We start from the raw sequence: 142,163 nt of genomic DNA on the forward strand, positions 1-142,163 counted from the left end.
GAAACGATCAGAAAAAAAGAACAACATCAAGATTTATAAACTCTGGATCAACACCTGGTTAAAACTCTATTGTTGTCTAATTCGATGATAAACGTAAGTATTTAGAGCGGAAGGTCTCTGACTCGCTGCGTGATTAATTTTTGATAAAAGAAGAAAAAAAGGATTGTCACTTTTAAAAAGACTTTGCCGAAACTTTTAAAGACTCAACAGAGTCATTCACACAAGCCTAATTTATAATTCCTTAAATAAAAGAAATGACAAATTGGCTGGGAAATCACTATGGAAATGATAGCTACGGAATTGGTAGGACAACCCGTTTCTTCTCCACATTAGCAACATGTATATTATCAGCCGGTTGCTTGAAATATAGAGTTGCTGAAGTGTCTTTTGAGTAATTAGAAGTACAAAAATAGTTTTATTATTCTAGTCTATGTCATGACCTGGTTAATTAGACCTCAATGGACAACATTTAGTAAGTGATTCAACTTGAGCTCAACTTTCCGAGAAAGAAACCCCGCTGGTTCCTGATTAAGTAATTTCCAACTTTATTGCGGTTGGGTGCTAGTTTGCTTGCTCTCATAATTTTGTTCAAGTAGGAGTTAGCATATACTTTGACATAGTGAAAATTTCCAGGCCAAACAAAGTCGGCATACATCAAAATTGCACAAAAATCGTACACTGACTGGACGGTCAACGAAACAAATTTTTTTTATAGTAAAATCGTCCTGAAATTATAATTGTCGTCGTGGCCGTGATAAATACATGCGTTTAATGTAAGCAAACAAAGTCTTCCTGTAACTCATTTTTTACTTTGAATTCATCTGACTTTTGTCTCATTTTGCGTTGACATACTTTGGACCTGCACCTTATTACATAAGTGTTGGTGCTTAGCACTTCAATAAAAGAATAGGTACACCTGTATTAAAAACAGAAGACTAAAATCCTAATATTCTAGGCTCAGAAGAAAAAAAAATGCGCAATTTGATCCCTTAGACCATATTTGCATATTATATACTCAAAAAAATTAAAAACCAGCAGTTTTTAAAATTTTGCTGACGTCAGTAATTTAACACATGACCAAAACTGAAAATTTTTCCGCCATTATCATTATTTTATGGTAGTTAACATTTGTGCTAAACTATTTTTTAAATAAGCAAGTACATCAGAAAATATAGGGGTAGGGCATTTTTGCTCCCCTCTCCAACCTTTGACCGGGTCACTCAGACCCCAACCTGAATAGGGTTAATAAATTGAAAGAAATGAACTTTTCAGACATTCTGAACAGTAATTACTCAATATAGACACAAATAATCAAATACGTTTTCACCAACTGAAATGATTTTAATTTAATTCCATTTAATTTCGAAAAATCTATTTTTAATATTCCAGTGATTAAAACAAAATCCTGTTGAGATATGATTTTTATTTTGCTAAGTCATGAAAATATATTGTCCATACGTAAAAGAAGAGAAATAAATTCGATTGTCTGGAAAAGTTTTGTAATTTGCAGTTTTAATTTTAGTCATAAAATGTTAATGGCTTTAAAATCTGGCATAAGCTGGATGAAACAACAAGTATTTATTCTATTGTTTATGATTGGAATTTTTTTGTATAAATTTATTATGCGTAATTTTGTTTAAAAAATCTTTACACGTGGGCATTTTATGTTGAAAACACCTAAATTTTTATTTATTTTTAACATGCACTACCTCTTTGACAACAAACTGTTTTTTGTGTGAGTTTAATTTGGGTATTTGGAAACGCATTACTGCATTTTTACATGGTTGCGGTTACTTTCATCTAGCTCTGCTTTTATTTACTGAAGAATACGATGAGGTATACGTAAACTAAATGATTAAATTATAAAACTTTTATCTCCATACAATGTTTCACCTTTGGTTGTCAGTGAAAGGATTTTCAGTGGAAAAAAACGAATGCATGTGATCGCTTTGGACCACTTGACTGGGGTGGGGCGATTACCTGAAATTTTCAGCCTGCAAAACGGAGATCTCGTTTCAATGAAGGGAGATCTCGGAAACAATGTTGGCTCATTTCTTATGTAGTCCCATTTTTATGGAAAATATGTAATAGAAGCAGGATCACGACAAAGCAAACTAGTGTACTGAACTGGTGTGGCTCGCCTCATATCATCCGCACCCTTTTAGTTTTTAAACGGTCACGAAATTCAGCTTGCTATAAACGTTTCTGAAACATTGCAGGATTCTTTTTTTAGATGTCGAGACACAATTAGTTGTGTTAGGCATATTGTAGGCCTACTTTGCAGTTTTGCAGTATTTACTTATTTATTTATTAACGAATTTTTATACAGGATAAGAACATCAGTATTTACAAGTATTTACAAGATAAAAACTGTTTTTCATGAACGTCATGTGTTAAAAAAAACGAAGAATAAAATAAAGTAAAAAGTGGGACGATAAAATCCTAAGGGTAAATATAAAACAAACAAGAAAATATACAATTTAAGAAGGATATCTGTAAACCCGTGGAAAAAGCCAAGGAAATTTGGTCGACAAATAAACCCCTACCAATTCACCCATCGCTACTTACAGCTATTATATCTTGCTCACAGAAAGACATCAGTAATTAACCCGTAGACAATCCATGCAACCCGCGCGACCAGAAAAAGTCTATTTCTTATCCTTAGCCTAAAGATTTCGCGTAAGGTTTAGCATGACATGTGAGCCCACCCATTTTTTTTGGCTGAAAGACAAAAATTAATATTACAGACGTCTAGAATTACCGATAAGAAAAGATAAGGATCTGCTTGTGCACTTACATATTTTCATTTCAAGAGATTTTGAGAATACTAATAGCTTAAAAATGCAAGAGAAATATGAAAGTGTCGGTATATAGCAAATAAAATATGGATTGTGTAAGAAAGGTAATGATTGGAATGATTTTAAATAAAAAATCCAAAGTAGTGCCACGTCGCTTAAGCAAGCCTTTACCAACGGTTCCCATTCATTTTTCATTGCCATCATCTCAATTACATCTTCCTGGTACTGAAGTTTTTGTGGAGTTCGATTGTTTCTTGACTTTTTCGCTTTATCTGTATAACCAAAAATATGCTTTTAGACCAGTTTTACAATCTTCAGCAGGGAAAGTTTTTCTGGAGCGACAAAAAAGATGGATAAAAAAATTAATAACATCTACTGTTGAACTAGGAATATTATGCAGGACTGAATATCTAAATCAAGAAACTTAAAAAGGAAGATAAATCCCCGACTTCCCGAATCACAAAAGAAGTAGAAAGAGATTTCTGAATTCGTGTAAACAAGAAACTTACGGTCGAAGACTTCCAAAACATTGCTGTCATAAGCCTTTGCGTGAAATCACAAAAACAGTAATAATTTTTAAATGTGTTTCACGTTCGAAGAAGATTAAAAAAGTACTATGACAAACTTTCTGAACTTATACTTGCAAAAATATATTCCGACTAATTAAGATGAAGTTTATGTGCAGTGTGCGATTTTTAGTTCATGTCAAATAAACTAAAACAATACAGACGTACGTTTAAGATGATGTCCACTATATAGAGTTTTCGCTGCCTAATAATTATAAGAACCGGCTTTGCCATGATATACCGTACTGCTTTTTTACAAGTAGAGCGTTCAATTGAATAAAATTGCAAGATGGATTATAAAAGGATAAGCTTAGGCAGGAGGTCAATGTGGTATACAGCCAGTTACAAATCAGATAGTTGAAGGTTGGAGTTAAACTTTAAGTGCGTGGGTTACAATCCCACTCTGTCAAAAAATAAATTAGTGAGCATTTCAGAAGTAGGACACCTCCGTAGACAACAGAAGCATTGAAAAAAATTCCATTATTATTATAAACAAATCTAAACAATTGCTATCCATTTTTTTGACTTCTTCCCATTACTATAATTTCGTACAATTGTCGCAACGATTATGTAGGCCACTAATTAAGTATTAATTAATTTAGTATACATTAATTAAGATGTGGAAGACACGTCGGAAAATGCACCTCCCACTTTTTATCCATACAATTTTATTACACCAGACATAAATAAATGCATGGAGCACAAGCTGACCAAGACATCAAGAAACCACCAGAATGTTGATTGGGGGAAGTAGACTAATTCCTTTGTCTCGCCACTGTTGGGTAGACACTAGTAGCCAGTCGTGCTCCCGTCATATCGTATATGTCGTAACAACGGAAATGACCTGATTAAATGTGTAAATTTCTATTGTCTGTTGTTTTTGCTATTAGACATTTTTTTAGTCCGGAAAAAGTGTGCTTAGAATTTTGTCCATGATTCTAGTTGGAATAGGTAAAATTACCTTATTTTGGTGCTAGCTTAAGCTTGTACATTTTCCCCGTATATTTGATTTTTGAACACCTAGGTTTAGCGCACATTTAATTTTCGCGTACTGCTTATGGGTAATATGTAAAAAACAAAATTTCATAAAGACAAGTATAAAACCTCTTAAAAAATTAAGAGTTTATAATTTAAAAGTTTTATAATATGACGAATATTTTTTGGTGTTTAAAAGTGTCGTCTAGCTACATCTAACTCACAAGAATTTAGCTACACCTAACCCATTAGAGTTTAGCTACATTCAACCCGTAAGAGTTTAGCTACATTGAACCCGTAAGAGTTTAGCTAGACTCAACCCATAAGAGTCTTGCTACATTTAACCTTTTTACCAATTAATGCGATAAGTTTTATATTCACTGATTACAACATTCGTATGTAATTTCAATAATTCTTATATAATGCCACAGAATGAATTGTAATGACACAACAACTTGAATTGTCATTCAATCTTTTTCCATATCATTAGACACCAAATTATCTCTTTAAATGAATCTAATATTTGCTTTGTCTCAAAAGACGCGACAGATGAAATGTCTGTTTGTCCACACAATGTTTTTTTATTATAATGTGGTTTGTGTGAGCACTTTTGTTTTTTCTATTGTGTCAATCAAATCCTCTGCTCCTCCTAGATTTGCTATAAATTGCAAAGTTTCATCCCTCAGTCTAAAGTAACTGTTACCATCAAGCCTGCATCACAGTTCATGTATGATGGCGAAGGTTTTAGCAGAGGTAAAGTTTGTTGCTGTTGTTTTATTGTTGTCGTTTTTGTATTACAATTAAGTCTAGTCTGTGTGGCGTTGTACACTTTACAATACAATTTTTAATAGTTTTCTAACAAGAGTTTTTCAGTTGAAAATATGGGGAAAAGGCAATTTACCTCAACTTCTTCAAAGATATCTTTTGAAGATAACGCAATTTCATTCTTTAGAATTTCAAATTAGGATTTTGACCAAAAGTTCAGTGAAACTACAATTTTTATTTTATTTTTTAATTTTTACTTCACTTTGTTCCTTGGAAGAAAGGTTGACTTCATATAGCTAAGTAAAGAATATTATGAGTTTGATGTCAAAAACAGCTCTTTTAGGATAGTCGTCCTATCATTTAAACCTCTTATCCAGTAAAATGATTGTTAGCAAAACTCTGCATAGTTATAGTAGTGGAGAATCTGAATAGATGAACTCGCACAACGTAATCGATATTCTAATTGAATATGACCACATAAAACACAATACATGCATTAAGTCAAATTTAGATCAAATTTCCCTTGTAAATTATTTATTTAGTTAGTTATATTAAAAATGTCACCTGATATGATTCATGCTTTCCTAGTAACGCCTTGATTCCCAAATAAAATCATACTTTATCAGAAAATATCGGGCTCAAAGTCATGATAAAGAAATGACATCAATCGAGATCTTTGTGCAAAGAGTGTAATTAAATTAACCATCGTTGTGTCGACCATTGGGAGGGGTGTAAAGGAAATCCCAGATATCTTTTAAAAAGATTTCATGAATGGATTGAATAGATTTTGACGCCTAAAGATTCACAACTTAAATCTGATTTAAGTGAAGTCTCCTTTGACATGCTAATTGGACATGGGAGGAGACAAGCCAACGGGTAGAATTAAACGACTTCTTTTTATAACAGCGATGATGTCATCTATTAAAAGAAGTGTTTGTTGTGATTTTTCTTTGTGTTTTTTCAATAACATTTAATTTTAATCCAGATTAATTAACTAGTTTTACCCATTCCTAAACAATTAAGTTATCATTTAGGTAAAGATGAAGGCGAGAGATAAGACATGCGTAACATTTGTTTCTGTTATCTTGATTTTATCAAACGATATTTCTTTTTCAGGTGACAATGAATAAGATAATGGGCTGGAAGATGAAGACACTGTTCCTTGTGATGTTCTCTGTCTTGTATACTTCGTTGGGTGCAAAACGTTACAATAGTCTTGATGAGATAAAAATAGCCATTTTGGAGAATTACGGTATGTTCATAACAAATGATAGCACACCTACTGAAACTTGTCAAACGAGGCTCTTCAATCTTACCATATCTCATAAAAACTGCACTCCAAAAATAGTGGAAACTTATTACTGCACTGGAAAATGCCACACAATGTTTATACCTGGTCATCCATCTCTAGAAATCTGTAAAAAGTGTCGCCCTGTGAAGTTCAACTACAAACCTATCCAACTTGATTGCCCAATTGCTTCACGAAAAAAGAAAAGACATTTCAAATATCGAAACATACAAAGTTGTAAATGTGGAAAGTGTTAGTTTTCTGAGAGTGTATTTTTGATTTTTGATTCTCTTTGTAGTGTAAGAAAGTAATAACTTATATAAAATACATTTTTATTTGGTAATGTTGACTTTTAGATGTATAATTTGTAGTTAGTACAGTTCTTGGTTGTGCAAGCAAAATAAAGGCGAGTTTTTGTCAAACCTTAAGGAGCCACCGCTTGTCTCTCATACTTCCGTAAGAACACAAAAATGGTAAATTAAGATGGGATAAAAAGACAAGATACGTTAGTTAGAAAAATATTGAATTATGTGTATTTTAAATTTCTTGGATTGGCTGTACTGATAAGTCATCGGCCTAATGGTAATATTTTTGAGAATGCAACTCCCAATCAGTAAATATTCAACGCCTACATGTATTCATAAAGACAAATATTTTGATCAATTTCATAAAGACTTTCCAACCCCTCATACGTTATACTTTAGAATTTATTTTTAAAAAAAATGGGAGGAGTGGGAGATATTTTGCTCCAAAATAATTACGAAGAGAAAAGACTTTTAAAAAAATCTAAGAGACATGATTATCAACTTTTTATCTTCTGTAACATACAAAAAAATGATTATGACCAACGTTTTTTCAGGGTACACCAAGTACAGCTCTCCAAATCTTTGTATAAATGCTATCTGATCACATATCGTTGTCGTTGGCGTCTAAAACCCCGGACATAATATATTTATTTATTTAATTATTTATTTATTTATTTATTTATTTATTTATTTATTTATTTATTTATTTATTTATTTATTCATTATTTATTAATTTATTTATTTATGAGCTAGTATCTACACAGGATGGCCTAACCAGTTACAAAATAGTACTCTTATCTAATAGGGTCCTGTAAATAAAATATAAACTACAACTGAAAAATTAAGTAGAAGAGTAATACGAAACAAAAGACTAGTTGAACATCAAATAGTAAGTAATTGGACCATAGAATGGTGGGCAAAATTATAAATAAACAGGATAAACAGGAATAGTGACATTTCTAAAAATCATAGTTTATTTCAAACAATATAATACCTATAAAACTTTTGTCAAAAATTAAAAAACTCTCCTGCCTAATTGTGTATCTTCGTTTTATCTTTACGCTTAGTTGTTTTTATAGTGTAGTTTTAGATATTTTAGTTCGCTTTGTTAATAATATCGAGAGTTTTCTTATTTAATGTTGTTAAGTTCCTGCAAAAGCCATTGTAGTTTTTATTTTCCCCTGTCACACGGCTAACTCTGTATATGTTTACATATAGCTTCATTTAACAATTAAGTTACTTCATAATTAACATTCTATGTTAAAATTTACAGCTCTATTGTTAAACTCTTAATATTTTTGTTCAAAGCTAGCTACAATGAGATTAAAGATCTTCCACATACTATGCAAGCCAAAAATGTAACATATATATTTTAGCAATATATTTCGAAGTATTACTTCATCATCAGTAAAATAAGTAAAAGTATATAGACAGTAAAACTGCTAAATAAAAAGTAGTCACATCACTAGCAAACCTGTGCAGTCGTGATGTGTTGCTCCTAACACATGACGGTTACTACAGACAAAAGGGCGGATTAGCGTTGGGAAGTCTGCCAGCTCCAAATATACCTAATGGCTGGCTCAGCAAGTTTGACACACGTATAAAAAACGACGCAAAGCTATACTCCCGGTACATGGATGATATCCTGAGAGATATCAATAGAGAACAAATTAATGACAAACTTTTGGAAATAAACAACTTCCATCCCAACCTAAGTTTACCGTGGAAAGAGAAAAAAGGTAGTATTTAATTTCTGGACATGTGAATCATACATAGAGGCGAGAATTTAACATCAACGTGGTATAGGAAAGCTAGTGACACAGGATTAACAATATTTATTATTTATTTATTTTATTTAAAAATATTTATACAGGATGAGGACTTCAGTAATTTGCAAATATATACATAAATACAAAAAAACTGCTATCAATGTCCGTCCTGTCTGAGAATAAAAATGGAAAAAAGCAGTAAAAACAGTAAAAACGATAAAAATAAACAAAAAATTGATCAACTAGAAATGCAACAGTATGCAGACAAGGTGTAAAGTGACTTCATGTGAGAGCTAAATAAGACATAGGCATAGTTCAAAACATTAATCCCACTTAGCTAAACTTGAAGCAGATTGGACAGTGACTAAGATAGCCGCTAACAGTGCACATCGCCCAATAGCTGGTATCGTCTATTAAGAGCAGTACCCTCTAAGCGCCTTTATAAAAAGAGACATATTATCGATTTTTCGTATTTCAAGTGGCAGTGAATTATACAGTTTACCCCCTGCAAAATAGAAACTCTGCCGGGCGATTTCTAGTTTGACCCGAAGTAACCTGACAATGCAGCCGTTATTTCGTGTGTTATTGTCATGTTGTTGGCTGATAAAATAATTGTCACAGATGTTAGTTCATTTAGTAGACACTTTTTAACGAGTACACAAATATTACCGTTCACGAGTCCTGTGATGGATGGAATATTATCACTCCGGACAATCGATCTAGCACGGTTCTCAAGCGACTTTAATTTGTTGAGATGTGTATTCGTGAAAGGTATTCTCAATGCATTACTATAAGTGATTAAAGAAAGGTACAATCATCATCGAGAGAACATTGTGTGCAGCTTCAGCGGTAAGGTACGGTCGTAATCTTTGTAGTAGGCGTAAACGGCTGCTGGCGCTTTTATATGATCGGTCGAAGTTGTCATTAAGCATTACCTGCTGTCGATTACTGTTCCCAGATACTTAAACTGAGAAACGAAATTTATTGGATTTTCTTGATATACAACTTGTAGAGCCTTGTCATATACTTTCAAGCGTTTAGCCGTACCGAACAACATGACTTTTGTTTTCCTTTTTTTTAGATTTATAATTAACTCATTTTCACGGAAATATACCGATAGTCTCTCAAGGTCTTGATTGAGAGAAGTTGTTCAATTCTAGTAACATCCTTATAAGCAACGTATATGACGGTGTCATCTGCGTACATTATAACTTTAGAATTTCAGATATGGTCTACAAAATCATCATAAAAAATTATATAAAGCAGTGATCCCAAAATGGAACCTTGTGGAACACCGCAGTAAATTGGCTCGTAGCTAGATCGAATATTGTTAATGTCTACTAACTGACTTCGATTAAATAAGTAGTCGGTAAACCATGCTAGCTCCTTGCCTTTAATTCCGTACGTGCATAGCTTTTTTTATAATAATGAGTGTCCGATCGTATCAAAAGCTTTCGATAAATCTATATAAACTGCTCCAACTAACTTACCACCATCTATTTCGCGACGAATACTGTCGCAAAATAAAGTAGAAGCAAGTTTCGTAGAGCGTTTACTTCGAAAACCATATTGACAGTCGTTCAGTAATTTCTCATTTTCGAGATAGTTCATGAGTTTGTTATGAATAGCCTTCTCAAGAATTTTAGATAGCACCGGTAAATTTGAAATCGGGCGATAGTTTTCGGGAAGAGAAGAATCCCCAGATTTAAATATAGGTGCAACCTTCCCAACTTTCCAGGCTGATGGTACAGTTGAGGTGTTTATCGAAAGGTTTATTATGTGACTCAGAGGTTTTAAAATTACAATAGCACAGTCTTTTAACATTCCGGGTGGTAACTCGTCTATGCCGGTTGCTTTATTTCGTTTGAGTGATCGGAGTTCTTTCTCAACAAAAATCTTCGAAATATAACCTATCATGAAAAGTTCGTAAAGAAAAAGGTGATACGTATCTCCATGTAAAATTTATAAGTTGAATTGACTTGGATTTAAGGGAGTGAACAGCTGTACTAAAAAACTTGCTGAAGTTGCTTACTTTACTTCTGCTTTCACTATCTTTTCACATTTGACACACTTTTTTCGGTTTGCTTGGGAATACTGATTTTATTGCATTCCAAAACTTTCTTGGATTTGACAGATTTTCGTTAATAACATCACGCTGGTGGTTAGCCTTTGCTTTCACTATATTATTGTTGCAACTATTTCTAATCTTTTTATATTTCTCTGTATCTTCTGTTTTACCTGATTTGCGAGCTTTGCGATAAAGTTTGTCACGGTTGTTCATTTGAGATTTTATTTTTGAAGTTAGCCATTTACAAGGTCGTGATTTAACTCTTTTTTCGATTAACGGGGCGTATTTATCAAAAGAATCTCTTAGCTTCGAGTTAACATACGTAACTGCAGAACTTACATCACTGGCGTCGTATACAGGGCGCCAGTCAATTTCGGAGACGTCATTAAAAAGATTTTTAGGAACGTAGTTAGTGTAATTACGGCACTTCAGAGTTCGCATAGGATGCTTGATGTTGTCTATCCTATGTTGTGTATTCCATTCGTTAGCTCCCATAAAGTATAAACGTTCCGTAGTAACTGGTCTGGTGTATAGGATTCATTACGCATGTAGTACCTGGGAGAATTTTTATCAAAGTCTCTTAAACGCAAAAACTCTCCTTTAGAATAACCAGTAACCTACATCGTTTTACGAAGACATTATCGAGAAGACCCTGTTTTAGCTAATTTTAAGACTTTTTAACTAGTTTTTTATTTTTATTGCTTATATAATATATATTTTTACCTTACTATACTTTTTATTTTTATTTTTAAAGACAGGACGTTTGTTAATAGCAATATTGTATATATTGAAAATCTATATCCTGTATAAAAATTGTTGATAATAATAATAATAATAATAATGATAATAATAACCCTGGAAAAGATATACCGACCCGTATCAAAGAGCATAAATATGCTGCTTGGGGACGTCATTTCAAGACTTGTAATGTGGAGCTATCAATCAATCAGGCAGATATAATGGCAAAATTGATTAAGTCGGAATATCATTTAATGACACTGGAGGCACTTTTTTTTTCGGGAAATAAAGCCTACAATAAACACAAAGGACGAGTTTAAAAGCCGTGAATTAGTAATAAAAGTTTAATTATGACTTATCCCTCATGGGAGTTTTAATCATTTAATACCTTTTAACTTGTGTACAGTGTATGTAGGTAAATGTTGATATGTGATGTGAATACTTTTTATTTAGCAGTTTTACTGTTTATATACTTTTACGTATAGCCTGATGATGAAGTAATACTTTGAAATATATTGCTAAAATATATATGTTACATTTTTGCCTTGCATAATATGTTGACAAAAATTGCACAATGTTTTTACCAAATAAAAGTTAAAGATTATCCAAAATTTTTTTCTTTGGATAACCTTTTAGCTGAACCCTTGTGGGAAGCAGCTAATACGGGCATCATTCGAGGGACTATCAAGCCTGAACCTATCAATTTTGTATCTGTATCAGTGTTCATTTGTTCCTTTTTGTGTAGCTAGCGTCGAAAATCAGTTACTGCTTGAGCAACTGCCTTGGAAATTTCATGTCTATTTTATGTGAGGTAATTATTTTTTGATTTTACACATTTTCCCTCGGTTAGTTAATAATATTGTTATGTAAACAATGATCACATATTTTAATTTTCGTTTAGGACTCGACTAACTATTGTAGGTTATTGTTTCCGAGTTTAAATTTAAGTACAAAATTTCTTTGAGGCTAAAAGAAGTAATTAGTTTGCTGCGTGAGGCTGGCTATTTATTTTACAAGTCGAAAGTAAGTTGGTTACTTACTTTCAGGGCACATTTAAAATAGCATATCCTTTTATATGGGTTTTATCTTGGATTTTATTTTCCTGGCTATAAGCTCTGTTAATCAGCAGATTCGACTCAGCTGAGATATGAACACAGGTACAGTCAAATGTACTTATAGTTTGCTTCTTAGACATTGGTTCCGCTTGTTGCATTGACTGAGCATCAGTGATCCGAATTTATATTTTCAAGGTAAATATGTTCTCCTGAGGATACAAAAAATAAAATTGAGAACTAGCAATTAATTCCTCCTTGCTTTCGGTTAAACAATACTTGGTTCGTTATAAATTCTTTTTTTTTTGTTTTGTTTATGTGTACTCCTAATTCTCGAAAAATGTTATTCTAGTTAGCAGCATTTTATAAGGCTAATTGAAGTTTTTTGGATGTTCCAATGCGCTCATCCGCTCATCAGCTCTAACTGCGGTGACTTCAAATTTAAATTATCACAATGTTCTTCTACAGGTACCAGTACTGCTCATACAGCATGATTTTTCAACTTGGTGTGGGCAGCAAATACTCCAAACAAGTCATTTTGTCTGAATTTGCAATTACGTTGTTCAGTATTATCATATTCTTCGAACTTTACAACTCCCTAATATCTTTGTGATACTTATAGCATTCCAACTTTTCAGCTGACTCTAGTAAATTCGTTTGTAGCATTTTTTCTGTTCATAGTTTTGTATTGACATGAAAAGGCATCACAGCGTTCGTAAATGTTATCCAAATAAAAATCGGCGTCCATTATTCGCAGTGCCTTTTTTGTCATTTAAGTGTAAATTCATATTAAATTATCACACGGAGGGATACAGAAACGTTTAACCAACTTACATACGTGTATAGCTGCGCTTTAAGGACGAATTTTACTCCTTTACGAAAGATTTACCTTAATAAAGGAATTTTTTATAAAAATACATCCTCAACACCGCATATTCCGCTGAGACAGCTAACTACACTGAAATTTTTTTTTCGCCGTGTTAGTTTCCATAACTACACTAGACGTAAGACTGTGAGCATTTCCACAGGAACCAGCCCGTCCCCATTCGTAGCTGCCATATATGAATTGATGACAGACAACGAGTATTCTAATATAAGCTAGTCGGTAGTTCGTGGATAAATCCACGGGTTTGTCCGTTTTATAACACATTTCGGCTTTACGTAGCACGGCGGGTTTTTTTTGGAAAGACAGAAGACAAAGTAAGGGTATTAATAACGCTGAACGCCAAGCTGAGCGCTTAAGTTTAGGGAAACCATGACGCACATTCAATTTGAACACTGTAGTAGAGGCTTGCAGTACGTCGGAAATACCTGTGAAGCACTACAGCGATGCAACGTCTCGGGTGTAACATAGTTTTTGAAAAATAACTTTTCAGCAACTAACCACAATTGAAAGTTTAAAAATTATCTATCAGGCGATATCGGGTTAAGGGTTCTGTTCAGGGAAGCCTTGCAACAAATACATTTTGGGCGCTTACAGCAGAGCGCCCTTTTGAATTTCTCACAATCTTTGATTAAAGAAAACACAGGAAAGAGTCTCCTGTTAGGCCATCGGAGTTAAACAGTCACTAAACAACTTTATTGGAACTTTATTATACAAAAGTTAATTGTATATATGAAAACCTTCGGTGACAGCCCATTTCGTTAACCTGTTTAGATAAAATAGTGACACGAAAATTTATTTTAATCTTAAATGCAGCCTAACAAAGTTACGTTACAAAATTGTAGTAGTTATCAATCTGCATTCCACATTAGAAATACCTCAAAAGTGTTTAGCTACTCATAAATGAACATCTTATACTTTTTAGCTAACCACAACATAAGTTCAGATCAAATTTGTGAACACAAAACAAAATGAAACAATAACGTTGGCTGGAATAAAAAGCACCAAAAATAGTGAAAACCTATACAGCATAAGTACAGTTGGCTATCTAGCTGATCTTGCTCTGCTCTCTCACATTATACCTTTGTAGGCAAAAAGTGACCTTCGAACCTCAACTTAATACCACAGCAGGGCGTTTAAATCGAACTAGCTTTTGTTAGAGTAGTCTTAACCGTTGCATGTTCCTTCCTTGATATATCGAAGTCGCAAAAGTCAGGCATCGCATCTACTTAATACGCGCGAGCGAAATCTGGTCCTGCAGGAATCCCGAAATATAAACGGGGCAGCGGTTTCAAACAGGCAGACAGAATACGGATATTTGAATAATAGATATAAACTAGCAATGTAACCCTGCGTTAAACGTCAAGTTCACGTCAAGTGCAGGTCAACCACGTTGCCACCCCAGGTGAAGCGCTTAATGGAGATATATGCTTTACGCTTCACAACAGCTGTTCCGTCAAAAAAAGAAGGTACGGGTTGTTGCTACCCCGTCTTAACAAAAATAGTTTCAGTTTTACTTGTAAGCGACAGTGGGATAAGCACATAGTACAGAAAAGTCATGCTGTACACCCGGGTGAAAGTTTACAGTTGGTGAGCTAATCTGCGTAATCTGTGCAATTTCCCTTAACTACATACCTAACTGCATACGGATAAAAATCACTTATGCCAAACTGACTAAAAACCTTATAAGAAAAATAGCAATATAAAAAACTAGCTATAGCTAGCTAGCTAGCCAGCTGGCTTCATGCTCACTCTTCATAACCTACGTTTCTATTTCAGGTAGGCTACCTAGCTGAAATAGAAATGTAAACCAACTGAAAATCTTTATTTCTTTTCAAAGCACCAATGAGTATCAAAAGCAAAGAGAACCAAATAGTTGCAATCAAAACTTTCCTTCTAAACAATTATCTACCAAAACTGCCGTCTTTTTGTTTGCTGGTGTGTACAAGTTTTTTTTTCGAAGCTCCCGGTCTGATCATAATCGCGAACAAATCTTCTTAAAAATAGGATTAAGAAATTAAACCTTACCGATTGGTTCATTTACTCGTGAAATTGGAGCTGCTCATGCACGCTAAGAGCAGGAAAAGAAGGTGGAATGTTAGCGTATGGCCTAAAACAGTGTTTTTCTTTTTGTCAAGCGTGTTTAGCAAGAAGTTATTTCAGCACAGAGATAAACAGACACCGGATATTAAAATATTAAAAATATAGAGACTATTAAAGAATAGAAGCAGGCTAAATTAATTCGTTGTTATTAGTATGATACGTCATTATTAAAGAAACTAGTCGTTTGTCGTGGAACGTCCAAAGAATGCACCAGTCGTACATATTTTTGTAGCTTGTCCGCCTATTAGCATGATATAACTTATGCTCTGAGAGTAGAACAGAAAAGAGAATCGGGTAACCATATTAAACAAACAGAATACGGCTACTATTATAGAGTCTAGTCTTTAGCCCTGTCGTTAACGCTAAATTGAGTGCTCGATTGCCGCTAAATTGTTCTCCACGTCTGTGGACCGCTTAGTAAAGATATACTTTGGGCCGTACGTGTTAATTTATTATTAAAAAAAAAACTTTCCAGCCCAAGCAGTTCATGACTGCACATGGTATAGCCTATTGTAACCTTGTTATTTGACATTTTTTATTTGTAAGATAATTTTTCATGGAAATTTAAAGTATATTGCAAATCCGTGTAGAGCGCTAACAGTAAAATCCTTTTTCATACGTAATGTAATTTTCAATAAAATTGCAACTCGCTGTAAGTGAAAACATAGGCAACAGCTTGTATCTTTTCTGCCATCGGGACGTATCGCCGTACCGGTGTCAAAAAAGATACAAGATGCACTGGGGACGAGGTTAAATACAGTACACTCGCGTTAACTGAGACATTTAGGGAACCGTGAAAATTCGTTCCACTTAGGGAACGCCTTACTTAAACGAATCTCTCTCTAATTAAGACTTTTTTTCAAAATTGCACAAAATGTCCCACCTATCAGGACTTTTTTACTTCTTTTGTTATCTTGTATTTATTGGTAATTGATTTTGAAATTGTTTTTCGTTTTTTGTCAACTTCTTACACCCCTTTACAGATTGTGGCTTTCAGACAGCAACAAAAGCTTCTTTTCAACTCGGCAGTAGCGTATTTCATTCGTTTATTACTTTTTCTGGGAAACCATTGCATTGACGTCACACGTAAGCAAAGCTTACCACCTTAATAAATTGCAAGAAAGATTACAAAAAAAGGATCGGGGACATAAAAAACATAATGGGAACAAAAAGAAACTACATTTTGTGTTTAAACAAACATGAAACAATCATACAACTATAACAGCAGTAGTTCGTTGAAGTCAAACAACGAATGGTCTCTCAGTTCTTTTCATTTTGAGAAGCAAGGAATAGGTTGTCAATTCTATGAAAAACTTTATTAGCTTCTTTCACGGCTTCAGTGATACCTGCTGCTTTGAAACCATTAAAAACCAAATCACCACGCCCTTGCAAGTTCTGGTGAATCTTAAAGATCCACGTGTCATGTAATAGTTTGACTTGTGACAAATTTAGGGAAACTTCTACGTTTGCTGGAGCTTTGCCTTCGTTAAGCTGGTTTGTAACCTTTTTAGCATACCACATGTTATAATTGTCTATATTATAATACCCGTATACGTCTGTCCGTCTGTCACGCAAAATGGTAGCTTAGCTGCGCAAGTAGCGACACGCACGCAGTACGGTATAAAAAGGATGGACGAACCCGTGGATTTTTCCACGGGCTAACAACTAGTCTTTGATAAAACACTTAACTGGCTTGTTGACTGTAATATCAAGTGGTTGGAATTTGTTTTGAGGGACAATTATAAGGGCACAATAATAATTTTCCCTGTCGTACCGTGTTCCTATCATAATTGTCTTAATCTTAAAGTTTGGTCGTCCTTTCTTTTTGAAAATTTTTTTGCTCTTCTTATCCTTCTTCATTTTGATTTTACAGTTGTTGATGGATGTTCTAACAAAGGTGTACTTTGGACACATTTTATTAGCTAACCACTCGAAATTGATCTTTATGCATGTGCTATCAAAATTAAAAAGGAATTTTTGACAATCTTGTAACAGTTGCACATATTCTCCGTACAATATCACGTCATATTTATTACTTTGTTTAGAGTAAAGGCGGAACAGTTAATGGTCATGTAAAGACTTTAACCCTATTCGGTCCGGGGGTTTTCGCACATATTATGAGGGCGAGGGGGGCGGGGGGGGCGGATTCCGATAGCTTTTCGTAGGCTTGCCCAAATTGAATCAAACTTAGCACACTTATAGTACGTCACAAAAGCTTGAAATTTGTTTAAAATGCCACTATCTGCTTAAAATTTAATTACTTTAGTTCTGGAACGAATTTTTACATTCTTTTTGAAGTTTCTAAAAGCTAAATAATTGCTTTTTAACATTATTTCCGTTTTTTACATAGATCGCATGGAAAATTGCCCAAATTTGCCCAAAAATCGGTTTTTCCAGATTTTTAGTAAAATCTAAAAAACTCGAAAAATCTGATTAATCATGTGTCCAAAACAAGCAAATAATTCTGCTTGATAAAAAAAAGTTGTGTTGTAAGTTTCAAGTTCTAGGACTAATCCTAACAAGAGTTATAATGTTTTCCCCATTAAGGGTTTCATAGAGATTTCTATTAGTGGTAGTTTCGAGTAATAACCAATATCAAAGCCTCTGAAAGGCATGGGACCTACAAATTTGGCATGCTGGTGTCTAATAGATAATTATTGAAACTCAGTAAGTATCGTAGCCATGCAACATAGAATTAAGGAGTTATTAAAAAAAACTGTAAGCGGGGGCGGAATCTGTCCGGGAAAAATGACTTATTTTTCAAAAGTGACCTAATTTTTCCCCGACGAAATTTTCCCCCGACTTTTTTTTTGCCCGATAAGGTATCTATTGCACTTTGTAATCCCCCTCTGTGATCCCCGATATTTGTGCGATATAATATTCCAGTTGTATATTGTTGCGATTTTTTCTGAAATGCTTTTTGTATTAAATAAGGGACAAAGCTTACTTTGCACGTAGAAATAAATTCTAATAAATTCTAAAGTCAACCTCGTTTCCAGTGCCTGTTCTCTTTTTTCATCTCGGACGGCAAGACGCCGTCCGATGTTAGAAAAGATAAAAGATGCCCTGGAGACGAGGTTGCTAACAGGTGACATTTCTTTGCTTATTAGAATTTTACGTTACTGAATTTAAGTAAAGTTAAAGCAACCAAAAGTTAACGTCATTGGGGTAAATACATTCCAATGTCCAACTCTTTATTTTCTCTAGCTATAAAAACTACATTAAATTATTGATAACCCAACGCGTACGTCCTTTCGTCTGCAATACTTCCGTAAATTTAACACAAGTGGAAGAAGAATCTTATATAAATCTTTCATGCATATAAAATACGATTTTGTTCTAAAATATTTATTTTTTTTAATTAATAAAAGTTAATTTAGATTCATAACACCATAATACATGCAACAGAATAAAAATTTTATAAGTTTTATTAGCTTAGAGATATTTGAAAGAAAGAATATTTAAATTCATGTGAAAGAAGCTAAAAGTGTATCTATCGGTCAAAAAAAATCTTGTACTCATCATTTTACGGAATTACAAAGTGCGATATGAAAGGATTTCAAATGACGATAGCTTTGGAACTACAAAATGCGACAAAAAAATGGTTTACGCAGTGCGATTGGATTACTAAGTGCGACCGGACTGAAAAATGATACACTACACCACTCCACGAAATTGCCATTTATCCGGGGTCAAACATAAGCAAAATGCTTTTGCTTGGATTTAGTAAAAAAGTTCTATGAATTGAGAAATTTGGTCGCAATAAGTGAAAGTGACACATATCCGGTGTCCCGCTTAACGCGAGTGAACTGTATGCAAACTATAAATTCCCATTATAATAATAAGCGGTCTCTGATTCCAAGGGAACCGATTCCATGTTTCCATTTAGTGGACACCCCTTTTTGGGGTAGAATGCAGTTAGTCGACGTTTCTTTAGGGAAAACAACGAACTCGCTCAAACTTGTTCGCGTTTGCGTAGCAGGACATCATAGGCAAGTGGTCATTGACTTTATAATTACTGTGAGAGGTAGTTGTAAGTGGACGAGCGGTTGAACCAATGCGATGATCCTAGATGAAGTTAGATAAGATTTTTGATGATAAGACGTTAATAGTTTGATAACATCAACCCATAATGATGATGATTGATGGAATCATCAAGGTTGACGTCAATGCTGGCTTGCACATTTTAGCATTTAAATTCTATCATACAGGTAAAACAGTCCATTGAACCTACAAGTCTAACTCGCGCGATGTTTTTCTGATAACTCCTCTTTGCTAACTTTCATAGCTATGATATTTAATCACTTTGCGTTTTATCTATCAGACACCATCTAGCCAAATTGTCAGTTCTCAGCTCTAAGTTGGTTAATATTCACACAAGTTGCAAAATAGATCCTAAATTCCGTATAGCAATAAGTGTAACTAATCCAATTTTTCGAGAACAGAAGATCTAATTATTAGGCTAATGGAACTATCTTTTACATTCGACATATGTATGAACAAGAATATGCGCTATACAAACGATTATTTACATACGAATAACTTTAAACGGACCACCAAAGCCTATTACAAGTCACAGGAGGAGGAGGAGGTGGGGTGGGGGGAGGGGGAGGGATGGTAAAGAATAAACACTGCGCGGTTTTACAGGATTAAAGCATTTTAAGGATTTGGAAGAATTATATTTGGCACTTTGTTTCAATAAACCATTTTGTCGATAGCGGCACCTATTTGAATTTTCTGCTTGGCAATGCACTTCGGGATAGCTGCTGTATCTGAGAAATCAAAACATTACAGTGTTACAGAAATTTTTGAACTTTGAAGTTTGTTTACACTTGATTTTTGTGAAATGGTAATTAATGATCACATTTGCATACGATGAGAGCCTTACCCTAAAATATTTGAAGTGTCTAGATCCAAAGCTTGATTTTAAATGGAGATTTACATCTAATAGGGAATATATTTTTATGCATCACAATTATATTTATTGTAAACCATGTTATACCACAACGTCAAATAGTATGCCTGTATTTATGACTGGTCTATGTCACCACATTTGGATAATAGCTGGTGCTGTAATAAATATGCAACCACCTGTGGTAAAATGATATTTTGTACTTCTTTTGCGAAGAAAAACGTCCATGCATATGTTTTGTTGTCGGATCTACATCTTTCTAGTATAAACATGTTCAATATCCATTGAAAGTGTTTCAGACTTTGCATCTGGTGTATAGCCTAATACCTAAGCAACCAAATTATTTACTGCAGAATTCTTAGGATTGAAGTGGCTATGTTTTGCACGAACATCATATACTACTGAAGTTGTGATAACACAGTAGCGGTAATCAACTCATGCTTTGCTGAAAAAATTTGCCCTCTAGTTGATACCTTAATTTCTAATATTTGTGCTTCAGCAACGCTTATCTTTAATGGTTTGTAAAAATCATTAGATGTCAATTGACTCACCACCAGTTCCTTAATGGTTTGTTTGCAAATGTCTTTGAAACACAGAACAGAAGCATTGCTTTGTGATTTTGATACAAGTCTATTCCAGTTAACAATTAAACGTTGCTCTTGAGATGGAGGAGGATCAAACGTATTACTCGGACGTTCTATTGGCAAAACGATGTTTTTTGGATAATGGCGCTTACGAAGGGTACAGCCTGATTTAATCACACCTAAACAATATAGGGTGTTTCAGAAACTCTTGGTGGTTGGTGGCATATGTGCTGCCTAAAATGTATTATTACATTTAACATTTATAACAGGTTCAGGCAACATTAGATTATGGCCTTCTTTGTCACATTTTTTATGAAATACACTTTTATGCACAGTCCCTCAGCTTGCGATAATGTCTAAAAAGTATGCGATGGAATTCAAAAAACTTAATTTTATCTCTTAAGGACAAGGAATTTCAATATAACCAACCAATATTGCAGCCCTGCGATACTGTATCTACTTGCTTTTCTCCTCTAAGACGGTGACAGTAATTTTAAGCAACTGAGCGACTAGATTAACTTTCTTACTCACTCCTCAAGATTATTTCTCGGCGGGAAAAAATAATTTCTACCGTCACATTCCAATTATATTAATCCTCCTTTAGCAAAAATCGTGATTAGAACAAATACGCAAATCGAACGCAACTTCATAAATTCTTCTATTAACACTAATTTTAAATACACCCTAGGTGCACTGCGAAAGGGGAAGGTTCAAAATGGTACTTCTATTGATGAAATGTATCTTTCTGCGATTCTCAAGCTGTTAATCGCGTAATTAACTTGCTCAACGTTATGAGGTTGCTTTTCAAATAGTAGCATTATTTATTTTCTACATAGTAAATACTGAGTGCGACGAGGATTAGGAATTGTTAATGCATCGCAAAATATTAGGATACTTCCCCTTTTTTTAGTTAGTTTTTTAAGGAAAAATATAATTGAGAGGAGGAAGGTGGGGAGAAATCACCTCTAATAACTCATAAACGGCTTAACCTCTATCAAAACTCGGTAGGAGTATAAAGGTACAAAAAAATGATTAGCGGTGACAAACAGTTGTATTTCTACTTTTAAACATTGTTTTGTCGGTGAACATACTTCGCTAAATGATTCCTTCCTGACATTATATTACCATTTAATAAAATATAGAAAACGACTAAAAAAATCCTAAAATATTGCCGATTTATTTTGTCAAACATCATTTCGTAATGCAGTTGCCATCGAAATTCCCAAAATGGGATTTCAATTTTTGTTAATAGAAATTTCCTAGATAGAAAAATATTAAAAGTCACCTAGTATCACCCAATTGGAGCAATATTTTAGAATTTATAATAAAGAGAGTGTGTTAATTGTAGTGTCCACCCCCAACACTCCCTCCCTAGTAAAGATGTCGTGGAATTATTATTGTATCTTGTCGAACATTTGTTTGATTAAATGGATAAAGTGCACCCACAGGATGCATTTACTTGTTAATATATTTAATACTTAATACTTTACAATATGATGTATTTCATACAATTTTATCACCTTTGAGACACTTATCACAAAACGTTTGACAACACTTCAACTAGGCTATTCTTGCTGACATTAGTTAAAACAACTATAAGCGATGGAAGAGATAAATATGGCATCGACGTCAGCAGACAATCCGTCAGATTTTAAGAAATGATAAATCGAAATTAAAATTTCATCAACAAAGAATTTTATAATATAAAAAATTTGTAAAAGTAAATTCGAGGATTATATTTTAAATCGCAGTATTAAGTGACATGAAAAAATAAACGAGTATTCAATCAGGCAAAAACATATATAAAAAAGTATATCGCTCGTGCAACGCTACTTCGTGCATCTGTAGCATGAAGTAGTAGTTTAGTAGTCATTTTGAACGGTATACTGGTTACAAAAATGAGAATCAAAAGCTTTGAAAGTGTTCATATATTTTAAAGAAATATGAAAGATGGTTTATTTTTCACAAGCAGTGGATTAAAAAAGGGGTTATTTTTCACTATTTTTTGTGATCTGAACAAGGTACAACAATAATTCCTCGCGCATGCGCACTTTAGTAAACAAAATCCTTAACGTAGAAAAGAAAGAGAATTAGAACTTCGTGACATATGTTCCGGAAGATGGTAAAGAATCAATGAGCTGGGAAAGAGTGAGAAAAGAAAGTATATATATGTTCACAAAAAAAAGATAGGGAATGTATATATATATATATAGGACAGAAGAAAAACATATTTGCACATATCCTAGTCAAATGCGAATTTTTCTAATCCCTTGCATTAAACCTTTTACCCCTCTCTAAGGATATCATCCTTAATCTTTGTGTCATATATTAATTGCAAACATAACCTTGCCGTCAGAAGTTAAGCTTGTTTTGTCTTCAAAACGCTCTAGTGTACAAAATTTATAATCCTTTTATATGTAATTATATCCTATGGTTTTAATTAGTTAATCTTGTTGCGATCAAATCTTTAGCTTGTTAGCGATGTCCAACCTCCTTTCTGAAATACGTTTTTTGAAGATCGCGTAAAATCTTACAGTCGCCATAACGGAACAACTATTTACAATTGTTGCTAACGATTTATCCGGAGTTGCTAATGTAACTTATTTGTACGAAAGTTATTTATGGTAAAATATTTGAAATCTATACACATGCTGTATAGCTAATTTCCTAAATTATAGTAAATGTGAGACCATGCAAAAGTTTGTTTAAAAAAAAAATTCTTATTATTTTAGATTGACAACACGATGTTTCACGATGAACAATTTTCAGTTCAGTTTGGACTTAATCCGTCTGTACCTCTTAAGTGTCAGAGGTACAAGTTCTCCCCTATATTACGAGTTTAAGGATGCCTAACTTTAAAACTTAGTGAGTGCTAATGTGAGATTATTTGTAAAAGTGTGCTTAAAGGACTAGAATAAAAATAAAGTCACGTTAACTAATCCCTTTATACAAGTGAAATTTTGAAAGTTCATACTATCAAAACATAATTGTACTACTGGTTAGAAATTAAATGATGAGGATGAAAAATTGTCAAATTTACTTGTTGCTTTACAGAAATAAGTTTCCTAAAGTGCTGCGAAATGGCCTAAGTGTGTCAATTTACGTTGATGTCATCACTTTTTGGTTTAATTTTGTAAAAAATGAATGCAAACGATAAAAAGAGGATAGAAAAAGAGTTACAAATACAGAATCTTAAAAATGTTAGTTTAGGTCACAATTTGTACCCTTAATTTGAAAGTTAGTCCGCTATTCATTGTTGATTGAGACCTGAAAGATGTTTGTTTGACCTGTTTTGGGTGAACTTAGTACCCAGTCGATGCGCTAGCATTACTTCAACGTTAATGTTTGATTGTAATGAAATTTCAACGTTGAAGAACACATAAAAGGTCTGAAGTTTTACCATCCACACAGAAGAGGGAGGTTTTAGCCAATCCAAAAATTCAACAATTATCTAAGGCACAACCTTAGACTTGTTAAATTTCTTAATATTTTAAAAATTGTTTAAAGCCGCCACATCCCTGCTTGCTCCCTGTTAGTCTGGTCCCTACGTTGTCAAAATCAATTCATATGAACAACTTGCATGCACAGCTTAATAGATAGCTAAGCTATTATTCTCTGATTTTATAAATTTTTAACACTAAGCAACGCACAATAATTAATGATATAATTTTGATCTTCTTTACGGCACGTGCAAAACGTGCAAGGTTAATTGCCGAAATAAATCTATATCAATGTACTTTTTTTAAGAAGATAAACTTATTTTCTGATCAGCCTTGTTGCTGGTCTAATTTTTAGCCATCATAAGCTGATTGTCGCTTACGCCTACACTGCTCAACACGTTAGCAGTTTCCCTGATATTCTTTCTTGTAGCTATTAAGAGGTGATGCGTATGACAAGAAATTATTGTTTGCGTGTCAATTCTGGTGCTTATTGCCTCTATTTCTTGGGTGGTGGTGTATTTTTAGTTTTGATTTTAGGGTGGGGGGGGAAAGGGGGGGCAATATTGGGACAATTACCCTTATAGAAGAAAAAACTTTTTATGGTTTAGCAGAGTAACTAGCCATAACATCAATAGACGTTAAAAATAAATGCTGATGTCATTAATTTTGTTGTTTTTCGAAAGCATTTACTTCAATTTTTGTTCACTTAATTTGCAATATTTGCTTTATACATAATAGACACAGTTACAATTAGATTTCTAACCAGATCCGACGAAATCTCTAAAATTTTGATATGAGGAATTTAAAGTCAGAAAACTTCTAGTCTATACCTCATCTGAAATAAATTTTATCGAAAAGGTTGGGGTGGTTAAAAATTACCTACCCACCCACCTGTCCCTGATAAGGTTTAATATGATAGTGAGTCCCATCTTTGTTATTTCACTTGCGTGCATCTTATATTCTCAAACATTTTTGAGAAACCGAACAGGAATAACCGGATTTTAATAATTAACTAAGCTATTTATTCATGCAATTACAGATGAAGTAAAAAAGCCCGTGCGAAGGAGATCTATTTAAAATATAAGTAAATGCTCTTCACCCCAGATATACATAAAGAGGTTTATAAAGTAGCAGTTAATATAATTACAAGTAATATTTTTAAGCATTTACGGTACTCGGTAAAGAGGCGACCAAGCTGTTGAATCCTCAAAAGTGCAACGAATAAATATCTACAGGAGTCAAAGCCGTAGTATGGATCTTAAAACAAAAGAAAAATGTTGCATTCCAACAAAGGAATTGTGAGTGGCTATCTTTCTTTATCTATGTTTATCAATTTTACTTTTTTTACTGATAAATGTTTTAAATTACGTACAATATTTTGCTTGGTTAAGCTATGATAGTCGCATACTATCGCATGGCGACAAGTAATTGAGAAAATTTAGGTATAATCGTTTTGACGAAAGATAAATGAATTTTAACGTACGATTACATGATGAAATAAAAAGTAATGAAGAATCGATGTGGGTAAGATTTGAAAAATAAAAACAAAAGATAAGGCCGTAAAAAGTTTGAATCGCGCAAAATGGAACTTTTGTATTATTTTATATGATTTTTGCCTTAAATGGGAAGAAATTATGAAAATTCTGGGATGGAGATATGTGAACGCATCTTTAAATTCCTTTATTTTGTAGTCGACAAACTTTTTGCTATTTCTATACTTCTCTATAAATACATGAATGGAAAGACTATACCGAAACAACAGTAGTTAAAGCAAAGAAAAAAAAATAATTAGTTAATAATTCTATCCCCAATACAATTACCTGGAGGGAAATAATATTGGATGTTTTTTTGTGTTCCAACATTTGCGAAATCATGCAAATAACAAACCAATTAATTTTGTTAACAAGTTTTGATTAGCGGATTTTGAGTGTAAGTTATAGAAATTGGTTTATGAATCATTGCCGCATATAAAGCTGTACGCGTTGACGAAAATTAAATTGAACGAAAATAATAAATGCAATGCAATAAAATATTGTATGCAGTTTGAGCAATAATATTTTGAATAATATATTTTATTCTGGGTGGTTTTTTAGCTTATTTCTTTTCCGTTATATTACATAGCATAAAAACAAAATATATATTGTGTTGGAATAAAATGATTGTTAACTTAAGTGCTGAGTTTTAAGATTAAGTGTTTTAAAATAAAGAAATAAAGTAATTAAAAATACTTGTACAGTTGTTAACAGTAAATCATTTGAGTTTTTGGGCCAATTGATTATGCTTTAGCACAGTGACGAAATATATATATGCCTAATTAATTTTAAAGATTCGTCTCTTTAAATTCGAGTCGTTTGTGACTATCTATAAAAAAAGGGCAAATACTCAATCATATTTTGTTTTGTTTTTCTAAGTATGATAAATTTTTATTTAACAATCTAGCACCTTTAAATTATTAAGTGTTATATAAAGACCCAACAATGCCAAATTGGTTATCAGGATGACATGACATGTTGCGAAAGAGAAATGCACAGACAGTAGCCACCATTTGATGTTCATTATGGAATTTTTATGACTGGCTTATTTCTAATGATACTTTGGCAACCCAATTAAAAGAGAATTAAAAGCATGACATTGCCCACATTAGTCCTTCTATATAGGTAGCAAACATCCTAATGAAACATACTGCATACCTTGAAAGTCGGTCTATTCTGGAATTTTGAACGCTGCTTCTCTTATTATCTTAAAGTAAGAAAAAAAGCTGTCTTTATCCAATTCCAATCTTTTAATTAGCCTGACACATTTACTGTCCCCAAATTGGTTTCTCGTTTACATCGTCAATCAGGAATATTGGACACAGTTTTATAACCAAATAAGGTGAAATGAAAATGATAAGAACTCATTATAACATATCAGCTGCATTACTTGTTATATAATGTGACCACATTAGATTATAACAAAATTTACCCACGGAAATTAGAACCATGCTTTCTTTGATATAAATTGCCTTTAAGTGCAATGACATTTACGGACATTGTCTACGGGCCAAGGTACTAATTTCCTAATGTATAAAGTAAATTAGGGTAAATCCCTGTTACCAAGGCAACAATGATGTGACAATGTTATACTGTACTCACAGTTTATTTACAATAATGACTCAGACGAGCATATTTATAATAAAAAGGGAATAGGGAGTCATGTCCAAACAAACAAATTAAGTAATCAAGTTAACCTTCTTAAATACAAAATAGCGAAGTATAATTTCATCTAATCAACAGATATTACAAATATAGACTGTTTGGTGTCGTGTTAATCTGACTCAACAAAAACAGGATAAATATTTTCAACAAAGAGACAAAGTTAACTTCATAAGTTTGTTAATGCGTTCAGACAGCATTCTCTATTGATCAATCACTAATCAACTAATTTCCATATTTAGGGGAATTAGGATTTTGCTTACAAATTGAAAACCATGTTTATCCAGATTATTAGCTTATTTAGCTACTTTCAACATCTGATATGAGTTAGTGGTAAAAAACACGACAAATAAATAGATTAGTTTGAAAAGAACTTTCTCCCTCGTAAGAACTTTTATTTTACAATGTTTGGAAAAATGTACTGTTGCCAGTAATGATGAAAATCGCCGGATGTGATAAATTGGTAAAACGGAAAATTAACATAAAAAATCTCATATTTGTCTTGTGTTCTTTATCCCCTATGCTAAGTGTCTAAAACGGAAGCAAAGTTCCTATGTTAAATAGAAGTACAATTGCATTTTACGTAAATCTTCAGCAGAAAATTAAATCTCCAAAAATAGATTATGGAGGGAAAATGTATTCCGTGACTTTTTTATCTGCGAATTAATATGCATTAAAATATTTCGGCTATTTATATCTATTTAATTCATTATTATTCATTATTATACCCTTATTCTATTCGTTACATTGTCATTATACTTTTAACAAAACTTTTTTACAAATCACATAATTTATGTTTAAAAAGACTGTTAATAATAAAAGTCTCTTTACTTCCTGCAAATTTCCTAGTTTACAAGATATGACATAAATTTATATTATGACGTAGTGAATGCATATTTCCGTGGTAGAAACACTGTGTTGCAAAGAATCCGAACCAAAGAGACTTAGTTTGTAATTGATCGATGCATAACCTGCCAGTGATATCGATGTAAAAACATGTTGCTGCAAATCCTGTAGCATGGTTACGTGCAACGAAGATGCTAATTATCTGATTAATTACCGGCCGAATCATTTTATATCCTTTTTTAATCCGTTTTTAAATCCGTTTTTAAATCCGTTTTTAAATCCGTGTCTGAAATTTTATTCCGTCCTGTCCCTGTAAAGGCAAAACTCTTTACCGTCATTGGTTAAGCTGCTATATCTATAGTTACCGATATGTTTGTTCGTATAATTTTAGTTTTTCTTATTCAAAAAATGTCTCACACAAGGAAGATGCTTAAAATAGATATAATAATTTAAATTATGTTTGATTTCTGTAACAAGCTATGAGTTGCCATGTATTTAGAATTCTCAATACATTAATGAATATGTTTTTCATTCATTTAAACTCTAATTGTTTTGAATATAATACATATAATAGTGATGTACAATATAGTATACAAATGAAAGCAATCCTATGCTTTATTTATCACCCTTGAAATTCAATTCAACTATTAAAATATCCTAAAAAGACCTTTGAAAATTACGTATAGCACTTCAAACAGTGCTCCATAGATTGCATAGTCATATGCACCCAACTGATATCTACTTTGAATATCATACTGAAAACATTTTGTCAATACCAACAAATGTGAATAAAGGAGTTTTTTGAGAAAGATCTGAAGTCTGTATGTTAGAAACAAGTTGATGAGTGGTGATCATGTTTCCATTTCTTTGGTAATTGTTGAATGAGACAGAAGTGGTAAAACATGTGGCAGTAAGTATATATTTTGCCATGTCTCTCATCCTACATATGTGTTTGTTTTGGTTTTTCTTCATTTTCTGTTGCTTATCTGTATTTCTGTGAGCTAAAAAAAGTAGCTGCCACTAACGACGGATTCATTTCACTAGTCTTATATATTTTTGTTACATTTGCATGGGTATGAATCATGAAATTAAATTTTTACATTATCCTGATATATATGTTGTAATTATAATTGTAACCAATATTACTAGTTTGGAAATTTATAAGTGTGGTAGCGTGTTCTCGTTGCGGTAACTACATTCGAAACCAACCTTGTTGCTAGGTTACTTAACAATAAGATTTGTCTTGCCATCCTAAAATGTCAAAAAAATAAGCCTTAAAGGCGCGTTTGTTTGTAAAAAGAATTGACAAAAAGTGGCATGGATTATAATTGGATATGTTTCAGCCTTAGTAAAACAGAAAGAGAAGCTATAAAATTTGTATTTAGCTCTGCATTTACTCCGTGATTTAAACGCCGTAACCGCTGAAGTATATATAGAGCGTTTATGGTGTGTAAAATACTTGTCCAATTATCCAGCTGCATAATTATTTTACCATAAGAATTTATTTGCATCATCGTGGTTTTGAAAAAAATTATTTCAATTTTTGATTGAAGTTGTTTGGAAATATTCATAGAAATATTCATGGAAATATTCAGGGAAATAAACATATTTAAATCCGATATTTTTGCATCATGAAATAATTTTTAACTCTTTGATTAGCTCGGTCATTATATCAACTTTGGAGATACGCAAGTTCGAAAACTCAAGGTATTTACTGCAGCGATAGAAGGTATTAAAGAAAGAAAATTCAATTTATAGTTACAAAAAAATGAAAACAGAATAAAATGATTTTTCTATAGGGATTTGACCGAAAAAATTTGACTTGCATGCCTAAAAGTTATTTACCTCAATTTGTTAAAAAACCATCTTGATGAACACATTCAATTTGATTGCACGCTCCAGGAAACAACAAATAGAGCTTTTAATGATGACACAATCAAACGGAAGGATTTTTACGGATTTATATCCTGAGTATTAATTTGGACTTTTATTTCCTCGTGTATAATAAACAGCACGATATAACAATAATATTTAACTGAACTTTCGTGATGTTTAAGAACACGAAAGGAAGATTGTAAAAATACCGACGCATTTATTTATTGGTTTTTAAACTATCTAAATTTGCTAAAGAGAAAAAAGGAACTCCAGAAAGGAAGTTAATTCTTCTGTACACTGCCATAAAAAGAAAGAATGATGTGAGAAATAAGGCAAACTTGAGCTCGTAAGGAACGGTACAATTTGTTCCTTATAGGAGACGTTCAAAAAAGAAGGTAATGGAAATAGTAAGTTCACTGCATGCACAACCAAATTATCTTGTGTCTTACAAGTATACTTTCTTTTATTACAAAAGCTTTTACCGACTTTGCAAAAGCATATAAATGCTCAGTATTAGTGTGTAGTTTTCTTACAAAATTATAAATAAGTTTTTTTTGACAAACTTGATATTGCATTGTTTCCGAATAAGCGCCCTTTAAAGAAATAAATGAGCGCCTTGAGTAAATATGATATCTGTGGTTTATGCTGCTTTGTCGAGAACTGTTTTAAAGTGCTTTACACGTGGTTCCTGCACGCAGTGTTTGTTTTACACTTGTATTTACCTGCACTCATGCATACCTCTTAGTCTTGGTGTGAACATAACTGCTAGTTAGCTTACACAGAAGTTGAACATTCTTCATCAGATGTATTATGGCTCACGCAATACATTTCAGAAGTTAAACAATTTTTAAAAAAATAAGAAATGCATCATTACAAGTTTATTGATGTGTATTTTGCGAGCAAAATTTACTTGTTTAAAAAAGGTATAAATCCTGCTTCTGATTATGGCATACACACATTCAAAGAGTAATCACAGAGTTCAATTTACCGTTTTTTACATTTCAAAAGTGACATTCTCCATGCAGTGAATGTAGAAACCGCGATAGTTATAAAAACACTTGATTTATCCCGAAGTTGTCTACTTGATAGTATTTTGTTTTTGTTTTTGCACGTAGCTTTTAGAATAGTAGTTTGAAAATAATACAATTTCTTGGAAGAAATATTACAAGCCGTTGTAATGATATGTTTAAATTTTGTGAAAAACGATGCTTATAGCTATCACAAAAGTAATGTTACATTGCTTTTTTTATGTTATTGTTATTGTTGTTGTTATTTTTGTTGTTGTTGTTGTTGTCGTTGTTGTTATTTTTTTTAAATTAGGTTAAGCACAAGGACATAGACGGACTTGTGATCATTGTTCTCTTGTAAATGTTTTGATGGCTTAGATTTGCCCTTTCAAAACTAAAAAATGGCGTCTTCGCTGAATAAATTATCAACATTGCACAATTTAAATGAATACTCGTCGCGCATGTTGTTTAATTATCCAACTTTACAAAGGGAACGAACTTCATGTCTTCTTGGTATTACGTCCAAGGTATTACAATGGGCGAACACCTAAGAGTCATTTAAACAAGCATAATATTCATTATAAATACTTAGCACAATAGTACAAAAAAAATTATAATTATGCTTGTTGTGATGTCAAGAATTTATACAAACATTTCACGTCTAGTTCTCAATTTGAGAAAGTACTTTTCACAAATTTTTGCACTATTTATCCGAAGATAGCTGAACTCTGTTCAAAATGGCTTCTAAATCACTTCTTTATACTAAAGATGCATAAAAAACGATGCCCGACGGGAAAAAAATTCTCGGGGTAACAACCAGAATTATTTGTGATAGTTTTGCTATATGCAAATTTTCTTGAGCTGATTTGGTTTTTAGAATCTTAATCCTCATTACAGAGTTGTCAATAAAAAACTAATTAACTAATCTAATGGTTCATTAGCGGTTACCTAAAAACCACAATTGTTATCATTTTAATGGCTATGTTTATAATAATAAATCAAAAAAAAAATGCTGACGGGCTTCACTTTACCATATTTACTGGAAAAACATTATAAAAAATAATATGTCATCAATGAAAATTCAATGATGAGCAGATTTTCACAAAATAATCAATTTTTTGCTGACTTCAACTTGTAGAAACGTGATACGTCTTTGTCTGATAGGGTTAAAAAATAGGGTTTCATTCTTCAGAAGGATGTAAAAGTAGATGGTCCCTAACAAACTAATTCTTCATTTTTACCTTTGTAATATACACTGTAGCTAACATTAAAAAATCATCCATTTTAAAATTTGAGAAATTCGCCTTCTGCTTAAGTTTGTAATACTAATAACCCTGGGTGTATTTCTATTATAGATATTTTTGAACGCTTTTTCGAGGCATTAGATTGATGGGGCGCAGGGCTAGTCATTTTCTTTTCATCTGCTGATATTTGTGAATCTTGACAGCATAATGTTACAATTACAGATATGTGTTGCATTCAATCACCTTTAAATGGGATATTTACAAACTTCCAATTTCCGTTGGATCATTAGACGAAATAATTTGTTTTTAAACATATATATTTCCTGAGTTAAGACATAGAAACATTTACTAATTATATCTTACAGCTACTCGCGTGCAAGAATATGACGTCATAAGCATGTATTAGCTATTGTTTTTAATAATAAAAATAACAAATGGAGAAAAGAGAAAATAATAAAATAAGAGGAAGAATAAGAGGATTGTAAAATGAATTATTTTATGTTTTTGCGTAATACTTTATTCCTTTTTTAATTTAATGTATCAATCTTATTAAGCATTTACTTGGAAATGCAAATGATCATTTTCAGATAACAAAACAAGGAACTAAGGCAAAAGTTTTGTTTACAGAACTGACTTTATTTATGATGTTTGTTTACGTAATCTGAATGTTTGGTCAATAGTTCCCGCCTCCAAGCTTAGACTTAACAAAGTCAAGTATGACGATCAGTTCTATTAAACTCCTTTTGCCCAAATTAGTCCCGAATCGTTTTATGTATTTGCGTCGTAGGGTCTTTCGCAAATTCTGCAAATTCAAGAATTTAGATTATATAAAAACTTTGAATTTTTTGATCTGGTTGCTACGGTCCTATATAACTACTTCTTGCTTTATAGCGACTTTTTAGCTGTTCCAGAGGGTCAGTGTTGTGTTTTCTACAAAAAATAAATCGCATTTTAACCAATAGGTATCAGTTCATATGTTTTCTCACAAACCTCGCCACCTTAAAACACTGTTGCTGTCTTTAATTTTTTTCTTTTTTTTATGTCAAAAAACAAATAACAGGAGATTTTAAACAGTTGATATAGCGGCATAGCTACCAAACTATATTTCAGTTAAAAGAAACAAACAAACATGTAAGTCCGGCGAAAGCCTAAGGTGTAAAAACTCTTTCAGACGTAAGGAGAAACTTTTTGTTTTTTCTAATTATAAAAAAATAAACCATTTGTGTAAATAAAAATACATTATTAAACAGAACGAAAAAAATAAATAAAAAGATGATAATGGGTTTTGAAGATTGAATTTAAATAATATATACAAGTTATATAAATAATATTAGTAAAATTATTATGAATAATATCGAAATGTGGAACAGGATTGCAATGCGACTCTAGGTTATAATCCTATCAATGGAAACTTGAGACGAATTATTTTCTTTATTAAGAAAACTTATAAGTTGAAGGACTCTAGCCATTGGTCGTCAGTTCAAGTTATGTAGAGGAGTCGAGATGAACGGGTAAGCAAGACAAGTGTAGCCTCGATTAATTTTTAAGACGTTTGTTTGAGACTTGCTTGTGCTGCAGATAAACTTATTTTTTCTCGTTTGTCCTATTGTCCAAGTTTTGTTCTGCATTTGCATCGTATCGTTGTTTTAACCTTACATTTTTCTGTTTCATTTCTCTAAAGCTTCCTGTTTTTAATGTCATCCCATGTATATATATATAATTATCTATGTTTGCTCTTACAAAATTAGTGTGTAAAATTGAATTTAAATTTATTACGTAAATAAAAGGGGGAGAATTAAAAAAAGAAACTTTATTGCATATATGAAATATTTTGCTCATTAAAACCTATTACAGCTTCTGATACAAATGCTTCTTCTTCACATAAAGATATTATCAGTCATACAGTTAATTATCACCATAATTAAGTGAGATAATTCTGCAATTTTGAACTTTCCTGTGATTGATCATATATCTAATTTCAAATGTCGGATGAGTGCTAGTTTATCTTTAAATGATACTTATTTTTACAAAATAGCCGCTAATAACCCGCGCTAAAAACCCACGTGAAATTCAGGGGAATGTCACGTGGGGATTTTAATGGACGAGGAGGTGGGGGAGGGGGAGGCTAAAAATTGCACATGCTTTCGTCTTTTTTCGTGTCATATTTTACACGTATCTTATCAAAGTGTTTTCTTGAAGTAAGTAAGTATTTGCCAATTTTTCTATTACTATTTTGAAGGATATGGTTATTGATTAGCTTGTTCTTAATTCCAAGAAAGTATAAATAAGAAAAAGCCGCTTTTGTTGTTAGACATGACTGCATTTTTTTAGAAAAGAACAGGCTTGTAAAGAGCACACTAGAGTGATTTTCATTCTGTTTGACTTCACATATTTTATTTTATAGAAATAAGTTCTCTCAATGAACCTATACATCATTCTCGACCCCAGGGCTTTTTTTGAGATAAACAGCTCTGGGGACGAGAATGTCTATACATATGTTTTGCTAAAATCAAAATTTTCATATGCTTCTAATGCTTTTACGAATGAAAAGAAAAACGAGGAAAGGCAGCGTTTTTTTATGATATAAAATTTGACCATATGGGATCGTTATTCGCCCTTTTTCATTCTCAGATGTTTTTTCTTTTTGTTTTTATGAAAATAAGGGAATAACAGTCAAATTTATGGATGATGATGAGGATCAGAATAATATTAGTTATTTTAGACTCACATTATTTTGTTTTTAACCTATCAATAAATTCAGGCTGAGCACGTTTCTCTTTTTAATTTGAACAAAATCTTAACTTCAACATTCTTAACTTTATTAACCAGGTTTTTATTAAAAAAAATGGTTAATGAAAGCAGAACTTCTTTGCGCTTGTGCTAAATCGCTATGGAATTCATCATCGATCGCTAACGAGGTGTTTGATAAATATTATTAGGCGACGCAGAGAAATCATTACTGCGCCTCAGGCATGTTAAATGAGCACATTAACCTCCACATCCAATCCATCCTACATCGTCATGAGAAACTAAAATAGTCCTGGTGTCAACTCAATCTCTCTTTAATTAAACCATTTTACATCATTACGAAATGACAACGACGCATCAATCAAAATTGCTCATTACGTTAATTGTTGGAAAGTGTTTTTGTTAGAAAATCTACAAATTGCAAAATTAATGTTTATTGTTACACAAACGAGCCGCGATATGCACGTGTAATAAGGTTTCTTTGATAGGTGACAAAAACGACAAGTTTAAAGTCTTAAATATTTTGAAGGACATTTATTTGTTGATTTTTTTTACTGTCTAAATGGAGAAAGGGTAATAATTCTAAGTATATTCAGAAACCTATAACAAAAAATTTAGACATTTGCAAACTAATACTAACGACGTTTTTGTTGTCATATTTGTTTCTTTGTCTTATTTTTAATACATTTTAAAGGTATTTGTTACTTCATTTATTTATATCTTATTTTTATTACTAGGAAACAGTTTGTGAGCGTATCAAATGAAACGCCATCTCAAAGAAAGCGAAGATGGCTGTCGATCAAGATCTTATGTCTGACTATGTTTTTCGACAGCTTATGTAAGTTTGTTTATCTTTCCAACTTAAGAGATGACCGAAGTTATTAAATTCGTATTCGTCAGCATTGACAAGTCCATGTTGACTCGTGTACGCTATAAAGAGTGGAATAAACAGTGAAGTGATAAAAAGGTTTAATTGATTTTCTCAACTTTTTAAAGAAAATCAAATATAAGATTATAAGTTTTAATGAGATTTTCTAGTTCTGTTTGTTTTCTACAAAGTAGTCGCATACTTTTTATTTTTACAAAAAAATGTAGCCGTACCAGAACATCAAACTTTCATAGCTTATATATTTATAACAAACGTAGAATATTTTTGTTTTCACATCTAAACACTGAGAAATCAAAGATCTCATATTTTATGAATTCTTCAAAAGAAACGAAATAAACATAAGAATAGTCCAGTGTTGTTTTATGAAAAATAATAACCGTTATAAAGAACTAAAATTGGACATTAAAAAAATTTCTTTTACCTAAGCCAAAGTGTTTACATAACCCACAGGAGATCTGCAAAATTAAAAAGCTTACAGTATATTTACTAACTTTCTCACCGAGGAATGTTATTCTAAATTTTAATACGTCTTTTTTACACGTCATTGCACCTCAATATTTCCTTTTTATGATTCAAAAACTGTGAGCACTTAAAAAGTTCCTTTTACCGCCAAAATATTAAACTTATGGCGCCATATTTTATGTCAATTTCTTTAATGTGTTTGTACCTTTTCCTTTAGCCTTCTCTATCGTGCTCTCCTCCATATGGCCTTATTTACAAAAAGTAAGTATACCACCCTCTAAAACAACTAAAAGCAACAGGAATGGCGTTAAATATTATTTTTAACAATGTTGCTGAAATGTATCTTATTTTCCGATTCTTCTTCTCGCCGTCTCGATAGTTCACTAGGTTAATCCTAAAACTAAATCTCTTTCTTTCTTTCAATCTCGCGTATTTTATTTAGGTAGGAGGTGATCCTAATTTGACGCCAATTTATGCTGGATGGGCGAATGTCGGGTTTCAACTGGCAGGAATATTTATAGACTTTATTATTGGTCACTGGACTAATAAGCGAGGCTCTACGGAACCAATTCTAATATCTTTAATATTTTTTGGTGTCGGGAATTTTCTTTATGGTTATGCAGAAGCTTTTGGCAGTTTTGGCGTTCCAATGATTATACTCTCGCGTACTTTGATTGGCTTATCAACAGGTACGTTAAATCTGACACCTCTATTTACCAGTCATTCAGCTATCTAAAAAATCACCTCAGTGAAGTGCCAAAAGTAAGTTTTCTAGCAGAATCCTTTACACTGGAATAGTCAAGAATCGAGTTCTCTCTTTTTAATTTTAAACGACGTATATTTAAACAATAATTTTAGGTGTCGATGTGGTATCACGTGTTGTACTAGCAGAATCAACTACGTTAAAAGAACGCACAAGCGCCATGGCATACATGTCCATTGCACACGGACTTGGTTTTTCATTTGGACCAGGTAATTGGCGTATATTCTAAATACACTTTAGATGAAGCTTTTTTTAATGAAATTTTACACTTGTGTCATTCTAAGAGACGCATTCGCTAATGACTTTCTCCGACCAAGTCAGAATAAATGGAAAAGAGTTTTTGCGTATCCTTGTTTTCTCTTTAATTTGATTTCACTTTGAGATATAAGTTTATAAACAATACTGAAAGATTTAAAGCTTTCAGAAAGAAAGACACCACATGTCACTCTTTTTATCAAATACAACGCAATTTTATTCTTATTATTTTATTTTATTATTCACATTTACCCTGATATTTCGTTTGTAGCTGTTCAACTGGCAACAATACCATTAGGTGATAAAGGTGTCTACATATCAACTCTTAGATTGTACCTTAACCTTTATACTGCGCCTGCATTTGCCAGTATATTGATCGCAATAGCAAATATAGCCATTGTGATTGGATGGTATCAAGAATTTCATGTGGATATATACAAGGATCATGAAGGAGATGAGAGTATCAATAAATACAGTAAGTGATGATAACAAAGGAAAACTTATGTAACACTGTACTCTTAAAAGACAATTTTAAATGCAAGGGAGTTTCGTTTACTACGAGTGCGCATAGCTTTGATTCTATAAGAATTATGTACGTAGAACAAAAGTTCATAAAGTATATCTGAGGCACACTGAGTTTTTCTTAATTAAACCTAGGTTGAAAGTGGTAGTTGTTTCTTTTGTAGAAATATTCATATTTACTTTCATAGAAAAACTTCTACGAGCCCATGGATTACAAAACACAAAAGCTGACCCAATTGCAATCATCGCAACCCTCGTCCTTTATTTTGTTGGACAGAGTGCGTTTGGTCTTTATGAAACGTAAGTTTGTATTAGTAAACACGACAATATACAAAGAAAAAAGTATTACAAATACATTTTTATACAACTATTTTGATTTTGCTTTGATTAATGTGATATTCTTTTAATTTTGTTGTAGAATATTAACACCATTAGCTATGGATGAATTAGCATGGAATGGAGAAGAAACTGCTTTGTATGTTGGTCTTCTTTTCCTTGCTGCTGGAATAATAGCTGTTTTTACATTTGGAATTTCTGACCTTCTTGAAAAAAGGTGAATTTGTAGACCAGACCTTATTTACTTAATAAACGAAATTTAGTTTTTTTATTTACGGTTATTGTTTTTTGTTTAGATTCAACGAGCGTCTCATATTACTTGCTGGATTTCTGTTAGTTTTGCTTGGTTTCATATCTCACCTTCCATGGGGTACAACATTTCCAAAGATTAAACCAACAGGTAGCTAAAATATTTTTTTTACAATAATGCTATTGGTGCATTTATAAGCTAAATGTTCTCCTATAATGCTTGCAAAATCTTATCGTGGTTCACACGTAAGTATTTTCGAAAAAGAAATCATCTCAAATAACAGTATTCTTTTCCACTTTTACGCAGTACCATCTAATGCAACTTCTGAGATTCTGCAATCTGCAAAGGAACTTGTTGGCTGTCCTGAAGAGTATAATTGGTGTACAACTACTCCACAAATCAAGCTTCCGCAGTTTATTATTGGAATGATATTTCTTTCAATTGGATATCCATTTATACTTGTGATGACAACCACAATATATTCAAAGATTTTAGGACCAAAACCACAGGTGAGAAGAATCACAAAGTTGCTAATTTAGAGAATAAGGACTTTGACTTTAACCTTTTTAGGCTATTACTTCGACTTGGTCTGCCTTCAAAGTGTCCTGTATCACCCATGCTATTTATTTCAAGGAAAAATATTCCATATGTACTTGGTGATCCAAAAATCTTATTTACATTTGCATGTGTCTTTCTTTAGGGTATAATGCAAAGCTGGTTTGCGGCTACCGGTGGAGCAGCTAGAACAATAGGTCCTGCTCTCGTCACTTATGCATACGTGGAAATAGGACCAAGATGGACATTCTTTAGCGTTGATGGATTACTGATGATATCCACTGTGTTATTAATTCTTGCATACAAAAAACTTATACCATATCATTTGTTTGTTCTCAGGAAGAACAAAGCAGCATTAGTTACTATAGACGATGATAAATTAGCATTAACCGGAAGTTTGAGTTCGGACGATTCTGCCTACTCAAATAATTATGTGCTTATGTCAGCGGTTTAGTATACGATCATATAGTAAGGTGGAAACACAGGAGCTTTGGTCCTATTATCAGTTGTCGACAAGTAAGTCAGACCTTCAAACATTGGAATAACAAAATGTCAAAAACGGTAAACTTTTCAGAAATACGAACAAGAAACTGGAGGAAAAGGGAAGCGCCTTTAAGTTTAAGGATTTGAAGATTTTATGGAAAATATTAATTATGTACAAGGGTGTTTTGAAAGCTCTTTGAACACAAAATGCAGGAAGTGTTCACAAAGGAAAACTAAACTTCTCCACTAGTAGAAGTATATTGCAAAACGATTATTATAAACATAATTTTAAAATGTAGACTAAAACTTATATTAAAATGAAGTCAAAAATTTGACTTTTTTGTACATTATAATTCACGTTCTATAGTGAAAATATGTTTAAAAACGTTACTATTGTAAATATATAAGTTTTATATAATTTTTTTAATTAAAAAGTGGTTTATTAAAAAAAGAAAAATATCAACACTATCGACAAGTACATAATGTGTTTTTATTTCGTTAATGTTTCACAGGTGTTTGTTTATGTTTCATCTTTTTTTGTTAGTTTTTCACTTTTAATGTGTCACCCAACTTTAACACTCTCTTGGATTGAACCAACATTATATCCTGTTTGAAATAAAAACAAGCTTTGTTTGTATTTTAGGCCGGCATGAGGATGTTAAAAAGATGTCACAACACTGCGCTAAATCTTTGTTGTCAAATTGCTTCACATAAAACCACCCACTAAGAAATACATAGCTTTAACACCGACATTTGGGTGGCAATTGTTAGAAAACTAATGTTCCGTATACGAAATTGAGGAGACATGAAACACCTATTGCGCAGGTTCAAAACATTCTAAAATCTACAATCGTGTGTAAATAATAGTATTTGATAATTTAAACCGAAGGCTGATTATGTGCATTCTTTACTGGGTTTTTTTACTACTCCTGGGTCCTCCTGTAAGGTCCTGCATCCCGGCTTTCCGGCATGACCTGTGTTCATAATAGCCAAGGTACCAAAATCTCGGCTTTGAAGGCTGGTATCGACATAGAATGTAGGTAACACATTAAAGTAAAAAATGATGGGTCAAAAAAATGACATTTATACTCCGAAGGGGTGGTTGGGGGCTGGTGTGGTGTGGAGAATGGTGTGTTTTCACCACCGACTTGATTATTATATCATAGCAAGACAGAGATAAAAATTTAGTAATTTTTAACATTTTTCAATTTGGGAAATTTTTGTGTTCCCAGAAAAAAAGCTGCATTGTTTTTACTCCTTTCTTGTATTGTTTCACTTACGTGCACACTAATCTTCTTAATAGAATCATCATCAAAAATGTACATTCTCAGAAAATTTATAACTTTCAAAAAAAAATCTTGCTGGCCAAAAACCAAACCATTATCTGCGGTGGTTTTCCAGGTTATTCTGTATTATTACCAAAAAAGTTTCCACGAAATGAAAAGAATATCAGCATGTTCAACAAAAAACGATTATTCTTTAAAAACTAGTTTTGTGGTCGATCCTGTCCACGAAACAAACTTTCCAGGAAATCTTCAAAAGTTCCCATTAACTCCACCAAAAATAAAAAAAGTTATGCTTAATTAGTTTTTCCGATTGACGAACGAAATAAAAATTCTTGCATTTACCACAACAACTTAAGAATGACTAATCTACGAAAAATTGTTCTTGTGGACCAACAAATACGTCATTCACAGAAAAAGGCTCCTGTATAATATCCGAGAAATAAAATTTACCACAAGAAATACAAAATAGACAGACATACACTGGAATTCTTATCATTTGACCAGCGAGAACTTTATTGACATTAAAGGTTTCCATAATATTCCCAATGATATAGTCAGCACCAACTTAGTAGAACAAGGCAAACGCCAAATTATTATCGCCTCACTCCACCTCACCTGATACTAAGTTTATCATATTTATATTGCGTGCATGGACCGCTTTATTTTTATCCCTTTTTTGCGATTAAATAAAATTGAAAATATTACAAAATCTCTTTTTACTAAGTATTTACTTCATATTTTTACAGGCAGCAAAAAAAATTCTGAAAAAAAATAATTCTGCGAAATATTATGGCGCAAAAATTAATGCCTTGTATATCTTTCTTAATTAAATGTTGTAAGGACGCTTCATCAGTTATTTTTAACTTTATCACTAAAACCAGATATTTACGGAAAGGGAAATAATGACCACCCTAGCTATAGCCATTTATATTTTATTAATACCACCCTAATAATTGATACCCTTAGATTCACTCAACAGCATTCTTAATACGTTTTAGTACTTTCAGTTTCTGTATGTTCTTAATTTTTTTTTTTTTTTTTTTTTGAATCTGTAGGTCTTTGCCCTTGTTTGGCGACGTGCATATCGTGCGCTTACGAAACTAAAAGCAGCACAAAATTTACATTCGTAAGTCGAGGAACACAGTTACATGCTCATAATTTTAATTTGGGATTCCCTCCAGAGAAGCAATATTTTTATCTTTCGTGCTCTTCTTTTGCAGGCGATCAGCTATCACACCAACAATAAAGCAGACCAACGATATGACAACCATGGCCGATAACGTGATTAGAAAGGTCGTGCTTTTCTCTGAAAATGGCGATGAAGTCACATTTGTTCCTCCCTTGTGTGTCACATTCTTTCTCTAAATAAAATATAACAAACTAGTCGTTAGCCAGTGGAAAAATCCACGAGTTCGCCCGTCGCAGCTAAGCTACCATTTTGCGTGACAGACAGACGGACGGACGAACGGACGGACGGATACGGGCATTATAATATAGACTAGTCGTTAACCCGTGGAAAAATCCACGGGGTCACCCGTCCTTTATATATCGCATTTCGTGTTTCTGTAACAGGACGCGGTTTTCGCGGACAGACAGACAAAATACGGCTATTATTAAAGAAATAAAAAAAAATCAATAAATATAATCGTGTAATTAATACTGAGGAATACAGCAAACACTGAAGTCAAAAGTAAAAGACGAAGGCAAGATGTTTTGAAACTTCATGTGTAATAAACAAAGAATAAGAAAATATTTACTGTAGTGTCGATTGTCTTTTGAGATCAGACATTTTTCAAGATAATGTAAAGAAAATTATAGCAAAATTTAAAAGTATTGGAACTATTTCATGATTGTTACTATAGCTACATTTTTATATATTAAATATATGGCTGATTTACATCTAAATTATAGCGCTTGTTCATGCAGGCGAAAAAAGTACCATGTAACATAAATTTCTCATTTATAGATATCTTTGAAACACATGTTGAAAAAGTCACTGAAATTGTTTTTAAAGTTGCACCTTTTAACCACGGGCATATTTCTCGAGTTTAAGTTATCTATATTTGTAAATTAATTTAATGTAAGTGTTGCAGTTAGAATTTCATTAGTGATATGTTTTACGTTGGTGTCCTTTTAAGGATGCAAACAATGCTTAATGCAAAAAAAATGAAATGAGTAGAAGTATTTGTTACTCAATTATATCTTTCTTTATTTCATAATTTCTTAGACTGGACATTAACATTTGTTTGTTTTCAAAGAAAAGAAACCACATTACCTTTTGTCCTGTTGAGTATATAATATCAATTGCATCTTCGTTAGTATCCATAAAAGAACGAATTAAACGTGTTATATTTGAATTTTTCGATACGACCCCCATAGCATTTTTTCTTAAGGATACCTTGCTGTAGACTTCATATTTGATTTTTTCATCTGACCAATGTCCTTTGAAATACAATGCAGTAAGCTCTTCAAATGCGACGGCTAAAAAAAACGCGAATAATTCTACAATAAAGCATGTATGGAAAACAAGTGAAGCTAAACAATTCTAAACTTCTATTAATAATCCTGCATCGACGCTACTATAAAAACCTAAAAGAATTGTTTAAAATTTTGCGTGTCTAAACGTATCACGATTCACGTTAGCTCTAGATATTTCTTCTTTATAAGGCAGCTTATTCATATTATTGCAGCATTTCTCCCACTTGAAAACTCAAGGAGTGCAATGAGACTCTATATACCACAGTTGATTTGGTTCTACTCCTTCGAGAATTCTCTGGTATTGGAATCAGGTTCACTATATTTACTTTAAAATACCTTTGCATACCTGACACCTCATCGTTGTCCAAAGCCAGCTTCAATGCCAAAATTGTTGGGTATACTAAAAAACATAAAAATAGATACATCACTGTAGCAGTTTGAGTACAGTCAATGATTTCTAAACGATTAGCATACAAATGATTGCCATCCAAAGAAAAAAGGAGATTGACAAAATATTAGATAATACTCTATATTTTGATGCAGTTAGAAAAATTTGGAAAGCAATATAATGCGTAAAAACCTTTTGGTGTCGCATATGCTCTATAAGCGCCAGATAAAACAGCCGTGTTGTTTGCAATCACACCAACCTGAGAGGTAAAATCATAATATTGACGCCAAAGAAAATAAAACTCTCCATATGGCTTTGTTGCTTAAATAAAAGGGAATCCTACATTTTTCCAAGCAGCATCAAAATTTTCATTGCGTCCAACTTCAGTGGTAAGTACAGATGTAATTGTGGCAGTGTACATATTGAAGATAGTAATACCAATGAGAATCCAACACACTGCAAATAACCTGGCGCTCACTGATTGTGGAGTTCGATCACCATACCTGCATGAGAGTATAATAAACGCTTATTACCTCTGCCTTCCTTCGTACCTGTCTGGTAGAGCAATAAGAACAATAACAACAAGAACAATAACAGCAAAAACAAGCAGAAAGAACAACCTCTTTAAGGTAGAGGCTAGATCATATTGTCGCGACTTACCCAACCGTAGTCATGGAAACATAAGCCCACCAAAATCCTTCAAATGGTCCTCTTGGAAACCTTCTTGGAAACTGACTGTTGTTAAACCAAGTATCCTGAGGGAAATACATTAAGTTATACCTATATTATTTAATCAATAATTATATGGTTTACCATTGTTATAATTTTTAAAATCTGTCCTTACGAACACAATATGATAGATGAAAATATAATAGAATTCTACATCTTCATAAAGCCCAACTCTTGGAAATCACAGTACTCTACTGTGATTTTCAATAACTCTAGTGATTTCCAACACCTCCAACTTTTTTGAAGTTATTTACAGATTCATTTTAGTCAAGTTGCATAAGTAGTAATAAGTAGCCAGTTTATTTTTTAATATACAATTCATAGTTAATAATGCTCATTCTTCTCTCCAAATTTTTTTTTAAAAAAATTACGTTTCCACAGGAATCTGCGTGAAGGCCAGTGGGAGACCCAGTAAAGTTTTTCTTAACACTGGGAAATCGAAATAGCTGAGGAAGAAACATTTACGCTGAGTTGCAAACGAAATTCCCTGCAGTCAGAATACTGACCGCGCTCTTTGATTGGTAACTTTTGTTGTTCTTTGCTGACGTGATCATTATTGGGAATTCTGTGTTTTGAGCACAAATGTACGAATAACCTCACTCACCTGAACAAATATCATTTATTATCGCATTTTTATGAGGGTAAGATATAGCTTTGTACTTATCGGTTGATGTTAAATCAGGGTTTGCTCTAAGAAATTATTTTGTGTTGATTGATTGATTTAAATTTTAGGGACTTGCTCTGACACACCCATTGGGGTCTAAGCTTTCGTATAAAATTTTAACATCCTCAAAGAAAGCTTAGTTACCTAGCCTATGAAAGCAATGGAAATTTCAAACAAAATACAAATATTTCCGATAACCCACATGTTGATACAAATACGATATAAAAATGATTGTTAAAAACATACTGACGTACCATCAGCCATATTATTGTTCCTGCACAAATTGACATGGTGAATGCCACAACAAAGAGAGGCCATGTTGAAGTAATGGAATAGATCATTGCCGTGAGTAAGTCGCTTGTAGTTGCTTCAGTTTTCTTCCCAAGAAATGAAACAGATTCCAATTCGAATAAGGTGACGTAAGGTGAACCGAAAAATGTCCGGCTGTGTCTTCCATTTTCGATAGGCATTGCAATATCAGCATTATTTTCAAGGGAGTTAAATTTCTCGCTAAAGCCTTTTGGAGGTAAAAATGTAACGTTGTTGCAGCTAAGGCAGCAATATTCGCTTAGTATCTTTCGTAGCAAAACTGTATAAATGACAGAAATAAGTCTCATTAAAAACGCACTCTGATGTATTTGATTCCCAGCATATATTTCGTTTTTAATTGGCTTCATTTTTCACTATAGCGCAAAAAGCTTAACACTTTTACTGAGCACATACAAAGTTTGACATGATTACCGCTGGTGGAAAGATTTTTTTAGCGCTCAAGAGCAACTCTTAAGCTCAACGAGATAGTGATGTTGTTGATGACGTCGTGTTTCTCTCTAGCAGTAAATAGCCAATGATATTTGAGTATTCTGACTTATACGAGGTTTCGCGAAGATTTGCGTAAAGAGCGTTGTTCCCGTGTTGTTCCAGTTCGGAGCGTTCTTTTAATTTTGGGACTGTAAGAAGGGACTCTCATTCGCGGGAGGCGCTTATTTGATTAAGTGCGATATGCTCAAAATTCGAATTAACAAAAATAAGAATGGACAAACCTACTAAAAATGAGAAGTAGTAATCCCAGCAAAACTCCTGTACAAACGCCAGCTCAAGTTACCAGAGCATCGGATTCAAGAAGATGATATCTTCGCACGTTACAAAGTACAAAGAAAGACTTCATATAAATTTTTTAACCAAGGGTTAACATACAACAAGCATAGAAAAAAACGTTAAAGCGACGTGATGGGACCTACAGCCGCCTGGCTAAAGAAGAAAGAAAACAAAAAAATAAAAATAAAATTAGATAAAGAATTACCTTGTAATATACCACTAGCTTTTCCTTCTTCATCTGTGACACAGTAAGGTGGCCAGTGTGAATACGCAACGACGATATCTCTCCTGCATAAACTGTTCAATCTCTTTACTACAGAGCAATTTATCATACTCTTCAGATAATCTGCGTATTGATATCGTATACCACATTTCGTTTCTGACAGCCAGTTTTCTAATGAAATACCCCCTCCATCAAGGACGGCACATCCATAAGCAACGAGTATTAAGAATCTTAAAATCATATTCGCTTTTAATGGAGAAAATAGAAGTGTGTTCTTGGTCACACAAAATAAGTTTAGCGATAATAAAACTATTATTTAGAAAGATTATATTTCACTGGAGGTTTTCTATGATATTCGCGAAGGCGGATTATTCTTGTTTGAGACTCAACATATTAATTTGTTTTATTAATGTTTTTACTTTTAAAAAATAGAGAAATATTTTTTGTTGTTGAAAAACTTTTAATGGAAAACGTTTTTCTTGTTCCCCTTTCTTTCTGTTTGTTTTGTTTTAAAAAATCTGGTTATTTCGTTTTGAATACTCAATGAAGATTTAAATAAGAAATTAGATAACAGAAGAAAATTAACTTTTTTTTCTAATTTTTACTTTGTTGTGTTGTGTTGTGTTGTGTTTGTATTCTTTTTCTTTTAGCATCAATATCAGAGGTGTTTTGCAATGATAGAACCAATACATTGTTAGAATCAGTGAAAAACCACAAAACTTTTTAAAACTTAGTTATTACCCTTTTTCAAAAAAATAAAGAAAAAACGGAAGTTTATATCGCTTTTTTCTCTGAAAGTTAAAAGCACAAATCAAATTTACATATAAAAAGGAAACGGATTATACTTCACTATGACGTCAATTAATTTAATTTACGTAATTAACTGATATTTCATTCTTTATTTTTTTGTGATAAAAGCTTTTGGAAAAAGGTTTCTCTGCTCTTTTAATTCAATTTTCAATTCATCATTTAGTTCCACCAGCTAGCGAATATTAGAACCAATATAATTGCTTTCTCAGCATGTAACCAGTATACAGTAAAAGGGGACACGGGACGCAGATTAAATTATTTTAATTGGGAATTTAACAAAACAAGAATTATATCTCAACATAAAGGAAAGGTGAGATCAATCTATTAGAAGGATGAATCTATTTAATGTATAACGACACGTCTACTTCGTATAGGTGGAACTATGGAAGAAATTACACAAAGTTAACGCATTTCGCCATATTTATGTGACGGCATTGGTCCCAATGTTAGAGCAGAGTTTTCTTTTAGCCAGAATTTTACTCATACAAGAGCTTACAACACGAAAACAAATTTCAGAGCCAATCCTACTATTCAAAACAACCTTAAAGCCAACCCCGAATCACAATCAACTAATGAGCAGAAAGTCGGCGTGGTCACATCTTACCCTCTTAAATAATACCAGAATTAATAATATATAATTAGGGTGAGTAAGGTCATTCGCGCTCAAAACAAAGAATTTCCCGATATTGACCAACAAAGTAAAGAACAACAGTAGTAACCAATGATAGAGTTTAGCAACTAAATTCACAGTAACTACTACAAAATTAAAATGGTCTCTAACAAGTCTTGTGAGGAGGTTATTGGCTAAAAATATGGTATGGATTAGTCCATACGGGGCTGAAATACGGGGCTGGCGGTAGTAAACAACTGTCGATCTCGAAAATTAGTACGCATTATTATTCTAATTTCACCTTATGTATCGGAAACTAAAAATACTTATGCATTGAATATCTGATATCTAAGTCAGATTTTCAACTTTGAATAAACTGAACAGATGACAATTAAGTAAATGTTCAACAAAAGCAAACACAACGGTCCACCTATGAACTTTTCAATCTTACATTCAAAATAACTAGAATGTTTAATGATTTTGTCGACGGTTTGTGACATATTGAACACCGCTGGAAATAATAATCTTCATTTTCAGAACTAAAAATTCACGTTTCTCCAGACTTTTCGATAACTACATCGAACTTTCAAAACAGAATCAAGAATGCGGGAGTGAATAACATATTTTTTGCTATTTCTTCGTTCAAAATAGTCAAAGTAGAGAGTGGTAGGATACTATTGAGATATCAATTCATCTCAATAAGGTGCTCAAACAGGAGATCGATATCCCTTAATCTCGTTTCACGACATATATTTCGCTACTGTTAAAAAATAAAATAGAGAAGTAAGAAAGAGTTTGAAAGTTGCGTTAACCGAGTGTCAAGGAAAAATTAGGCTTATTTCTTAAACTCTTTTAAAGGTTTGCGATGCCACAGCAAGAGAGTTTGATGAGACACCACGTGGAACATTAATACTTATTGTAATATGCGCATGTGCAAATCCGATAGCCCGAAAAATAAATATATTTCCAACTTTTCTTGGCACATAGGAGGTGATTACAATAGAAGTAACAGTGTGAAAAATCAATGTTCAGGGAGATGTGAAAAGAATGAAATTTTGCATTTCTATCAAATTTAAGATTTATTTACAAAAAGTGTATGTCTAATTATAAATACAACTCTTCTTCAAAAATGCAAAATAACGAAAATTTAAATTCCTCTGTGATGTACAACGTAAACAAAATAAAAAAAATGTTTGGGAACTGAAGAAAATAAAACACATTTCAAAAATTTATCATTTTTAAATTTTTAGATCAGTGGAAATCGCAGTGTATTTAACGGACCTTATGCACCCGCCCTAATAAAAGTAATGATTGAAATAAAATATTTTATTACTCTCAAGTAAGTTCCATATAGGGCCAGTGAATAGTTTTTAAAGCCAAATTTTAAATGGACATTTTCACTGTTTCTATTTAAATTTCTATAAAGAAAGTAGAAAGGGGTTTACTGGTCATAAGAATTAATCATTATATTCGCCAGCTTTAGTGCTTCCACGAACTTAGCTAGACACTGAATTAACTGGACAATAAAATCAAAAAATAAAAGAATATAAAAATAAAAAAAAAAAAGCAAGAGAACATGTTATACTATAATAAATATTAATATTAATATTGAAAATATATATCAAAAATTCTTATCTCCATCATATTTTTCATTTTTTGTCATTTAGTCAAACATTTTCATTTTAATACAAATTTTTTAACAACGCAGGAAGTCAGCATGAAATTTACTTTGATGGTTATTTTTTCAGTAAATTCAATCTGATTTGTTGCTTATGCGTTTGGCCTGTTCCGATATCTCACCAATGCTTAAAAATAACTGTAGACGTAATTTTTAGAGGGTAGTTCTCATGATTTTTGTTACCACGAACTGAACTGGATTTCAAAAATGAAAGCAACTCACACAAGGAGAAGCAACTAACAAAATCATTTATCGCTTTCGAAACGAAAGAAACAAAACTCCAAGAAAAGAAAACTACAATAACTTCTTTATTGCACACTAAGTTTATTTTCAGAAACTTTATTTTACCAAAAATATGACTTACTTTCTTCTTTCCCTTCTTACATAGAAATTACGAAAAATTAGTTGAATAAAATTAAGCAACCATTAAGCAAAAGATCTAGTTATCCATTAAAAAATAAGCAACTTGAGGTCTGACCAAAATAATCACTTGCTTATAAAGAAATGGTGTATATTGCATGTTATATACAATATTTTTCATATTTTTTCCATTGGCCATGAGATGTACTTTTTACATAAATTCATCAATAAATTCCTTACCTTTGTGGCCAAAAATTCGTGTAAATAAATTGGGCTTGTTGAAAACATCTTGAATGCAATAATGTATAACTAATTGTATGAACTGGAATCCAACATTGTTGCGTGCAATATACATATAATATAAACCTTTTAAGTTTTCCATTGAACTTGTTGCTTATTTCATTTTTGAAATTATTATTTTATTATCCAATTTCAAACAAAATAAAATTATAAGCTATCTTAAAAAAATAATCTCTAAAAAACTAAATGTCATGTAATAACAAAATGTTTTATTATATACATATTCAAGGTTGAGAAATATGTATTCCTGGCAACATAATCCAAATATCAATGCACAATTAAACATTTGAAAACTAAACCATCACTTGGCACAAGTATTTCAACAAGTATTTCAACACTTTTTTTAGTCAGAATCACTGCTGCTGCTACTACTACTGCTACTCCCACTCCAGCCACCAAATCCAAAACCATGATGACCATGACCAACAAGTTTACCTAAAGCATAACCGCCTACCGCACCTGCTGCTAAACCACCTAGTAATTTTTTATTGCCCTTACTCTTTTTCTGAACAACGACTGGCGCCACAGCTGCAGCACCCACCATAGATCCAGCAGCGAATGGTGCAGCACTTCTAGTACCTGGCTGTTGATGGGGTATTACATGTGTGTTTGGTTGCTGCTGGTAAGTGCCAGTTGGGTATTGTCCCGTGGGTTGTTGCATTGGAGGATAAGGTCTAGGAGGATACTGACCTGGTTGGTACTGCATAGGTGGATATTGTCCTGGTGCTCCTGGTGGTGGGTATCCCCCTGGTGGTGGGTATGCCCCTGGTGGTGGGTACGCCCCTGGTGGTGGATATCCTCCTGGTTGTGGATATCCTCCTGTCGGGGGGTAACTTCCTTGTGGTGGATATGCTTGAGGTGGCGGCTGTGGATACTGACCTTCCAGTGTTGGTGGTGGATACTGTTGATGGGATGGGTTCCCAACAGCAGCAGAATAAGGTGGAGATGCTAGGTATACAACATGGTTATATACATGTAATATATTTGAAATAAAAATGTTTGCACTTTTCGCAAAAAAAACTTTTAAAAACCTACCTCCTGGTTGCGGTGTCACATTTACTGTTACATTAAGTGGAGGTGCAGTAGGAGCTGAGGGAGCAGTTGGTTGTCTAAAAAAATTGATGCATGCAGTGCACGCGTTATGACTTTCATTACAACAAATAAGTTGCTTATCAGCAAAATTATTAAAATTTTGAGACCCATAGGGAAGTTTTTTGTACATATCACTATATGTTGGTAAGATTTGGAATATATATATTGACATTGAATTTATTGCCTGCCTGAAAATAAGTTACTGGAATCATGTATGAATCCAAAATAAACCTATAGACACTCAATAATACAAATATAGCAGGAGTGGCCACAGTAGAAAAGAACACAACTTTCAAGATTTATTTATTTATGATTTACTCAGGATAGCCTCTTCAAGGTTATGATTTAATAATTCCGGGGGGAGGGGGGGGGGGGGGGCTTGCTTTTATTTTGGTGGAATAATGTAAAAATTTGGCACCTTTCAGTGAGAAATGCATTGATGGATCAGTGACAAATTGTTTTGTCACATTTTCTTTAACACAATGAAATTATTTCTTAAATACAAAACAGTGACACTAAGAAAAAAACAGATCAGCCCTCTGATTCCAGGACAACATTTATAATTTGTATAATATCAATAAAAATATTATATAATACAGTTATAATTTTTTTACAATATACTTCTAATTTTTTATAATATTGTTATAATTTCATTTAATATCATAACATCATACCATGACAATGCTAACAGATAATAGATCTATTATCACACAAACAAAAGGCACTCAAAGCCAGATCACCCACAATATTATTAAAATCAAACTCATTTGATTTTATTCAAATATTATAGCCATGCAGTAAATTATGAGGTTATGACGCACATGCCAGGTGTTGAAATTATACATATTATAGCTATATTGTAAGAAATTATAAACATATTTTAAGAAATTATATTGATATTATAAGGTATATTTCAGTGATATTGTACAAGTGTATCAGGCTTAAGAAGGGAAATGACCTGTATGGGTAATGGCAAGCAACATGTACAATGGAAAACGAGTCTGGCTTGCAGACCTACCACATCACTAAAATAGAAACTTGTCAAAGACAATTTTATTTTGGGAAACTACATTATTTCAATCAGGTTAGCTCGACTTACCTTGGATATGACATTGCATATATGTGTATGTGTGCTGTTTAGATTCTGTTTTATCTTGTACCTAACAATATTTCTACTTCTAGGTATGGCTAGTAGCTCCAGGGAAGTAAGAAATGAAATTATCTGGTCGTCATCACTTTTTGTTTTGCATGTGTGTGTTTTTGTTTAGTCATTTTCCACTTTGTTTATAAGACAATGGCTGCACTTGCCAAATAAGTATTTTGTAGTCACGTTAACTTTTCATAATGTAGTACGCGCACCCATGACTGTTGTAAATTAGAGTAGACATTACAAATTCAGGACGCAGGGACCATATTACTGGCTAAACAGGGAGTAGCGGACATGGCGATATAAGAGTTTTTGTAAGAGAGGTTGTCCATAATGAGTCTGTTTTACTTTTCTTAAAAAACGAAGCAATATAAAGAAAATCTATGTACCAGACACCTCTTTATAGCAGACATGCTTTTCAACTCAGTGTAGACGTATCCACTATAATGGACTCCTGTTTCATATTGATTACTGGCAAAAGTGAATTGACTAGACGCGTCAAACAAATTAAATATTTTGATTATCTAAATTATTAAATAGAGGTTGAAATAAGCGCAATCGCGCGAATTCAGACATGTAGCATACACTGGACTAACAAAAGGACACTTTCAGTTCGGGATTTAAGCGAAAAAATTCACCTCATTGATATGTTCAAGTTTGGGTCCTTAGAATACACATTATTAAACCAAATGAAGAGTTGCCAGGAAACCATCAGTAACATGACGAGTATGCTGGCAAGTTTTCACGACAGGTCAAATTCTTAAAGTTAAAGTGAACCTCGTGTCCAGGGTTTTTTTTGCCATTTTTGACATAACGACGGCGGGCGGCGAAATTACTTCCTTTTTTACCGTTAAGTAAGCGCTAGCGACCCTTAGGCAACAAATCCTGGGGACGAGTATTCGTTAAAGTTAATAAAACTGTCGTCGGTTAAGAACCCTTCTTTAAAGTTTTTTCGAAATCCTACAGAAAAAAATAAGTCAAATTTTAATTTCTCAAAGTGTAAATTCCTATTGTCCAAAAATTGAAAAGCTCCAAAACATCTTTCTTCGAGGGTTTCTGAGGTATTTTGTATTTGGAAAAATTCCGCCCAAATATGGAAAAAAACTCAACAATTCCTGGGGACGAGATTGTTTGCGCCGTTTTTCACTAAATTGATAAAAAAATAAAAACTGCTCCGTTTTATAATAACCATGGGTGCGCGGTGGACAAAATATTTTGATAGCGATTAAAATTCACACTCTGACAAACAAATTTCCAACCAAATTACACCCAGTATCAACCTCGTCCACAGGCCAATTTTTCTCTTTCTGACAATCTCGGACGGCGAGAACTTCACACCGTCTCGGATATCAAAAAAGCGAAAAATTGCCCTGGGAACGAGGTTGACACCCAGTATTTAAAATTTTCTTCGGACTTACTACATAAAAATCTCTGAAAACTTTTAAGCGGCTTTGAATTTTTTTTTACATAAGTAGGTCCCTAATTTAACTTCTTTATAAATATGGTTTACTTTAAAATTAACCAATTCCGTATTATACAGGGGTCCACTCTCGTCCCCAGAGTTCTTTGTCTTCATTTCAACAAGTCAAAAAACCCTGGCGAAGTGGGTGTCCAGCGTCTTCTTTTGAATTTTCGATTCAGGGACGGTGCGAAAACTGGAAGTCTTTTTCCCGTTAGTTATATTCGCCGTACTTTTTAATTAATTATTCTGATTTCAGCCTCGAACCCAAGGCCTGTAGGGTTTTTATAGGAAGATGAAATACGCGTTTCATCTTCATTTTAAAAAACGCTGCAGACCCTCCTGATGGGTTGTTCGAGGTTGTTCTGATTTCACATTGAGCATACTTTTGACGTGTGTTATTGCGCCACACAAAGTGTTAATTCTAATATTATTTCAACCACAATATATATAAAAAACAGTCCGGTTTTCTAATACATTTGATTGCATTTACACTAGATTTTCTGGCAACAACGTTTTGGCACATGAGTGTAAAGAGATAAAAACGAATAAAACGTTTTAGTTTTTAAACTATTACGTTTGAATCCGTGGTGAAGTGCTCAAGTGTCAACGTAGTATATGATTCGAAATCAGCAAGTCAGAGCCGAAAACATACATACGATATTTGTTGCGCATTGTTTAGGGCTTCACATTCGCATCCGTGGTTCAACGGTCTGGTTATTCATTAATGTTTTGTACCGATAAATGTAAACAAAAATGGCGGGATTGAAATTCCGTAGTTTGAAAAGTTGGTTATTTTTTTTTGCCAGTGTGCCGTGCGCAAAGTGGCTTAGTAGCAGCAATCCATCGTTGACACCAACCAACGAATGGAACAGGTAACCAGCCTAGCTAGGGTAATCCTTTGATTTTGGAACATGTTGTAATTGTAAAAAATATGCTAACTAGCTATAGCTATGTCTGAAATTAATGTAGCTAGCTAGCTATAGCTAGCTAGCTATAAAAGCTAGCCAGCTTATATTCTTTATTTTTGTAGCTAGCTAATACTTTCTCTTCTTTAGCGCCAGCTGGAGGACTATATGGAGTCGGCTCTCAACTCTATGTACTAGCTGTTTTAAGCTAAATTTCAATTGTTTATTTGTCCCGTCTCTCAGTCTGCTAAAACGTTTTTTTTTAATATATAGCTAGCTATAGCTATAACATCAAGTTTTCAGTGTTATAAGTCTCTTTCCTAATTGAATATCAAGTCGTCAAATACAGCTATATGTTGTTTATGTTCTTTGGTAATTGCACATATCATGTATTTTTCTTGATAATGCCACCCTCAAAAATATGTAAACATGACTTGACCGACTCAGCTTAAGTCGTAAAAAATGTGCTCAATAAAACAATATGTACCCCAAGGAAATGGGAAAAGTCTTTTTCTTTATCCACATGCTTAGCCAACAGAAATCCATTTACATTCACATGGTATCAACATCATCAGCATGTTACATTTATAGATCAAAGTGGATTGATAACATCATGGCATTTCTCACCTGGTTTGTTTGCTATACTATCGCAAGGAATTGCTTATATTGATTAGTGCACAAACAACCACAGTTACATTATCCATTGGATCAACTTGGGTTATGGGAATTGTCGTGTTTAGAATAAAAAATTTCCCTAACATTTCAATAACCCTCTCAGTATGAATACACACATTTGCAATCTACCTTGACCGATCGACTTGACCATCTGCAGCAGACATTTAGTCCTTCCCTCAAGTAAATTCAGGGATCTTCAAAAACGCTCGTTTTGTTGCCAACTCTTGTTCAATCAGAAAATCTCTATATGCTAAAACCATATCACCATTCCCTGCTAAGTCCAAAAATTCACTCTTGATGATGATTTCTTTATATGATACACGTCCATTTTTGTAATTCTTGTGCTTTTCAGAAAAAATGCAGCTACGAGGGTCATAAAACAAGGATGTTTCACAGTACTTTACAAAATAACTTAAGAACCAGTGAACTAAGTCACTTACTAGATATATACAAAGTGTAAATAACACACTTTATTATCTTTATCAACTCTTCTGACCATTTAATTCTTCCAATTGCAGTCGGCCATCTCTTCTTCAACACAGGATGCTTTTTCTTTAGAATTTCATAAAATCCACCTTTATCACTTGTCTTTCGACGATTTATACAATTAGTTAGGAATTGTTATGAAAATAACAGTTTTTTAAAGTATAGCGCAGCATGTCTTCTTCTCAATTATCTCTAAAATGTTCTATGCACCCTTAATGTTTTGAGACAAGATTCAGTGGCATATCACCATCAAGTGATTTTTGTAGGCTTATTTTTTCTTTCCAAACATGGTCAATCTATATAATGAAATGGTCACTTGCATTTTTGATGCAGCATTAGGCATCCATAAAGTACAACGCAATTGGGGGATAAGCGTACAGGTGGTACAAGGGAAAGAAATTATCATAAGAACTTATATGTGCCCCACTTGAACCATTTGTGTATACTTCCATTTTTGTATATTTTGTTGTTTTGAAATTATTTCCATTAATAATTTCCGTTAAAGCAAATAAAAAAAGGAAACTAATTCACTTACTGTTAAGATTTTATAGTGATATTTTTGCAAATTTTTAAGAAAAACAATCTTTTTTAAATCAAATTTTTTCATAGTAGGGTGAGGGACAAATTTTGTGAATATATATATATACTATATGGCAGACTTACACAGGGGAGGAGAGGGTCAGGGCAAAAGCATATAAAAGTGCGCACAGAAGGGAGGGTGAGTCGGGAAATGAGCAATTTAATGCATACTTTAAAGATGGCCCTCAATTAGAAAGCCCTTTTCAAGGGACAAATCTACCTCAAAATTTGGGCCCTATGTTTTTGTTTTCAGGTTTGTACATTTCATTGCAGGGTAAAAGCATTATTAGTACTATTATTGATATTACAGTAAAAATTTTATACTAATAACTTATTGCCATGAGTTGGGTTGAAGCACTAAAGAAAAGGAATGCAAAGATTTTGAAGGAAAAAGGTAATGTGAATTAAATTATTCGTTATTGATATTGTTGTACGAGCCTATATTTAAATATATTTGATACTTCATTCATCCTTCTTTATTTTTTACAGTCTTACCGTCTGGGAAAGTTGTCTTGGTGTTGATAAACTGTTTTTTTCACTTGATTGCCATGATCATTGACAATCAAACTAATTCTCAGTGCTGTAAAAGGAAAAGTTAATATTTTTAAATGAGAGGGTAGTTTATTCAGTGAAAACTCTGGAAAAATCCTGGTGATGAACAAACTTTTAAAAATATATAGATGGCTCAGTTTAAAAACTTAAAACTTGTTTTTTTACGGGTTAAGGGTTACGTTGACAGGTCAACCTGTTCTTTATTAAGAAAATACCAGATGTGCAATTTTTATAAAGTGCAGCATTTTATATATATTTTAAATTTTTTAATGTTTCTGTTCTGTATATCAGTTCACACATGTATAGTTTTCATCCTAATCTTTCTGCCAGCATATGTAACTTTTCTGTAGAGGTCAAAACAGCAGAGGAACAGGAAGAGGAGGAAGAAAAGTTGATGACAAAGTATTATGTTGAATACAAAGAAAAGTTGTACTGCAAATCTGCAAATAATGCTGGTGCAAATTCAATTCCACGATTCTATTTTAAGGTAAACTTAAATAATACTTTTATTGCAACATAAAATTTATGTCATGACATAAGAGACAGGTTAAGATCAGCTACCAGATGTAACCTATTGTGCCACAAATATATGGTCCTGTGTATATACCTTCACTTAAAAATTTCAGTTACCATATTTACCTTATTGTTACCACATTTATAACAGTACTGCTTTTATAATATTCCAATCTCTCTAGTAAAACTGCCTTTCCTGCATGGGTTAAAAAATTATCCCTCCCTCTCCAGTAATCCTGCATGCAGTATTTTTTTGTCAATTTTATGTCATGCATACACTAACCAATATTCTGCCTCAGTGGCAGTGTCAGTAGTATCTTACAATAATTTTGAATGCATTGATGTTAGAATTTTAATTAAATGTGTAGAATTTGCATTTTTCATTGCAAGGAACAGCTTTGTGTTCTTAGGTGAGGTTTTATGATTTTTAAAAAGTTGCTGAATTATTTTTTGTTGAAGATAATAATAACTCAATTTCCATGCTTTGAAATAATAATCCCACCTCTCTACTAACCCTGTCTTTTTTATAAGAAAATGCTAATTGTGCAGTGGGAATAATAGCGTAAATATGGTAGATTTCATAGTATTGTATTCAAAGCCGAATTGAACTTACTCTAATGATAAAGCATGAGTCAACTGTATTTTAAATAACAAAAATTACTGTATTTAGCTGCCAACGGATGATGATGTTTTACAGCAAAAACTACGAGAGGAATCACGGTCTGCTTATTTAATTCTTATCAGAATTTTATGAAAAGTCTAATTTGTTAACTTCATCATACGTATGTGAGTTAAAAATATCTTAATTTCTTGCAGTATATACTTGAACATTGTAGGGCAGTTTTTCTTCAACGCAAAAGCAGAGAATTATTGGATAATGAAGAATTGCATGTAAGTGCAGGTCAAATCTTAATAATGCAATGTATTGGTCTTTTGTTTCTCTTTCATTATATAAATCTAATTGTAGTCTTTGTGGAACTTATTGGAGAAGCATAGCCAACCACCATCTGTAGGAGATGAACAGGTTGGATTAGTCAATATTTTAATTAAATATTAAGAATATTTTAGCAATAATACTGAGGCTTGATCATCAAAGACTAAAAATTGTCTATATAGTCTATAATAATATCAACTTTTTTGTTGTTTATGTATTAGCCTTTCTTTCATCTGTTCAAACATGTAATAAAATATCATTGTGTTAATTGAGGTTTTAATTATTCCATGTGAAAACCAGTTATCAATGAGCAATTATCAATCATTGATTAAAAATCAGAAAGATGTATTTTTTTTAAGATGATTAACTACCATGGCTTCCTGAAAGTGAAAGATGAAGCAGGTCCAAAATGCAGGTAAAATTGTAGTCTTTTTATGGAAACTGGAGAGTGTGCTTAAACAATCAAAATTTTCTTTTTATTAAGAAACAGAGAGAAAAAGACAGCAAAAGAAAACAAATAAAATTGTGAGAAAAAATTATTGTTTTAGAAATTTTTAAGGCATGTGTTATTTTTTTAAAAAATTAACCTGTCAAATCTGTTTTTATGGTAACGACTGTTTAGTGTCTAATAGAAGTGTTTACACCAAAGTAAAGAGTTTAATAAACCCATTTGTAAATAACAAACTATATTAATTTCCCTTTGCCAATCCCACAACAATAATGACAGCTGGTGGTAAATATACAAATAATTTCTCTACGTGTGCTATATCAGTTGATTTTTTTATGTCAATTTTTCTGTTGCTAAAAAACTGTTTTTGAATGTGGAAATCAAACTGCTAATACATGGCATTTTTCGACATTGATACTGTAAATATCAGATTGCGATGGTTGATTGTGAAATCCTTGAACATGAATTTATTTTTTGGGTTGAGTTCAAACCCCAGCTAAGTCATGCCAGAGACTAAGAGTGTAGAGACTATAAGAGTGTAAATCTATCCTTTCTGCCAGCGGTCAGCTTGAGAACAGGATTGATATAGTAGCTCAAATGGAAGCTTTAGATGCACTAGGACCCCCTTTGTAGGACCCTCGTTGATAGCAGTACCAATGGAAACTGAAAAGGCTATCCTGGGTAAATGATTTCAATAATAATAATAACAAAAGATGTGTTGCTTTTTTCAAATGTTGATTTTCAGAAATTCTAATTTCCACATTTTGAGATTACAATTATGAAAGTCAATTAATACACATGTTTTACTTTTTTCCTGTTCTTCAAAAAATACACAAATAATTCTGACTTAAGTTAAAAAAATATTTTAATAAAAAATAAAATCGAAACACATAAGAAACATGCTACAAGTTTCTTTAAAATATGGTGAAAATTTTTATGTTTTCTCTACATGTATTTATAAAGGCCATTTTATACATATGGTCATGCAATTTGAACTTGTCTTTGATTATTTGGTTAGATTCCAGCTCTCAAAATGTGCTAATAATTGGTAAAGTCAGCGTGGCCATTTTTCTTAAATTTTTGGGTCTGTGTGTTCCCCGACTTGGTTATTCCATAAAATGGACGTGTTCGAAAGTGTAATTAGGGTTGCTATTATAAGTGTTATAAGTGAGCAATCAAAAGATGTGACAAATTTGTGTAACACCTGCAAAATTTGCAAACTTTATTGTCTCAAAAATTAAGCACAGGATTGGTCAGGTGAAACTCAGTTGGCTTTACGGCAGATTAAACATGTCAACAATTGATGCGAAATTAACAAAGTGTGTGTATAAAATAAGTGACTATTTTATTTTTATATTTATTTTTTATTTAGTCAATTCTTCAAGCCCATCACTTACATCAAACTGTATCAGAAAGACACATTCGGAAGGTAACATTTTCACATACTACTGGTGAATTTTTTTTGTGATATAGTTTGGTAATCCATGTTGTTGTTTTCTCTTAGAATATCCATTATGCAGTTCTTTAATTATGTTATGAGAAAAGGTATTTAAGATGTCCTTATCTTACTATAAACGATGCTAAATCTACCTTTGTCAAATTTACACGGCCACTTATGTCATCTTTGCTTTATTATTCATTATGATAACTTAGTTTGCTTTTTACATCAATGTTTTTAACCACAGGTGTCGCCTTTGCTTATAGTCGGAATATCGATGAAGAAGGGTTTGGGCATGTTACAGAAATTGGGTTCAAATTAAGAAAATAAGCGAGGCTAAAAGACTGCCCACAAGTAGTTCTGGTGTTAAGGCACATGTGATGGGGGTGGTGGGAGTAGATGGAAACTTTTCAGAATTTGGGAAAATAGTAAAAATAGGAGCACTAACCTATGTACGTTAATACTCCACTTATATGTCATTTTTTCATATATATTTTAGTTTGGTTGTATCAAACACGAATTGGTTTGAGCTTGTACGATGTAGCAGGTCAAGGTTTTCTGCGAGAATCAGTATGCATACATTTTTTCTATACATAATATTATTATACTAAAAAAAAGTTTAACTATTCTTGATCGTGTTTTCTTTTCAAAGGATCTAGAAAATTATATTTTGGAATTAATCCCCACTTTACCTCAGGTAAGTAATATTGAATCTCTGACTGAAAATATTATTGCCACGTCGTTTTCGACATATGACTTCGACTGACCTCATTCTTCTTTTTGCAATTTAGCTTGATGGATTGGAGAAGAACTTTTATTCTTTCTATGTGTGTACAGCTGTTCGGAAATTTTTCTTCTTCTTGGATCCAAAGAGAACTGGTGGGACATCATTTTTTAATATATTGATATAAATGTCTTTGGAAATAAAAAAAGCAACGGAATATTTCTACTTAACGTTCATAATCAAAATAGGCTTGATATCTTGGTCGGTTGTCTAGTTCAGTGAGTGTTATGCCTGCATGGCTTCCATATCTCAAATGGGAGCTTTAAATGCACTAGGACCCCATTGCATGACCCTCATTTTTTCAAATGTGTCAGATTTCAATGGTTGTACTGGATGTTTTTAGTCACGACAATGCCTCGCCGGCGAGTTTTGTGGTACAATCCCGCCTGCGAGTACAATCCCGCCTACAATAAATTCGCCGGCGAGTTTTGTGGTACAATCCCGTTTGTTTTTTTGTGGTAATCTGGGGAATGTAATGCGCTAATATTTTGCGAAGGCTCTCTAAGATAGCTGAATGGACATATTTTATTGGCCTAAAATCGAAACAGAACTGACAATTAGCCTCACCCACATATTAGGATCCGCTTCCTGTTTTACGTTACAAAAATCTCGGGTTGTTTTGTCACCTCTCTGTTCTAAAGGAGAACTTTATCATGGTAAAAGATGACATAATCAGGTTTTGTTTTAGGTAAAATTAAAATTCAAGATATACTTTCATGCAGTTTCTTAGATGATCTACTCGAGGTGAGAGAAGTTAATGTTCAATACAAGGTTTTGTTGAGCCGGAGAAGATGATTGAGCCGGAGAAGGTGATCTGTAGTGGAGAGTGAATATAATTTGAAAGGGTTAACGCAAAAAAAGAAAATCCTCTTGTATTTTATGTCAACTCGTGGAATTCTTAAAAACGTCTGGGTATAAAATTTATGGAATTATTTAACAATTTGAAAACGCGAAGCATACCACCCTCTTTTTTACAGAAAATACATCAAGCTCAAAATTTGATTTAAAATCTGCGTTTGAGAGTTATAAAATATTTGTATATTGCCATACTTTCGCGTGTAGTTCCTTTGCGTTAACAATTGACGCCACATGCGGGCCTGTTGGAGAGACAATTGTCGATGTTTTGCTATGTCCTTTACCCTATTCTGCAATGTTTTTCCTCCACCACGATATGTTACTACAAGTATTATATATTTATTAAGTATTAAATATTTTTGTTTTTCAAGGCCTGAGTTAATTTTCTGTTATTTTTGTGACTTGTTAATAAAGGTTTAATTCTGTAAAATCAACTTTGAAGCTTTTTTAATATTCTGTTTTTCAAAAAAGATTTCTTGAGACTTACTAATACCAAACTAGTGTAGTATTTAACCTAACTTTTTGCTAGCTTCGTGATGAAGTTTTGTCGAAAGAAAAACAAGAGTCAAATTGGTTTTCAGCCCCTTCTGCACTAAGAGTTTATGGTAAGTTGAAATCTACATTTCGGTTTTTTATGATGTACCGCATGTATTCGACAGCGACCATAATAACAATGTGATCTTTTCCAGGCCAATATCTTAACTTGGACACGGATCATAATGGAATGCTCAGTAAGGAGGAGCTAAAAAGGTATCTCGATTTTATCAACAAAATTGCATGCTATATACTAGTCGTTTCTTGGTTCTCTGTCATGTTGATATAAAACCCTAATTCCAATAAGTCATACAACGTATCGTATCTTATGGTACGATACGATACGTTTTATCATATTACGTTTATTGTACGATTATTTTAGTTTTAATGAGTGGTTTAAAAGACTTTCCTTACTTATTTTTTTTAAAATAATTTTGGATACCACGAAAAAAAGTTGAATTCTCAAACCTACTTTTTCACATGGCAAACAAAAAAGCTTCACCATCAGATAAACTGATTTTCAGTACAATATGCCTATCATTTATTTCATTGGAAATCCGGCTTAAGTCATAACCACAAAATGCTAGCTACTTGTCGTGTTTGTACATAATACATTACACTTATCATCAGAAATAATTCACGCCTGTTGGATAAATTTCATTTGTTTATTAAGTCATCTATTTATGACGTGTGTTTTAGGTATGGTACAGGAACGCTAACCAACGTTTTCTTAGACCTCGTGTTTCAAGAATGTTTAACTTATGAAGGAGAGATGGTGAGAAGACGTCTAAATGTTATATTATTTTACAACCGTACTTCTGTTTTCTCTACCGCAGTCTATATAGAGTTAATGTAACTTTACTACTAGTGGCGTGAAGGTGAAGCCTTTGAATCAAGTGTGTGTTCACTTGTCGAAATTTTGATCAGAACATAACGAATGCTTTTGTGTATTCAAGCCGTTTTTATTCTCGCCTGTCATCCGTAGCTAACATGGGAGCTTTGGAACGCACTAGAAGCGTAGGTCGTAGGACCTTCATTGATAACAAATCCAATAGGAACTAAAGCATTGTGTTTTAATATTTAATTGTTATGCAAAATTGACAAGATCCTTAGTCAAGTCCTTCTATACTGTAACAAGCTCACACAAAACCAGTTAGTGTAACTGCTTCACTATTCGTTGTCAAAGATTTCTGTCTAGTTTCTTTAATAAATAAAATCGTTAATATCAAGTTGTAAATTTTATTATTTAGGATTACAAAACCTATCTGGATTTTGTACTTGCGTTAGAGAATAAGCGAGAACCTCAGGTATGTTTAAGGTGAACAAAGAAATCTGAATGTCTATTTCGTGTTCGTGTTTTCTTACTTCTCACTTCAAAGGTGTTTTTTTTTTCCCGTAAAATGCTTATTTTGCTTTCCAAATATTAAACCAAATAGGACATAGCCAATCTGAGATTGTTATAAAAAGAGATAAAAGCAAAGCAGAAAAAGTGTTTCATCTACTTACGTTTGTTAGGTTAGCTATTTGTTATATAGTGCCCCTTCCATGAACAGTTCATGACATACAGCTGGTTCGTGTCAATGTAATTGACATAATATAACTTTATGCAATCTATTATTTTCAGGCGTTGCAGTATCTGTTTAAAATACTAGATGTACAGGTAAGGGAGTCAATGCCTCGCTTAATTTACGCAAGAATCAGTAAATAAATCATTTGTATTTACATAAATTTTTATTTTTTTATAGCACAATGGTTTCTTGAACACATTTGCTATCAATTATTTCTTTCGAGTAAGTTTATATTTTCTCTCTTTTAAAACCAACTATCAGTCGCGTTTTCTTGTCTCAATCCATACCAAGCACCTTATGATGAATCAACAATTCTATGGCCTTTAAATCACTCTGCCCTGTAAGTTATTCCTTCCAAAAAACTAACAAATGACAACAAAAAACCTTTGATAGGCATTTGCATCTTATATACAAACTATACGAACTATCTTTTCATAACATACGAGAAGCAGACTGTCTTTGTTTGTATACTTACTTTGTGTTTACCAGGCCATTCAACAAGAGATGGAGAAGCATGGGCACGAGCAAGTTTCTCTGCACGATGTAAAGGTAAATGATGTTTAAGTGTAGCGCGTGTTTAAATTGTTGTCACCGTGAAAATTGATTCTCGTGAGATTTTCATCACCAATTACGTAACCAGCCTAGAAAGTTTTGACATAATGCAAGTGATAATTCTTCTGTTATTTTATTGATTTATTGGTAGGATGAAATATTTGATATGGTCAAGCCAGTCGATCCACTTCATATAACTCTACCCGACTTAATCAACAGGTACAGATAGTATTCTTCCTTCTTTTTCTTCTTTTTGTGTATGGCATTTGATTGCTTTGTTAAGAGGAACATTTGCGTTCACGATTTTAACTTTTTGAAAATTGGAATAGTTGCCTTAAAGTACATTCCATTTATTATTGAGTACTTAGATCAGGCCTCGATACGAAACAATACGATAGTAATGTATTTTTATCTAAGCGAGTAATATTAACAAGTGATATTTTTGATGCATCTTACCTAAAGAAGAAATCTATACTATTTGTTAACTCTTGGGAAAATTAACATGAACCCACCCGTCGTACATATTTTTTGCGTGAATAATTCGTGCGTCTGTAACATGTTTCGTGCGTTCCGTAACACCGCTTGGTTTTGAAGCATGAGCTGGCAAAATTCGGTTATTGTTATGATTGAGATTTTCCTTTTTTTCAGTTCTCAAGGTGACACCGTGGTTAACATTCTAATAGATGTGAATGGATTTTTAACGTACGAAAATCGTGAATTACTTGTGCTGGAAGATAATGAAGATGTTATTTAACGTTCTTTGGGTAATTAAAGTTGAGAAATCTGCGAACCACAACCTCGCATACCGTTGCTGTCAGTATTGTTCAACAGTTGCGAAATTTACAATGAGCTTTATCAACAGTGTTAGCTTTGGCCAAGGATAGTTTATCTCCTGACTCAATCAAATAGAAAGCAATATATGATGCAACTCTTAAAACAGATACAAGATTTATCAAACTATTTATTTGTACATACATATATATTCAAAATAATGTTCCTTAACAGGACTATTGTTTTTAAATCATTTTATCGGGGGTTTTTTTTAAAGGATTGACCGGTTAGCTTTTTTAGCTTACCATGTATTCCTGCAAATTGAGACCGTTTCTCGTTCTTAATATTTTTTTAGAAAAACCCCATGCTTCACTTTGTTTTTTGTTTTTTGTTTTTTATGAACGGGTATTCTGCACATACTGTTGGAAAGCCATTCCCCATCGCCCTTTTATTTCAAGCATTTAAAACCGCCCCTCTTCCACGTGAGAACACGACAGAGGTTCCTGCCCCATGTTTTACCCCTAAGTGAACACCAGGCCTGGGAGGGCTAAACGCCACCTAATTTCAGTTTAGAAAAAAGCCCCATGTTTGACCCCTAAGTGAACACCAGGCCTGGGAGGGCTAAACGCCACCTAATTTCAGTTTATAAAAAATACTATAGCATTAAAAGTCTTGGCTTCCCTTAAATATGTTCTTATATCATAGCTTAATTAGGACAATGTTTTTGTAATTTGTTATGACACCAAAAAAGTTAAATGGTCAGGGGATGTATTATTTTTATTGGGAAACACAGAGAAGTAAAAAGAAAAAAGAATACAGAGGGATTTGACGTCACTGTGTAACATTGAACATTTCTTTTGCAATCTAAGCAAATAAACATTAAATTAAACATATTTTCGCAGCAGCCATCTTGGAAACTGGATCCCAAATCCCTAAAGAATATAAACACACACCTTGGCGTGCTATATTATAGAATTTGAATTTGAATAATTAATTTTTGTTTTGCGAAATAGAAATGAATTTCTGTTTTATACTTGTAAAATAAACAGACTGAACAAACGTCGTACATGTCCTGATTTTCATTCAAAACAATTGAATTGAATTGTTATATAGCGAATAAATAAATTTATTTTTAGTTCCCTTTCGAGTTGACTCCGAGAAAAACTGTTTATCAAACTTCCCAAAAAAGAGTGACACAAGTCAAGGAAAATGCGTTACCTACGCAGTTGTCCTGGCGTCAATAATAAGGAAGTCAAAATGATCTCTGGTCAACTTCATTTCCCAGGTTTCTTTTAAAAATAATCTCCGAGATTCTAAAAAGTTGAAGAATTCTGGGAATAAAGCTGCCCATTAGAATTGAGTTGCTATTGACACTCATTAAAAAACATTTTTATTTTCTTTACAAATGGTAATTTATTGGTTCCATTACATAGACAAACTAAACACAACAACATATGTTTTTTGAATTATGATGTACCGTTAATGAATTATAGGTTGAAACTCATGTAGGGACGTGATCCAAAGGATGAATTGGCTGTGTTGTGTTATGATGTTTTATTGCATATATACCGCATTGTTGTTGGGTTCTGTGGCAAGCAAGAGTATACGCGTGTCAAGCTTTCTTGGGCCACAATATTGTCATGTAAGATATGACTTCTTAGACGCGATAAAAGATGACGTTACCTGTGAAAATGTAGTCAAGCTAAATCCAATATGCGGTCGTGACATTAAAGTTCTCTTCTCCGAGTCCCCACCCTATATACACACTGACACCAACGGAGAAGTTCGTGGAGTGTTGAGCAGTAAGATATATTTCTGTCGTTTTTTATCTTTTCTTCGTCTCATAAAATCTAAAATTGGTTCCTGAATATTTGCATAAAAAATGACAATAGATTCTTATTTTTTGGTTTGTTTGTTTGTTTGTTTCTTTCTGAAAAAAAGTCACTGAAATCTATTTTTAGAGCCGTAGCAGTCTGTAATCATGATGGGACTTAATGCAGTGGCTAATGTAGTTTTATAAGTTCGCAGACAGTTTGCAACAGCTTTCCTGGTGCTTCTAAGCGAATGTCAGTGTATACGAGTAGTCCGGAAATTAATTTAATTCCCTCTTAAAAAATCAACAAAATCAACGCCTGCTACAACCTGGATTTCTCAGTCTTAATATCTGTAATACCTTCATTTAAAAAATGTATTTATAAAAGTGTCATCTATACCGGTCTGCTTGCTGTAAAGCATTAAAAATTTGACTAACAAAATAAATCAGTTAAACATAATATTTCTTTTTCCTATTAGATTTTCTGAAGGAAATTCTAATCGAACACTGCTGCCTCGGCTGTAATAACATTACCTTTCTCCCAGCGCTTGGTGGGATAGAAAAGTTTGTAACCTACTTATCCAATAACAACACTGCTGATATTGTCCTACCTGTTGAAAATGGACGGCATGCTTCCATGTTTTATGGCAATCCCTACATCTCTCTCATACAGATATCAAAAGTGTTATTTATTAGAAAAGGCAAAAAAGTTGCAAATTCAGATCTTCTTGAACCCTTGCTGGACAGTACACTATCAACATGGCCCCTTGCTGTTATAGCGATTGCTATGGCAGTATGTGCTGGTACAGTCATCTGGATGATGGTAATATTTTTGTTCTTTTTGTTAATCGATGATTTTTTAAAATTCTATTTTTCCTTCTATCCTTTCTGAATTCTTATTTTCTGCGTTGATACGTTCGTTTTGCATCTGTCATACTGCATCCTAAGAAGTTGATTAAGTCTCACAAAGATTTATTTTCGTGAACTGTTGGTGAATTTAAGAGAATTTTCACGCATAAACCTTTTGGTGAATATGGATAAAACTTGCGAAATTTGCGAAAATTAATCTTCGAAAAAATTAATCAACTTAAAGAACAAAAAAACAATTGCAATATATCGGCAATCTTTGGTGGTTTATTTGTAAAAAAAAACTGATCTACCAATCAGCGAAATCCTTTTGGGTACGTATTTGCTGACTATTTTTACACATGAGGTAACATGGGAATGCAGACAGACATTTCATTCACTGAATGTATTAGTGAAATATTCTCTAGTGCAAATAAATTGAACTGCTTTTAGGATACGTGGTTTAACCGTCATCAATTTCCTAGAAGTTTTCCAAAGGGACCGTTTGAAGGATTTTGGTGGGCATTCGTTTCCATGACAACAGTGGGGTGAGAACTAAAGCACTTTTTGGCAGTTGTTCTTGTCCCCAGGGGTTTTTGCCATTTTGAAGGCGAAAATCTCTGTGGACGAAAATTTTAGCTGAAGCGTAATGTTGCTTAAGTTTTTGTATTTACCAGACTCAACTTATGCGCAATCCGATTCTATTTAATCACGTTTGTCTTCGTGTAAAACTTTGTATGACTTTTTGAACAAGGGAAGTTTTGTTGCTGTTTTATAATACCTGCGGCTTGATCCTTTTTTATTTACTACAAGTTGACTACTCCTTGCTATTTGAGTCGTTTTTACGAGGACCTAGTTTCGTGTTAATTATAAAACATGCAAGCAGGACTCCATATGCGCATGCATTTTTCTCAGAACTACAGCATTGAAGGTGAACAACATTCCACAACCTCGTTCACAGCTCATTTTAATTATTTCGATAACAGCAGCTCTGTAATAACAACTCACATGTCGAGAGACACTGCTGACACGGTTGGACGTTCCATGCACCTTTCTTCCTATTCTAAGAAGTCATACATATTTATATTTATATTCTAATGTAGATACGGTGATCGTACACCACATTCAGTGGCGGCAAGATTATTCGCTGTCTGTTGGATTTTCAGTGGAATCATTGTTTTTAATATGTTTACTGCGGCTATAACTTCTTCACTTACCCTCGCAATGAAAGATAATGATGATTTTAATGTTTACAAAGAAACTGTAAGTGCATGCCAGGTTTCTAACTTCGTATCCTCAGGCATTGCTTTGACTTTTATATATAGTTATTACGAGGGAAAACGAGGAATAATATATTGACTCCATACATATAGTGGACGATGTGCTAACTTAAAAGGTAAAAAATTCCTTATGGTTTTTGAGCTTCAGAGAGTACTTATATAACACGAATCAGGATAGCTTTGGCTATGATTGCAGCGTGGAAATTTGCAGACTAGAATGTGTGAAAACCAGTTCCATGGACAACTGAAAATTACTCTATCAAAAAGCAACAAGACTTCAATTAAATTATTTGAGCTATATATTAGTGGTACAAATAATACTTGATTAGAGTGACTTTAATATTACACTTGGGAAGGAGGGAATGTATTCGGTTTTTCTGTATTCTTGTCTGCAAAATACCGCCTTGCTACTGCCAAAAAATATTCTATTTCATTGTTCTATAAGTACTTTGGAGGGGAAAATGTTTCACCTTGGAAATGGCGTATCTTCTATTAAATGTCATGACAATGAATACAATATTAATCCCGAGTAAATGGTTAACTGGTTTTTGTTTTAAACTTGCACGATTCTCGCTCCCCCACACAAAGCTAACGCACAAGAAGCTCAATAAGATACCCAAACGTGTACTGCGACTTAACTTGGAAAGAAAAGCCGGACCATTGTAAAACAACACAAGCTTAAAATTACGTGGTCGCACTTAAATGTACATGATTACAATATCATTCTGAGTGTTCTTTTATATTTGCAAATTTTTAGGTAGGAGTGTTGGGCCATTCAACTGCGACAAATGTTGGTGTACTTCAAGAAAATGCGAAACCAAAATGTAAAAATATCTTTTGCGTGTAATTCTTATTATTTGTATTTTTTGAGCTAACATTGATTGGTTTATCATAAACAAAACCTAAATGCGTATAATGTCTCTCTTTAGATTATGAAAGCATCGATATGCTGATCTCCGCTTATGAAAAGAAGGAGATATACGGTAGGTTTCGAAGAACTGAAGGTAGAAAGCAGCAGTTACTTAATTGTGATGAGGAAGGTGGGTGGTTGGACGGGCGGTGTTATGTAGAAATTTTAGAAATTTTAGGGACTTTAAATAAAGTGGAAATAGTATGAACTCTAGGATTGCATAAAATATTTAAACTTTCTTTGTAACCTCAGGGAAAAGCTGTTGTGGCCATCCTTACCTAAGTACTCATTACACTTTTTCAGTTTACTTAAAAACGTAGGTGGTTTCATAAAATTAGAGAGCAGAAATAAAATGTGGGAGAAAAATAAAAAATAAAACCAAATATTTTTATTTTTGTGTCTTTTTAGCAATGGCAATGGAAGATCTTGAGGCATTTCATTACTTAGAAGAGGTGAAACAACATGATTCCTCATTCAATGTAAAGATGACAACAAAATTGGAACATAACGCACTTGGGTTGGTTAGCAATTCCAACATTATAGGCATGCTGAAAACATTTTTTGAGGCGAATCAAGATAGCAGAAGTATAATGACTGGACGATCGTTGTATATGGTATGTAGTAATCATTCTCGTGCCCAGTACCCTTCCCCTAAAGGTGATTATATCGCTCGTTCTAATGTTAGAAAAGTGACAAGATGCCCTTTCACGAGAATAAGAATAGTTGACGTCTTTTACTCATGTAACATCAAAAGATGACAGTAACGTCCTTATGCATGCAGTTCAAGAGGTTCTCTAACCAACATTCCATTATGTCTGAAAATGACCAGCAAACTGGATCCTTAGCTATATGCCCTTCTTTCTTATCATCTAGGATTTTTATGATTCGAATTTTTCTAAATACAAGATTCAACATCAACACAGCTCTCCCTTCTCAGCGACGCACTACACATTTTACATCACCGTTGGTACAATGTTTTCTTTTTCGCTGGCCTGTATTTTAGTCAATCTTTTGATCACATCCAAACGATGTCCATGTAAAAGAAATACCGAAGTGATTACTCAACAGGAGCGCCACACACATTTCAACATGTAGTACCTATCGCTTCAGATTGTCAGTTTTGAGATTAACAGTAAACTTCTTGTTAAGTTCTTGGACTTCTGTGGAAACACGACATGTTAAAGCGAATTACTTGAAATTGTATTGTATTATATATAGTATACCAAAATAATATAATAACAGGGTCTGTTACGAAATTTAAAAGTTCATCAGTGGCTCTAAAGGCAATACATTTGTTCTCATGAAAAAAAATTTTTAACAAAAAGTGAACACAAAATTTGAATTTGTTTTTCCCATTTTTTGTCGCACCGATTCTTTCACGATTGATCAACTTTCTTAGTCAAATTTTTTTAAAAAGCTTAAACTACAAATATAAAGTTAATAATATTAAAATCAAACATTTTAACCTTGTTTACGCAAACCTAATGAGAATATAAGTCACTAATTATTTTTGTAACAGACCTATTTTTCAGATAAGTAGCAGAGCTGGCTTTGCATTCAAGTTAAACTAAAAGAATTTCATTGTTTGAAGTTTAGATGTCTTTTGATTTTCCTTACTCCGGTCTTGGATTTTTCTACGAAATCACCCTGGTTCCTAAAGGTTTTGATATATCTCATATCAAAACGTTTTTTTTTATAGCAGCCACCAAAATTTTGGGGTCAACCCTTTAGTTGCTTAAGGAAGGGGATTTTTATGGCCATCAAGTTGTTTAGCCGTTGCTTAACATTTCTTCAACGACACAGTGCTGATATTGTGAGTTCCACCCTGACCCTTTTGATCGTGTTCGTCGCGAGCCGAACACACAATAAGTCTGTTTTCTGAAAAACATCAAAGTTTAAACAATAATTTACGCTTTTAAAAGAATACCAAATTTCTTGTTACGCTGGTTATTATTTTTATTTTTCCATTGTTCTAAACAACAATTCTATTGTTTTAAACCTGATATTTCCAGCCTAACATCCCCCTATAAAGCATATTGTTATAAGAAAACGTGTATTTTGATATGGGAACATTGCTGAAGAAGTGGGGGGAAGTATCATGAAGGGATGTGTGGCCTCAAGGCTACGAAGCAATTTGTTTAACTTGGCATTTGCAGGAAGAGATTTTTAGCTAAAATTCGTAAAAGTTGGACTCTACGTAAAATTCAAAAAATTCCTTTTCACTTGAAAAGGTTTTGTGTAGTAATCGTTAACCAAGTCTTTGAACAGATTTAAAATCATGTGGGTTTCTATCGTTGTTGATATTTTATGACCACAAACTATTTAAAGAAACATGTATTATTTTGCGCAAGTTCATTTCCACGAAAAACTATAAAAATGATTTAAAGTTTTGCCTTGAATTGTTTTAAAAAAAACTTATTGTGTGTCGAATGTACTTTTTTAAGTGCTGAAACTTTCACGACTACATTAGGAACATCAACTTTCGCGAAAGGTCCACAATTACAAGATTTTGCAAACAAAAACGTTTGCAATTAGATACTTTTCGAAAATTTTGCGAGCAATAAATTTCATGAATTTAGCCAAAATTCGCGAAAGTTTCTGTTCTAATGCATTGTCAGGATGGTCAATCCCAAGACAGAGCGACTACTGTTAGGCTATTAAGGAGAAATTTTGCCATCATATAAGGAGATTTTACAACAACAACAATACAATATAACATTTTTAGTTCTGTAAATATGATATATACAAAAAAAAACAATATAAAATAATTTTCTTTCACACTACCTTTTTGGTTCAATCTTTTCTAACAATACGATCGGTTTTAAATGCTCCGCGAACGCTCTCATTTCGAGACAAAGCGAGTCTTGCTGAACAAGCGTGTTTAACGTTAGTTCAACTAAATACGAATCCGTCATCGGTAACATGTTACTGAAAACACCTTTCTCTGGTATTTTATGCAAACGCGATACTGTAATTCGCATCGCGCCTTTTCGAAACAAAAAGCCACGCAAAATAGTTTCGTGATCGAATTGAAAACCAATTTGCTCGAGAAAGCTCGTTATACTATCGTTTGTGTCGACTTCGATACAATTCCTCATCGTTGCAGCACGGTTTTTATCGTTACCTTCTACCGCACCTATAACAACAAGAAGCGAATTAGCTCTAATAAAAACCCTTTTTACAATTTTCCACTTCCTTGGCGCTCTTAAAAATACTTTAATCACAGCATTTTATATAAAATTTATGACGTCAAAATAACTTCTCAACACGATTGCATCGTTTACTCAACAACAATAAACTTAAAAATTAGATTTTTGTGTCAGAAAGCAATTAGAAAACTATATTGCAGAAAACTATGGTTACAGGGGAAATAACTTGGGTTATTGTAAAATACACATGTCATTTTCTTTCACGTCACAATTCTACTGAGAAAATAGGGTGAGGGTGTAACAAAAGAGGAGAGGTGGTTTTCTTGATTTTTTTTTAATGTGGCGAATGTAAAGAAATTTTCAATTAGGTTACCTTTCTCCGTTCACTTACTGAACATACCCTGAGACAACTCTTTCTTTCTGAGTGATAAAAGCATTTGAGTTGCACTCTTTCATAAAAAAATGATTTTTCACATTTTGCACCAAACATCCTTTTAACAAAAAATTGTTAAAGGTTTACTTACCTAGGTATCGAACTTGGTGTGGGGCGTCTGTATGTGCAAGAGAACGGCGAACTCGAAATGAAACTGAACTCGAACTAGTGGTAGAACTCTAAACAAAAAATGTAAATCTTTGATGTATATACAACATATATACGTGTTATATTTATCACCAGTTTAATAAGCATAAACATACTTGCTAGCTTTACAGCAAGCTTTTATTAATGCACATCTTTTTGAAGACCTCCTTCCAAAATGTTTTGGAAGACAAAGAACGAGTATATAGTAAGCTTCCACAATGTATTACAAGTAATAGTCTCTTTTGAATTTTAGTTGTTGTTATATGCTGCACAAAAAATTGTCCAAAATGTTCACGCCAAACATACATAACCAAACAGCCCCGAAGATACAAGTAGATAAACTTAAAAAAAAGAAGTAAAATATGCACATCAAGTGACATATTTCACAGTACTAAACTTACTTTTATAGTATAAACTGCTTCATGATCCTCAAAGCAATTATCTGATACAGCTGCCTGCTCACATAATCCACGCAAGCGATGTAAAAGAAATTTCAGGTTACTTGCAGGAACACTTCCTGCTAATACATACTGAATTTGATTTTTATTTTGAGGCAAATTCATGATCTAAAGAAAATGGTCTTAAAAGTATAAGGTCAAAAATAGAGATTTGTGCACAGATTGCGCAGGCCTTACCTAAGATGACATTCATGCATGCCCATACAGCATTTTTGTGTTTATGTATGATAATTCTCATACCAAAGATTTCCATATACTACTGGTTAAAATATATATACTTGATGACTTGGCCTAGATGTATAATGGTTGCTGCAAAAATGGGCATAAAATGTCACACTATAACGTCAGAAGGATTACCAAATTAGACATAACTGTTTTGGCAACATCAAAGGAAAATGAAATCTCCACTTAGGCGGTCACAGAGGGATACAACTTTCGTATTATTATATAGATAGAGAGAGTTTTCCATAAAAAAACAACACAACACAGGTATTATATGAAATATATATATGGCCACAGTTTTTGTAGTAATATTTCAAGGGATTTTCATTTTCTTTCAGATACATCACTACATCACATATATTCTGAAAGTTAGCTAAATTAAATTTAGTGAGATTGAAAGATTAAAAAAGACAGACAAACTTTGTATTATATCTAAAGTATAAAAACGAATTTTACGAAAAGAATGTTCTTAAATCCAAACAAATATTAATTGGATTTGGACAATAAAATTTTGTCACAGAAGGTAAGCTTTTATATTTATTCATCCTGATTATCATTAATACCAGCAATTTTTTTTCAGTATCTAACTTTTGATGTCATAATTCTGCATAATTGGTGTGATGAAGTAAGCCAGCTAGCGAGAGAGGTAACTGCCACGGAAATTAGAGGGTGCCGATAAGCCGCATACGCTGTAAAAAGTGCGGGTGTTTTCGGTCGAGTATTCAGCGTTTTCAACTATTTGCCCGAAAAAACCAGCATAGGCCCGAACAATGCCCGCAAAAGAGAAAAAAACAGACACTAATATGATTCAAAAAACTAAATTTAAATAAACTTACTATGTGGTAGCAAAGTTCTTAAAAGAACTGTTTTGATGGTTTTTGATAAAGGTTACTAAACTTTATTAACTCCTTTCTCTTCAAGCGCGCCTTCTTCCCAACTATCATCCGCATGGTTTGTTATAAGGAATTGCATTTCGGGAATGTTTCGGGCGGTTTCGGGGGACAACCACCGCTTATCAGCACCCTCTTACGGAAATGCCAGTGCCAAATGCAAAATTGACCAAAACTCGCGAAAATTACTCTCCTGTAGCTACTGACAGTTTACAGGGCGGCGAAAAATGGTCTACAAACGATATCGAGTGCCGCTATACCAGTCAGGGATAACCGCAAATTAGGCTATCACGCCAAATTAGGCTAGTAGGTTATTTAGGAGATTTTTCATAGACTATTTAGGCGAGTATCTCCTATTTAGGCGATTTGCTATCTTCTTTTATGATTATCTCGAAAACCACATCTGGTCGCGCCATCTTCTTTCGGAGCTTTGTTGCTCATAACATCATCTTCGTTCAAGCAAAATTTTTTATAGTTTGCTTAACTGGACTAAAAATTATACGTCAAAAGTCTTTGGATTGGCTAATTAGACAAGAAATAGTCTATTTAGGCTATGCGCCACCATGTTGAAAATATGCGCGCAGGAAATTTAGCCTTTTTTCAGAAGCAACCGTGGCCGTAAAACAAAGAAGCTGTAACACAGCACATGCGTTCTTAATGAAAACAAACTAAACGCTATGTCTTCTGACAGCACAAATAATAAAGAAAAATATATTTGGACCATGAAAAGGGGGTTCTATAGAATGTTTTTAGCTAATAAAATCATTGCGATTATGCAACAGAACAGCGATAGGCAGCAAAAACCATGTTGATAGCCTAATTAGGAGAGTTAAATCGCCTAAATAAGCTATCGTAGACTAATTAGACTATTATAGCCTAATTTGCGGTTATCCCTGACTGTATACTGTCTTGGCCCTGGGAACCAATTTGCTTGCTCTGATCTGAAAATCCAAAGAAAAATACGCCCGACAACCCGACCGACTCATTTTTGCGGGGTCTTCTCAGGACGCGAACACAACATATTTTTGATGGTGGCCTTACAACTAAAAAGTAAACAAATGAGACGTCACCCATGAATCCATCTATAGCTACTTTAATATGGTGCTACCCCTCTCTACACGTTCAAAACGCCTAACTGAAGGGGAGGGTATCATGTCCATGCAGGGTTACTAGTAAAAAGGAGAGAGATGGCAAGGAAAGTAAAACATGCATGCATGCGTAAATAGCTGGCTGGCTAGTCATACACACTTTTTAATCGTACCGTACTACAACAGAGCTCAAATAATTTTCAATTTAGCAATTTAGCTAGCTATACTATACAGCTAATCTGGGGTATGTTTTTCTACATTGAATACCTTTGTTCATCTTCGCCATGTTAAAATGACTTTATGTAAAGAATTCACAAATTTTATTAATACCAAGCTTTATCCAAGACCCTTCCCCCGCCTTGCATACCCCTCCACCCCTATCCTCGGTAACAGCATATGTAAACGTTAAAAATAAACTCGTTCTCAGCGCTTCTTAGGTTTTTTCATTTGGATGAAAACCTTCAGGTTTATATCCCAATAAAACTTGTCAAAGTTTACTTGTCGTCGTTTACATCAGATATGGCACTTAGGATCTCAGGTGATTTTGTTAAATCCATACACGTGAAACATGCTAATTGCTACTGACCACAGTCCAATAATTTTTTTAAGACTTTCGCGCACGACGTGGACTTTCAGGTGAATCATTTCTTGTGTGGGCGCGCTACTGGGAAAATTTAAACGCTTTCCACCTGACCTCGGCGTGCACAAAAGCCTTACGGTTTGCCCCCTGCAGAGTATTTACCATTTTACACTTTTGCCCGTTTGTGGAAAATGACAAAAAAAAACTGTCTTTGTGTTAGTCACTTTGTCCACATTGGTAGTTCACATGCACTCTGAAATATCAGTGACAGAAAAATGTATCTGCCACGTCCATTTTTAAAACAGAACTTTGAATTAATCCTGGAATTCAATATGATTAATTTTAATATAATTACATTTTTTTCTTTACGAACGGGCATACACGAACTTCAAATTAAAAAGTTCAGATTAATTTTTTTTCAATTTGTTTCATCTTTATTTTATTCTTCGAAATACTATTTAATAAAGATGAAAATCGTAATTATATGGTATTTCGCTACACTACAAAAACGTTTCCAAAACAAATTAGTTGTATAAAAACACCGACACTTATTTACACAGACTTCTTAGGTAAACAACATTTTAATTAACAAAATATTGGAATATAATAAAGATGATTAATAACAAGCAATATTTTGTTAACATTTTTCTATAAAATGTTTTGCAAATTACTTAACCAGCTGTTTCCTTAGCTTCACGAGAGCGACTGAAACGTACCCTATAAAAGACTGCGCTAAACTTCGTACAATCCAACTACACTTGTAAGTTTGAAGAAGTAGCTACGAGGTCAAGATGTACAAGTTTCTAGCTCTCGCAACGGTAAGATTTCCACATGTATTTTGTAGTTCCTATTAGATATGACGATACGACATAGTGTATCTTTATTTTAAAGATACACTATGTCGAAAGAAATACCCATAATAGCAACTTTTAACAACAATTTACAGATTACCAATTTACAGATTTTTACTATTATGACAAATACAGACAGGCGCAATATTTTAAGAAGCACTTTTGCCTCTTTTGTGGAATGTTAATGACATTGACTATTTTTTCACAGGTTTTGATGGTATGCACAGTTGCAAATGCCAAACCATCACGAATCGTTTTCCCAAGTAAGTATTGGCTCAATCTAAATTCTCAATTAACGAAGAAAACAACAACAACTGAAAAGCTTGTTTAAAGTATAAGACCAGCTAAGTTCAAAGGGTACGATACTTAAAGTACGTTTTGCTTCTCTTCGCTACTTCACGTTATGAAATAACATTCATTGTGGAGTAAGTCAGGGGAAGGACACAGGTTTTTGTATGCAGTTGTTATTGCCCTAAGAAAAATGATTCCCTGGAAGATTTTTTTTATATTTTAATTATTTTATCACTGTTCCGCCAAAAGTTTTTGCCAAAAAAAGCGCTAATAACCAAAAAGCAACGGAGATGAAATGTTCAACAAAGTATCTAAAAACCAAACGTGTGCCAGTGTAAATAATGTGATTATAATTGAAAAAAATAGGATAAATAATACTTAATGAGGACAATTGAAGAATACAACTATTCCCGAATCGGATCACTAAGCGGTTTCTTAAAATATTTTAACATTCTTTTAGCTGACCCACCATGCTCCGGAGTAAACTGCAGAATGTATTGTCCATTTGGTTTTGAAACTGACTCAAATGGCTGCGAAATATGCAGGTGCCGAACAGGTTAGTAAGATCGGCTCAAAGTCGGCTCAATATTTTTATTACTAGACGTCTTCAAAATTTGTTAAAGTTTTTATATTTCTCGCAAAAGGTGAACCATCTGTCAAGAAACATCGTCTTGAATGAGCAAACACTCAAAAAACTTCAATGAAACCCGATTGTTTGTTCAGCTTATTGTCACCTTTCTAGAATTTTATAACATTTTCTCAATCTGGTCCCCAGGACCCCTTTTCGCTCCCAGAACGAGATTAATATTTTCCTTCAAATCCCATTACCTTATCGGGAAAAATGGAGACTAAAAGAAGGTCGCTAAATATTTTTAGTTGACAAAAGTATTAGACACTGGTACAAATTTTATCAATCCTTACTGACTTAATTTTACCCATCTTCGTCCCCACGGCTCTTTTTCTCTTTCTGACATCTTGGATTTTCGCCGTCCGAGATTGTCAGAAAGAGAAAAAGAGCCCTGGGGACGAGATTGAATTATACCAACATAATCACGTTTTTATTGATTAATTTTTGGAAGATTCTTTGTTCAAAGCAAGCACTGTTTGTTTACAAAAAGTTGTTAAAAATGGTTGGCTGGTAAAAAAATTTTAGTTGGCAAAAGCTGATTGGTCAAACTGTGGTCACTGTTTACCAATGCTTTTTCTGATAAGAACATTCCTATTAATCGCAATTTTAATATGATACTAAAGTCAAGAAGTGTTAGAAAAATAATTAATATCATTTCTTCTGTTATAGAATGCCCACCAGTATGCAGAATATATTGTCCAAATGGAAACGTAAAAGATGCATATGGCTGTGACACCTGTAAATGTAAACCATTTTAAATTTGTTCAATAAACAAGTCAGAAAATATTGCGGTTATTGTTATGCGTTACACTGTACGAAATTTAGTATCAAAATTGCGCGCGTGACTACGAAGAGTTTTTAGCGTCGAATTTTCACTGTTCGGGAAATGTGACCTTGCCTAAAATTAATGCGTAAATTTCTGTTGTGCATAATCATATTTAATGATGTACATATATATTATTTCCGCCTCAAATCTGCTAACATTACACGTGTGGGTTGCTTGCTTAAATTAGTTAAAATGAAGCATCGAATTTTTGAGACAAAATATTTGCCTCAAACCCTTAGCAACTTAGTTGCTTAGAAACTTTTACCACTAAGGCGTGTGATTTCCTTAAAAGTATCTTTACATCTAGAGCCTAATTTCTTCTATTAAAAAGAATTCGATTGCCAAATTCGATTGCAAAATTCTTGATTTTTCAGAGGGATCTGTATGGCAAACGTATAAATGACAAAAGTTCAAAAACACTTCGCTGAAGAAACTTAAAATAATGCAACTAATTATCATCGACGTAAGTCGCCTTCAAGTTTCAAACTCTGTACATCTTCGTGCTCTTTTTCCAATTCAAATCCGCTATCGAAAAAAGGGAAATGTGAAAGAAATTACCACTTTTGGAACACGTATTTCAAGAACGGGTGCTGAATGACGCATGTAAGGTACACGTTTGTTTCAATGATTTGTGGAATGTCTAAGAAATCAGAATTCCTCATCTTTACTCAAATCGTTAAAACGTATCAACCCAATTCGTAACTGGGTTGGACACAAAAAGGAGCCACTGCACCTTCTCCCCGGCCTTTTAGAGCCGTGAAAAAGCTCCGTCGTAATAATACGTAGCTAGTCTGGCCAAAGTGGGAAAAACAAAAACAACATGTGATGGACAACATGCAGCCACTTATACACATTATGTTGATGCATCATTTCCAAACTGACTGGAAAATAAATAATTTAAAAGGTAGATGCATTTGTTCCATAAATAATCTAATTGTTTTTATTTTGTTTACATGAACAACTGGGCATTCTTTGGTAAGCATTTTTTGTTAACGAAAATAACTTAAAATAATCTTTATTTTCATATTTAAACGTTCTGTATTGTCAATACTTTCTGATAGGGCAAGAAAAATGGTCGCGGTTATTACTGATTGTAAAGCCTATTTGAACGAACATCAACAAACCAAATGATGTCCTGCTACGTTTGACTTTAAAGTTTACTTCTCTTTAACTATAAATGCTCCAAAAAGCAACGATTTGACGATTCAGGTATTCCCATTCACATTGGCGCATCATGTTCTAAACTTATTGAACGCAACAGGAATCTTTCTTTTTTGATTGCAAATTTTCAGTATTTTCCGCAAATTTAGAGTCCGTTGCAGAAGTGTGGTGATATTGTCCATCATAATGTTTGCTACCTTTCAGTTTATATTTATCACGTATGTTACTTCGTAATTTCTCACGTTCTTCATTTTTCTTTCTGTGTTCTTCATCTCTTTCTTGTTTCGCTTTTTCTCTCTGCTCTTCCATTTCTTTGACAGAATCCTGTCTTTTCCTGTTCTCTTTTATTTCTTTCTCCTCTTCATTTTCCCCCAGTATACTTGTCATATTTTTCTTCACGTCTGCTTTTATAGAAGCCGCTTTGTTTTGAACCATGACCTGCGTCATTTTCTCCATGGTGGATAAATGTATTTCAGTGTTACCTGAAACAAGAAAAAGATAAGTACATTTGCGTGGGTCAATAATCTGCGCATGCCTAATTTCGCGCGCAAAAAATTGGAGACTTTAGACACATCGGACACGAATTGAAAGACACACTTGCATAATATCGCGAGAAAAGATTTAAAGAGAGAAAATATGCATGGTATCATGAAATTTTATCAGTTTGAAGTGACAAGCTTATTATTGAAAAAATATTGTACACTTTGTTCATTTTATTTAATCCTTTTCGCGCCTCCTAAAATTTGCGAGGATTCAAATTTGCGCAGTCATGCCTGCACGAATCTCAGGATCATGACGTATCATATTGTTGGTCCTACGTCAGCTGTTACATGACCATGCAGAAAGAAGCAAGGAGTAGAAATAATAAGCTAAGATGATCAATTATTTCGCAGTTAAATTTCCTTTTCTGTCAATCGCGAAATTATATAGCAACTGAACTTAAAACTCAGTAGCTATATAATTATTTTCGATATTTTTTCAACACAACAAGAACTTAAACGTATTTTTCGTTTATGTTACACCGGCTTCCATTATAAATGAACCTCTAACAACCTGGAACAATTCTCTTGTCTCTAATGACAGCTACTTAACTGTCATGCAGCAAAAACAGTGAAAAAGTTAGGGTAAATAATTAATCAGAATCTCAAACATTAACGAATAAAAATAATAAGTTGTTATAGCAACCAACGGAGTACAACATTCATCGTTGAATAAAGTGTGAGTATTTCATAACGATGTATAATACATTCATTCACAATTATGGCTACCATTATGGAAGCATCGTCACGTAAGAAACCTTATCCACCCTCGTCCCAAGAGATTATTTCGAGGGTGAAACTTTGTCCACAGGTTATAGATACAGTATTTCTATGACAGGAAAACCTTTTTCTGTTGGCAATTTAAAGCCTAACAAATATGTAGATGTTCTGGAGAATAATAAAAATAACAACATCAGCATAATGACACTGTCAATTTTTTAAAAAACGTGAAAATTAGGTCTGAGAACGAAAGTGGTATTGTAGCCTTTTACGACTTTTTCGGATGATTTAGTAGCTACTACGACTTAAAGAGTTAAAAACTTAAAATTTAAGGAGAGACCAGCAAGCCTCAAATCAGTATAAAAAATATTGATTCTTCAAAAATAATTAAATTGTATACAATTAAGCAATTAAATATTTAAAGCTTTACCCCTCCTAACGTCTAAGGCCTGGTTCTCACTTACCTTGTGTTTCTGTTTAGTAAAGCGAAATTTTTTACTGCGCGAAAGTGTCATAAGCTAAGCGGGGTGGAACAAAGCATAAAATTTGTAAACAAAAGAATATAAACAAAGGAGAAGAGTTTAATAGTCGCGCTGAAAGAATTCACCACTCATAAAAACTTGAACTACCATCATCGTTATAATCCTTCAAACCAAGAAAACATGTAACGTAAAGGAAACGAAACATGTTCAGTAAAAAAAATATTGCAGCTTCAAATTATGATTAACTAACACCCTCCATCGTTCATATAATCATTCTAATACATCTCGTTATTCACCGATTCAAAAATGTCAATTTAGCATAACTAAAAACATCTGCTGCTGAGAGCTTGTTTTGTTTTCGTTTAATTTAAAGATTGTAATTTACCGACAAACAAAAGAGCTTTTTTTGCAAATAAATCCCATTGTGGTTTATCTTCATTTCCCATTGTTTTAGCGCGGCTTTAAATAAAAAAGTAACGCAGTAGGAGAACATTTTAAATTGGTAAATCGTTCTCCATCTTTCTAACTTTCGGTATTTTAAATCACTGGCCAGAATATTATCCACGGGTTTGCTCGCCAGCAAATTATTTACTCAGCGTGGGATCCAAAATGAAGCTGCGTGCATCCATTTTTAAACACACAAATTAAGAGTTTTAATAAAGGAGATTACTCGGTAGCCCGGGTTCACCTGTAGCTGTTTCTTATTTCTGTTCAAACTTCTGAAAATTTCTTTGTTCTTTTTAAGTCTGTCACTAAAGTCTCTCATTGGAGCTCCAGTGCTTACAACAAATGCAACCATTTTTCCAGTTAACAACATCTGGTTTAAAAATGTACCGATATTGTGATCCAATCTTTAAAAGCGCAATAAAACCCCCAATATTTTCCGCAAAAGTAAAACATTAGCTCCAATTCTTCCGACGAATATATTTGGTTAATCTGTATTTCTTCCTCCCGTTTGCACGAAGTAATAAAAACTCTGCGGAGAAGGGAGGCAACGGGTATGAACACATAGATACCCTGGGTTTGATACCATCTTCCTTGTGCAGAGGAAGGTAACACGTCCTGGTATTAAGGTGGAGAAATAGCACAAAAAGCTTAGTGCGAACTTTTGACTCTTTTATTTAACTTGTTTTGACTCGTGATCGTATCTGCTGAAAGGGTGAATTTGTCGCGCTTATTAACAGTTTCATTTAAACATAAATCGAAGAAGGATAAGAAAGCTAAAATCTTCTTCTTCTTTGGAAACAATTCGAAAATACGTTGCATGCATTTGGCTTAAAATAATATATTTAACAACAAGTCGATCAAAGCCATCTAACAATTTAGGTAAAAAGAAACTTACTTGAAATACTGGATCTGCTAAGGTATGAAAATACACGGTTGCATTAATGTATGATAGCATGGTGGTCAGACCATCGCTGATGAAAGGAAGGAACAAGATTTTCACAACAGTCTGTATTGTTGCTTTCTCAGCAACCACGTTTCCAGCGCCTGTTATCTATTTTTAATATTGGGACAAAGAGCGCCTCGCCTTCCCGAAATGAAAAAGAACAACTGTTTAAAGTTATCATGAGTGTTGATTTTAAAGACCAGACTGTTTGGCTTGGTCATGCTTCATAAACCCATTATTCACTATAAATCAATTTTGTTTACATCTTTGTGAGTGCTGAATTATTTATAAATGAGTATTTCTTCACATTTGCCAAACGGCTAAATAATAAAACAATGAAAAATATTTCTCTTTGTGATGGTCACGGGTCGATGTACACAAAGTAATTAAACAAGAAAAAGTGGAAGATCAAAATAAAATGTTGAACAACATGGGACGAACATACTTTTATTATTTTATACTACTGAACTCACAGAACAAATTTTCAAGTAAAGATAAAGAAAATAATTGGTAAATAAAGAATGAAAGCTTCATATTGCGATTTGTTATATAATGTTTCCGGTCTGTATATTTATTCAAATTTGACGCCATCTCATCATAAAAAACTTTCTCGTTCGAAGTTGTTAGTATGTTGTGGAAAAAAGACTAAAAATATGAAAAAAATATTGTTGTTGATCATGACATTTCTTTAGTTCAAAGAAGTTTAAACGAAAGTTATAAGATGCTGTTACCACGATACTATAGTACGTAAAATATTTTTAGTTACTCCGATTTAAAGATCTTATTTTTGATGTTTGCTGGTAAGTACATTCAAAACCTACTTATTTTCACCCCATACAACCATTAAACTTCTGTAAAGACGTTGCTTGAAAATATATAGATACTTTATATATAGATACGTTGTGAAATATAGTTATTTATTTGTTATCAGAGTAGTTATCTTAGTAGATTTTAGGATTTAGAAATCTGTAAAAAAAATTCTCCCGCTTAAAATTTATTTTTTTGTTCGCCTCTCCTTTAAGCTGGCTAAAGCACTGGTCGCTTCTGATTAAAATCTTTCATTATATTTTGCAATATTTAATTGGAAGCTATTTTCCCCGTTGTTCAGCTAGGAGGCCAAATTCGGCATCAGGCATTAACAGAAAAAAAATAAAGGTCTGGAACAATTGTAGTGGGACGAAAGTAGTAAACACTGTTATTTCAAGGAAAGGCATTCTGCAGTATTTTCTAATAATAGAAATGTGATCATTTCCCATGTGTAATAAAAGAAGTTCACCATTATTTCAGACAGAAGTGTTTTATTGATTTTCGTCTTGTCTTCGCGGACGGAAATATTTGGAAAAGCCTAAGGAAGAGAGATAGGGAAAGCCCAAGGTTGGACGCGTAAACTACACAGGACCTTAAGAATTGTAATTTTCTGAGAAACCAATATGAATTCTTTTTTTCTTAAATTTTCAACTGATAAGAATACAATACTTGATACGATTTTGACGGTCCGCCACGAGTAGAATATTCTCCGAAACGCCCCTTGCCAAAACTTTGTCACTTCAAAAACACAAAATAGTGTAGTTTGATTCTAGACTTATCTGGCTAGAACCGTTATATTCTGGATAGTTAATTTAAACGAAAAAAATGAGATAACTATATGCTAGCTGGATATCCAGGTTAATGAGGTTATTTACTGGCATATATTCAGTAGGAAAAAGTGGATATTGGCCATGAATTACCTAGCTGCAATCTCGGGCCAAGATAAATAAAATTTACTCAAAGGGCATCTTATACCTCTCTCCCAGCAAGATTATTATTATTATTATTATTACTTATCTTAACCTGTGAGGAAAATCCTCCAATCTACCTTTCTTAAAAATATCGTTAATTTGTGTCATCGAGTGTAATAATTAAAAAGCGAGCGATGTTAATTTAAGCTGCGCTACAGTTACTTTACTTCGTCATGTTTACAAACAGTTTTTCATTTTCAGACTAGACATTATAAAAACAGTCTTTTATTTCACATTGTTTTTTTCCTAATAATACTCCTGTTTTGTCTCTACAAAATGACTGCACCTGCACCGCAGCGTTATTTTAAAACTTTTGCAGAGCAATTTATTTTTTATGCTAACAGATAAACAAAGGTGGATGAAATACCTATGCCAGACATCTATGTACGACGGCCGAATTTCTGTGGATTTTTCCAACAGCTAATAATCTGAATGAAGATACTTATTGGTGAGATGAACTCTGGATCATGTTTCGAATAAACAATAGTCCTCTGAAGAGATGCGATTACAGATTAGGGTACAGAATGACAAAATAAATCATTGAAAGGAGTGGGGGTATTGGGGGTATATTATTCAAAAAATTACGATAATTTGAAAGAGGGGTAAAAACATGTGACGTAACCTGCTGGCATTCAACGCTAAATTTTATTCTAATTACCCTTTTTTCAAACTGACCTTTTTTCAAACTGTGTCGGTCTGGGACGAGCAAAAGTAGCGGGCTTTCAATCTAATGTAAATTTTAACAGAAACAAACAGATGGTGAAAGGAAATCAAGGAACAATGTGTCACACAAGAAACCTTGGCCTTTCAACAACAGAAACAATCCGTGTAACTTTCCGTGTAAGAAAGTTGCAAAGGTAACCCACTTGTGAAGAAATTTCGAAAGCTGTAACAAACTACTCATTTTCATGCAACCTTGACCTCTTAAACGTGCCTTCTATAACTGCCAAATGGCTATAGATGCAAAAAGCTTTCCTGTGGTTACAGAAAATATGTTTCGAGTTACGCTTCTCAAAAGATAAAAGGCAGTTTGGAGCAGCAGGAAAATTAATTACTGTTGAAAACACTAAACTGAAGTTACAAAACTAGCTCTGTAGACAGTTCACCACAAACAATCAAAACGCATTTCGAAGATATCACCAGGCAATTGCAAAATACATTTATTTTTATAATTTTGATTTTTCTGTAAAAAAAATATGCTTTTGTTTTGATAAACTTCGATACCGTCTGACAAAACCGCTAATCATAAATATTGTCTGACCCAGTCAATACAAAAACATGTCTGAATTTTCAGACTCAAAATGTCTATTAATTGGAAAAACTTCGATACTAATTTGTTTCTGAAACTGTCCAAACTACTTTTAATCATACGGTGTGCGCGTGTTTACTACATTACTGTCTCTTACTTGATATCTTACCTCTTTGGTATTTCAGTCATTCCGCCACGGACTAATAAAATCCTCCCTCCTTGATAATCCTGCAGTGCATCACCTTGTAGTCCTATCCTTGTCACACTTTGTAATCCCACCTTGTCACAATCTGTAATCCCACCTTGTCACACTCTGTAATCCCACCTTGTCACACTCTGTAATCCCACCTTGTCACACTTTGTAATCCTTGATATTTTTGCGACAGAATATTCCTGCAATTGTTCTTGAAACGCTTTTTGTATTAAATAAGGAAAAAAACAGAGGAAAGTTACAGCTACACGTCCCTTTCAGTTTATACTATACGCAAAATTAAACTTTTAAAGAATTACAAAGTGTGACAAGCTGGAATTACAAAGTGGGACAATTCAATAGATTACAGGGTGCGACATGAAAGGATTACAAAATGCGGTAGGTTTGGGCTTACAAAGTGCGACAAATAGATTACAAAATGCGATGGGATTACATTGTGCTACGGGATTACAAAGTGATACACTGCGCTGCGTAGCAGTGTAAGAAAGCACCATAATTTTGGACCAATATTTGCGCACCCTCCACCAGAGAAAGGAGACACCAAGCTGGAAGCAAAATGCAATGTTCTTTTAGTTGCTGTTATCGCAAGGTTTACTGTTTTAAGTAGTACCAGAGCATATCATATACAACTTTGAAAATATCAGATTGAGAAAAAATTAATTTAAATGCGAAGCATTAATTCGGAAGTCCTTTGCAAACGGTTGGCTGCGATAATGCTTCTTTTTAGGATGCGTAGTTTAGGCAAGCATCTTTTAAATTGCGCTAGCCAACTTATTAATATGTTTTAAATATGCTTTGAATTTGAGATTTCAGAAAAATAGACATGCTGATGATGTCATCAACAATTAGCATATTTTGAGTGTTTGTATCTAACCAAACAAACTAAAGTCCTGTAAACAAGTTGAAATTGCGTGATCCTAGAATAGAATTAGTAACTTTGAATTTAAATATATTTTGTGGGGAATTGTATACATTGTTAGTTATAAGTGGGAACTAAAAACACAAGTTTCAAATGCGTCTATACTAAAACAGTAAAAATGCTAATACTTTGTGTTTTTTTTAAATCTATTTTTAGTACTGTTAACATAAAGTGAACATTGCATTAAACAAAGAGAACAGAGAAAAAAAATGGAAAGATGAGTCTTGCAATTATTTGTCTGCTTTCTCTATTTCATGTAAAGCAACCTTGCAGCATCCAATGTCGAGCTTTAAGGAGCAGCGGGTGAATAAATTACATTTTTTTGCTCGAAGGAAACAGTGAAGTTTTAATGTAAGTATAAAAAGCCATGAGCCTTTCACCTTGTTGATTAAACAAGTAAAAAATCAATAATTTTTTTATTATAAAAGTGTAGTGTTCAATGCAACAATGACACATCTTAATATTTCGAATAAAAGCCCGAGAGCTTATCGTTTTTCCCAAATTTAGGGAACGTCTATTTCCGAGGGTCGCGCGTTTAAAAGAGGGAAGGGGGTGCTTGGAATAAAAAGCCTTCTATAGGCGCGCCTATTAGAGAATGAAGTTTTTAAAAAAACATTACAAGGGGGCAGGGGTGATTAATCAAAGGACGTCGATGTTCGGAGCATTAAGGCAATCCAAAAGACCAGTAAATAACATGTAATATAACCTTTTGCAACACGCAATTTTATTTACATACACTGTTGGACCACTAAACTAAAAAAAATCATACCATGCTCTGTAGCCTGGTTTCAACATAAATTACATTTTAAACATCCAAAAATATTTATCTATCACCAAGCAATTTCAAATATATTTTGTCATCTTAATTTGGCAGTAAAGAAATAGCCTTTGTTTTAATACAATTTGATACCGTCCGCAAAAAACCGCAAAACTGCTAGCGCTAAATTGATCATAAATATTGGCTGACCCAGTCGTTGTTTTTTTGTTGTTGTTTTTATGTTCTTTTTAAATATAGTGGTAAACGTCACGAAACATGTCATGGACATGTCTGGATTTTCAGACTCATCATTTTTATTAATTGGAAAAATTTCGATACTAATTTGTTTCTAAAACCGTGCAAAATACTTTTAATTGTTACTGAGCGGTTAATTAAAAATATATATTTCTTGTTTTTTTAACAAGCTTTGTGCAAGGGTTCTTTATACCATATGTAGCTACCCTATGATCCCTGCGTCTCTGTGTTAAAATTTGAAAACAATCACGTCTTCCTTGTTATGCATACAAGCGTTAGTAAATTCCAAAGGGACTAAAACCAATGTTTATTTTCCAACGTTTTATTGAAATGTAATTTAAAAACGTGTACGTTATAGTAAGGTGAAACGTTTGACAAAAATGCTCAAATCCTGTCGACACAAAATAATATAGAAAAAAAAAATGATTTAGTCTTATCTTATATTGATATTCCATGTGGTCAAAGGTGTTGCCAAAACGTATTGCGGCACTTTCTTTGAATACATGAAACACATTACTTGTGGTGACATTAAGGATTTTGCCACAATTGCTAAAATTAAAAATTAATCAGTTTACACTTATGGCATTGATTGCAAGCTAGGTGTTGCGACGTGCATTGAAATTTTCTATATTTAATTAAGGCATGGAATGAATCATTAAATTAAATTAGTAATGCCTGTATATTGGATAGAAGGGAGGGGACGTATGTGCAAGTCACCTTTGTCAAAACCAAGCCCATGATTTTCGCACAACTGTACACAATTACATGCAGAACGCTAAACATGTTGCTTATATGTCTTTTTTTTGTTTCACTGTAGCTAAGTTATATATCTAAGCAAATACACGTTTCACAGAATTGCAAGAACTACGAAAATTATATGCCTAGATCGTTATTAGTCTTTATTTCTTACGTTATTTAGAAAAACACATATTTGTGGTTCTTATTTTTCAGCCAGCCACTGTGTCGTTTTTTTTTTATATATAAAATCAGTTCTTACAAAAAAACGCTTGATCGATGGTTGTACTTTTCTTGTTAACTTTTATTATGCATACGCCACCTGAGCTATCTCCAGGCTGTTGGTTTTGTAAGCAAGAAAGTATGAAAAGAAATTTTGCACGATTTTTAATTTTTTAACGAATGCTAGTACCAGTAAGGAATAACATTTTATTTAAGTTTTATTTATCTCTAATGCCATATGGACCTAATTGCCGCGCGGTTGTTCACTCATGCATATGCAATAAATAAAAACGCGCGAAACTTTCCAAATACTTTACAAACATTTAAGTCGAATTCACATTAGCTATTATTTCATGCTTTTTTGGTGTGTCAAAAATTTACATAAATGTAAATCCGGCTTAAACTGACCTGGAACCAAAAATCTAATAGATGTGAACGCCACTTTAGAAATAAAATGTTTTCTGTAAACTCGAAATTATTGACCTGTTGTGTTAAGTTTAACACCCTCTTAAATTTTTTCCGTGTTTGTACATCACTAATTAAAAAAATGGTTTTGAAAAAGATTGCTTGTTAGCAAGGTATGATAAACAGATAAGGCCACTGAACAATTAAGGACTTAAAAATTGGCTTACCGCAAACTATTTTCATGTACTATTACTTATAGTGATTAAATTTAGAATGTTCGTTCTCACAGCTAAGTCCATTAACAATTTCCCTTTGTTTATTATTATTATTGCTAATATTTACCCAGTATGACCTGTTCAGTTTTGAATGGTACCGTTCTCACTAAGGGTCCTACAAAAGGGTCCTAGTGCACTTATATCTTCCATTTGAGCTACGGAAAGCATGCAAGCACTACAGCCGCTCTACTAAACAACCGCCTAAGATATCAGTCCTATTCTCATGCCGAACGTTGAGTAGAAAGGATAGATTCACACTTTTATAGTCTCTGGCATGACTCAGTCGGGATTTGAACGAAGACCTTCTGCACTGGGGACGACGAAAAGCCGGCTCTCCCATCGATACAAATATAATCGGTTCGTAGGATAGAACTAGTTCAAAAGATTTATTTGGCTTTATCTAAAACAATTTCCATATACTCTTCAAAATCTCTTAAGTTTTAGTACGCACCCGGCCCAATTTGTACGTCGTTTTTGCTCCTAAAATTAGTAGAAAATTTATGTTTGATAATGTCTTCTGGAAATCTCATAATCTGTTGCTTGTGTACACTGTTATTTACTTTGAATTCAAAATATGATTTGTTTTTGTTTAAAAAAAAATTCGCATAAGATTAAAGCCTAAGAATTAAATTTATTCGTTAAATCTTATATGAGCTATTTAGTATAACCAAAAGTCTGCATCCATTACTGCTCCAAAGACTTATATCCGGATATCCGAAAAATGTTCGTAGCCTAAAGAAGAGTGAAAACACTAAATGATGTTGTGGTTGATAATTAACGAAGAAAAAACTCACTAAAGTTGAGATTTCCCCGTGTTATGACTTTTTTGTAATAAAAGAACTTTCGCGTCTTAAAAAATGACTGAAAGATTTTGCCCGCGAAAGAGGCTTGCAAATTCTGCGAATTTTAATACGATTAATTGCAAATGTGCACCACAATAAATGAAAAAATGGTATTCTCGCCATGTGTAAATTACAAAATTATATTGCAGTCTTACAGAGAGAAAGATAGACAGCAAATGGTATAATCTTTGGTGATTCAGAGGTGTTTCTTTTTAAACTCATATCATCAACAAGACTGTTGTTATACATAAAAAATAATCAACATAAACAATTAATAAAGACACTGAATGGTTTAACATGGATAATAAAAGGGTTTATAGATCATTAAGATATTTTTCCGAGACTTGTGTAGATGCAAAAAATGTTCTAGCTGCCTCCTTATGATCGTATAAGGAGGTAGCTAAATTAAATAATTATAAAAATAGTATTAAATAATTTCTCCTGGGCACGGCCCTGTAAGCGATTTAGCGTGTAATTAACGTGTTTATCGAGCATCATCGTGTCTTGACAAGTGTCCCTCAACTGCAACTGCATGCACGAGTGACATTGACTTCTTTAGAGTGTTGCGTATTGTCATGGCAGTTCAGCATAACTTTTTTTAAAATGACATGTTTTGGTCTACATGTTGGCACAGGGGATTTGGATTGGATTATTTTCCCAACAAATAGTAAAGGCTTTGCTTTCGATAAACAAGAACCAAAACACATTTTATTTGAGATAATCACAGGCTTGCAATTTTTGTGGCGTATAGTCTGGTGAAAATGTATTCCGTGGCAAGTTATTCCTCTTATGTTCATAAGTTTTGCTAATTCTTCTCTGTTTTGCTTTGATACAAAGCCATCAGCTGATATTTTCGTTGCGAGATGACTCATTTTGCTGTCGTGAAATGTGGCTTTGATGGGATGTGAATGCGAGAGTAGCGTCTCGAGCAAAACCAAGTATATTATTAAAGTTGTGATTGTGGTGCTAGAATAGACAAAAGACATCATATAAAAATGAAATATGCTAAATACTGGAAGAATCAAGGCTAGGATATTCATATTTCTTTTACAAACACCAAATATCTGGATTTAAAAAAATCGAGATTTTTGTTTGCTGGTGTTAACAAATCCAGTTTTGTCCCTTGTTTTATTTCGTGTATTAATCACGAAGAAATGCATTACAATATTTTAATTCCCTCGTAACAAAATAATTGAGTATTGATGGGTCTATCAAGGATACATTTGCGCATGTAAATATGCGAAATATTTAAATTCCATATAAATACAATTGTGTCTCGTACGTAGTGTCTCGACAATTCAGTGAAATTGATTTTTAGGGTTTTTTAGACAGTCATTTAATTCAAATTAACGCTTAATATAGAAAACAACGCACATTTTCTTCGATTACTTGTTTTTGTTTCAAATTTTCAAAAACGCGTTTTTGTTCCAAATTCCACACAAGGCGTTTTTGTTTCTACTTTTTTATAACACGTTTATTGTTCGTATCTCAATTAGTAACTATATATAGGCTGCAACAAGGATCTTTTGTTTGTTGTGACTGCTCCTTGGTGTAGAAGAAAGATGTTTAATCAAGACAAACGTTACCACTATGGATAAGATCAGAAATACTTTGGAGGGTTTTTGTACAAACTCATATTGCGCGGAGATAAATCAACGAGTTCGCGCAGAGACGTATCCTCTGGGTTAATCCACGGGTTTTCCCATCCTTTATATATCGCATTTCGTGTTTCCGCAGTTTCTGGTGTGCAAATAGACAGATTACACGTATTATTAATATAGAGATAATAAAATGCACATTTTTTATAAGAACAAGTTTATAAGAACACGAGCTTCATATTTTACCCCAAAATAAGAACAGTTTCCGTTTGAAATCATTGTCTTAAAAACTAGGAACAACTAAGTCTGACTTTAAAATAATCCAGAAACGTAAATTTATTTTTTTAGCTTATGGTCTTTTCTTTTCTCAAAGACAATAACTGCAAAGTACTATTTAAATTGGCCCGATTTTCCATGGACATAATTATAGGGCTCCAGTTGCAACAACACCAAAGTGCCTGAAGAAGTGATTAGATTTGGTACGTCTTCGATCACAACAACCGCATTTTATGTTTTCAAAAAAGAAATATCGAGCGCGGGAAATTGTGCAGGATGTTATTTCCAAAGCGACTCGCTGCTCCCTATCCCCAGAGAACCGTAATTTGTCAGATATAAATTTTCGCGATTTCCCCTTGTATTTAATAAAAAGAACTCCAATGTAAATAAGATGAAGCTAAAGATCGAGCTAACAGTTTCCATTCATATTCCATCTTTACCATCACACCTTCTCGAACGAATATACGGAACGACAACAACTCCTTATGGCAAAACGATATGAGGGAAGAGCTTAACAATCGCATTTTTCTCATAGAAAAAACAAAACAAATGAAACTGAATTTTTATTGCAGAAATAGAAACACGATGTGTTGTGGAGTTGAAGGAACTTTAACAAAACGTGTTTAAATAAGTACAAAATAATAAAAAAATAGATAACTTCAACCCAAGAGATATTTCAGAAAGTCTTCTATCTAAGTCTGGGTTATCGAGACTGTAAATAATCTCACCTATTAGTACGCATATCGGATTTTTCACAGCTGTCTTCGTTCTTGTGTAACTCCCATCAACACTTTCATATATTAGTTAGCAACTTGGAATCATTACCTTTTATTAGCCAACAAACTCATTAAAACTTATTTTATTATTAGATTAATGTATTAATTACTAACAAGCTTAAAAACAGATTGAAACAATTTGTGCACTCAATTAGATGATCTACCGTTGATCATATTTTGTCTTCATCATAATGCTCTTTTCTGTTTGTCACCAATTAAGTCATATTGTTGCTAAAAATATAAATTTTATCACCCATAAGATTAAAGGTGGTTTTTTGAAGTGCTGTCTGGTTTACCATTGTGGTGTATTGCACATCATGCTGGGCACATTTCTGCTATTGTATTTATGATTATACTCGTTGCAATCTCGATCCCAGACCTTCCTTTAGAGCAATTTTTATTCTGATAATACTGTGGCTAATTGGTGAGAAGAGCCTTGAATCGAGAGTGAAAGAATTACGGCAGATGAGATTATTTTTTTGGCTCTCTTGGTCTGCCAATATACAGAAAATTTAAGCTTATCAAAGTACGATGTTAACAATATTTCTATCTATATATATTAACTTTCTATATTGTGCGTAATTACATGCACGTGATAATTTTTATCAGAAACATGTACGCGATATTCATTGGTAACCATTTCCCACCGTTTCAGAGACCGTAAAAATAGTCGAAGATAGTTTCTTCTCCAGAAGGCGTGAATTTAGGAGTCTTTCGATAGTGGATGCCTTTCTTAATTTTTAAAGGTGCATTAATACACTCTGGTTGGATAATTTAGATATTAGATTAATTAGTACAGAAGAAACATCTATTTTATTCAGATGGATTTTCAGAAAATATACACAGTATTCCGCAAAATTTTCGAAAATCCGTAAAAAATAATTTCGAGTCCCAAAAAAAAAGTTCCCACGAGAATTTATGCCAAATAAGGATATAAACGCGAAAACTTTAAATTTTAAACGATTTATGAAAGCGTGTGCAAACATAACTCTAATAATTAGTTAAAACTACACTTACAATATTTAAAACCTTTTTATTTGTTGTATTTTAACTTGCTACTGAGGAAAGAGGCTAAAGCCCAGCTTTGTTCACAATCAAACAGACCCAAGATATACTACAATGGACTTCATCTCCCTTGAGTTCGCAAGGAGCAGGGATTTTTGTTCGAAATAGGATAAGGTTAACTTAAAAAAAGAACATGGGGAGAAACTTCGTAACGGGACCATAATATTTGCTTGAGTTCTGAGTTAAAGTAGTCCAATGTATCTCTTTCTTATCTGTTCTCATAATAACACCCGTATTCTGTTTGTCACAGGAAGTGATGTCGGTCTAAAAATGCACGCAATAGCCATCCTAAAATGTCGAAAATCTGAGGACTGGCGAACCCGTAAAATTTTTTACGGGCCAACCAATAGTCCCCATAATAATAGCCATATTGTATCTGTCAAACCTAGCACAAAATAATAATGCGGAGATATTTACGAACCCACGGATTTATCCAAGGGCCACCGACTAGTCCATATTATGTTAATAAAATTTTCGTATGTGAGGCGAAGATGGTAGCTGCGAGAAACGACGGTCGATTGCCAATGAATTTTGCCGAATGGTGAATTGCGGTGGATTTTCACAGGCTGTCGACTAACAGTTGCAAAATGTTGTTATGCATTATATTAATTTCACCACAAGTACAAGCCATGTTGTTTTTCGAGTCGTAAACATATACATGTTGTGAAGACTTTTACATAAATAACAAAACCTTACCAATTAGTGTCTTGGGCAACGTCACCATCTCATTAACATTTTGACTAGCGCAATTATAATTTTATAGAAGGAAATCGCCGTTTGCTCGTGTCACACATGAAATACGACTTTTGTATCATGTGATAAGCTGTTGGTTATTAATATTTTCTCTTAGCAACAATAATTAAAGTTTGCAACGTATTCACATTGATTATCTGGAACATACGTTAATTTAATTAGCTGAATATATAAGACATTCATTTAAAAACAACAAGCCAAGCAAAAATTTTTTCGAGTCGTCTTTAGGAGATATGTTGTAATTTCCAAAGATTTTAAAATGGTCGATGCTAGGTAACAATTTTGTTGCTGTCTTTTCCTTATATTCTTTATTATTCCTTTAATGCCAGTTATGTAAGATGAACTCACAAAATATTTTGTCGAGTCACATCATGCTCGGCACAGATTATAAAACCAATATGCCTGGCTATGTTTGACTGTAGCTATAAAACAAATTCTGAGCGTTGTGCCGGGCTAAGGTATGCTTATAATGTTGTAGAGCTGCTTATTGGGCATAAATCGTGGTTAAAGAGAGCTACATCTTGGAAGTTTTAGCGAGATTCAGGAGCTCAAATTATGAAGAATGACTTGAGATCTGTGTCAACACTTATCGAGACTGTAAATAATCTCACCTATTAGTACGCATATCGGATTTTTCACAGCTGTCTTCGTTCTTGTGTAACTCCCATCAACACTTTCATATATTAGTTAGCAACTTGGAATCATTACCTTTTATTAGCCAACAAACTCATTAAAACTTATTTTATTATTAGATTAATGTATTAATTACTAACAAGCTTAAAAACAGATTGAAACAATTTGTGCACTCAATTAGATGATCTACCGTTGATCATATTTTGTCTTCATCATAATGCTCTTTTCTGTTTGTCACCAATTAAGTCATATTGTTGCTAAAAATATAAATTTTATCACCCATAAGATTAAAGGTGGTTTTTTGAAGTGCTGTCTGGTTTACCATTGTGGTGTATTGCACATCATGCTGGGCATGATGTGCCATAAGCCAAGCCAAGCAAAAATTTTTTCGAGTCGTCTTTAGGAGATATGTTGTAATTTCCAAAGATTTTAAAATGGTCGATGCTAGGTAACAATTTTGTTGCTGTCTTTTCCTTATATTCTTTATTATTCCTTTAATGCCAGTTATGTAAGATGAACTCACAAAATATTTTGTCGAGTCACATCATGCTCGGCACAGATTATAAAACCAATATGCCTGGCTATGTTTGACTGTAGCTATAAAACAAATTCTGAGCGTTGTGCCGGGCTAAGGTATGCTTATAATGTTGTAGAGCTGCTTATTGGGCATAAATCGTGGTTAAAGAGAGCTACATCTTGGAAGTTTTAGCGAGATTCAGGAGCTCAAATTATGAAGAATGACTTGAGATCTGTGTCAACACTTGCTAGCAGATAGTGAACTGATTATAATTAAGGCACAATATAATGTAATTTTTATTTATCCATCTATATACAAGCATCTGATAAAAAAATACTCGAAATAGAAATTTATTAATACTAATTTAGTGCAGAAGGGTCTTGGTTGCATGTTAATGAAATAGCGTAGACGTCGTCGCTAGGTAACCATTTTCTCAAACTTAAAATTATAAACAAAAAATATTTGAGCCATATAAAAAACAAATCTGTTTATTGACATTGCATCCTAGTGGGTGCAATGTCAATAAAAACATCAGAAGCATAGACAGTAAAAAAGATTCCCTGGCCACTACCTCTATAAAAATCCTGAAACCTTTATATCGTTTTCAGTATCAGGTAAACTTCAAAAGGCTGACGAAGTTTTTTTGCTAGTGTATGCGCTCTTTGGAGAAATTTAGAGATTTTATCGTTTGCCTTTTGCACTATAACCGAAACTGCAGTCAAATGGGATGGAGCCTTTAAACCGCAGTCAAATGGAAGTGATCCTTCAGCAACTCGGTTACTTATAAAGGTTTAACCATGTAGACCCGGGTGAAAATTAATTAAAAAAACCTTTTTTCCATTAATAAATTCTCCTCCTTTTTTTAGAGTTCGTTTTGCCGAAAGCAGTAGACGCTACAAATTGATTTATGTTTTCAGAAAATGATTTTCTTCACGAAAAGGTGACAAATATCGTTTTTTACAAAGGTTTCCGCAAAAATGTCAATCCCAATTACTTATATTGATATGTATATCTTCTTATCTGGCAAGGTTTATCATCTGGAGGTAATGTATCAGTAGGTGTTGTCAAGATTGTCATCAATACACGTGTTTATATTATTTATATGTTTATAGGCTGATAATATAGTTACTTTTCACTGCTTATTCACAAAGTATTCAGAAATTTGATAGGGTTCCTTCCGAGAAACACTTTTAGGGTACCAAACAGAGGTTAGGGCTCTATACATTTTCAGAAAACCGGGTATAAGAAACATTCAGGTCGAGCTCAAAATGTGTATTTCTTAGAGAGGAAAACTTCCAAGTTGTAGTTCGAAGCTGTAAAACACACAATTAAACTTGGCAAATTTAAAACTAAATTTTTAAATTTCTCAGTTATACAAGCACCCTCGCATATTGGTGAGAGAAAAATTAAAAATAATTAAACAAGAATGGCTAATTGATACACATTAAGAGTTGTAAGTGTATATTGAGAAAAGGAAAATTTGGTTAAAAAAAGGACAGGATATGAAACGAATTAGCCAAAAACAATGAAAGTCAAGCCTAAACCAATATGGCTAAGTTCTAAGTTAAATGAAAAGGAGGGAATTCAAATTTCTAAAAATCAAAATACTTGAGTCTTCAGAGGACTAAAGATAACACGTCTTTTTGTCATCGCTTTCAAAAGTATAGCCAGGTTGCCCGTGGTAAGAAAAAAAAACATAGCGAGGGGAAAACTTCTTGACACCCTAGATACGAGTACGATACGGCGCGACATAAATTTTAACAGATCATAAAAACTAATTAATTTTGGCGCCAATAACGGAGCAAAATGGTTACATCATGTAATTGATTGATTTATTAGTAATGATGTATTGACGTAAGTTAGTTAACGTTAATCAAATTAATGTAAGGTTTAGAGTTAGTTGATGTGTGCGCGGTAAAACGTAATGTTGTTTCTTTTAGGACAGAAGCAGTATAAATAAAAAATAAAACAGTCTCGAATTCATTCAGCGAAATTGACAGATGTAGCTTTGGGATTTAATGTGCGATTTTAAGAAGAGAATTCCGCGATTTAAAATTAATTTTTAAGAACTTTTATTGTGGCGAATTTTCCTGCAAGTCGCAAATAAGTAGCAAAGTTCTCCCGAAAACGAACTTGTAAATCGTGACTTTTAATAATTTTTCAGTTTTCTTTTTTCCGAGAGCTGTTTAAGATAAACCTCGAAAGTAGACATTGGGGACGAGGATAAAGGAAATTTTTTGAAATAGATAAAAAATGTTAAAAAGTTAAATTTGAATGTTGAATTTGATCTTCAGGGCAGCTTTAAGATATCAGGCTTCAAATTTTAAAATATTTGTTCAATATATTGGAGATAGTGTTTAAGAGGATAAAGAAGGTCTGACTACATTTCAAATTAGTGTTTGTATATGCATTCATAATATGGCAAGAAAATGTGTTTGAAATCAGCAGATTGGAGACTGGGAGAAAATTAGCTTGTTCGTGCTAACTTTCGCTCGAAAAAAACAAACAAAAAAAATCTATTTTGTGCGTAAGAAAAAAAAAAGCGTCATAAAAGCAAAATAAACGTTTTTCGCGCAAATTATAGGCTCGAATTTCCCAACGAAAAACAAAAAAAAATTGTTCGTTTGTTTAGAATTTTTTTTGCTCTTTGCTCTAAACATTGACTACTTAGGGAAAACGCCCAAAAAATCGTTTAGTCACTGGCTACCTTGGGTATATGAAGAAATTTGTTTATTTTTAAAATACTTTCCCAATCCATACCACTTAACTATGAACACTTTTTCGCACAAGCCAAATTGTTTAGCGACTGTCTAAAATTTTGTCGAATTTTGGGAGAGATCATTTAACATTACTAATAAGAAAAAGTAGTAAAATTAGTATTTTTGACAAAATATACATACACTTATTAGTTTTTAGACAAAGAATTAGGAAGATAATGTAGGCACCTAACTGACTTATTAGGTTTCCAAACACTGACACTGCATCATGTATTGGGGCTGGAAAGACAAAAACGGTCGGGGAGGTTACTGTATTTTCATTTTTCATTGCCACTGCGCGAAAAGTAATACACAAATAACACTGTTTTATAATTAACGAAGTTTTGCAGTTATGAAAATCATGACTGGGGAAAATTGGGAACCGACGAGGTCAGGATTTAAAAATTTCAACAGCATCAGGGACGTTCTAAGGTCATTAGTAAAACTATTTTTTTAAAAGTAGTGTAAAATATAATTTTAGATACATACATGTTCTAAAAACTTTCTAATGTAATTAGATCTAAAAGAATACTTATTAGTGTCAACGTAGCTTTGACAATAAGAAAGCAGGCTGGCTATGGTACTGTCTTCATTGTTTAATTTCAATCTATTCTGTGTTAATACTTGAAACGCCAGACGACAAATTTCAACCTCATCGTAGTAAGGATTATCTTTACCTTCCTCGAAAACAACAAATTTCTTCAGCAACTCATTTCGATTACTCAAGGCACTATTTACCACTTCACAATTACCTCGCACAGCATCTTTAATACCAGTACTCTCGATTTGTAACATGGTACGTATCAAAAATGCCGTGCACCGGTTCACATCTTCACTTATTTGTTTAGAGATAACCGTGTTGAAAAGAAGTTCAATAACTACCGATGGCTGCGGTCTGTAGAAGTCATCATCTGAAAGAACACAAAAACGTTGAAAATAAGGGTGGGGTTATTTTTAGCTTACATTTCTTGAAGCATACTTGAAAGATGTTTCTTGAGAACCATGGAAACCAGAAAAAACCAAAACAAATTCTCTCTGACAAATCTAAGGAACGTGTAAGAAAGATGGCAGACTTGCACGGACAAAATATATGTGAATGCTTAACCTTTCAAAACATTTGTTGGGCTGAAACCTTATGATTTTTAACTTTTCCTAAAATCTGGAAAGTTGAGAAGTTGAATCTGGTAATTTATGTAAACTTTACTCCTACAAATACTTTATTCGGATAAACTTTCGCGAGAGAAACTTTCGCGAAAGTTTATTCACAAAAATTTAAAATAAATTTGCTGGTTTTTAAAAAAGAAAAATCATGTTTGACCAAACATGATTTTTCTAATTTTCTTTACTCATAACAACCCTGTAACTAAAACGCATGCGCATATAAAGTAAAATTTACCCGAAGAGCGACGAACGATACGATAAACATTGCAAGCTGCAGCCTCTCGAATTTCCGCGTCGCTATCCTTCAACAAGTTGATGCAACATATGAAGTAGTTGTATACATCTAAAATTAAAACTTTCATTCGTTAAACGACAACAAGTTTTCTTTCCACACGTTTAGTTAGCAACTACACAACAATTATGAGAGGTATTTCTACACACAAAGTTGTGCGAGGCCTAAACAGTGAAAATATGTTAGCTCATACAAATTATATGCGTTCTGTAAAAATATACTCAAACCGCTGGATCAACGGCGATTTTTCATGCACCAGCAACATGACTGCACTACGGTATAATGATTTTAACTTTGTTTACTACATGTCCAACTTACTGTCCACTGGCTTCAAATAGAGCATTTTAGCAACTTCATGCCGAGACTCGTTACATTGTTTCGGATGAGAACTTTCTTCAATAAAGCACCACATCTGGTTAAAAACAGTAGTCAGGCTGTCGATCTAAAACAAGAAATTAAATCATCAGTTCAGAAAAATTTTCAGTCATCTAACAAAAATAATAATGTCCACTCTTCCACTGAAATTCCTGGAAAATGTCAAACACGCCCTACGAAGACCCGGCAGTTAAAAAACTGATGATACCAATCAACGATTTAAACATAATTTTTAAATTCGATAAATAATGCAGACACTAATGTGAAATGATTCACATTTACAATGTCAAACTTCAAAATCAGTTCAATTAGTTTCCACGGTAAATCGTTTCACTTTTAGAAGGGATGCAACCTAGTAATATCTGAAAAATATCGCTAAATGCATGTTGGTACAAATATGTGACGCAAACGTTGTAACTCAAACAGAGTGACACCGTTAAAAATTCAATGAAAACTAGTTTTAGAAACTGTCTCTATTTCTTCAGTGCGCGCTAAACGCTTGGATTGGTCCCACTGTAAAAAATGACTTATCGAACTAAATATTTAAATAAAGAGCTAACAGAGCGTCCAGTGTAACTGCGAAGTTCCAGCATTCATGCCAAAGTAAGAAGAATGTTAATTCTTGGAGTCCAAATGTCTCATTTATCACATTTATAAGGTTAAAGTCGAAAATCAGTTGAATTAGGTCCCACAGTCAATTGTTTCACTTTTATAAGCAATGCAACCTAGTAATATCGGAAAAATATCGCTAATTACATGTTGGTACGAATATGTGACGCAATCATTGTAACTCAAACGGACTGATACTGTTCGAAAGTCTACGAAATGTAGTTTCTAGAAACCATCTCACCTCCTGCGACAATGATCTACATAGTTTCAAGAACACCGCTAAAAACTTTACCACTGCTACCCGGTGTGTATCGCTAATTCTAGAAAACAAATGCAACAGATTCAAAATGGCTGACACACTTCATACGACAACGTGTACACATCCTTTTGTCTAGCCTAATTTTCTAAACTCATTGATTAAATTTCTTTTTTGCGTGTCCTTTGCGAATTAAACACAGTGAAACCTCCCTAAAGTAGACACAGTGGAACCTGCCTAAAGTAGACACAATGGAACCAGTGAAGTCAGTTGATCCCCAAAGGCGAACACTATTTTATTTATTTGTTTTCTTCTATGCTAAACATTTTTTTACGACATCTGTATGTTAGAATATAAATTGTTTTCATTACAAGAGACATTTTTATTTAGCATCATCCTACTCAGTAGTTCACTAAATTATCATGAGAAAGTTTAAGGTTTTACTGTATCTATAGCAATAACTTAAAACTTTTTTAAAAAAACAACAACAAAAAACACGTTTTGACCAAAAGTTTGTCGCGCTGACATTTGGGATTAGAGTAGTTCTTTCGCAAATCAACTATAGAAAAGTCTCTGGATTGGTTAAATCTTGTAGTACGGCCAGTTTTAATCATTCAGGACCGGCAACAAAGGACGCTTAAAAACTGTGTTGCCATCCTTGTCAGTGACAAGACCTGGTTGGATAAAAACATTAAAGACAAAATTTAAATATTGTTACCTTCCATATACACAAGCGTGATTATACCACTTATTCCAAAGCTAAAATGAAACAAAAATTCAAATATTTTAAGTTAGATTTTTTTCCATTTGTTCGCCCTTAGCATTAAAAATATATATTTTTGTCGTAAAACCCGTCCTTGTCGTTAAAACACACTCTTACTGCGTTTGTAAGAAATTACCATTTATTTTATCAATGTTACGTGTAACGTAAATCACAGTAAATATAAACACGATACCTGAACACATAAATCAAAGTCTGCATCTTTTTCTATGGCAAGAAGACTGGCCAGTGCTTCAATCATCTAAAGTTACCAGCAAGAAAATAAAAAGAGGTCTGGCGTTCCACGCTCTACCCACTACGCTTAAGAGTTAGCGCAATAAGTGCTGCAGAGTCAAGTAAAAATGGCTGCTCTGTCAAAGTTTAGGTTAATATCAAGAAACAACATGGTTAATTGGTTAAAAGTTGTCTACCTTTGGATAAGACCGGTCCCCTACATCGTGTTGAAATGTGATTTCCATATAAGCTGTCAAAAAATCTGATGGCACATAGTGGAAAAGTGTTGGGCAGTCACAAATCAACTGCAGCACAGTTGATCGAACTTCTACATGGTGCGACTTTACTAGTACTGCACAGGTATGCAATAGACTTTGTGTGGATTTCTCTCCGCTACCCTTTAAATGATTCCACTGTAATTCTTCTACACAACCTTTTGTCTTCAAGATTGTACACACAAAAGATATGGCATTTCTTAAAAACAACGCATATCCGATTTTCTCAGATGCAGGTGCAGTAACCGTCTCCATTAGGTATAGTGTTACATTCACCAGCACACTTTTGTAGCCTGGAGTAAAAAATGATGTATGAAAATGATAAAGTATAGCTACGGATACTTTATTCCTCAACTCAGCACCAGTGTTGGTGCTGAGTTGGGAAATATTTAAAGAAATATTTACATGGTGAATCAGAGCAAACTTGGAGAAAAGGAATGTGTTAGCAGCGCTTAGTTCGGTAATATGATACACACAGATGTCAAATAACAATTCAATGAAATTCGTTCAATTTTTTTAATTCCAGTGAACAGAGCTTTATGGGGTTACAAGTACATAACTTAATATGAATGAAAATCTTTTTACCTTCAAATTTATCTGTATGATACAATAACAACACGATATCAAGGTAGACAGCTTTCGTAACGAAACAAACACCAGCAAACTGACAAATCCATGAAAGCTGCGAACATGTGCTAACTATTGTTTCAAGGTCTTCACAAGTTGCTGTCACCAAGTCTCTCTCTAACAAAGAACATAACTGCAAGCATAACCCGTGCAAAGTGTTCTGATCTGTTACAGTTTTGTCATCGTTTTTCAATTCTTGAATTTCGCAAACCAGCTGTTGCATGCAGGAAGTTGATTTTTGCACGGAAATTAAAGGCGTGAAAGCTTTAGCTGCCATGGTCCTCGTTTTGTAAACAGAACTTGATGCGCACCTAGTGAAGCAATACAGTCTTTTGAAAAAACAATACAGCCCTTTTTTCTACCATATTTCACCCCCTGTGAACTGTTATTACTTCTTTCAACATTTGAAAGGAAAAATAGGTAGAAAAACAATAAGTCAAGTTTATCAATAACTCCAGAATGTAAACAACTGATCCACACAACAGCATTGGATGTTTAGTTTACTATTTCCCGTTTAAAAGAATAACCAAGAAGCGTTGAAGTAAAATAGTCGATTTATGGCCGATCAAGTATCACGTATAGAAATGGTGCACATTTTAAACAATGCTGAAACAACCTCTTACCGTCTTACATGTGGCACGAAATTTCCCAAATGCATCAATGAATCCGTGCCTTCCAGAGTTGCAGGATACAGATGAGACAGCAGTAACAACACAGGGAAGATACTAGGATGCAAGTAGTCGTTCATCGCTTCATCTGTAGTCGTCTTCTGCACCATAACATTAGCTTGTTCCAAAAGGAAAGTAAACAAAGCAGGAAATCTGGAGAAAAACTCTCGTCCAGTCATTTTAAATTTCTTAACACCAAAGATCCTCTGCATCAATGCACTAAACAGTATCGTACAGGAATTTCGAATCGCCCAATTGGAGGACGAAAAGCCCTTCACAGCTATCACAACACCATCACTAATGTAAGGAAAGATATCTTCACATAACTTAGTATCTTTGTAAAAAGCACGAAGTATGTTTAATGATATGACCAATTTATTAACGTCATGTTTACCCATGCTACTCTTACAAAGATCTGTTAGAGACACCATCAGAAACGTAAGAGATTCCTTAGCTTTGATTGCCGGCTCTGTTGTACATAGCGCTTGAAGATAAAATGGCAGGCCTGCGCTTCGGCGTGTTACTTGAGCATTGTCATATTGAGTACGCGACAATAAATCTTCAATTAATGTCTTCACTGAGTTGCTTGGTATCGCTTGTAATTGAACATCATCCGATGACCACAAAACAGAACATAATTTAATAAATCCTAAGCTGGCTAGTTCGTATGCTCCAGCGTGTTTAGAACGCAAAAGAATATTACAAAACATGTCCCACATCTTAAGTATGAGAGATTTCGGTAAAAGAATGTTTTCTTTTGAACAAACACTTGAAAAATTAGAAACAATTACTCCAAGCAACAAAGAAACTTCTTTCATAGATCGCCAACAACACACAAGCAACATTCGAGCTACTTGAGCTTGGAATTCAATTTTGTTTGTGTCCACTTCATCAAGAGTAAGCTGCTGAAAGACTTCAGCTAAACTAGCATCGCAGAGGTGACCTTCTGGTGCATCACTTGACACGTATGGTGACACATACTCAATAATTTCTATACCAGCTTCCACAAGATCCTGCAAAAATTGTGCAAAGGCCGAAAAGTTGCTTTCAGCACCTTGTTTGATCTTTTCTCCTTGCAATTGAAACAGCATTCTAATACAGTAAAGAATGCCATAGAGAGGTGCATTTTGAGAAGATGAAACCAAACTGCTTTTCATCACAGATAGTTGATCTTTTAACACGGCCATTGAATTGTCCAGAAAAAATAAAACTGTGTTGGACGAATTAAAGTAATGTTCATTCATAAGGTGTTTTTCATCGGAATCAACATAAACACTCTTCAAATTGTCTTTACAAATAGTTAACGCCAAAAAATTGATATAATACGCAGCTATAGACGAAATGTCAGGCTGTGGACTGGAAACTCTTTCTAATGTGTTTTGATATATGGAACGCGCTCTTGCGTTTGACAAAATGGTAGCAAATAATGGTTGGAAGGCAAATATACGATAAACCATTAAACGGTTTGGATCATAAGTATCATCAAAACAATTGATTAATTTGTCAGTAAAGCCAACTTTGTCCCTGTCACTAATTGTGATGAATGTAAGTAATATTGCATCCTTGGAGTCGTGTAAAATTGCTGATACGAGTAACAAAACTTCCAGTAACAATGACACTTGACAATACGGTGCAGAAGAATAAAGATTCTCAAAACAAAATGAAATAAGCCATGACAAAAATTGACCATACACACCCACATGATCACGATGACCGGTCAGCATGCCTGCTTTTTCCATTTGCAAACTGTGTGCTACAATGCGAAGTAAAATTTTCTTTAAATTTGTAACAGTTTGTTGCCTAAAAGACGGACTCTCACTTGCCATATTGTAGTTAAGAAAATATTTTAACAATACAACATCTTCGTGACAAACAGCGTCTGTTGTTTTAGAAGAATTACATATAAGTGATAAGGTATCAAGTCGAATCTAAAAAGCAAATATCAAACGTTACTATCAGTTTTACTTAATATACTTTAGCAACCATTGAAATTTAAAAATTTACACAATATAATCTAACAGCACTCCATGACTGCTAGGTTGCGAAAAAAGCTACTTTCTATTTTGCTGTAAAGGAAATTTTACAGGTCTAGACAAAAACTGATACATAGATTACTTAAAACTGCATTTACATCACATTAACAGAATGTTTTTTGTAAGAATTTTAGAGTTTTTAAGGGTTTTTTTTTGCCACTTTTTTCCTTTGTGTTTTCAACGTTTTTTACTAAAATTTTTGCAATTTTTTTAACAAAATCAAAACAAGCAAAAAAAAAATGGATGCTGAGTATCCCAAACTGCAAGAAGTTAATATAAAAAATCTTTCTGCAAGGTTTTAAAACTAGACAGAATGTTTTTGGAAATATTCCTATTTCGAAGGTACTTGAGCTTTTTTCCAGGACTTGATGGATATATTTAAGGTTTCGAGGGCACCTTGTCTAATGACAACGTTCTCAAAGTCTTTAGGGCCTGGCAGAAACCCGTAAATGGAAATAGGCATGCTAATTTTCAATAAGAATTCTTAAGCGAAAATGTGCATTTAAGTGTGGCTATCATGTTTATATTAAATCACATTAAAAGAATGCTAAAATAATAAAGTATTTAACAATAAAATTGCTACCTGACCATCCATGTGTGTTAAGCACATCTTCATATGGTTCAAATCAATCAGATTTCTCCATCTGTATTTGTTTTCACCTGTACCACATAAAGTATCAAAAGGTAGGCTGTTATCTTTTCCCATGTTCTTCATTGCTCGTAGAGACTTCAAGAAAACAATAAGAATTCTTGTTTGAACCAATTTTTTATCTTCTTGCAAACCGTTAAGCAAGTTGATGATAATGTCAGGATGCACTTTTAAAAGAGATGGTATGACGTAACCTACCAAGTTTGTTTTAATTTCTTTATTGTCACCAGACAAAGCAGAATAAATATTGTCCACCCACATTGTAATCCAGTATGAAATATTTTTTGAACTTTGTTGAACTTCATGAAAATGTTTTTTTGAAAGTAGATTATACAAATCACAAGCATGAGGCGCCAGATCAACATTGGCTAATAAATTAATTACGTCAATAGCCAATGTTGGGCAAATATTCAAAATCTTCTCAACTCGAGCGAATTCAGTAAGGTGGCATATAATTGAAATATTACCACGGGATTTAAGATCAGTACTAAAGTATTCTTTCGCAATGGTATCAATGATTTCATTTTTATTAGTTTTTGTAAGAATTAAGAAGCATTCTTTAGTAGTTGCATTAACAATATGTCGAATTGTGTCGACCTTATGATCTATATATGTGAATAAATGCGAAATAACATGTGAGGTTAAAATGTCGATCAGGTGAGGAGAGAAATCTTCTTTTTCTATCTCCTTATGTGCCATATTTACCCAAAATGCAATCGTTTTGAAGGAAAGAATAAGACAGTTCTTTTCCCGAATTGTTTTCATATTATCAATCAATCTTTCTATAAAGATCTCTTCAAACATGCTCGGCGAGCAACCAATGTGATTGTTGTGAAGAGTCTTAACAGGTAATTTAACCAGCAGGGAATGTAGTAATAGTAACATGCGTGTTGGGTGTGAATCAAAACATGACTTAACTGCATCAAGTAGAATTTTCGTTAGTGCACATGGTTTAAAGGTAAAATTTGTTTCATTTCCATATTTAATCCAGTGTGAAATAAACATTACAAACTGACTAAACGGGTTTTCAGGTAAGAGCAAGGCAATGCCTGGAAACAACATACCAGCTGCACACTGGCAATCCAAGATGAAATTATGATGGATTATATTCGTTGCCAACGTTAAAAATCCTTTTAAACACAACAACAAGTTACTGTGTTTCCCTTCAAAGTCTATTGTTAAATTTTCACACTTTTGCACACCTGCAACAGTGGTTTTTAAAATTGCCAATATATTCTGCATCCACTGCGTTTGTTGAACAGCATTCTTATGTTCCCTAAGATAAGGAAAATGAAGTCAGAAATTATGTTGCAATTAGTTTAACTTGTTACATAAAGGATATAAAAACATTCAGTTTTTTTTATAACCTGGATATATAATTGTACATGTCTTTTTTCCATATCATAACACCTTGTTTTGAGGTGATATTCAATAAGAAATGATTTCTACAATTGCTATTAACCGCATATACTGAACCCCACGGAATAGGTATATGCTAACATTATTAAAGGCTTGCAATAAACTAATCACATTACGCACAACACATCACTAATACTTGATAAATAAGACACGAACAACAAGACTTACATTTTCATTTCAAAGCTTTGTTGTAGAGCATGCTGTAGATACACCAAAACTAAAAAAAGGCTAATTACATTGAAAATGTGTTGGTTTTGAAACAAATGTCTACCCACAAGTTGCCAAATTCATCCATTGCTCCAGCACAAGAGACAAGAGGCAGTATGTCAAAATCAAAAAATAAAGTTTATAATGTTCTAACTTTAGTGTTCTTATTCTTAGAGTTAATTGCAACTTTAACGAAAAAAAACCTAATATAAGCTAAAAAAAAGTTTAAGTTCGGGTTAAGTAAAAAAGTGACACACCTTTTTTTTCGTATCAGAATAAAATTTTGAATGATTTTATTTAAACATAAAATCCTATCAAGTAGAAGCTTATAGAGAACAAACATAACAAAAAAAGAAAAAAGAAAAAATATTGAGAAAATGATTGTCTCTTTAAACAAGAAAATCAAATCTCAAAAATACCACCACCATCGTTTTTCTCACAATCTTTATGTGCAATAAAAATTTTAAAATGTACGATAGGCATAACAGGAATAAAGGGGCCGAAATGAGAGAAAAGCATATTAAGGGTTGGCCCAAAATACTCAGGTGTACTGCAACTACATGGCTGTGAGCCAAAGAGGGTAGCTGTATGTAACCACAGGCTAATTCCTGTGGATTTTTCCATGAGATATGATTAGAACACAGGAAAATAATACAATAAAAAAATACCTAAATTATAGTTGTCTTGTACAATTTCATCACCTATAAAATTTACATGGCATTTCATTAGAGAAAAAAAAAGAGGAAACCTACCTGTCAATAAAATAAGGCTATGCCAACGTTAATACATTCCTGTTTTCCTCGATCTTTTTAATTTAAAATTTTATAAAGGGAAGTATTATATTTCCCCCGATAATATATATCAAACAATAATTTGTATCATTAGACACCCTTTCCACACAGAAAAACGAGTCTTTGCAATTTATAAATGCTTTTTGTTTGCACGATGCATCTTTACACAGCATTAGGTAAACATTTTTTTAAACACAGAAAAAAATAGGAGACTTTTAAAAGAACAAGGTAAAAAAAGGGTTACTACAACCCTTTTTTAGCTGTTCAAACGGCTGCATTATTTAGACAGTGTTTATTTGTAAAAGTTTTTCTTTAATATAACTCCAAAATATGGACCTTGACATGTATGAAATGATTTGACTTATAATCTAAATTGCTGGCAGCAGAAACTTTCAATTAAAAATGTTTTATAAAAAAAATGAAAAAAATCGGCTTTTAAAAAATTCCAAACTTTACAACCTCATGATTTTTTACTAGTCTCTGTTTTAAAATGAACTTTGGGTTAACCAAGTTGAAATAGTGTGCAGAATTTTTTTGTTCAATTGTATTTTTCAATCAATAGGCTTTAGTATATTTTGAGATATTCTTTGGAAACATCCTCTGTGCCATAAAATGATGTCGGAGGAAAAAAATTCAAAGCAAAAATATTTCTGCACCCCGTATCATAACTGCATGATTTTCTAAACAAGTCTAAAAATTTTAAAAAAAAGGAAAAAGTTACTGAAAATTGAAGCTTGCGCAGTGTAGTGCTATAAAGATTGTCGTAAACTTCTATGCCATGCACAACCTTTGCTGTTATTGACGTTTCTCTTTAATAATTACGTATTTCTTTCTGCATAATTTTACAGGCACGTAGTAGCACTGGAACTACATTCGGCAAAATAATTTATTATTAAAGACATTTTAAAGAAAAATTATCAAAACGGTATATTTTTGGTGAAAGATAATAGTATTACAACAATAAAATCGTAAGAGTGGTATAACAGAAAAAATATGGATATATAGTCTGAAAATAACTCCTAGTATCTAATTATGTGATTTTTTTTTTAATTTTGAAAGGGTTACTGCCACCTTAACCATAATGGACCAGACCTAAAGCTTGTAGTTAACACAAAAACACAGGTCATGTTATTCACACAAGACATATAAAAGTTATTTCTGCTTAAAATTTTTCAACGTCTGCACACCTATAAGAAGACTATATACCAATTTTAAAGTTCTCCATCAGCCCTGCAATTATTTCAGTGTTTTCTCTTATTGATTGATTGGCGTCCTAAAGAGGAAATATTAAATTTAAATGACAGATATATACACTTGTTCCAATTGTTGTGACCGAATTTAATATTTGAAACATAAACCAAACAACTTCTTTGTGTTTAATTGCAAAAAAGATTTAAAATATCTTATTGTCATTGATTACATAGTAAATTCGGTAATGCAATAAACAGGAAGTATAAACTAAAGAATTAAAAATAGTTTAATCCTTTGTCTCTCTAATAAACAAGTCTGTTGCCGCTTAAGACGCTATAATTAAAAGCTTGTTTACCTATATTTTATTTTTTCTACATTTTACGCCTGACTCTTTTATATAAGCAAATATTACAACAAAAAAGCAACAGTCTGTTGCAGCATACCTTATCTAAAGCTAATACCACACTTAAAATGCCTGACATACACTTCTTTACTTCTTTTTTCAAGCACTCCTCCTGAGACATACTTTGAAGAATACTGCAAAAATAAATAAAATTTTAAACAATGATAAATGGGAAGCTTATACTTGCATGAAAACAAAGGTGAAAACTAAAGAAAAAATAGAATTCTTCATTATAAGTTTTAACTGTAACTGGCAGTTGTTTAATCATATTAGACCCTTTATAATCTTTCGAAAGCTCTGCAACTCTGTTACTTGTCAGTTTGAAGAAAAACTTTGTGAGAATAAACAAAAAGCCTATGTAGATAAATCATGATAAAAGAGAGCAAGCTAGTTTTAAGAGTTGACCAAAATATTTTAAGGGTGTAGACAACTAATTATATTGATTGCTAACACACAAACAAACACTACTTAATTTTCTTAATGGTAATAAAACAAAGAGTGTAACCGAAAAGAAGGATATCTGTGTTGATAACTTACGCAGCAAGAGTCCTTCTCATAGGGTGGCGACTCATACATTGCACAAACATTGAACAAAGTAAAAATATGTTCTGCTTATCTTGCAACTCTCCATTCTTTAGTTTTCCACTCAACTAAAAGAAAATGAAGAAGAGACTGAATAAATCATAAAATATTATAAAGAAATCTGCATAAATTTGTTGTGGAAAGTGTAAGCAATATTTGTCGTAAAAGTCCAATAATGTTTTTAGATAGAAGTTGTACAGTTCTTTCCTGTGTTTATTTCACATACTGTGTCCATTATCTCTACCTGTTTAGAACATCTTGATTATATTCATACCTCTTTTAAATAGCTCAATTGATCTTTTCCATTTGTAGCACAAGTTAAAATGACACTAAAGTCATTGCAAAGTGTAGAATCTAAAAATACAGTACACAAAGACAATATATTCACGAAAACATTTCAAACGAACAGTTATGACATTGCTCCATGACAGACAGAAAAAAGAGACATACCTTTGGTCAAATTAAGCAACTTCACCACATTTTCTTGTGTGAACGCTAAACTGGTAGGGGAGTCTTTCTTCTTTAAACGATGACTCATTTTTTATATTGTATATATGTACATGTTTTAAAGATTGACACATATAGGTAGCAACCTAAAAAAAAAAAAAAAATTACGCAGGCTGTCATTGCTAAAATGTTTTGGGAAATTTTCTTGCAATTTAGATTGGATTCCAAAGACGGTTAAAATTCCTGATGGTCTAATAAAAAATTGAACAATTATATGCGAAAAGTTTAACTGAACTCTGGGAATTACCCTAGGAACATTTTAATTCCTTTTGGGATTAGGCTAAGAAATATACTAAAAGCTTTTCTGTAGCACATTGAAGGCTAGGCCATATATTTATTATATATAAACAAAAACAGAACAACAGAAGTTAATACAAAGATGTCCAAATAGTAACAGGTTTTGAGTTTAGTTTCGTAGAAGTTTAAATATTTTACTACTTTTGCTTTCTAAATGTTTTAAATACTTAAAATATATTAACACACAATAACTTTTTTAAATTGCAGAAAGTAGTTCATAGTTAAACCATAAAAACAAAGAAAAACAACTAGCTACGACATATTCAAAAAAGCTTGATAAATCTTTCATGGTTCCAGAGGGCTTTATAATAACCTGTTATTAGTTATTTCTTTTAAATGTTCTATATGTTTTCTAATATTTGAACTCTCATAATTTATGAACTTGTTAAAAATGATGTTACAGAGCCATTTACCATTGTTCATCGCCAAAGCACACTTTGTGTTAACAAACTCATCTTCACTAAACTCTAACGAAAAACAACTGTCCTCTGCTATACTGGTTATGGTGTTTCTTTTTTGCTGACTTTTTATCTCCCCCTACCTCTACTTCTGAAATTACCCCTCCCCCTGCCAAATTGTGACCCTGTTCTCCTGGATCTATTAAGTTTAGTTAATTCTCCAAGAATAGCACTTTGCATATCAATTTCATCAGGGATGTGAACATATCGAATATTGCTACCCAATATATGCATGTGTGTAAATTCTTGTTGTTCACCAGAAATCTTATTAACTACTACGTCCTCAACAGTGAGATTCATAAAGCCATCACAATTAAGTATTTTTCCCAGTACAGTTGTCTCATTTCGAAGCTCCACCATAGTTCGATAACCTTGACATGCACGCAGTAAGCATAGGAGACTTCTCTCTGTTTTTGCTCTCTCTAAACCAGATAAACTGTGGTAAGAATAAGGATTTTCAGCCATTCTAAAAACTTTTATGAATTAAATTCAGGAAGATTATTTCTATATTTCTTTCACAATTCTTTATTGGAGCGCTAAAAAATATACAAAGCATATCATATACATATGAACAACAAAACCATTAAAAATGCATCACATGAAAGGTTCAGATTATGGACACAACCATTGTGATTGTGATTCCGACATATCATAATTTTTTGTGATGTGATTTTACCTGGCTGACATTAACCTTTGTAGTTGTTCCGACCTGTAAGCCACAAAAAATCAAAAACAGGGGGTAAATGTTACTAGACTTATGCATGTTAATAAATTCTGTTAAATCAGTAAGCTTTAGCGTATTTTATCAATTTAAGTCACACTACTGTGGAAAGTTTATCATTTCCTGAACACGATAGTTTAGTAGGCGACGTTTCGGGAGATCCTCTTCCATCTGCGAAAGTGCGGGTGGTTTCGGCGGACAACCGTCAATTTAATTTGAAAAGTTGCCCAAACTCGTCCTTATATATGCGGGCGTTTGCGGCTTAGTCGGCACCCTCTTTCACCTGATCGGGGGGAAAGATCCTGTACCCAATAAAATTCTATTTGGAAATGACCTTAGCTATCTAGATTTTGCTCCAAAATTTTTTTGGCTCAAACTTCCTAACATTGTTCTTAAACTCCAAAATGTGTCTAGCTTTTGCACTCTCATCTAAAATACGGAAACGTTCACCTCCAAATAACTTGTTATTACGTCAAACCGAATCGCCGAATAAAAGAGAAATGAATTTAAATTGGAAGAGAAGTAAGCCATAGAGGCCATCGTAGGTAGGTTGCTAGCAATCAATGTGTATATAAAAGAACGCGAAAAAAAACAAATCTGTGGCGCCGTAGATTAGTGGTTATAGCTCTCGTACTCTGTGCGGGAGACCGGGGTTCGATTCCTCTTGACAGCGATTTAACATGGGCGAGTGAATGTTACCATAGCCCCGGGTTAACCCAAGCCATGTGAGGGAAATTGGGAAGATGGCACACTGTGTGGGCCGTTGGATGTTGCCGGGAGTTGTCTAGTAGAGCGCGGGCTCTAATTGGGTCTGCGTAGCTCAAAATGAGCATTAAATACTCTAGGACTCTCCATCTACGCCATGGCCCCCCCTGGAAATAATAGACAGGGTATATCCCTCGATATTTGTGAGGCTAGCCATGTAACATATGCACATCTATCTATCCACTCCACATACTTCGCCCACCATCATGGGTATGCCATTTTGATTCACCCGGATCCGTCAAAACGGTCCATCTCAGGCGACTGACGTAATATATTTTAAGCCAATCAGCTTTCACCCTTTCAGGCAAACACAAAACATTAACCTCTAAATATGCTGACAATGCATTTATCTCAGATGTAAACAAGCGGTAGAAAATCTTTTCAGTTTTATTAGGTTAAAACAAGCGATACAGCTAAAGCTAATTATTATACTGTTATTTGGAAGTTGTTATTTAAAAATATGCCTGACAGCTAGGTAAAAGTATATGGAGTATCTAACACGAAAATACTTTTATTACAATGGACATGAACTACTAAAAAATGGCAGAGGTTTCCTGCAGCAGTATCAGCAGCAGGTCATTTTCCAAAGAGGAAACAAATATGGCGGCTGACCAAGCCCTGCTAAAGAAATCTAACTCAAACATATATGGTGATACAGATTCTTTAAGGTGTGATAGATGTAGAAGTAAAAAGAAAAGACCATCTGTAGTTTGCATAGATTGTGGTGATTTGGTTTTATGTAATGAGTGTAATCAAAAAGTTCATAAGGAGATCATGCAAATGCACCAATTTCATGAACTAAATATTAGCTCTAAAGAAAAAAACAAATTTTCTAATGGTGTTGTTGCATCCTCAAACCAAAGCAATGCTGCAGAACTTGATATCATACAAACTGATGTGCCAAAAAGCTTGCTGCTCATAGATAGCAGCGAGAAACTAAAAGTAAGTTATTTAACAATTGGCTTCTCTTCTCTAAGGGCCATCATCGGACAATTGGGTTCATCTCTGTTAAGGGCAGCTGGCAGTGTTAATTAACTCATAACCTCCTTCACCCTAAAAGCATGCTAACCTTTTAAACGTAGTGTATATTTGTACGCACTTTTGCGTAACGTTTGTGTTAATCCGCTATTCGTACGCAAAGTGATTTAGGGTTAGGGTTAGGATTCTTTTTTCCTTTTTTCATGTGTAAATATGTCATATATTATATATGAATAGTGCTACACACTATTAATACGCACTTTACATACGAATAGTGGATGAACACATGTGTACGCACCATATTAAAGTGTGTACGAATATATAGTTCCCCTTTTAAAATGTCCATATAGCAGCCAAATATTTGGAATGTGGCTAGTGCACCGGTACCGGATCTTTAAGATCAAAATCGCTTAAAAAACCGGTAAATTCAAAAATGGCGTGTGTGCAACGATGTTTAAGAAATTGACATGATATTTGTTAACTGAATGAAGTATTACACCTTATGGATCTCAACAATGTAGTTTTTTTTGCTAAATAATTAAAGTGAATGACGTATAAGAGTTACCGGTGCTTTAAACTGAAAGCCTTATGAGGCTTAAAGTGCCAGGTTTTTTGTAGACAGTTGACTTAGAGTGCCATTTGTTTTGCAGTGATACATAGAGAACCGGTTTTTTTTCGTAAAAATAAAAGTGCTGGGTTTTTTTGCAGTAATACTTAGAAAACCGTTTTTTTTTTCGTAAAAATTAGAGTGCCCGGTTTTTTTGCAGTGATACTTAGGGAACCGCTTTTTTTTCGTAAAAATTAGATTGCCGATATTTTTTGCAGTGATACTTAGAGAACTGGGTTTTTGAAAAAGTTAGTGTCATTTTTTTTTGTAAGATATTCATTAGACTCAGAGTGCCGGTTACTTTGTACGAGACAAGGTTACCTTTAGAGTGTCGTTTTTTGTAGAAGACAAGTTTAAATTTAGAGTGACTTTTTTTTTGTAGAGATATTAGGGCACCGGTTTTTTTCGTAAGACTCATTAGAGCCGGTTTTTTTGTAACATACTTATAAGATTTAGAATGTTGGGTTTTTTTGTAGAAGACAAGGTTACCTTAAAGTGCCAGTTTTTATGTTGTGATATTAGAGTGCCGTTTTTTTCGTGACACCCATTAGGAGTGCCGGGTTTTTTCGTGCAATTCAATAGGCTTAAAGCACCAGGTTTTTTCAGAGATACTTAAAGTGCTGGTAAAAAGTTTTTTTAAAAAAGACAAGTAATCATTAACTTATGAAATAAAAATGGATATTGAAGTAATATATGATCAAAAAAACCCACCTCACCTCAAAACATCCAACGTTATGTAATGGCAGCATGAGTATGAAAAGAACCATCTTAGTTCCGTACCAGACTGACCAAAAAAAGGAAAATATGCCTCTTGTTCTTTTTATTTAAACTTGAGGAAATTATACAAAAGACCTTTTACTGCAGATTGACATCTTATAATTGTTAAAGGCAAAAGTTAACCAAGAAAAATGTAACAATTTGAACAGGTAGATGTGCATTGAATAAGACATACTTACCTCACTGAGAGGATTTACCGGCTCTTTAGCCACGCCGAAATATTTACTTCCTACATGGACCCTTGTTGTTTTATGAGCAGATCAGAAAAATATTGCAAAGCTTATTCTCTGGTATATATTATATTTATTGGTATTTTTTATGTTAATTTCTATAATGCCTGTTCTCTCCTCTCTACAAATAGAATAAAGTTGGTTTTCATCTCCATTTTTTCATGTAGGTTACGGCCAAATTGGCTGTTTTTGAAGAGCTTCCAAAATTTTCCAAAACAGTATTTATGAGATAAATAATTTTGTCGTGATGTAGCTTAGTGGTTATAACTCTCGTACTTTGTGGGGGAGACCGGGGTTAGATTCCATTTGGCAGCAACTCAGTATGGACGAGTGAATGTTACCTTAGCTTTGGGTTAACCCAGGCTATGTGAGGAAAATTGGGGAGATGACACAATGTGTGGGCAGTTGGATGTTGCAGGGAGTTGTCTGGTAGAGCGCAGACCCTCATTGGGTCTTTGTGTCCTAAAGTGAACATTAAATAGCATTAAACTTCCCATCTAAGCCATGGCCCCTCCTGGAAATAATAGACAGGGTATATCCCTTAATATTTGTGAGACTAGCCATGTAAAATATGTACATTTATTTCTATCTATTTATCTATCTATCTAATAGTACTATTTTCAGCTTATCGACACACCGGCGATTGGTTTTTTAGTAGTTTTTTTAACCAACTGACTTATTACAGCAATCACAAGCCTGGGTTTGTGATGACTTAATATGCCAGTTGGTCAAAGTTGGCCAGAAGTATCAAATGTTTTGGAATTTATCTGGAATTTTTGTGACTTTAGGTAAAATCAGAAGGGGATTTTAAAGCACTTTTATCCTGTCAAGATAACCCAAGAGTGAAAGTAGTTTCAATCTTTGGAAATACGGGGGATGGAAAATCACACACACTAAATCATACTTTTTTTAATGGAGTTGAGGTTTTTGACACATCACCTTGCCAGAAGTCATGTACTGTTGGAGTTTGGGCAGCATATGACAAGACACACAAAGTCATAATATTAGATACTGAAGGTTTGCTTGGAGTATCTGAGAACACTAACCAACGAATGAGGTTGCTGCTGAAGATACTTGCAATATCTGATATTGTAATTTACAGAACTAGGGCAGAAAGGTTACATAGTGACATGTTTGCTTTTCTTGGAGATGCATCAGAAGCATATCTTAAGTATTTTACAAAAGACTTACAATCTGTCAAACAAAGAGGGAAAATGATGGAAACTACACCCTTGTGCAATCTGGGTCCATCAATTATTATATTCCAAGAGACCCATTACACCACTCCACTTGGCCATGAAAATGGTAGTACTTTAAGCAACCAGTAAGTACCTTGTCACATATTGGTATAAGTAACCCTGCACATCATCTTCCCAACTGCTGCAAAGACAACCTCTCGCTTGCGGGGCGATTGCTCTGAATAACCTTGTCACTGTCACTGAATAACCTTGTCCCAAATATTGTATTATATCAATTTTTGTACAGTCATTCAAAAGTGCAAAATTTAGGATATACAGTTGCTATGTACAAAAGGCGTATTCATGAAAATTAACCTAGTACAAAATCTCCTTTTTTAAAAAATATAGCCGAAACATTTCACTGATTTATTGAATTGCATTGATACAAAAATATATAATTTGCAAAATTGCTCTTAAACTATTTTCATTGATTTACTGAATTGCATTGCAACGAAAATATATAATTTGTAAAATTGCTCCTAAAATATCGAAACCGATGCATACTTTCCATCAATGCAGGAAAAAAATAATAAATGATACAGAAGATTTCCCATTTGAAATGTAAGTAATATTGTTTTATTTTATTTCTTGTCACCATGTTTTTTAGAAGTGAAAACACACCTGAAGAGATTTTACGTGAAAACTTTGCCAACATTGGTCGTAACCCTGCAGCCTTTAGTTCTATCAGTTATGTTGGAACTCGAACTCAAGGAAATCCAACTGATTTTTCAATTCTTTTAAAAGAAGTACAACTTCATGTAAAAAACAGTGCAGTTCGTTCACCAAGACCAGCTTCAGTCATTTTCAATGCACTTGTGGTAAGATATTTATGGTTTGGTTTTGCAATATTTAAATACCTTCACGATCATAAATTGTTTTACATTACTTTAGCATCTTAATTCCAAATTTGGTGATGAAATAAATGGTGTCATTCCAAATAGTTTTCCAGATGAATACTTTACCTGCACCTTTAAATGTCAGTCCTGCAGGTCAGTAAGCATATGTATATTACACTCTCTTTTCTTCAATATAATCAGAATTCATTCATGGTGGTGAGTTATATTTAACAATACGATCTGATATTCAACAATTAAATGCTTTTATTTTTTGGTTTCACTGTTAAATTACAAACTAAGAAGTTGTTTTTACCTGTGCACAATTCTGTAACGGATATCAAAACTTATTATGCAACATATTCTTAGAAGTATAAATGTGTGTAATGTGTAAAGCGAAATATAAAAACTACTGTTGGTGTATTTTTGTCTATAGTGCTCGCTGTGAAAGTTGTATGAACCATGAAGAAGAAAACAAGCCACATATGTCATCATTACGGTGTAAATATCAGGCGCAGTTTGAGAATCGAGTATACATTTGCAAGGTACATAAGTACATAGATTTTATTTCAAACTAAGATCTATGTTTTCTGACACTTATAAAAATATTTTCCATTACATTGCATATGTAACAACACAGTTGTAGTGTTTTGCAAGTTAGATATTATGTTGCTGAAATGAAGATGCCTCTTGGAAAGAAATAATGCTAGCAATTCGTGCTTAAGAGCACAAGCATTCGCGAGTTTAGAAATATAAATTTTACCCTTCAAAGCGGTATATAAACAATGGTATATTTTTCACCAGTTTTTTTTTTTTACTTAACATTAGATATGCTATGAGAAAGGTGTTGAATCTATGGTTTTCCCCAAAACTGCTGAAGCTCAAGATTCGCATCTAATAGGACTTGCCAAGTTTGCCTGGTCTGGGTATGTTTACTAAATCAGAAATTTTGTTTCTCAAAATTGAGACTTCTAAGTAAAATGTTCTGTAAAAGATACCGGTATTTTTAATTGGTACTGTGTCACATCAAATTAATCATAAAAACAGTTTTAATTTTGTGAGCAATTATTTTCGCAAGTCGACTTCGTGGTTTTTTGTGGGCACTTAAATTTACAACAGGAATTTTAAACATTTTACCTGTCTCTTTAGCTATGTGTTAGAGTGTCCTGAATGTGGTGTGATTTACCGAAGTAGACAGTATTGGTATGGTAATCGGGATCCTGTTGAAAATTCCGTTCGTGCTGAAATCAAACATTGCTGGCCGGGGGTAATGGAAATAATATTTTGTGTTTTTAGGACTTCCATTAATGACCGAAATTCCGTGTCTAAGTTTTCAATACTAAAGCTTAATCTTTATTGTGTTTTCGTTAAACATAACTTTTTTTTAAAGACACGATTGCCACATGGAAATCAAAATGCGGCACGCAGGCTTCTTGATGGTGTACATTCTCTGGCTTCAAAAATTACTAATGTTAGTGCAAAACCGACACAAGTTGTAACGAACTGGGTGACTGACAAAGTTGCACCATCCTACTGGACACCGAATTATTTGATATTTGTAAGTGACTTTAGGACTAATGCAAGCAACGACGGAACTTTCTGCTAAGTTTGATATTTTTTGTTTGTTTGCTTGTTTGTTTGCTTATTTGTTTGCTTGTTTGTTTGTTTGTTTGTTTGTTTTTATTCAATGTTTCACTAATTTCTAACAAATTTTCTTCTATTTCTTTCTGGAGAATCAAAAGACTGAATGATGCAGTATTTTAAAACTAGTACTGGGGCAATATGATTAATTCCCTCAAAAGGCTAAATCAACCGTGTATCATGATTTGCTTTTTGATGCTGCATATACTATATTTCCTCGTCGTATTTTTCAGGAATGCATCAAGTGCGGAAAAGACTTCGAAGAATTTGAAAAGAAGCATCATTGCAGAGCATGTGGGCAAGGGTTTTGTGATACGTGTACACAACACCGCATTCCTGTCCCTGATCGGGGATGGGGAGACACGCCTGTTCGAGTGTGTGATCGATGTTTTATTGGATCTGGTCTTGATGATCAAGCGAATAATCTTAATGATAATATTGATGTGAGGTAAGGTTATCGAGACAATAATGCTTAAGATGCCTTTTTTTACTTTGTCTCCTTATTAAACCTAGTAATGTATGCGTATGATTTTGTTTGTAGTGAGCTCTTAGAAGCATTGAATGATGATCCTGAGCTAGAAACTGGTGAAATGGTGGCTGTGAAAACCGCTCAAAATATACCTGTTCGCCACCCTCCCGATGTTGTGACCACAAGAAAAGTGACTGAAACTGTACATTCTACGTTGTCTTACTTAACTAGTACATTGGAATACCCTTTGGAATACCTGGTTGACTCAGCGAGACCCGAGTACTGGATTCCAGACTCTAAAATTCCTGATTGTTTTATGTGCAAGCGAGAGTTTAAAAGTTCCGAGTCGAAACATCATTGCAGAAGTTGTGGACAGGGATTTTGTGGAGATTGCTCAACGCAGCGGCTTCCTGTACCAAGTCGTGGCTGGGATTACCCAGTACGAGTGTGCGACACTTGCGCACAAAAAAAAGGACCACTCTGAGTTATTTTGTTGAGAATATGTCTTTGTTTATATGAATTTGCTTATCTTTTTTATGTATAATATATTTATAGTTCTATTATACAAACAATTGGCTACTCATGCAACTTCATACCAATACTTCTTTAGGAGGAATAGGTGTGAAGTTGGTTGCAATCATTGTTTACAGTGAATTTAATGTTTTAAGTTTTTTTAAGTTTTTAATTATGCAAATGCTTGAATAAACGTCCGTTGTAAAATAACCGCTCCACTTTATTAAATGCCTGTACTTAAATAACCGCCCTAATCCAATAAACCGTGAGGCAAACGCCTGGCTTACTTAATAAACAACCAACCTTTTTCCCTTTAACACCACTTAAAAAAAAGAAGGAAATTTTTTATTTTGAGGGTTAATACCGCTTTAGGGTATACATTGTTTTTTCTTTGAACTGCTGTGTGATATTTGTAGAGACCACCCTACCCTCTATCCCTGCCCCTGAATGGACGCCTGGACTAGTCCCCTAAATAAACGGTCAATCATAAAAAGTTTAAAATTTAGATGTTTATTCAATCTTTTGCAGTACGTGGTTTAAAATTATGGAATATATATTTTTGACAGTATCCAAAGTATAGTCGAGATTAAAAGAGCCTTCAGATAGACCGCTTCATCATTTCTCCGCAGTTATCCAAGTAAATTGTTACTTTGTTTTCGAGTGAAAAAAAGTTGAAGTAATTTATTTGTATTATGTGGTATTATTTTTGTGTTTTTAAAATTTGAAAATATATATACTAAAAATATTAAAAAAAGCTATTGATGGGTTGTTTTAAGATTGTATAGATTTAAGTATATAATACATTTGTTATTGTTTTACTTATTATTTGTTTATCTTTATTTTCAATATCCTATTAGTTGGAAAATACCGAAGCACTTCCAAATAGGGATGATTTTAGTACCAAAAGTTTCTTACGTTATTTCTTGAGAAAGAAGTAATAATTTTATCAAATATTTATTACTTAGTTTTCAAGTTGTTTTTTTAGTTAAAATTTGTGTGTATTTAAACAAACAGCCACAATTTACATCGATATTTTCATCCAGGAGCGCTCCAAGAGTATCTTATAAATAATAATTAGTAGGGCAAATAATTAGTAGTACACATCCGCACATCTTAGGCGCGTCATTTGAAATCCCTTGGCCACCGTTATTTCAGATTCACTGGCCACCGTTATTGGATTTACACCACTTTAGTTCCGTACCGTGATAACACGTGGATATGTAATTTTTAATCCATCTATACTTGTACTAAAACTTATTACACGCTCTCGGCTATATAATTTTTTGACTGCTGACGAAATACATGACACTTGAGTAGCATGAAAGAAACAGCTGCCATTTTTAATTCATATATATTTACATTCTTCTAAGGCTGTCACGTAACATGACAAACTTACGCAATAAGAAATTAGCATAGCTGCAAGATGGAGCAAACGTAACCTCGTCACCAGGGCTTTTGGCCTTACGCCTAACGCTGCGCTGTAATGAATGAAGTGCTAGTGCAACCAAAATCCTATAAGCGAGGTTGGTTACAAGCGCGTTGTAAAAATAATACACATCAAAATAATGACAAATTAGACATTTTGATAAATGTCAATCAATAATTCAGTGATCTCATTTCCAATATGGCTGTCCTTCTTCCTGTAAGAAAACTTCAAGAAAAAAACCATACTCGAATGCACATATCACCTTACCTGAATTTAACGCTATTTTACAACATTTGACGTAGGGGTTAAAAACTTGTTTCGAAACATTTTTCTACTCAATTTGTTGCCAAAGAGCGTTTTTGTGTGACAAAAACTTTTGAACTAATTACTCCTCAATATATGTCTCTTTTACCTAAGTGGTGAGTCACAAATCAAACATGTGCCATTTCAGGGGGAAAGGGAGGGATAATTTTTGACTTTTAAATACTCATAACGTAAAACATTAAATTTATGAAGAATAGAAATTGTTTTGAACCGATTTGCCGTCTTTTCACTCTTTCCAGGGCGCCATGATGGCTCGTGATTTAAAATTGACTAACCTCGACACCAGGGATCTTTGTCTCTTGTTTTTTTTTATACTTGGGGTCGAGGTTGAGGACACTTCATTATTTGATTTCGAAATTTAGGGGAAAGCAGAACATAAAATGTAAACATCGGAGTGTGGAGTACACCTTTTGATTTGTAAGTCATTCCTAAAGTAATTAGTTGCACTAAAAGTAAAATGTGTTATATCAAATATTCTATCAAAGTGTTAACAAGATTTTCAAATTTTCTGTTTGGTCTTACCTAAAAATTATTAAAATTTGAAAATAACGTCACTTTAACTGAAGAGAGCTTTTGTAGCAAGGTTGAGCTTTCTTTCGGACAGAAAGTAAATGGTATTTTTAATACTTATTGTAATATTGTCATAATTTGACATCGAGTTAGTGCATGTGTAATAAACAAGCAGGCTATACTTGTTGTTTCCATGTCATCTTTTTCATAGCTGTAATTGGCGCCCAATACCACGTAACTGGGTTTATCATTTTGCGTTTATTTTATGATTTGGTAAATTCCTGTAGTAACCACCTGTGGCCTTCCCTAACATTAAGAATATAAACCCAAGGCAGCAAATGAGATATATTAGGTTTGTTTTTAGTACCATAGGAACCGAAGGGGCAAGGAAGGCGGAGGGGGTTGAGACCCCACAATAATTTTTAACAACGTAAGATGCTGAATGACTCCAATGTAGTTGTCTAGATTGCGCGTTTCGGCTACTGTCAGAAAAAACTGAAAAAGCAATTTCCTAAATATTATTTACAGGCTCCAGTACTTATTCATTCCTCTGTTTTTAAGAAACATAAAACATCAAATTAAAAAATAACACTTTGTTTAACCCTATTCGGTCCGGGGTTTTTCAAACATATTTTGACCGGGTGGGGGGGAGGCGGTCGGAATAACTTTTCACAGGCTTGTCCAAATTGTATCAAACTTGGCACAGTTATAGTACGTCACAAAAGAAACAAAATTGCAGCAATAAATTTTTGCTTGCGTCAGCACATTTTCTGTGACGTCATCAAAAGCTTAAAATTTGTACAAAATGCAACTATCTGCTTAAAATTCAATTACTTTAGTTCTAGATTTCTAGATAGAGTGCTAGAATTTTTACATTCTGTTTGGAGTTTCTGAAAGCTAAATAAAAGTTATTTAACATATTTTCCGGTTTTTACATAGATCGTATACAAAATTGCCAAATATTGCCTAAAAGTCCGGTTTTAATCACGTGTCCAAAACTTGCCAAATGATTCTTCTTGATGAAACAAAGTTGTGTTGTAAGTTTCAAGTTCCAGACATAATCCTAACAAGAGTTATTATATTTTCCCCATTAAGGGTTTCATAGACATAGGGTTAGTTTCGAGTGATAGCCAATATCAAAGCCTCTGAAAGGTATGGGACCTAATAATTTTGCATGCAGGTGTCTAATAGATAAATATTGAAACTCAGTAAATATTGTAGGCATGCAACATAGCATTAAAGAGTTATTAAAAAACCGTCAAGGGGGGGGGGCGGAATCCCCCCGGGGTTAAATTTTCAAACAATTTTTTAACTTCTCTTTTCGATTTTATTGTGTCCTTCATAAGCATCTTTTTTAGAAGCAGTAGATTCATTACAGATTTCGTTTTATCTGTCAACAAGCTAATGAAGGAGCCCTTCGAACGATGGTGTTCCTTTATAAACTTCGTTTCCTTGCTTTTTGCATTATTATTCCTGAAATCTTAAAGAACAACAATTGCGTACTAAAACAGGGAACCAGCTGCAATCAGCTGAAATGATTAGCAACGCTCAGAAACGAACTGTAATCAAGCTAGGACCAACAACTAAGAGGGGGCTGTTTATGAACAAAAAAATTGTGGTCGTTCGTGTTGTCGCGATTTAGCGTGTCCTTGTTTGTCCGGTATGGTTTCACCGTTATACTGTCATTGACAGTAAACTTAAGCAACTCGTATTTTAATACGTAAAAATACTTTTTAATTCATTATCCCTTAATTCATTGCTCTTTTCGGAATAAATGTGCATCTTTTTATACAGCTAACTCCTAATAATTTACTGTCGCTTCTAACGGCTCAACCTCTTCCAGCAGTTCCGTTTTAGTCATCGCAAAACTCATCTTTGTCAATCGGTTCTCAAATGGAGAATTAATGTGGTATCTGGGAGAATTGATTGGTATGGTATTAACTTTATTATACACTACATTTGCTCGGTCGTTATTTTATAAGCAAAGTAAAATATGATTTTACCAGGGCCGCCATTTTTGCAAATGCAACTTGTTATCTGGGAAAAAACAAATGCAATTATTTTTTCCCACATTATTGAAGTTCAACGTGGAAATACTTACTATAATATAATTATTTCGTTTACTAGTTATTTCGCGCTTTCCTGATTTCTATCAGAGTTCAACGCAAAAATCGATTCCTTTTTACATCTTAGTAACTGAACAGCGCATGCGCGACATTGTTTATCTAAAAACACATACACTAGAGGATCTGTCAACAAACCAATCGACCACATGAACGGAATAAATTTTTGCACGTCTTCGTTGTTGCTATATGCTGTAAGAAAAATATCTGGGAGGAAATAAAACAATATGAACGTGATGATTATGCAACTTGGGATGTAGTAAATTTTAATGTTCACAGCCCCTGCGTCTTTATTTTGACTCTGCGATACAATCGCTGGTTGAATATGCGTTTTCCGTGCTCTGTTTAGTTTATAAGCAATGACTGAGTAGCAGACAATGGCTACAGCGACGCATATCGGGTCACATACTTGGTACAGGTAATGGTAGAAAAATTTGTACGTGTAAGAAGCGTCCAGAAAGTGAAACGGTAAAGCTAAAACAGTCCCAATATTCCAAAATAAAACAATGATCGACTTCACAACTTTTTCGGTCACGTAATAATTATACCTAACATGCAAAACCATATATAACAAGCGGTCGACTGATATCATGCACATTGACATGTAGAATATTATATCCACTCCGCCATCCCAAGCGTAAATATGCACTATGACGTCATCATTTACGTAACAGAGACGAAGAATGTCCAGAGTTAGTAAATTTAAAACCATTAAAATTTCCACAATGCTTATGTGGAGAAGAATAAACTTTTGCGTACATTTCCCGCCTCTGCGATGGAGAAGGCACCATATACCAAGGACATGAATGCATATTGCGCAAACTTTGATTAAAATGGTAGTCACGTAAAGTGCAACGTCGACCATACTTCGCGACTTGTGGTGCAAGCTTATCAAAACTTATCAAAAAATAACTCTTGAGCATAAAATTCTCGCGCATAAATAAATCTAACAGTGAATAGCTATTATGTCCGATTAGTTGTGAATCTCTATCAGCTGCGCTTATCCTATGTTTTACTGTTAACAAAAAATACATGTATTCTTTTATCTATTTCGAATATGTCTGCATAAATTGTTTTTATAGATTTGAACAAAAACAACAACTATTGTATTCACACGGAACATAAGTTACGCTTAATTGAATTTCGTGCTTGATTTTTCCTTCTTGTTATGGCTCAGAACAGCTGCAAACGACATTGTTTTTGAAGATACTATTTGTAGTGTTTTAAACGTCGATAAATTTTTCAATCCTTTCCCCAAACGACTAAATATGCATATCCACAAATATTAAAAGACTAAAAGAAAGGAATATAAAGGGCAGGCACTACCACCTTTCTCTAGAGAAAATTTTATTCTAGTTTTTATATCCAAATATAAATTTACGAATTCATGTTTTATACGCCAGCTAGGCGGCCATGGTATATTTTACAGACCGGAATGTAATAAGCACTTAACTTCATTTCAAGGCCATTGTACTAAAATTTACCACTGAATCAGAGAGTGGATGAGTATTTAAGTCAAATTTACTGGTTGCTGATGAAATATCTTCTTGACAGCAAATCGAAGAAAAGAGGGAAAAAACTATACTATTGTTCACAAGAACTTTCTCTCCTCTGTCAAATGCTTACATTATTAATAAATTTCTACGTAAAAATTCAAATATTTTTTTTTTATTCTATAAGTAGCTTAGAGCACACGAAGTTGGTTTCAATTTTCTTGATGCATGGCTACTACTAATTCAAGCTAAAAACTATTCGAACACGTGCATGCTAAAGAACGTAAAAACAGTAAAAGAATGATTTCCTATCAACGGTGGTACACCCAGCTTTCACCTTGCATGCACCACAGCATCGTGTAAGTTCTGTACGAAAGCATAAAAGCAACACATCAATTTGTTTTCTATTATCATTACAAATGTAATGGACTGCTTACATTTTTAACATCTTTTCGAGAATATCTCATAAGGACGTGATTCATTAAAATCATTCTTCCAAACCAACAGAATTTCCCATTTTAATGTTGCTTCTATGCTGGTTCATGCATGCCACTAGGAAGTTTCTACCAAACAGCCACATAATCATGTCTATATTAAGTTATCATCAGTATTACTCACGTACGAATAATTAAACATTCCTCTCAACAAGCGACACGTCAACAACGGTTGTGACGGCGGCGGAGGTAATATAGGTCCGCTATCTCCGACATAAACATATGGGAATCGTAGGACACAGTAACTATTTGGAGGTAGTGTAACACCATCCTTAAGTCCGGTGTAAAACACAGGTGTGATGTCTCGCTCACCCGGTTGTACTCTTGGGTTTAAAGTAATCGTGACAGCAGAGTCTGGTGTTACAACGTATGTTCTGGTTAATTGAGCCAAATGTAGAGGCTTCGATGAACGGCACGGACATGGAAAATAGATTGGCATGTGGGCGGTCACGAGTTTGGTCGCGTTTTCACGAATGTGTCCGGAACCAGTGATCTTTACCATCTTATCAGCCGCAGAACAGAAAAACCTGTAAAAAACAGAGGTAGTATATTTACCTGTTTGTGAGAAATATTTTAATATCACAGTGAGGTTTCGTAGTTCCGATATAAGTACAGCTTAAATAATTTTAAATAAAACCTGTGTCAAGTTTACTTGCAAAAGCGCATGCCCCATCTGGAAACCAAATGGAGGGGTTTAAGTTATTACCTCGACTAGCAACCCACACTCAAACGAAAATTCATATATTGCCACAAGAGAATAGAAAATCAAATTTGGTTTCATCAAAATAAGAAGCCAGTAAAGATACGCTAATTGGGACTTCACCCCTGTCTTTGAGTATGGGACTTCACCCCTCTTTTTAAGTGCAGGCGATATAAAACAAAGATGTGCTGATAAAAAAGAAAAAGCAACAGTACAAAGTAAACAGCATGGTGTTAACGCGTTCTTCTTTTCACAGCAACAACAACAGAGTGAAGTAAACACGACACGAAATGCATTGTTACCTGTGACCACGCGGACACTCGTATTCATTCCCTATGTACGCTTTTACTGAAATTGTCTCTTTTGAATTAGGTCTTTTGATTCTTCCGACAGGATTTTTATCAGAGCGTAGTAGTTCATTGGCTTGCGCGTGTACTTGATTGATTGTCTGAAGGATAGGAATGTGCGCATGCGTAGTGGTAGATGGGTGATTTTGATTGGTAGTTGTTACTTTTGTAACTTCACCCGGAACTGGCCATTGTTCTTCCTGTGACGCAATGTCCGTAATATTGGGCTCGTCGTTGCCATCCGACGTCGACGTCATGTCGTTTGTTTTGACGGGTATGTCCCATAAAAGCAGGTAGTTAGAACCAGTAAAGAATCCTGCTTGTTCTACACCTTTTGTAGGGTTGTATAAACTTGCTGATCCGAGGACGATGAGTGACCATGAAGGGAACATTGGAAGTAAAGATGGGGACAGGTTGATACTTAGCATGCCTTCGTAATGCTCTGTCGTAGTGATATTTGATGAATTGTCCGTCGTGTTCTAAAACAAATGCGAGAAAAATATGAAAGTTATGTTTCTTTTTTATTAAAAAAAAATCCGTAACTTTCACTCAGTGTAACTTAAATGAACATTCAGTGAAATTTTACCTAATTAAAATATCAAACGGAAGCGCTGCAATGGTTCCGGGTTTTTTTCACGAAACAACACATTGTCGTTTCACTATTTTTCGTTGTAAATGCAATTCTACAGAAGGCGACAAATAAAATTTGATCAGTGTAACTATGAAACTAAGCAACCTAATAAACATTAAAAGTAAACACGTTTTGTAACTTATTTGACGATAAAAAAAAGTTCCACAAGTCCAGTATAAAAATTTGCTAAGAATTTTATTAACGTTATTTTTCAAATATGTTCACGTAATTCGGAGTTACGTTGGGGTTAATAAAGTTTTCGCTTCATACAAAACGTAATGGCTATTTACCGAGCTTTCAACTTCAACTAACTCGTTATCAACTTCTTGCACTGGATTCATTGACAAAGACTTTACCATTCCTTCATACTCAGAGACGTAACTGGCACCATCATCCCGAGACTCAATGTCGGTAGATTGATACCCGCCATAACTTAGACTAGCACCACTAGCAGCAGTAAGATCTTTTGAGGTGGAAATTGTTCTCGTTCTTGCAGCATGTTCGTGGTCTTGAGAAGGTAAGATTTCGATGTCCTTGCTTTCTTGTGTTTGCGAAGTCGTGCCGGAAACAGATAATTCAGAAATTGAGGTCTTTGCGTTTCGTCCTAATATCGTGATTTGGTGAGTCTCCAAACGTCTTTGCAAGGACGGCGCTGAAACGGTGGCACAAAAGTAAAAATAATAAACATAATCAAACTTTCGCAGGAATTACAAAGTTTTTATTTTGATTCGACTAGCAAATTAGTTGAATATTACGAATCTACATCTAAGTAGCAAATTACAAAGGGCATGGCGGAGACATGTTTTTTAAATAAGAAGTTCGAACATGCAAATTCTTTTTTCAGGTTGTGTTTATTTTGTGTGTAACAAAAACAAGCCGTGTAAAAATAGACGCAAACGATCAAACATCCTTATCCAACATATAAGCTCTGATTGGTTGATTCTTTGTAACCGGCTTGGAGGAGGCTATAAAAATATACACTCCTCCGCAGAGTTTTTTCTCACCTGCTCGTTTAACTCTCAAACTTGGATCGTCTGCAGGAAACATGGGGAATTTAAGATGTGTCAGGTAAGAACAACATTTCTTTTCTAGGTCTTGATAGAATTCGTAATTCGCACTCTAAAGTACAGAAATATAATACACGCATTTCTTTATAAACAACTTCACTTTTGGTATGGTACTTGTGTTGCTAATAAAAAATGCCTAAATTGATAAAAAAGTTGATTAGCGGTTGCCTAACAGGAAATCGAACAATATCACAGATTATTGAAAATTCTACTAAAGCTACAGAAATTCACGAAGCATTGTTTTATTCGACGTATAATTCCGAATACAAATAATTATTTGATTTAAGAGTAGGAAAGGACCAGAATTGTCCCATAACTGCATATAAACGATTTTTTTAACATGGGACCTTTGAGCCTTAAGGGAAGTACACAGAAAACTAACATTTTTAAGAAAGACGTATAACTTTAACACAAGACATCTCATGTGACCTCAAACTTTACACTCGCAAAAGTAAACAACAGGTAAATTTTAAACTCGTGCAGCCATAAGAACAACAGTAGATGGAATATAGAGAAATAAAAAAGGGAATTATGACATACTTTTAAGTCGAAAGGATCCTCCCTAGTTCCTTGTGTGCGTCCGCAGTTGCACGCAGCAATACTGGTTACTCTGCTTGAATGAGATTTATACGGTACACCTGCTGTTTCTTCACTCTCTTGTTTACCATCGGTAAGATTGTGGTACTAAACATAAAAATTGTAAGAAAAATAGATGAAATGAATTAGAAGTATATTAATATAATAGATGGAGTCCTTACGGGGTATACACAGGGTTGGCCAGTCATACTAGTTGCTTCGCATAAGTGTCGACCATTCCACCAGACCTGGTTGCACTCTTCCTGAAGCTGATTAGCAAAATGTTCGTATGCTGGTCCTCTGGCATTCATTGTGAACACGTGGAGACAATGGTTCAGCTAAAAGAAGTAAAACCATCACAACACTCTCTGCTGTGAAAAGAGACACACTGATCTTTTTTAAATGTTGTCAAAAATACAGCTTAAAACGAGTACAATAAAAGCACTATGAGAAATATTTAATTATACACAATGAGATTTATGGAAAGTACATCTCTTTTATCTAATGCTTTTACTTCTATTTGGTTCCAAAGCTGGTACATTAACAGACAGAGGAAGTATAGAAGAGCTTGTACCTGTGCAAGATGAACTGATTGTGTGTAGTGTGATGGAAGATTATCTAAGTAAGTGTTTGTAGCCATTGGTGATACTTTGTGGCAGCGACTAAAAAAATCAAATGTATTTAAGAACAAGTCACCTTAATTACCTAAGGGAACCAACAATTTATATATTTTTTATTCAAACAGAGGGGGGAGTAGTCTTATGCGCGAACCATAAGCCCATGTTGCTTAGGAACATCATTTCGAAAGAGAATACGAGTAGTCTGGACTGCAGGGTCACTGTAAGCAAAAACAAGCTCCGCGAATATGTTCCCTAAGGTAGTAAGGGTACTTGGTTTGCTTTATTAAATTCAATCACGGTGGTAGGTTCTTAGATGTTGATTCTAAAAACATCAAGGTTTTGATACTGGGAATTAACAAATCAACTGTGATTTTGCCATCAGATTTTTAGCGTGTTTTTTTTTATCAAATATCCATAAATTAAGATGTAAATAAGGAAAAGAAATTGGCACCATCAACAACGATAACAAAAACAAACAAAAATATGCATCAGCTTTTACATCGTCATACAACAGACTAATAACTCTTACTTCTCAGAGAATTTCCAATCAAGATCTAACGTTTGCATCAACGTTTTTACATGTGCATTGTTGTCTGTAGCACTACCAAGAAAATATTTATACACAATTTCACAAACACGATACCACAGCTCGATATTTGGTGCCTATAAGAAAACGTGATGAAGTAAGAAAACTTCCATTGTATTTTACTGTGGCAGTAAAAAGAACAACGTAAGCAATTACACGTTTTTACCAGCAAAAAGAAAAAAGTATCAAGAAAATAGAAGTTACTGGTAGTCCAGTCTGATCGCATGTAATTTAACTGCATGTTGGAAAATCCTGTGCTAATCAAAATCAAAGTGTACTGTATTCTGCAATGCAACTGAAGATACCATTGTATATAGAAATATAGAAATAAGTATGGACGAAACAAGCAACAACAAAAACAATACAGAATGTTTGAACACGGTCCAAAATTTAAATTGGCATTTCGTTTTTTGGTCATATTTTGGCACATATATACATGTTCTTCACATTTTACGACTTCGCTCCCCTTAATTTCAGTGCGTTGTCTCTGCGTGGAAATAAAATGGGGTGTCAAGATTAAGGAGATAAGGGTGAACTAAAATTAAAGGCACATAGCTAAAATATAATAAAAATAGCCTGACATTATATGACAAAAGCCAAATCAATGACAACAGCATAACACTAAAACCTGACAAGCTCACCTCCACATGTGTTCCCCTTCTTCCCTCTGCAGGGACTTCTCTGCTCTCCACCGTCATCATATAATCAATTTGTTTAAACAAGAAATCACGTAATGTTATATCTTTCATAACCCCTCCAGAATCTTCTGAAGTTCCTTTTGTGGGAGAAGGTTGTGATACAAGACTGATATTTGATTTCTTTGACAGCACAGAAGAATAAACTATAATAAATAAATAAATCATTAGTATTGACAAAAAGCAACTTATAAAAACAATTTTGCTGCTGTAAAAAAATTTAGGTACCCGTTCATTTTTGAAATTTTTTTTTGAAGCAGCGAATTTTTCAACAACAGTTCAAAAGTATTATTTTTTAAATTTAATATTTTAATGCGAAATATCTGTCATTGCAGTCTATGGCTCTTCATTAGAAATGTTTTCACCTGCATCCATGTTAATCGAATGCTTTAACACGTGGTTGATGCAAAATGAGATTGGATCAATGTGAGATTTCTGTGGCGATTGCACGTGAACAAATAACTGGTTTGGTGACGAGACTGTAAATAACGAACTGGAACTAACAAAAAGAAAACAGAACTGTCACATCTAGTGTTAAGTAATCTCATCACTGGATTGTAATGTAAGAATACTACCATACTGCAAGAAACAAAATCCAAATATCCAATTTTTACCTTAAACTTCCAAGTAATCGATTCTTTTTTAAAATTAAATGCACTTGTTCTTGCAAGGACTGCTGCAGCTTTCGAATAGAATGCTGTAAAAATATTTATAAGAAAATATTTTATCCGTGAAGGGTATTGTAGATGCAGGGTATTTATTCTAAAACCCAAAATCATTGACTTTTATATTTCGTAAAAACAAACACTTTTTCTTCTCCTTAATAATAGCTGTCGTCTGTCTGTCTGTCCGCAAAAGACGCGCCCTGTTACAGAAACACCAAATGCGATGTATAAATGACGGGGGGCGCCATGGATTTTTTCACGGGTTACCGACTAGTCATATATAATCTTTTAACTTTTTTCAAAAAAATGTGGTGAAGATAGGAAAATTATAAAAAATAAATAAAAAACAACACCTCGTTCAATCCTTTGGCAGTATTCCATGGAATCTAAAAAGATTTCTTCATTAAAAAATTTCAAAAAACAACATATGGGCATTATAAACAAGAATTTTTTCTGCCAATAAAATAAAACAATTATTTTGGTAACACCCCTTCGCTAGATATCCGTTAAAACACACGTTAGTATCAGAAATGAAATTTAAATTCATCAACCTGAAAAGAAAATATAATTCTGGGTATACAAGGTCTTCCTGTTGTCTTCCAAATTTCTGGAATTCCGTCAACAGCTGCCAACGACTGTGATAGGCTGTGAAGCATTGTATATCTGTTTGATAGTACAAAAATAGAGAAATTTCTTACATATGAGAACACTTTTATAAATCTATGTTTTAAGAAACAATGTTACAGCTGATATATTATATGTGTTACCTTACTGAGGCAAGCAACTTGAACAGGCGCAAGTATGTCAAATCAAAACGTGGTGTTGGAAACATAACCTAAACACAATGTTTGGAATACAATTTTGACAAAAAGTACAAAATTCAACCCCATAAAAAATATGCACAGAAAACTTTCAGACGTTACTGTTACGTCATCATAATGATGTTATTTTTTTCCCTGTGTTAAGTTTTTAATCTTGAAGTAAGATTCAAATTAAGAAGGACAATTTAAAATATTGTTTATTCCACGTTGTTTTATGAGGTTGAGATATACTGCTTACTTACACAAATAATAGGAAAAAGGTATTTTAAAAGTATAATAGGGGTCAAAAAAAATTCTTAATAATTTTAAATTATGACATCCAAGCTGAACCCAAAAAGTATTTTTCTTATATTAAAAAATGTGTAATCTACAATTTTCACATGACAAAAGATTAAATTGGTCTCACCATACACATGCAGTAAAATGTTTACATTTGAATGATGACAAAGAACATACCACAACTATATGAGACACAGAAAACATGAAAAGCAAAGCCAAAGCATGCTTCAGAAGGTGATCTTGGCAATAATGATGACGGCCCTAAAATAAAAAACAAAACTATAAAATAAAAAACAACTCAAAAACAAGTGTTTTGAACTCAAAAGCACCAAACCAAATCTAAAAGATATAATGCAAAAGAAAAAACTTTTAACTTATCCAAAGTTTATTCTCCATTTCTTTTTTAAAAACCATATAATTATCAGATTCTTTTACTTTAAATTTTTGAGTTATGCAAATTGTGTAATATATATATAAAAAAACAAAGACAAATAAGAGGTAAACTTACTGCCATTGATAAATTTTCGTGAAGATTGCGACAAGCATTTAGCAATTGTGCATAATCGTGTATGGAGTTCAGTTCAAGAAAAACTGTTTTTCTTTCTTCGTCATAAAACATTTTCACCTCTACCTAATTAAAAGTGTAAATTTAAGAATTAAAATTTTATAAAAACTTCCTTCTTCCGACCCCCCCCCCTCTGAAAAAAACAAAACAAACAAATCAACAAACAAAGCTACATAAAACTAACATGAATCAACAATTAAGAAAATAAAAGTCTAAAAACTTACTTGCTTATTTTCTTTTGGCTGCAGCTTATGTGTTTTTGAATCAGTCTAAATATCACACCTAATTTTTTAAATCGCAAATCTACTAACATTTATAAATGTAGCGAAGTAACAAAAATATCAGTGTTTCAAAGTCTGCACATGTTTTACCAAACTTAAAAGGTTATCATATCGTTTGGTATGGGTTTATGTGTATTAAATTTCTATTGAAAAACTTTCATTCATTTCATTCATTATCCAATTTTATATATAAATTGCCAACAATTTGTGTTACTTTTTTAAGTGACACAAATTGTTGGCAAATTTGCATATTTAAATACATATCGAAAGGAATTTTCAGAATTTTTGTGATATCATAAGCTTCTTAATTTTACACACAGGCACACACAAGGAAAATATCTAGGTACAATGAAAGTAAAAAGTAAAAAAAAACTTATGGGAGGGTAATGTAAAAGCGTGTAAGATAAACGTAATATTTCTTATATATTTACTGAAATTTTCACTGTTTTTACATAAAAAAGAAGGACATTATAGGGATTCAAGCATTGAAAATAATACTTTGGTATGTTGTCGCTAAAAATTTGTTCCTTTAAACTTTTGAATTGTACCTATTTTTTAATTTACATTACTCTTTCTACCACCTCCCTCAATTTGAGGACTCTCTTGAACAAGTGCCCACTCAGACAGCAGCTAATAAAAAAACCCAATCAAGTCATTAAATAACAATAGTAAAATCAGTGTATTGCACTTTCAAGTTTAAGGCTAATAACATGGAAACAACATGTGGATTTTTCCATGGGTCTTATCGACTAGTATCTCTATAATAATACATAAAGTGTGTCTGTCTGTCTGTCTGCTTTTCATTGATGTAGCTGAAAAAGTTATGTTTCAAATGTTAATCGACAAATTTAACTTTGCAGCATGAATAACACTAATTTAATGTCAATATCTTATATTAAATTAAAGAAGCTATTACATGCACTTAAAACTTTGGACCAAAGTCTTGGAAACAAGTTGGAGACGTCAGTCATTTTTAGGGATCTAACTAGGGACAATCTGGGAATCAATTTGGGTAGGTTTCCCAAACCTTGGCCCCGGAATCTGTTTTGGAATGAACATGTTGATGACGCCATCAAAAAACATTTAAACCACAATATTTCTGTAACTTTTTGTCAAAAGTACATGATCCTTTGCATTTCCTTGATCTGCATTCTAAGGTCTATATGATAAAGGCGAATTGTTTGTACTTTGGGGGACTTTTCTGAGGCCAGCAAAGTTTTTAAACCTTTGTATTTTTTTCACCATTTGTCAAAAGCGCACAATCCTATACATATTTTTTGTCAGCATTTTGAGCAATAATGTTCAAAATATAAGGAGGCTTTTTTGGGAAAGGCGTGCAATAGCACGCGTACACCCCAACACATGCAAATTGATTAGGGTGTGCCAATAATAGCACATGCAAAAGGCCAGTTTTTTATATAAAGTTGATCACATTTGCAAATCTAAAAGCATGCCACTTGAAAAGTGCTTTTTGCTGAATAAGTCTGTAGAAAGAAAGTTCTTACAAGTTTTTAGATAAAATACTAATATTAAAAAAGAAGGTCTAAGAAAATCTTATATACACATAATTAAATAACAAATAATAGCCTAAATACAAAACAAGATAAAAAAAACTCCACAAATTATAGGAGAAATCAAAATATCGAACACCTCCACCATGCACATGTAAAGTTAGTTTGAGAGTTGCCATAGGTTGTATAAGTAATTTTTTTTAGTTTGTGAAAACGTTAGTAATGTCACAAGGATAATTAAACAGACTTGGTACCTGAAAAACGTTGTGATCGACAAGCTGATTCAATGCGCCATCCTTATGGAGTAAGTGGCATCTTCCAATGATACCAACAACACAAACCTTTTGGTTTCCATTACTGTAAGAAAAACAGTATTAGGCAAAAAAAATAGTGTTGAAGATATTATTTATATTTGCACATTGACGGTTTTCATATCATATAAAGGAGAACTAACGACAACAAGTCGGGCTTGAAATGTTTGATACAGTACTAATATAAAATGTGTGAATATAAAATGTGTAAATGTTTATATTTTAAGCCTAGGTTTAAGGTCAGAATGGAAGACCATGGCTGCCACAACAGTTTCAATAAAGATTTTCTGATAACTTGTGAGATGAAATGTGTTTGGATATATAATCAAACAGATTCTGAAAGAACAAAGCAATGGTATTTAAGGGGAATAAAATTACTTTTCTTAACGATGTTTTGGTATAAATATCTTTCTAGAAATTAAGTTAGTTTTACTGTTATAAATTTTCTTGTGTGATTTCTGTTATCAAAACATCTTTTAAGAGACAACAGTGTTGTCATTTAATTTGCTAGTTTCAAAAACGAAAGTTCAAAGGATTATATATACACAATTATGTGTTTTGCTGTGTTGTTGGAAATGATTTTGTGAAAACCTGCCTTAACGACCACCTGTACAAGATTTTTGGTATTTTTCGAGACAACAACTCTCTAACCCGACCAGTGACTGCTATTTTTAATCCATCAGACAAGGTATTTTAACTGTTAAGACAAATATATTTTTTCTTTTCAAATTATGTCAATTATGCAAATAGTTATTTTTGACTTTTGCTTCTTTTTTACTTTACCCTTATTATTTTTACCGTACCCTCTTTATTTTTAAACTTTTTTTTTTGTTTCCTCAAAAAATTATTTTTTAAGATAAAACACTACAAACAGGCCATCATTTCAGAAATGTAGAAAATGAAGTTAAGATTCAGGGACACTATGAAAACACTTAGTCGTCATGTTTAAGGTTGAAAATTTCAGTTCAGAATAATAACACAAAATTAATAGAAACAATGTATTTCTATTGGAATGAGTAGATACAACAATTACTGGTGTTTTCTATTCATACCAAACATCAGGTGTATAAGAGATGTCCTGAGCGTCAGGCGCATCAAAATGCCCTGGGTATCAGGCGTATGTATCCTATTTAAGTGATGATTACAGTTGAAATGTCCTGAGCATCAGGTGCATCAGCATGTCCTAAAGAGCTTGTGCAGTATCGGGTGTTGGAGTTTTATATGCAACCATTAATAATAGATGATGAGATGTGCATATTTTACATGGCTAGCCTCACAAATTTCAAGGGATATAGCCTGTTTATCTAGGACTCTCCATCTAAGCCATGGCCCCTCCTGGAAATAATAAACAGGGTATATCCCTCGATATTTGTGAGGCTAGCTATGTAAAATATGCACATCTATCTATCTATCTGTATTTTATTTCATTCTGGGGACAAGTGGGGGACGTTTAAACTTGTGAACCCCAAACACGAGAACCGAGTTTCTGAACTAGCGACTCTCTCAGTCTTAACTTCCTTGTGCCGATTGTTGAAATAATAAGGAAAATAATAATTATTATATACGGATTGTCTGTAACAGCAGTGACCGGAACATTGTGCATGATAAAATAAATTGTAGCAATGGGGAGGAGATATTTGCATGTGTCTTATTAAATGTATTTTTAATTTCTTTCATATTTTTATTGGTCACCTGTTGCTTAAAGGTAGTGAAGATAAAAAAAATTATCATCTATAAATGTAATTTAACATTTTTAATTTTTTTTAACAGGAATTAATAATGAAGACATGGGCACTATGTTGTGAAAAATTAAAATGATACCTGCTGCACTGTTCTATTAACAGAAGCAAATCATTGCAATGTTCTCAATGTGATTGCATAGATAGCAATAGCATAGATTAGAATTGCATTGAACACAAAAGAAAAAATGATCCCAGAATTGTGTTTTAGAGAGAGCTTGTAATAGGAGCACTGGCAAGCAATGCAAATATAAATATTGTTATGCAGAAAGAATTTGTCTCGTGTTGTTTTGAAAGTTATACAGCAAGTTACTTTAAAATAATAAAAAAAACGACAGTTATTTTGATAAAAAGGGTTAGGGTTCTTTTAATGTTGTTTTGTGCAGTCTTATCAGAAAATCTAGATTTAAGTGCAAAATCTTTTTACAGACTATAGTTTAGTTGACAATATTTAAAGACTTTCGCGGCATTAAAACTTTTTATTTAAATTCATTACAAGGGAGGGTGTTTTGACAAGCTTATTCTACCTCGTTTTTTTATTATTTTTCCTCGATGGTATCGACTAAAAGTCTTGGAGTATTAGATTTTAGCAAGCGTAATTTTAACCATGTATAATAATCATAACAAAGGAGAGTGTTACGACAATAATAATCTTTTTTACACGAAATGGGATAAGAAAATGTTTGTTTGTTTTTATGTTTTTCGCTTGATATTATTATTTTTTCGTTTTCGTGAAAACTAGGGTTTGTTTGACCCGTAGAACAACTGATTAAGTTGTAGTCATCTAAACAAGAAATAAGCTTACGACGACAAAAATATTTTTGATTTAAAAAACAAACAAAAACAACAATTATATATTTATATTTAATTCTCCCATAACATTAAGGACGTGATTATTATGTTTAAAGATGTATCATGACGGTTACGATGTGGATTGCAAAAGTCACAATGAATCGTGAAAGTTTGCCCAACGATGAATTGCGACTTTCACAATGCTAATAAATTTTACCATCGCGATATCATCAAGAACCGTTTGCAACGTGCAGGATAAGCGATCCACGATGTTAGGTGTCCTGATTCCAACAACTTTAATACTTTCTCTCATCATGAGAGATGTGTATTCTTAAATGTCATCAACAAAACTTTCACATTCAAAAAAGCAAACATACAAAACAAAACAAAAAACTACTTTAAAGATCATTTTTACCCTTCAATTTCTTCAATTTTCTTCCGTAGATTAAAAATGTTTACAACATCAGCCATGTTTCGACCATTTAGCCTGTAAGTCTTTACTATATACCTACCATAAATAAAATGTTTTAAAGGGATTCCTGCATTACCAATAATATTTGGGTAATTAAATATAAACAACAAAATATTATTGAAAAATTCTCAGGAATTGTTATTTTTAATAATAAATACAAGGCAATTATTACATCAAAAAAAATCTTTCTGTCGTGATTTTAGCCCACATAATTATTATTGTTCATAGACAAAAAGTAATGTTGTCAAAAAC

The 142,163-nt window shown here is 33.4% G+C and overlaps 14 protein-coding genes across 19 annotated transcripts; 6 read left to right on the forward strand and 8 right to left on the reverse strand.

The window, feature by feature from the left end:
* Positions 1–5,017: 5,017 nt before the first annotated feature.
* Positions 5,018–6,894, forward strand: LOC130657333 (cerberus-like). The gene is made up of 2 exons (XM_057460312.1): positions 5,018–5,092; positions 6,221–6,894. The coding sequence occupies exons 1-2, from the start codon at positions 5,069–5,071 to the stop codon at positions 6,647–6,649; spliced, it is 453 nt and encodes a 150-aa protein (XP_057316295.1). The 5' UTR covers positions 5,018–5,068; the 3' UTR covers positions 6,650–6,894.
* Positions 6,895–25,301: 18,407 nt separating this feature from the next.
* On the forward strand, positions 25,302–40,184 carry LOC130656439 (major facilitator superfamily domain-containing protein 8-like). 4 transcript variants are annotated; one of them, XM_057459291.1, is made up of 11 exons: positions 25,302–25,544; positions 35,898–35,998; positions 36,729–36,772; positions 36,954–37,200; positions 37,370–37,483; positions 37,801–38,004; positions 38,240–38,351; positions 38,470–38,604; positions 38,684–38,787; positions 38,944–39,146; positions 39,338–40,184. In XM_057459291.1, exons 1-11 carry the CDS (start codon positions 25,498–25,500, stop codon positions 39,644–39,646), a joined length of 1,620 nt encoding a protein of 539 aa, XP_057315274.1. In that variant the 5' UTR covers positions 25,302–25,497; the 3' UTR covers positions 39,647–40,184. The 4 variants fall into 4 exon arrangements, with proteins under 4 accessions (XP_057315274.1, XP_057315277.1, XP_057315276.1 ...); XM_057459294.1 differs by lacking the exon at positions 25,302–25,544 and adding an exon at positions 28,914–29,196 and having other exon boundaries at positions 39,338–40,183; XM_057459293.1 differs by lacking the exon at positions 25,302–25,544 and adding an exon at positions 33,690–33,923 and having other exon boundaries at positions 39,338–40,183.
* A 1,794-nt stretch (positions 40,185–41,978) lies between these two features.
* On the reverse strand, positions 41,979–47,650 carry LOC130656440 (uncharacterized). Its single transcript, XM_057459295.1, has 8 exons — positions 46,521–47,650; positions 45,475–45,809; positions 44,488–44,582; positions 44,171–44,330; positions 44,020–44,086; positions 43,786–43,839; positions 43,237–43,442; positions 41,979–42,322 (listed from the first exon to the last, which is right to left on the reverse strand). The coding sequence occupies exons 1-8, from the start codon at positions 46,777–46,779 to the stop codon at positions 42,122–42,124; spliced, it is 1,377 nt and encodes a 458-aa protein (XP_057315278.1). The 5' UTR covers positions 46,780–47,650; the 3' UTR covers positions 41,979–42,121.
* A 271-nt stretch (positions 47,651–47,921) lies between these two features.
* Positions 47,922–52,755, reverse strand: LOC130656441 (calcium-binding protein P-like). The gene is made up of 3 exons (XM_057459296.1): positions 52,488–52,755; positions 51,332–51,405; positions 47,922–51,244 (listed from the first exon to the last, which is right to left on the reverse strand). Exons 1-3 carry the CDS (start codon positions 52,499–52,501, stop codon positions 50,640–50,642), a joined length of 693 nt encoding a protein of 230 aa, XP_057315279.1. The 5' UTR covers positions 52,502–52,755; the 3' UTR covers positions 47,922–50,639.
* A 4,046-nt stretch (positions 52,756–56,801) lies between these two features.
* LOC130656956 (serine/threonine-protein phosphatase 2A regulatory subunit B'' subunit gamma-like) lies at positions 56,802–65,827 on the forward strand. Its single transcript, XM_057459899.1, has 21 exons — positions 56,802–57,036; positions 57,545–57,681; positions 58,378–58,427; positions 58,544–58,598; positions 58,675–58,731; positions 59,001–59,056; positions 60,462–60,518; positions 60,594–60,634; positions 61,027–61,097; positions 61,180–61,224; positions 61,319–61,406; positions 62,000–62,055; positions 62,696–62,771; positions 62,856–62,916; positions 63,400–63,475; positions 63,951–64,007; positions 64,325–64,360; positions 64,446–64,490; positions 64,758–64,817; positions 64,972–65,039; positions 65,469–65,827. The coding sequence occupies exons 1-21, from the start codon at positions 56,982–56,984 to the stop codon at positions 65,572–65,574; spliced, it is 1,353 nt and encodes a 450-aa protein (XP_057315882.1). The 5' UTR covers positions 56,802–56,981; the 3' UTR covers positions 65,575–65,827.
* A 2,038-nt stretch (positions 65,828–67,865) lies between these two features.
* Positions 67,866–71,790, forward strand: LOC130657206 (uncharacterized). The gene is made up of 7 exons (XM_057460179.1): positions 67,866–68,227; positions 68,704–68,798; positions 69,354–69,513; positions 70,288–70,354; positions 70,460–70,513; positions 70,849–71,054; positions 71,314–71,790. The coding sequence occupies exons 1-7, from the start codon at positions 68,042–68,044 to the stop codon at positions 71,533–71,535; spliced, it is 990 nt and encodes a 329-aa protein (XP_057316162.1). The 5' UTR covers positions 67,866–68,041; the 3' UTR covers positions 71,536–71,790.
* A 1,299-nt stretch (positions 71,791–73,089) lies between these two features.
* Positions 73,090–74,956, reverse strand: LOC130657207 (mediator of RNA polymerase II transcription subunit 18-like). The gene is made up of 4 exons (XM_057460180.1): positions 74,805–74,956; positions 74,571–74,735; positions 74,114–74,201; positions 73,090–73,576 (listed from the first exon to the last, which is right to left on the reverse strand). Exons 2-4 carry the CDS (start codon positions 74,730–74,732, stop codon positions 73,221–73,223), a joined length of 606 nt encoding a protein of 201 aa, XP_057316163.1. The 5' UTR covers positions 74,733–74,735; positions 74,805–74,956; the 3' UTR covers positions 73,090–73,220.
* Positions 74,957–78,067: 3,111 nt separating this feature from the next.
* LOC130657200 (antistasin-like) lies at positions 78,068–79,961 on the forward strand. Its single transcript, XM_057460169.1, has 4 exons — positions 78,068–78,225; positions 78,467–78,521; positions 79,010–79,105; positions 79,847–79,961. Exons 1-4 carry the CDS (start codon positions 78,199–78,201, stop codon positions 79,933–79,935), a joined length of 267 nt encoding a protein of 88 aa, XP_057316152.1. The 5' UTR covers positions 78,068–78,198; the 3' UTR covers positions 79,936–79,961.
* Positions 79,962–80,382: 421 nt separating this feature from the next.
* Positions 80,383–83,103, reverse strand: LOC130657199 (complexin-like). The gene is made up of 2 exons (XM_057460168.1): positions 82,888–83,103; positions 80,383–81,646 (listed from the first exon to the last, which is right to left on the reverse strand). The coding sequence occupies exon 2, from the start codon at positions 81,618–81,620 to the stop codon at positions 81,249–81,251; it is 372 nt and encodes a 123-aa protein (XP_057316151.1). The 5' UTR covers positions 81,621–81,646; positions 82,888–83,103; the 3' UTR covers positions 80,383–81,248.
* A 9,036-nt stretch (positions 83,104–92,139) lies between these two features.
* On the reverse strand, positions 92,140–94,823 carry LOC130657373 (cerberus-like). Its single transcript, XM_057460356.1, has 2 exons — positions 94,546–94,823; positions 92,140–92,909 (listed from the first exon to the last, which is right to left on the reverse strand). Exons 1-2 carry the CDS (start codon positions 94,557–94,559, stop codon positions 92,462–92,464), a joined length of 462 nt encoding a protein of 153 aa, XP_057316339.1. The 5' UTR covers positions 94,560–94,823; the 3' UTR covers positions 92,140–92,461.
* Positions 94,824–100,733: 5,910 nt separating this feature from the next.
* LOC130657983 (thyroid adenoma-associated protein homolog) lies at positions 100,734–113,755 on the reverse strand. Of its 3 annotated transcripts, XM_057460995.1 has the most exons (18): positions 113,300–113,755; positions 113,124–113,203; positions 112,805–112,917; positions 112,308–112,401; positions 111,880–111,946; positions 110,551–110,583; positions 109,844–109,892; positions 108,455–109,532; positions 108,191–108,334; positions 105,530–107,502; positions 104,865–105,217; positions 104,202–104,572; positions 103,967–104,032; positions 103,729–103,769; positions 102,996–103,074; positions 102,089–102,212; positions 101,714–101,821; positions 100,734–101,228 (listed from the first exon to the last, which is right to left on the reverse strand). In XM_057460995.1, exons 1-18 carry the CDS (start codon positions 113,385–113,387, stop codon positions 100,795–100,797), a joined length of 5,295 nt encoding a protein of 1,764 aa, XP_057316978.1. In that variant the 5' UTR covers positions 113,388–113,755; the 3' UTR covers positions 100,734–100,794. The 3 variants fall into 3 exon arrangements, 2 of the variants coding, with proteins under 2 accessions (XP_057316978.1, XP_057316977.1); XM_057460994.1 differs by having other exon boundaries at positions 108,191–109,532; XR_008985252.1 differs by lacking the exons at positions 100,734–101,228; positions 102,996–103,074 and having other exon boundaries at positions 108,191–109,532.
* Positions 113,756–113,906: 151 nt separating this feature from the next.
* Positions 113,907–115,789, reverse strand: LOC130657986 (U7 snRNA-associated Sm-like protein LSm10). Its single transcript, XM_057460997.1, has one exon. It carries the CDS (start codon positions 114,574–114,576, stop codon positions 114,181–114,183), a length of 396 nt encoding a protein of 131 aa, XP_057316980.1. The 5' UTR covers positions 114,577–115,789; the 3' UTR covers positions 113,907–114,180.
* A 161-nt stretch (positions 115,790–115,950) lies between these two features.
* On the forward strand, positions 115,951–123,701 carry LOC130657985 (zinc finger FYVE domain-containing protein 1-like). Its single transcript, XM_057460996.1, has 10 exons — positions 115,951–116,539; positions 118,978–119,513; positions 120,035–120,245; positions 120,319–120,416; positions 120,697–120,805; positions 121,089–121,186; positions 121,410–121,527; positions 121,651–121,818; positions 122,135–122,349; positions 122,443–123,701. The coding sequence occupies exons 1-10, from the start codon at positions 116,138–116,140 to the stop codon at positions 122,852–122,854; spliced, it is 2,367 nt and encodes a 788-aa protein (XP_057316979.1). The 5' UTR covers positions 115,951–116,137; the 3' UTR covers positions 122,855–123,701.
* A 3,499-nt stretch (positions 123,702–127,200) lies between these two features.
* LOC130656604 (nonsense-mediated mRNA decay factor SMG8-like) lies at positions 127,201–142,008 on the reverse strand. The gene is made up of 19 exons (XM_057459495.1): positions 141,855–142,008; positions 138,852–138,954; positions 137,030–137,074; positions 136,749–136,871; positions 136,418–136,501; positions 135,908–135,975; positions 135,692–135,803; positions 135,494–135,526; positions 135,090–135,172; positions 134,841–134,974; positions 134,422–134,621; positions 133,724–133,857; positions 133,149–133,236; positions 132,757–132,912; positions 132,539–132,682; positions 131,936–132,050; positions 131,222–131,583; positions 130,256–130,779; positions 127,201–129,780 (listed from the first exon to the last, which is right to left on the reverse strand). The coding sequence occupies exons 1-19, from the start codon at positions 141,908–141,910 to the stop codon at positions 129,348–129,350; spliced, it is 2,997 nt and encodes a 998-aa protein (XP_057315478.1). The 5' UTR covers positions 141,911–142,008; the 3' UTR covers positions 127,201–129,347.
* Positions 142,009–142,163: the final 155 nt, after the last annotated feature.

The sequence above is a fragment of the Hydractinia symbiolongicarpus genome, chromosome 9, assembly GCF_029227915.1.
Source record: "Hydractinia symbiolongicarpus strain clone_291-10 chromosome 9, HSymV2.1, whole genome shotgun sequence".
NCBI classification, from domain to species: Eukaryota; Metazoa; Cnidaria; class Hydrozoa; order Anthoathecata; family Hydractiniidae; genus Hydractinia; species Hydractinia symbiolongicarpus.

What these genes read in the sequence shown, in the direction of transcription:
- LOC130656439 (XM_057459291.1), top strand. Translation starts at nt 25,498, where the DNA reads ATGGATCTTAAAACAAAAGAAAAATGTTGCATTCCAACAAAGGAATT. An exon ending in TTTGATTGGCTTATCAACAG is followed by an intron (nt 37,201 to 37,369) that starts GTACGTTAAATC and finishes CAATAATTTTAG; the next exon opens with GTGTCGATGTGGTATCACGT. An exon ending in GCGTTTGGTCTTTATGAAAC is followed by an intron (nt 38,352 to 38,469) that starts GTAAGTTTGTAT and finishes ATTTTGTTGTAG; the next exon opens with AATATTAACACCATTAGCTA.
- LOC130656440 (XM_057459295.1), bottom strand. Translation starts at nt 46,779, where the DNA reads ATGATTTTAAGATTCTTAATACTCGTTGCTTATGGATGTGCCGTCCTT. An exon ending in TTGATGCTGCTTGGAAAAAT is followed by an intron (nt 44,087 to 44,170) that starts GTAGGATTCCCT and finishes TTTACCTCTCAG; the next exon opens with GTTGGTGTGATTGCAAACAA. An exon ending in TATACTCAACAGGACAAAAG is followed by an intron (nt 42,323 to 43,236) that starts GTAATGTGGTTT and finishes TATTTTATTTAG; the next exon opens with AGAAAGAATGTGACACACAA.
- LOC130657985 (XM_057460996.1), top strand. Translation starts at nt 116,138, where the DNA reads ATGGCAGAGGTTTCCTGCAGCAGTATCAGCAGCAGGTCATTTTCCAAA. An exon ending in GGTAGTACTTTAAGCAACCA is followed by an intron (nt 119,514 to 120,034) that starts GTAAGTACCTTG and finishes CATGTTTTTTAG; the next exon opens with AAGTGAAAACACACCTGAAG. An exon ending in TCAAACATTGCTGGCCGGGG is followed by an intron (nt 121,528 to 121,650) that starts GTAATGGAAATA and finishes TTTTTTTTAAAG; the next exon opens with ACACGATTGCCACATGGAAA.
- LOC130657207 (XM_057460180.1), bottom strand. Translation starts at nt 74,732, where the DNA reads ATGAATTTGCCTCAAAATAAAAATCAAATTCAGTATGTATTAGCAGGA. An exon ending in AAGCAGTTTATACTATAAAA is followed by an intron (nt 74,202 to 74,570) that starts GTAAGTTTAGTA and finishes TTTTTTGTTTAG; the next exon opens with AGTTCTACCACTAGTTCGAG. An exon ending in ACACCAAGTTCGATACCTAG is followed by an intron (nt 73,577 to 74,113) that starts GTAAGTAAACCT and finishes TTGTTGTTATAG; the next exon opens with GTGCGGTAGAAGGTAACGAT.
- LOC130657333 (XM_057460312.1), top strand. Translation starts at nt 5,069, where the DNA reads ATGATGGCGAAGGTTTTAGCAGAG. An exon ending in TGGCGAAGGTTTTAGCAGAG is followed by an intron (nt 5,093 to 6,220) that starts GTAAAGTTTGTT and finishes TTTCTTTTTCAG; the next exon opens with GTGACAATGAATAAGATAAT.
- LOC130656604 (XM_057459495.1), bottom strand. Translation starts at nt 141,910, where the DNA reads ATGGCTGATGTTGTAAACATTTTTAATCTACGGAAGAAAATTGAAGAA. An exon ending in AAGTTGCTTGCCTCAGTAAG is followed by an intron (nt 135,804 to 135,907) that starts GTAACACATATA and finishes ACTATCAAACAG; the next exon opens with ATATACAATGCTTCACAGCC. An exon ending in GATTGGAAATTCTCTGAGAA is followed by an intron (nt 133,237 to 133,723) that starts GTAAGAGTTATT and finishes TGATTTTTTTAG; the next exon opens with TCGCTGCCACAAAGTATCAC.
- LOC130657199 (XM_057460168.1), bottom strand. Translation starts at nt 81,620, where the DNA reads ATGGAGAAAATGACGCAGGTCATGGTTCAAAACAAAGCGGCTTCTATA.
- LOC130656441 (XM_057459296.1), bottom strand. An exon ending in TGTGACACCGCAACCAGGAG is followed by an intron (nt 51,245 to 51,331) that starts GTAGGTTTTTAA and finishes TTGTATACCTAG; the next exon opens with CATCTCCACCTTATTCTGCT.
- LOC130657200 (XM_057460169.1), top strand. Translation starts at nt 78,199, where the DNA reads ATGTACAAGTTTCTAGCTCTCGCAACG. An exon ending in ATCACGAATCGTTTTCCCAA is followed by an intron (nt 78,522 to 79,009) that starts GTAAGTATTGGC and finishes ACATTCTTTTAG; the next exon opens with CTGACCCACCATGCTCCGGA. An exon ending in AATATGCAGGTGCCGAACAG is followed by an intron (nt 79,106 to 79,846) that starts GTTAGTAAGATC and finishes CTTCTGTTATAG; the next exon opens with AATGCCCACCAGTATGCAGA.
- LOC130656956 (XM_057459899.1), top strand. Translation starts at nt 56,982, where the DNA reads ATGAGTTGGGTTGAAGCACTAAAGAAAAGGAATGCAAAGATTTTGAAG. An exon ending in TAATCCCCACTTTACCTCAG is followed by an intron (nt 61,225 to 61,318) that starts GTAAGTAATATT and finishes TTTGCAATTTAG; the next exon opens with CTTGATGGATTGGAGAAGAA. An exon ending in CTACCCGACTTAATCAACAG is followed by an intron (nt 65,040 to 65,468) that starts GTACAGATAGTA and finishes CCTTTTTTTCAG; the next exon opens with TTCTCAAGGTGACACCGTGG.
- LOC130657986 (XM_057460997.1), bottom strand. Translation starts at nt 114,576, where the DNA reads ATGGCTGAAAATCCTTATTCTTACCACAGTTTATCTGGTTTAGAGAGA.
- LOC130657983 (XM_057460994.1), bottom strand. Translation starts at nt 113,387, where the DNA reads ATGAGTCATCGTTTAAAGAAGAAAGACTCCCCTACCAGTTTAGCGTTC. An exon ending in GTTGCTTAATTTGACCAAAG is followed by an intron (nt 113,204 to 113,299) that starts GTATGTCTCTTT and finishes CTGTATTTTTAG; the next exon opens with ATTCTACACTTTGCAATGAC. An exon ending in CACGCTTGTGTATATGGAAG is followed by an intron (nt 103,075 to 103,728) that starts GTAACAATATTT and finishes TTTGTTTTCTAG; the next exon opens with AATTAGCGATACACACCGGG.
- LOC130657206 (XM_057460179.1), top strand. Translation starts at nt 68,042, where the DNA reads ATGTTTTATGGCAATCCCTACATCTCTCTCATACAGATATCAAAAGTG. An exon ending in TTAATGTTTACAAAGAAACT is followed by an intron (nt 69,514 to 70,287) that starts GTAAGTGCATGC and finishes GCAAATTTTTAG; the next exon opens with GTAGGAGTGTTGGGCCATTC. An exon ending in TGAAAAGAAGGAGATATACG is followed by an intron (nt 70,514 to 70,848) that starts GTAGGTTTCGAA and finishes GTGTCTTTTTAG; the next exon opens with CAATGGCAATGGAAGATCTT.